The sequence below is a fragment of the Archocentrus centrarchus genome, unplaced genomic scaffold (assembly GCF_007364275.1).
Source record: "Archocentrus centrarchus isolate MPI-CPG fArcCen1 unplaced genomic scaffold, fArcCen1 scaffold_50_ctg1, whole genome shotgun sequence".
NCBI classification, from domain to species: domain Eukaryota; kingdom Metazoa; phylum Chordata; class Actinopteri; order Cichliformes; family Cichlidae; genus Archocentrus; species Archocentrus centrarchus.
This window is the reverse complement of record NW_022060273.1, coordinates 1,704,005-1,848,183: the sequence shown is the minus strand read 5'-3', so window position 1 is coordinate 1,848,183 and position 144,179 is coordinate 1,704,005. Positions and strand designations below refer to the sequence as shown.

General features: G+C 40.1%; 2 protein-coding genes across 8 annotated transcripts in view; one reads left to right on the top strand and one right to left on the bottom strand.

Moving 5' to 3' along the window:
• macroh2a2 (macroH2A.2 histone) overlaps positions 1 to 15,928 on the top strand; it is a 19,033-nt gene extending 3,105 nt beyond the window's left edge. For 3 of the 5 annotated variants that reach the window (XM_030725220.1, XM_030725221.1, XM_030725219.1), the window contains exons 3-9: positions 2,410 to 2,516; positions 5,223 to 5,420; positions 6,643 to 6,747; positions 6,844 to 6,943; positions 7,047 to 7,136; positions 8,687 to 8,861; positions 13,782 to 13,947. In XM_030725220.1, coding sequence (XP_030581080.1) covers positions 2,410 to 2,516; positions 5,223 to 5,420; positions 6,643 to 6,747; positions 6,844 to 6,943; positions 7,047 to 7,136; positions 8,687 to 8,861; positions 13,782 to 13,947 — 941 coding nt within the window. Of the gene's footprint in view, positions 1 to 2,409; positions 2,517 to 5,222; positions 5,421 to 6,642; positions 6,748 to 6,843; positions 6,944 to 7,046; positions 7,137 to 8,686; positions 8,888 to 13,781 lie in introns of all 5 variants that reach the window. The other 2 variants (XM_030725218.1, XM_030725223.1) reach the window with 2 other exon arrangements.
• Positions 15,929 to 26,101: 10,173 nt separating this feature from the next.
• Positions 26,102 to 137,074, bottom strand: gbf1 (golgi brefeldin A resistant guanine nucleotide exchange factor 1). 3 transcript variants are annotated; one of them, XM_030725215.1, is made up of 41 exons: positions 136,626 to 137,074; positions 132,224 to 132,328; positions 131,950 to 132,016; positions 87,043 to 87,174; positions 76,572 to 76,690; positions 76,246 to 76,354; positions 75,425 to 75,485; positions 66,565 to 66,619; positions 63,632 to 63,667; positions 62,185 to 62,332; positions 61,649 to 61,878; positions 61,328 to 61,496; positions 60,896 to 61,107; positions 58,479 to 58,577; positions 58,195 to 58,389; positions 57,339 to 57,528; positions 56,949 to 57,086; positions 56,768 to 56,856; positions 56,484 to 56,686; positions 56,185 to 56,308; positions 53,630 to 53,755; positions 51,436 to 51,518; positions 50,797 to 51,033; positions 50,319 to 50,412; positions 49,135 to 49,311; positions 46,652 to 46,716; positions 45,914 to 46,037; positions 45,091 to 45,162; positions 44,835 to 44,929; positions 44,596 to 44,749; positions 40,789 to 41,014; positions 40,565 to 40,701; positions 40,068 to 40,317; positions 37,992 to 38,212; positions 36,201 to 36,351; positions 34,830 to 34,960; positions 34,498 to 34,599; positions 32,435 to 32,548; positions 29,997 to 30,174; positions 29,734 to 29,916; positions 26,102 to 28,814 (listed from the first exon to the last, which is right to left on the bottom strand). In XM_030725215.1, exons 2-41 carry the CDS (start codon positions 132,317 to 132,319, stop codon positions 28,561 to 28,563), a joined length of 5,646 nt encoding a protein of 1,881 aa, XP_030581075.1. In that variant the 5' UTR covers positions 132,320 to 132,328; positions 136,626 to 137,074; the 3' UTR covers positions 26,102 to 28,560. The 3 variants fall into 3 exon arrangements, with proteins under 3 accessions (XP_030581075.1, XP_030581076.1, XP_030581077.1); XM_030725216.1 differs by lacking the exon at positions 63,632 to 63,667 and having other exon boundaries at positions 40,544 to 40,701; positions 136,626 to 137,073; XM_030725217.1 differs by lacking the exon at positions 63,632 to 63,667 and having other exon boundaries at positions 38,004 to 38,212; positions 40,544 to 40,701; positions 136,626 to 137,073.
• Positions 137,075 to 144,179: the final 7,105 nt, after the last annotated feature.

The window sequence follows — 144,179 nt, the reverse complement described above, 5'->3', positions numbered from 1 at the left end:
GTGTTATCTTAACAAGGTCAAGGCCTATCCTCCAATCCAAACCTAAGTATCTGTTAGGCATCATTATTAACTACAACTGCTAGTTTCTCTTTGACAGCATGATGTCATGATCCTGGGCCATTTGTCCAGTGTGTTTTGTACTTCATCTGTGAGTTGTGTTTGTAAGTTTGCTTATGATGTAGGATATTAGTTTGTCATAGTTTTCTGTTATAGTTATTTGTATTTAGTTCCTGTTTCCTTGTGTTGTCTTCTCCGTGTTATGTCAAGTATGCATTGTGTTGAATAAGGTATGTTGCATAAAGCACTTTGAGCACTCAAGTAAAGCATTATATAAAAAAATAAAGAATAGAAGGTCAAAGAAGCAAAATTGTCAGTTTATACAAGTTGGGAAATTGGTACCATTTCTTAATAACTGCAGATTCCAAGATCATCAGTTCAAGCAATTGTACACAAGTGCAAGTTATTTGAATGTGTCGCCGCTTTGTCACGGTCTGAAAGAAGACCCAAACTGTCACCTTTAGATGAGAGGAACAAGGTTAGGATGTTCAGGAACAAACCAGGAACCACTTAGGCCCAAGCCTGTCATAAATTGGAAACTGTTGGAACGCCAGTGTCACTGTCCACAGAGAAGCAAAACCCTGTTCCGAAACCAAAATCTTCAAGCTTGACTGAAATTTTAAGCTGTCCACATGGCAACATGTCCTCCAATCCAAACCTAAGTATCTGTCGTTTCTGCAGCCCCTGAAATGCGGCCTATATGTACTTTTCCAAAATGAGTGCTTCTGCCTATGGCTTTGCCTGTCATGCAGCCATGTCCAGGGGTAATGTTGCTGTAGCTCAGGAGTTAGAACAGTAATCTGTGAATTGAAAGGCTGATGGATCAATCCCAGGCCAAAGTATCTGAGGGCAAAATACTGAAGTGCTTGTATGAATAAGGTATGTTGCACTTTGAGCCCTCAAGTACTCAAATAAAAAAAAATAGTTTTTTATTTATTTATTGTTTAAACTTTTCTGGTTGCATCTAATGCCGTTTAGTCTGTGTAGACTTTTAAAAAATCTGAGGAAGTACATATTTTTGTATTTTTTCAGGATTTGTGGGAGAAAACCGAACGTGTTACTGAATGTGTTACACTTGCTTTATTTCATTCTGGAACGTAGATATAGGTCATAAAACGTGCCTGCAAAAATGATCGATGTCTATGTTTTTTCAAGGAGGACAGGCTCCCACATGGACAAGCCCAATGCCTTCTGGAGAACAGTTTTATGCTCAAACATTGAGCTATTTGGCCACAGTGACAGAGTTATGTTTGGAGAAGTAAAGCTGAGGCTTTCAAAACTAAGAATACCATGCCAACAAGATCATGCTCTGGGGTTGTTTTGCTGCAGTAGGTACTGATAAGTTGCACAAAGGATGGATGGAATGGTAAAGAAGGACTACCTATATGTCAAAACTTGTTTTGGAATGGACAAAGCAGGCTGAAATTAGGCTTTAGGGAATGACCTCAACTGAGAAAATTTGCGGACTATGCTTAAAAGCCAGGGCAGTGCCAGGAAACCAACCAATTTAAGTCTACCAGATATCCAGCCAGAATTATGACAAGTTTGGTGATGGGTGCCAAAAGCATCTGGTACAGGTGCAACTTAAGGGACATTTAACCAAGTATGAGTGGGGATGTATGTGTATATTTGACCCTGTGTGGATTAAGGAAAATCCAAAATCAAACGTGCACCCAATTTTTGTTTTTTAAAGTCATTAAAGATGTATGCTTTATGATCATTCCACTGGCCTGGCTGTAGCTCAGGAGGTAGACCAGGTCATCTACTAATTGGAAGGTTGGTGGTTTGATCCCTGGCTGTTCCACTCTACATGCCAGAGTATCTTTGGGCAAGATACTGAACACCAAGTTGCACATCCAATGCAACCACTGGAGTATGAATGTGTGTGAATGTTAGATAAAAAGCACTTAGGCATAGAAAGAAGTACTTGTATGAATGTGAGTGAAAGAGACATATTTTATAAAATGCTTTGCATTCTCAAAGTAGAGTAGAAAACACTATAAAAGAACTAGTGTTCTTTTATTCTTTTAGCATAACTCTGGAAAACGAGCAGTTCATAGAAATCATTACAAGCCCAAAATTAGTGACATTCATGCCCATGATGAGTGTATGTAAACTTCAGACCACAACTGTGTCATGCATATTCAAAGCTTTCAAATCTTTGTGGTATATTATACTTTGTGGATCATAAAACCAGTATTAGAATGAGGATTCCAAAAAAAGAGAAAAAAAAATCCCTGCTGCAGTCGTATACTTTTCTCCTAGGAGATTGGATTGTTGTATGTTGACAGTTGGAATATACAGTAAATGTGTTTAAATACTGTTTGCCTAATGTGTTTCCTCTCTTCTAAGCTGAGATTTTGGAGTTGGCAGGAAATGCAGCACGGGACAACAAGAAAGGCAGAATAACTCCAAGGCATATCAAGCTGGCTGTGGCCAATGATGAGGAGCTTAACCAGGTAACACAGTGCTCTATATGTGGCAAATATTTACACGCAAATGTCTCATGTGAAATGATAAAATGTTTTACCTTAAAGAAGGTCTTCTAAAAATCAAGACAGCTTTGATGCATGTTTTCCTTACAAACTAATGAAAGCCTAAAATAATTGCCGATATGTACCAGGGCCCATTGATCGATTGATTGCTTGATTGATTGATTGATTAATTGATTGATTGATTGATTTACAAAAATCAAACTGAAACTACATTTGCCAAAATCACTAAAACTTATGGTGCCCACCACAGTTTGCAAGGAAAACAATAGCATGTTTAAAATGCCAGTAAGATGTCCAGAACTTTGAAAAAATAAATGGCTAGCATGGTGATACAGTGGTCAGGACCTCCCTCACAGCATGTAGGTTGTAGAATCAAATCTTCTGGCTTTTGTGTCTGTCAGTTTTCCCCTGGCTGCTCTGGCATCCTCCCAAAGCAAGCATGTCACGTTAAGTGACAATTCTAAAATACCCATTGGTGTCAATGCAAGGTCAATAAAGCACTTAGGTGCATATAATAAAGTGCTTGATGAATATGTGTGGGTAACAAGGGGTCGCCACAGCGGGTACTTCTGTGTGTTTAATTTGGCAGGTGTTTTTCTTTTTTTTTTCAGCTAACAAAATATTGTGTGTAGCTGCTAGTGTTTTAAAAGCATCCCAAAGCTGTGTTTAACCTCTGCTGGGGGTAGGGGGAAAAAGAAATACAGCATAACTCAGAGATCCCACAGAATATTATCATGATACATATTCAGTTCAGTTTGATTCAGTTTTATTTATATAGGGCCAAATCACAACATTTACCTCAAGGCAGTTTATACTGTAAGGTGATGAGCCTATCGTAATACAGAGACACAATCAGATGACGCCCCTATGAGCAAACTCTTGGTGACAGTGGGAAGGAAGAACATCATTTTAACAGGAAGAAACCTCAGGCAGAACCAAGCATCGAGGGGCACCCATGTACCACGACCTGTTGGGGGTGAGGGGAGGGAGATCAGACAAAAGACACATTATGGAAGAGAGCCAGAGTTTAATAATAACTAACGATTAAATGCAAAGTTGTGTATAAACATAGAGAGTTAAAAGAGGTGAGTAAAGAAGTAACTCTCAGTGCATCATGGGAAGCCCCAAGCAGCCTATTGCAGTGTAACTAAGGAATGGTTTAGGGTCACCTGATCCAGCCGTAAATATAAGCTTGATCAAAATGGAAGGTTTAAAGTTCAAATTATGTCTGCAAATGTAATAAGATAAAGTTCATTTATGTTCTTCTCACATTGCTGTGAAATGGGATTATGAAGCAGACAGACTGACAGTCCAACTTAACTGAATGGAGACATGTGTGGACTGCTGTTATATATATATATGAATCCACAACCCACTGATGTCTATGTATAGAAATTCAATAGAAACGGTTTCTACTTGAACTCAAACCACACAGGCTCAAACATTACGCTTCCCTTAAATCGGGTGGCTGGAGCTCAGGTGATAGAGTGGGTTAACAACCAACTGGAAGGTCAGTGGCTTGATCCCTGGCTCCCCCAGAAAGAATGCCAACCACATAGGCATAGATAAAATCGCTATGTAAATGTGTGATTGATGAGACTTGTAGTAGAAGGTGCTTTGAATCTACAAGTGCAGGACACAGGTCTATCTACATAATTTGTAGGATGGATTGTAGTATTTTTATATGTCATTATGAATTGGGAAGAAGCGAGGTGCGTGCGGTTTTTCAGTTGAGCTGATGTTAACATTAGCTTTGCCATTATCAGCTAATATTGTCCCAGCACAGTTGAATGTGAAATGAGCCCTCATGTTCTTAGTATTCCCATATTTTACTTTCATATAACAGTCTTTGGTAATCACGTGTCACATCCATAACATTTGTTACATTCTTGCTAAAAAATCGAAAATAAGTCCATATGTTTACTTTTCTGATATCTTTCTGTTATGCCTCCATCTTTGTTTTACCGACATGCATGCTGACCATCATCTCTGCTGACCTCAACAGCACCATCCAGGGGATTGAAAAAGCAATTGATTTTATTATTCTTGTAGTTCTAGTACTACTGCTAAAAAGTTCAGGTTGTTTGTTATCAGTATTTGGTGACTCTGTATCAATACAGTGTACCAACACAAAATATTGCAATACTATGTTGTATTTATTTTTTCCCACTAATGTTAATGCAATTAACCACACAACCTGTCCCAACAACACCTGCATTAAAATGCTCTAAGGGACACCATCATTACAAACACAACCAAGAGGTTAATTTCAGTGACTGGTTACTTCGCTTAAAAAAAATAAATAAAAAGCTTAGCAGATAGTTTATGGCTGTGGCTGCCTGTCAGTCAAAGCTGCCATGCAAATAGCTTTATTTAATTACCCTTAATTGAAGGGTCACTGCTGTATAGTTGTTATGAAGCGGTCAATTAGAGACCAAAGCCGTGTTTTTTGTACCAGGCTGTAAACATGTTTATGTGTTCTAAACCGTTTTAATATGGGAGACTATGTCCAGTACAAGAACTGCAGTTTTTGGCTTGATTCATTTTTTAGCCCCAGAGGTTGCCACATTAAAGAGAACAAAATTTCTTCATAGACAGTGTATTTTGTGGGACATTTGTGGGACAATACATAGTATGTTTATAGTATGAGAAAAATGCTTTATCCATCAGCTTCTGCGAGGAGTGACTATATCAAATGGAGGGGTTCTGCCTCGGATCCATCCAGAGCTGCTGTCCAAGAAGAGGGGAGGCCGAGTGAAAGTGGACAGCCAGGCATCTGTCCCAGATAAGCAGGAAGAACGCTCAAAGAGCAAGAAACCCATCAAAACCTTCAAAAAGGTTAAAGGCAAACGAGGGCGCAAGCCAAAGGTCAGTCAGATCAGCAGAGTAGTCTCTGTTAATGTTAAAATGTTAGAAAGTATCATTATCCATAACTCTGTACATATGCAGCTGTTTGGAAACAACAACAGAATCACAGAGCTGCATCAGATTTTTTTAAATTGTCATCAACAATCATGCCCACATTACAATGATTGGACATAAGGGGATAAGTAAATGATATATTTTTAATGGGGGTGTTATTATCACCCAGGGGTCAGTAGAAAACAATATTATTTTCACCTGGGGTGGACCTAGTTCAGTGTTTCCCAAACTGTGGGGCACAGGGTCATGACAGCTGGGGTGCAAAGGACCTGGGAGAAAAGTCATGTGGAACAAATGTTGAACATTGGATTAATTCTCATGGCGGAACGTTGGCAGGCACGTTAGCACAGCGGCTAGCAACCATCTGCTAGACCCTCCCCGCCTTCTTTGCGTGGGGCGTGAAAAGATTTCATCCGGCATGATGGAAGAAGTTTGAGAACCACTGAGCTAGTTGCACCCAGGTGTATAACATATCATATATTTGCATTTTATAAATGTATTTTTCACCTAGGCATAACTATAATAGGCTTTCTGTAAATAGTTCTAAAAAAGTCGTTTTTGTTTGATGTGGTCTGTAACCCTAGTTTCCAGGTAATAGGGTTGTGTTTGACCCTAACATGTCTTCTCGTCTCCATGGGCTTTGTTACAGTATGCAAGTTGCATTTTGTTGTTTTTTACAGCATAAAATCCATCCAAATTATCCACTCCTCTTGTCATGGCCAGTTAAGACCAAGCCCAGTCTATGTCTGAACAGCCCTGAGATCCAGTTGGTTTGAGGAGTTAAACTATGTTAGACAAATGCACTTTCCCAAGAAAACCAGTCAATGATGCTTGAAGTTAAATTTACTTAATCTGACCTGCAGTGAATGTTTAGGTTTGACACGTGTAAAACCCTTTTTGTTTATGACATATAACAATTTCCTCTAAATATGTGTTAAATCAAGGGGTTGAACTCAGTTTATAAAATCTAGAAATCATCAAATCTCAGATCAAAGAATAAATAAACAAGATTTAAGCAATGGTTGGTGTTTTTTTTTTCTTTATGCTACTAGATTGAAAGGGATAAAAACTAGTGATAGAACCCAGACTGATTATTATTTGGTTAAGCTGCACACTTTATGATTTAAGTGTGATTATAATTGAAACGTTTTTTCTCCGTCTGGCAAAGAGCACAGATAATGACAAAGAGGCTGTACCAAACTCCACAGTGGAAGACAGTCCAGGAGACGGATTCACCATCCTATCAGCAAAGAGTCTGTTCCTCGGACAAAAAGTAAGCGGTGTTAAAACCCTCCAACTGATAACCAGTAAATTCTAACACTGTAAGCAGCTTTTTCTCACACTGTTATGGGTCTTTGGAAATCCACAGCTTTCACTAACAGAAAGTGAAATGAGTAAAATTGGAACAATCAAGGTGGAGGGAATTATTAACCCAACAAATGCGGAAATGGACCTCAAAGATGGCGTGGGTAAGGAGGACAAGTTCACATAAATTTTATTTTATAACAACATTGTTGGCTTTCTTGAGCCCATGCTTCCTCATGCTTAGCTGGTGCTCTGCTGTTGTTTTAGGCAATGCCCTGGAGAAAGCTGGAGGTCGAGAGTTCCTGGAGGGAGTTAAGGAGCTGAGGAAAGCACAAGGGCCTTTGGAGGTGGCATCAGGTACATTGTCCAGAACAGAATTGATATCCAGGAGAAGAATTTTTTATTTATTTTTAATGGAGAGCTACAGGATGAGAATTTTCTGTCAACATTATCAACCCAAGTGTTTATTATCTCATTAAAACCTGTATTTGATGTTTCCACCCAAACTTTTACTCCCAGAAACCTTTTCAAGGATATGAAAGATTTCTTCGTATCAATGGTTGTCTGCAATTCCAACATGGTTATAAAGATTAAAGATTAAACAAATTACTTCTCTAATATACAACAAACAGCTGCACTCCAGTCCACTAGGTGGTGGTAATGCAGGAGACAATACAACAATGATGACGACATATAAACAGAAGACAGTAAAGCAGTTCGCCTTCCCCTCCAATTAAGAGGGTTAAGCGAAATGTCAAAAAAGTAACTTAAAGGGCCAAACTGTATGTTATTTTTGACATCAATTTGCGGACCAGAAGTGGGCGGGGCCAGAAGCGGGCCGCAAGTTTGGACACCCCTGGATTACTGTATGTGGAGGAGGGGATTCATGTGGTGCTGCTGTTGATGGTGATTTACTGTTATGCAAATGTAGTCATTAAAGTATAAGTCACAGTTAAAAAAAATGCTAGACTCAAAGTTTTTTTACTTTGAGTCTAGCATTTTTTTTTTTTACAAACTTTTACAGAAGTTACCCATATTTTCAATTCAATTTTATTTATGTACTGCAAAAGCACAACAACAGTCACCTCATGGCGCTTCATATTGTAACATTTAAAACCCAACAATAATATCGAGAAACCCCAACAATCAGAGTAGTGTATAAACACAGAGTGAAAAGAGGTGAATGAAAAAGAAATACTCAGTGCATCATGGGAAGTCCCAGCAGCCTAGGCCTACTGCAGCGTAATGAAGGGAGGTTTCAGTGTCACCTGATCAGCCCTATCTATAAGCTTTATCAATATAATAATAAAATATTATGGTCAGCAGTAAAAAAAAAATTCTGTTACTTTCTGCCAGTCCTCACATCAACCCTGCAGCTTTCAGTAGATTTTTGAATGTCGACACCATGAAATGAGTTTTTAAAAGGCTTGTTGACCTAAAACTGCTACATATGAGCCGAGTTAGAGAAACAGTTTTTCTACATCTGACATTGTATGGCATCATAGAGAGCCACTGTGACAACATGAAATCAGATCCCTGATTTAGGCATGTAATTCCTAAACTAGGATGTAGCTGATATTCAGGGAGATGGATGTGATAATATTTCAGTGTAAATGTAAACCTGAACAGAGATGGCATGTTGAGAGCAGTAGTCAGCTGTTAGACTGGGCGAGGATTTCCACAACAAGTGACAAAATGTGTCAGTAATACTGCTCAGTCAGCCATAATGCACATCAGACTGGGGGATCAGAATTGTAATTCCCTTTCTGTTTGAGGAGCATAAGATACCTAAGAATTTAGGTGAGTCAACTGAGGGATTTAAACACATGGTGCTTGCTCTGTTAAGACCCAGTGTTTGTTTAATAGGGGTTAAACTGTCAAACTCAAAGTCTGTTTGTATCCTGCAGTGGCAGTGAGCCAGGCCAGTGGGATGGCAGCCCGCTTCATCATCCACTGTAACATCCCTCAGTGGGGCTCAGAGAAGTGTGAGGACCAGCTAGAGAAGACAGTGAAGAACTGCCTCTCAGCAGCAGAGGAGAAGAAGCTCAAGTCTGTGGCTTTTCCCTCACTGCCTGCTGGACGGTGAGCTCCATGCTGACTCACACACAGTATGTCACATAATAGATGTGTTTCTTTTTTCTCAGAAATTACATCTTTGGTTTAAAGGAGACTGCAGTGAGTTAAGCATGATCATACATAAGTATGTTGACATTACAGTTTGTGCAAGCAGTGACTATTACATTAACACTGACTGCAGATCTCCTGATATTTTGTGCTACACAAATGAAAGGTCACTTAGGGGAGTGCCCACTCAGGGAGGGCATACTCACCCAGGACTAGTGCCTTATCTAACAATTTAAAGAGCACAATCTGGATCTGCAACCAAATTAAATGGGCTCTTGCTTTGCCGATGCTCCTCATCTCAGCCTCATCCAGTGTCAGTGTGCCTTGTGAGTGGGAACTTTTCTGTAAACAGCATTAGGCTTGGCCTTTTAAATACATCCAGGTATACTGATTTGTATTCAGTAGTAAAATTACATAACAAGGGTACCGTGCCTCTCACCCAATGACAGCTCCAGGTCCCCCACGACCCTGAAAAGGATAAGCGGAAGAGGATGGATGGATGGAAGGGGACCAAGATAAATTCAAATTTAAAAAAACAACTGCATTTCTATTATTTATATTTCAGCTCAGTGTGTCCTTAATGTGCTCATCTATCATTTACAGTCCCACTAGTTTTTCTTCTCTGTTCACAGTTTGATTGAGTGTGCACTTCAGTCTCACGTGGAGACTAATCAAGTTGACAGTATCTTATGTTTCTGCAAGTGCGATAAAAGCTTTCCAACAGCTGTTAACCTTAATGCAACAATAGTGAGAAATTGATTGGAGAGATAGGGAATCTGACAGGGAAACTGCTATTGATGAAGTTTTTTAGTTTTGGAGTTTTTACTGTCTGTATTTAAATCACAAACAACTGCAAAGTCCTCCAGTCAGCTGATCCTTTTTCCACTCCATGCTGTTAGCTCTTCTTCTAGCAGCCAATGCTGATGGATGGTGTAGTACATCAGCATAACAACAACATAAAACTCGGTTCATCAACCCATTGCCACAGATACCCATGTAGCTATTGGAGCCAGCATCAACCCGATATCCAATACAAATATCGCTTGAGTGCATTCCCAGTCTAGTTTACTTAGCTTAGTTTATTAATGTCATGTACAGTTAACAATGGCGCATCACTACAGACAATTAAATTCTTAGGCCCAGGCCCCTCACATATAAACCAAAAGCAATATTGCACTTAAATAACACTTAAACAAAATAAATATCAGTCAAAAGTTTGGGCATACAATGTCCTTAATGTAGTAAACTCATTCATTCATACACTATATTGCCAAAAGTATTCACTCACCCATCCATTCCAATCATAAAAAGCATCTAGGCATGCAGACTGCTTCTACAAGCATTTGTGAAAGAATGGGTCAGACTCAGGAGCTCAGTGAGTTCCAGCGTGGTACCGTGATAGGATGATACCTGTGCAAGAAGTTCAATCATGAAATTTCCTCGCTACTAAATATTCCACAGTCAGCTGTTAGTGGTATTATAACAAAGTGGAAGTGATTGGGAATGACAGCAACGCAGCCACAAAGTGGTAGGGTATGTAAAATTACAGAGCAGGGTCAGGGGATGCTGAGGGTCACAGTGCACAGAGGTCACCAACTTTCTGCAGAGCCAATCACTACACACCTTCATGTGGCCTTCAGATTAGCTCAAGAACAGTGTGTGGAGAGCTTCATGGAATGAGTTTCCATGGCCAAGGAGCTGCATTAAAGCCTTACATCACCAAGCTCAATGCAAAGCATCGGGTGCAGTGGTGTAAAGCACAGCGCCACTGGACTCTAGAGCAGCGGACGTGTGTTCTCTGGAGGGATCAATCACACTTCTCCATCTGTCAATCTGATGGACGAGTCTGGGTTTGGTGGTTGCCAGGGGAACGGTACCTGTCTGACTGCATTGTGCCAAGTGTAAAGTTTGGTGGAGGGGGGGTTGTGGTCGTGGGGGTGTTTTTCAGGAGTTGGGCTCGGCCCCTTAGTTCCAGTGAAAGGAACTCTTAATGCTTCAGCATACCAAGATATTTGGGACAATTTCATGCTCCCAATTTTGTGGGAACAGTTTGGGGATGGCCCCTTCCTGTTCCAACATGACTGCACACCAGTGCACGAAGCAGCTCCATAAAGACATGGATGAGCCAGTTTGGTGTAGAACTTGACTGACCTGCACAGAGTCCTGACCTTAACTGGGTAGAACACCTTTGGGATGAATTAGAGCAGAGACTGTGAGCCAGGCCTTCTCTCCAACATCAGTGTCTGACCTCACAAATGTGCTTTTGGAAGAATGGTCAGAAATTCCCATAAACACTCCTAAACCTGTGGAAAGCCTTCCCATAAGAGTTGAAGCTGTTATAGCTGCAGAGGGTGAGCTGAGCTCATATTAAACCCCAGGAGGTGGCCTCCTGTGGCTCAGGAGGTAGAGCAGGTCATCTACTAATTGGAAGGTTGGTGATTGGATTCCTGGCTGCTCAAGTCTGTATGCCAGTGTATCCTTGGGCAAGATACTGAGCCCCAAGTTGCTCTACGATGCAACCATTGGAGTAAGTTAGCTAGAAAGCACTTTGAAGTAGAAAACAGTGCTTGTGTGAATGGGTAAATGCAAACGTGTTGTATAAAGTGTTTTTGGTGCTCAGCTAGAGTAGAAAAATACTGCTAATGAGATGACTTGTGGTGTACTCGGGGATCTCCTCCCAGATCTGGACCAGGGCACCACTGAGCTCCTGGACAGTCTGAGGTGCAATGTTGGATGGACTGAAACATAATGTCCTAGAGGTGTCCTATTGGATTTAGGTCAGGCATTATGGGGGTTAGTCAGTGGAATCAATTACTTCATCCTCCATTATCTGCATTCATACTCTCGTCACAGGAGGCTGGGCTTGTGCACCAGGAGGAACCCAGGATCCACTACACCAGTGTAGGGTCTAACAATGGGTCCAAGGATTTCATCCCAATACCTAATGGCCATTTCCTAGCCTGTAAAGATCTGTGCTTCCTCCATGGATGTGCCTCCCCAGACCATCACTCACCCACCACCAAACCGGTCATGCTGATCGATGTTACATGCAGCATAATGTTCTCCACAGCTTCAACAGACCCTTTCCCTTTCAAGCCTGTCTCATGTGCACACAGTGAACCTGCTCTCATCTGTAAAAAGCAGTGGCAGTGGTGGTCCACTGGCACTGGCACTGGCAGTTCGGCCAATTCTGGTATTATATGGCAAATGCCAGTCAGGCTCCACAGTGCCAGGAAGTGAGCACAGAACCCACTAGAGGACGTCAGGGCCTCAGGCCACCGTTGTGAAGACTGTTTCTGATTGTTTGGTCAGACATTCACACCAGTTGCCTGCTGGAGAACATCTTGTAGGGCTCTGGCAGTGCTCATCCTGTTTCTCCTTCCACAAAGGAGCAGAAACCGTTCTTGCTGATGGGTTAAGGACCTTCTGCAACCCTATCTATGGGGTGCTGCAGTTCAGGAGATAGAGCTGGTCACCTACTAATCGGAAGGTTGGTGGTTTGATCCTCAGCTGCTCTGATATGTTTATTGAAGTATGAATGTTAGATAGAAAGCACTTGTAGAAAAAAAAAAGTGCTTGTGTGGATGGGTGTGAATGGGTAAATGACGCATGTTGAGTGTTCAAGTAGAGTAGAAAAGTGCTATATAAGGACCAGTCCATTTACCATTTACCCAGTCCAGCTCTCCTAGAGTAACTGTCTGTCTCCTGGAATCTCCTTCATGCTCTGAGACTGTGCTAGCAGATACAACAAACCCTCTTGGCAATATTGCATCCTGGAGGAGTTGGACTAACTGTGCATACTCTGTAGGGTATCGCCTCATGATACCAGTAGTGACACTGACCCTAGCTAAATGCAAAACTAGTGAAAAAATAGTCAGAAATGAAGAGGAGGGAAAAAATGTAAGCAGCCTCCACCTGTAAAACCTATACCTGTTTTAGGGGTTGTCTCATTGTTGTGACTCTAGTGCACCTGCTGTTTTCCATCCATCCATTTTCTTCCACTTATCCTTTTCAGGGCTGCAAGGGGGCTGAAGCCTATCCTAGCTGACATACGGTGGGAGGCAGGGTACACCCCCCAACAGGTTGCCAGCCTATGACAGGGCTAATGTGAATGGTTGTCTCTCTATGTTAGCTCTAGAGAGACAGCCAACCATTCACATCCACACCTCTGGGCAATTTAGAATTAACCTAACCCCACCAAGTGCATATCTTTGGACACTGGGAGGAAACTGGAGTACTCGGAGAAAACCCATGCAAACGCAGGGAGAACATGCAAACTGCACACAGGTGAATTCAAACCCAGGACTTCTTGCTGTGAAGCAGTAGTGCTAACCACCGTGCCACCCCACCTGTTGTTAAGTTCATTAAATACCAAAGCAGCTGAAACTGATTAACAACTTCCTCTGCTACTTACTGACCTGATCAGTATCCCAGAAGTTTAACTGACTTGATGTTATACTCTGATTAAAAAGTGTTCCTTTAATTTTTTTGATCAGTATAATTTAATGTCTAAAAGACAATATTGAAATCTTTCTTTCAAATATGACTTGCCAGAATTTATTTGTAGAGATCTGAAAATGAAATTACAACTAAGTCACAATTCAGAATTGCAAAGAACTGAACAATGAACAGGATCGACAGTGGAAGAATGATGCAGTGTGAAATGTATCTACATCTAGTCTGTCTGATTGGTGGAGTGATAGAATTCTGACTGTACAACCTGGAGACCTAACAGCATGTTTGCAGTGCAGTCCCTGTTCAACTGCCCCCTGTAGCCCCCACCTGTTTTGTTTCAGTGTATGGTGACTTTTCATCACGATTAGCTGTGTTGTTTATCTGCGTCAGTTTTCATTTGTCCAACCTGACTGTCTCTCACAGGAATGGATTCCCGAAGCAAACAGCCGCTCAGCTTATCCTCAAGGCCATCTCCAACCACTTTGTGTCATCTACCAGCTCCTCTCTGAAAAACATTTACTTTGTGCTGTTTGACAGTGAGAGCATTGGAATATACCTTCAGGAAATGGCCAAGCTGGACGCCAAATGAGGATTGCCGGTTTGTGTGTGGGGGGCTGTTTTTTTAACTGTTGTTGCTGGTGGTGTAGGTAGGTGATCCCACAGTAGGGCTTTTCATGTGGAATATGTCTCATTTAAAGTTGAAATCTATTTGTGTGTGGAGTGCTGTTCACATTTCTTTTCCACTGTCCCTTCAAAAGATCGTATTCTTTCTAGACTAGATAATTTAAGTGCGTACAGTTTGCTATCTTGGTTCCTTGTTTCACTGTTTTTACATTCCATGTACAATAACAGTTCTTTCCCACACCTCTGTAGAGTCTGATATATTTAGTTTACTAAATAAAACCTGTCGTTCGCATTCTGCTTTGAAATAAAACATGTTTTACACCAGAGGTCTCCTCAGTTTCAACACCCCTTTTCTACCATTTTCCTCTCGTTTTTCACATTATTGTTCTAGAGTTCACAGTAAACTTGCACATAACCTGTGTGGTAGACTTTTGGATTTTATAAATAGCATTTGATAGAAAATATTGTCTGTAATTCTATCAAAAATTTTAACTTTTTTCTTGACTGCTTTGGCTCAATTTTTGGATGGCCTTTTGAAGTTTGTTACTAGTGCTTATTGCAGACATTCACTCTGTCACAGTTTGAGAAAATAATGACTGTATGTCTTCGTAGTAGTTTTTTCTCAGTTGAACAGCTTCTCTCTCCAAAATAAATTAGCATTATTCCATTTTGTCATGTAGAGCAGTCCATCTAAATGTCAAAAATTGCTGAGGTCATAGGTGTAAGTAACGAGTATGAGTTTTGGAAAATGTATGTATAGGGTTCAAATGCAACACAGATAAAACAAGGATACTCAAGGATGAATATCGAGCATGTGTGAGTGAGAAGAGGAAGAAAAGAGAATTGAAGATTCAGAAGAGTGCAGAGGATTGATGTGGCAGCTTTTTTCCCCATTACATGGCAAAGCGTTGTGAGAGGTGTTAAATGGTCTGACATGTCCACTGATTCCAGCACTTTTTTCTTGTAAAGTCTAATTCTGTATTTTTTTCCCAGAATGTGTTTTTCGTACTGACAGTCTACAGTTCTTGTTCTGTGCATTGTGTAAAAATTCATAGTTTCTGTATTATAGTACATAGTTTGCTGTGTTATGTGACCATTGATGGAAAACTGTTCCCTACATGCAAATGTAAGCACTGTTTCTATACAAATTTTAAAACCTGGAGCTCTTGAAGTCAGCATCTGAGGAATACCCACTCTGATACACAACATAAGTCAGTTACCCAGAGAAATAAACCAGTAGTCTGGTAGAGCAGGTATTCAGTGTCAGTGCAAACATGTAAGACAAGTACAAGAATGCACCACTAGAGACCACCATCATATAACAAAAAAATCTGTTCTGACCCTCATGGTTTACACCTGGTTTCAGAGGAACAGTTCATTCTGGTGTCGGTGAATTATAAAACATTATCTTAGACATGAACCAAAAACAGGTGTTTGCAGGTTATCTGCAGTGTTTAGATGCATGTGTGGGCTAAACACTCATATATGGAGGAAAATGGGCAGTACTGTGCAAAAGGCTTGAGCTAACCCTCATTTCTTTAAATTTCATAAGGAAAATGGAAATTTGTGCATCAATTTATTTAAATGTGCAAACATAAATTGAAATGCAAATAAGCTTGAAAGTCAATATTAGGTATGACCACCTTTGTTTTTCAACACAGCCTGAACACTCTTAGGCAAACTCATAATTTTTAAAGTAATAGTTCTCCTGGCTTCTTGAAGGACATTTGAAAGCTTTTCTTTGATGTTGGCTGCGTTTGTTTCATTCTTCTGTCGAGGAATCCCACATTGCTTAAATGATCTTGAGGTCTGGTCTCTGGGGAGGCCAGTCCATGAGTGATAATATTCCATTGTATTTTTTTTTTTATATCAAATTGTGTTTGGGATCATTGTCATACTGCAAATTGAAGCCATTGTCAATTATACACTATCCAGATGATTTTGAATTGTGAGTCAAAATGTTTTTGCATTCATAATTGCATCAGTTTTGATAAGATCCCCATTATCTCTGGTTGAAATGCACCTTTTATGCACTTGAACCTTTTTTTCTCTCATTGAGTAATCTTGACATACCTGTTTAGAAATTCTATAAATAATCATTATCTTATACTTCTGGCCAATTTATTAGGGCCCGAGCACGAACTGTGCGAAGGCCCTATTGTAATTGCTTCGTTTATTATTATTTTTTTTTTTTTTTTTTTTATTATTAGGCCCGAGCCGACGAAGTCTCGGCGAGGAGCCTATTGGATTCACTATGCCACATACCCCAAAATGCGTTAAAATCCCCACGGTCGCATGGGACGCGGTCGCCAGTGACCCCCGACCTCATAGGGACGTGGGTCAGGTCGAGACGTTTCCGAAAAGGTATGCGTCGGGGTGACTGGGAAAACGCCTAATTGTTTTTGCTCGAATTCTCCATTATTCTTTATTATTTTTCTTTATTAGGCCCGAGCCGACGAAGTCTCGGCGAGGAGCCTATTGGATTCACTATGCCACATACCCCAAAATGCGTTAAAATCCCCACGGTCGCATGGGACGCGGTCGCCAGTGACCCCCGACCTCATAGGGACGTGGGTCAGGTCGAGACGTTTCCGAAAAGGTATGCGTCGGGGTGACTGGGAAAACGCCTAATTGTTTTTGCTCGAATTCTCCATTATTCTTTATTATTATTTTTCTTTATTATTATTATACTTTCTCTCTCTTTGAACCCAATTTTGACCCCCTGAACATGCGCGAAAAGTCACCATTTTTTGCATGGTGGTCAGGTCTGGCGAAAAATTACGTATTTTAATGTCGCCACAAACTAACTCAAAAACACGGCTACACTGCGCCCCCTGGAAATTTCATTTTTCGGGCCCCTATGGGAGAGGCCAAATTCAAGTTTGCCCTAGATTCATGAAATTCTCGTCACACATAGATCATGTCAGGACAAACAAAAAATCCTCTTGAGGCACCCCTGCATGACCCACAGGAAATCCACCAGGTTCACTTGAAATTTGGCTTTTGCCGAGTCAGCAATTTCGCTCACCTTGTATTTGCGCGAACTTCTCCTACAGCATTTGACCCACAAACACCAAAATGGCTCAGCATCATTTAGAGACATAGGGCATCTAAAGTTATCGAAGGCTTCGTATTCATTTCAATTGTCTTGTCACACTAGGCCCCTGAAGTTGGCCTTCGTTTGACCAATAATTCCGGTCCTCTTTCCTGCCATCAATCGCACATGCTTTGCCCGATCTGCCCCAAAATGGAATCATTTATGAACACACCTACACTGAATCCATAAGTGCAGAAACCACGTCGATTGATGCCATAGCGCCCCCTACAGAACAAAATGAAACTTTGTATGGGGGTCCACAAAATTAGTTTCTCTGGTATGCATGAAAATTTTGGTACACAATCCTCAGATCCTCCTGGTCAGAAAACGCAATCAGACCTATGCCCAATTTTGCACGCCACACGCGCCACCACACCGCAAATGTGCGTTGCGTTTATATGGGGAGCCAACAATTTACTTTCTCAGACATGCATGCAATTCGAGACAAACATTCTTTACCCCAGCACGATCAAAAAAGTCAATGACACCCATGTCCACATTCCCACAGGAAATCCGCTAGCTTGGCTTGAAATTCTGTTTTTGCCAATTTTGCACTGTTGGACACCTCGTATTTGCGCGAACTTCTCCTAGGGCATTTGACCCACTAAACCCAAAATGGCTCAGCATTATCTAGAGACATGGGGCATCCAAAGTTATCGAAGGCTTCCTATTCAATTCAACGGGCTTGTCACACGAGGCCCCTGAATTTGGCGTTCGTTTGACCAAAAATTTCTGTCCTCTTTCCTGCCATCAATCGCACGTGCTTTGCCCGATCTGCCCCAAAATGGAATCATTTATGAACACACCTACACTGAATCCATAAGTGGAGAAACAATGGCGATTGCTGCAATAGCGCCCCCTACAGAAGAAACTGCAATTTTGTATGGAGGTCCACCGCATTACTTTCTTTGAAATGCATGAAAATTTTTTTACATGTTCTTCAGATACTCCTGATCAGAAAAGTCAATCAGACCTATGCCCTTTTTTGCACGCTGCAGCCGTGACCACCACCCCAATGTCAACATGACGTCACTATGGAGAAACCACTACCTTGTCACACGTATTGCGCAATCACTCACGCACTCTTTCTGCACTTTGCTTGCCATTTCCTTTCCATTATGTACTGGACAAGACTTAATTTAGATTTGTGGATTCAGAGCAACAAGTGCACTAGTGCCCCCTACAGATGGAACAAAAGCATTAGATGGTGGGAATCACATTTAGGTTTTCTGAAATGCATGAAAAAAGGTAGACAACTTCGCGACAGTCAAATAGATAGATTCAACAGTGTTATCATGTCCATCCTTGCCAAGATTTTCATCTTTTGCCAGTGGGGATTACATTTGGCAGAACAGGTGGCTCTCTGACAGCTTGAAGGGGGATCTCAGGTGGCTCGCAGGTGGGTTGCAGGCTGTTTGCAGGGCAGGTTGTTCGCAGGGAAGGCAGGTCGCAGGTTGCAGGAGCAGCGGCTCTCAGGCGGCATGCAGTGGGGTTTGCGGGGCTCGCAGGTGGCTGGCTGGAGATTTGCGGAGCTCGTAGGTGGCTCGCTGGGGGTTCGCGGGGGCTCACTTGCGGCTCGCGCTGGGTTTGGCGGTCGCGCAGGCAGCGAGGGCCGTAAAACGCCGCTTGCGGCTTTAATTAGGCCCGAGCCGACGAAGTCTCGGCGAGGAGCCTATTGGATTCACTATGCCACATACCCCAAAATGCGTTAAAATCCCCACGGTCGCATGGGACGCGGTCGCCAGTGACCCCTGACCTCATAGGGACGTGGGTCAGGACGAGACGTTTCCGAAAAGGTATGCGTCGGGGTGACTGGGAAAACGCCTAATTGTTTTTGCTCGAATTCTCCATTATTCTTTATTATTATTATTATTATTATTTTTCTTTATTATTATTATTATACTTTCTCTCTCTTTGAACCTAAATTTGACCCCCTGAACATGCGCGAAAAGTCACCATTTTTTGCATGGTGGTCAGGTCTGGCGAAAAATTACGTATTTTACTGTCGCCACAAACTAACTCCAAAACACGGGTCCACAGCGCCCCCTGGAAATTTCATTTTTCGGGGCCCTTATGGGAGAGGCCAAATTCAAGTTTGCCCTAGAGTCATGAAATTCTCGTCACACATAGAGCATGTCTGGACAAACAATAAATCCTCTTGAGGCACCCCTCCATGACCCACAGGAAATCCACCAGGTTGACTTGAAATTTGGCTTTCGCCGAGTCAGCAATTTCGCTCACCTTGTATTTGCGCGAACTTCTCCTAGAGCATTTGACCCACAAACACCAAAATGGCTCAGCATCATTTAGAGACATAGGGCATCTAAAGTTATCGAAGGCTTCGTATTCAATTCAATGGTCTTGTCACACTAGGCCCCTGAAGTTGGCCTTCGTTTGACCAAAAATTCCCGTCCTCTTTCCTGCCATCAATCGCACATGTTTTGCCCGATCTGCCCCAAAATGGAATCATTTATGAACACACCTACACTGAATCCATAAGTGCAGAAACCATGTCGATTGATGCAATAGCGCCCCCTACAGAACAAAATGAAAATTTGTATGGGGGTCCACAAAATTAGTTTCTCTGGTATGCATGAAAATTTTTTTACACCATCTTCAGATCCTCCTGGTCAGAAAAGGCAATCAGACCTATGCCCAATTTTGCACGCCACACGCGCCACCACACCGCAAATGTGCGTTGCGTTTATATGGGGAGCCAACAATTTACTTTCTCAGACATGCATGCAATTCGAGACAAATATTCTGTACCCCAGCACGATCAAAAAAGTCTATGAGACCCATGCCCACATTCCCACAGGAAATCCGCTAGCTTGGCTTGAAATTCTGTTTTTGCCACTTTTGCACTGTTGGACACCTCGTATTTGCGCGAACTTCTCCTAGGGCATTTGACCCACTAAACCCAAAATGGCTCAGCATTATCTAGAGACATGGGGCATCCAAAGTTATCGAAGGCTTCGTATTCAATTCAACGGGCTTGTCACACGAGGCCCCTGAATTTGGCGTTCGTTTGACCAAAAATTTCTGTCCTCTTTCCTGCCATCAATCGCACGTGCTTTGCCCGATCTGCCCCAAAATGGAATCATTTATGAACACACCTACACTGAATCCATAAGTGGAGAAACAATGGCGATTGCTGCAATAGCGCCCCCTACAGAAGAAACTGCAATTTTGTATGGAGGTCCACCGCATTACTTTCTTTGAAATTCATGAAAATTTTTTTACATGTTCTTCAGATACTCCTGATCAGAAAAGTCAATCAGACCTATGCCCTTTTTTGCACGCTGCAGCCGTGACCACCACCCCAATGTCAACATGACGTCACTATGGAGAAACCACAACCTTGTCACACGTATTGCGCAATCACTCACGCACTCTTTCTGCACTTTGCTTGCCATTTCCTTTCCCTTATGTACTGGACAAGACTTAATTTAGATTTGTGGATTCAGAGCAACAAGTGCACTAGTGCCCCCTACAGATGGAACAAAAGCATTAGATGGTGGGAATCACATTTAAGTTTTCTGAAATGCATGAAAAAAGGTAGACAACTTCGCGACAGTCAAATAGATAGATTCAACAGTGTTATCATGTCCATCCTTGCCAAGATTTTAATCTTTTGCCAGTGGCGATTACATTTGGCAGAACAGGTGGCTCTCTGACAGCTTGAATGGGGATCTCAGGTGGCTCGCAGGTGGGTTGCAGGCTGTTTGCAAGGCAGGTTGTTCGCAGGGAAGGCGGGTCGCAGGTTGCAGGAGCAGCGGCTCTCAGGCGGCATGCAGTGGGGTTTGCAGGGCTCGCAGGTGGCTGGCTGGAGATTTGTGGAGCTCGTAGGTGGCTCGCTGGGGGTTCGCGGGGGCTCACTGGCGGCTCGCGCTGGGTTTGGCGGTCGCGCAGGCAGCGAGGGCCGTAAAACGCCGCTTGCGGCTTTAATTATTATTATACTTTCTCTCTCTTTGACCCCAATTTTGACCCCCTGAACATGCGCGAAAAGTCACCATTTTTTGCATGGTGGTCAGGTCTGGCGAAAAATTACGTATTTTAATGTCGCCACAAACTAACTCAAAAACACGGCTACACTGCGCCCCCTGGAAATTTCATTTTTCGGGCCCCTATGGGAGAGGCCAAATTCAAGTTTGCCCTAGATTCATGAAATTCTCGTCACACATAGATCATGTCAGGACAAACAAAAAATCCTCTTGAGGCACCCCTGCATGACCCACAGGAAATCCACCAGGTTCACTTGAAATTTGGCTTTTGCCGAGTCAGCAATTTCGCTCACCTTGTATTTGCGCGAACTTCTCCTACAGCATTTGACCCACAAACACCAAAATGGCTCAGCATCATTTAGAGACATAGGGCATCTAAAGTTATCGAAGGCTTCGTATTCATTTCAATTGTCTTGTCACACTAGGCCCCTGAAGTTGGCCTTCGTTTGACCAATAATTCCGGTCCTCTTTCCTGCCATCAATCGCACATGCTTTGCCCGATCTGCCCCAAAATGGAATCATTTATGAACACACCTACACTGAATCCATAAGTGCAGAAACCACGTCGATTGATGCCATAGCGCCCCCTACAGAACAAAATGAAAATTTGTATGGGGGTCCACAAAATTAGTTTCTCTGGTATGCATGAAAATTTTTGTACACAATCCTCAGATCCTCCTGGTCAGAAAAGGCAATCAGACCTATGCCCAATTTTGCACGCCACACTCGCCACCACACCGCAAATGTGCGTTGCGTTTATATGGGGAGCCAACAATTTACTTTCTCAGACATGCATGCAATTCGAGACAAACATTCTTTACCCCAGCACGATCACAAAAGTCAATGACACCCATGTCCACATTCCCACAGGAAATCCGCTAGCTTGGCTTGAAATTCTGTTTTTGCCAATTTTGCACTGTTGGACACCTCGTTTTTGCGCGAACTTCTCCTAGGGCATTTGACCCACTAAACCCAAAATGGCTCAGCATTATCTAGAGACATGGGGCATCCAAAGTTATCGAAGGCTTCGTATTCAATTCAACGGGCTTGTCACATGAGGCCCCTGAATTTGGCGTTCGTTTGACCAAAAATTTCTGTCCTCTTTCCTGCCATCAATCGCACGTGCTTTGCCCGATCTGCCCCAAAATGGAATCATTTATGAACACACCTACACTGAATCCATAAGTGGAGAAACAATGGCGATTGCTGCAATAGCGCCCCCTACAGAAGAAACTGCAATTTTGTATGGAGGTCCACCGCATTACTTTCTTTGAAATGCATGAAAATTTTTTTACATGTTCTTCAGATACTCCTGATCAGAAAAGTCAATCAGACCTATGCCCTTTTTTGCACGCTGCAGCCGTGACCACCACCCCAATGTCAACATGACGTCACTATGGACAAACCACAACCTTGTCACACGTATTGCGCAATCACTCACGCACTCGTTCTGCACTTTGCTTGCCATTTCCTTTCCCTTATGTACTGGACAAGACTTAATTTAGATTTGTGGATTCAGAGCAACAAGTGCACTAGTGCCCCCTACAAATGGAACAAAAGCATTAGATGGTGGGAATCACATTTAGGTTTTCTGAAATGCATGAAAAAAGGTAGACAACTTCGCGACAGTCAAATAGATAGATTCAACAGTGTTATCATGTCCATCCTTGCCAAGATTTTCATCTTTTGCCAGTGGGGATTACATTTGGCAGAACAGGTGGCTCTCTGACAGCTTGAAGGGGGATCTCAGGTGGCTCGCAGGTGGGTTGCAGGCTGTTTGCAGGGCAGGTTGTTCGCAGGGAAGGCAGGTCGCAGGTTGCAGGAGCAGCGGCTCTCAGGCGGCATGCAGTGGGGTTTGCGGGGCTCGCCGGTGGCTGGCTGGAGATTTGCGGAGCTCGTAGGTGGCTCGCTGGGGGTTCGCGGGGGCTCACTTGCGGCTCGCGCTGGGTTTGGCGGTCGCGCAGGCAGCGAGGGCCGTAAAACGCCGCTTGCGGCTTTAATTATTATTATTCAGGCAAATGAATTGGCTTTTTGGGGGCTTTATCATATTCAAAAACTCATGAAACTTTGCACATGCGTCACACCTGGTGAAAATTTAAGTATTTTAATGGGCTCGGGCAAGGGCGCGCCCAAATGGCTCGCTAGCGCCCCCTAAACTGGAGCCCCACCGCTGTGTTTCACGTACATGAATGAAACTTCATACACATGTATATCATGTCCAGGCGCACAAAAAATCCTCTTGGAGCCATGCCCTAAACCCAACAGGAAGTCCGCCATTTTGAATTAATTATGCAAATTTGGCGATTTGCAGCCCTCACACTTTTTCTAATAACTCAGAGGTTTTAGACGTTATCATCTTCATATTTGGTTTGTCTAACCTACACCCCCAGGGGAATCTAAATCTCGAAAATGGTGAGTTTTTGCCAAGGGGGAGGGGTCCTTATGCCCCTTTGAACTTTGATCATTCGCCATGAAATTTTGATTGCCTCTCATTCATACCTACATGATCCAATGTGCATCAAACTTCTCCAGTAGGATGAGGGTGCCCCCCTGAACACATACATATGACAATATTTAATATCAGTCGCAGCGCCACCTAGTGGGAACAGGAAATGTCATATTTTACACTTGGAGGTCCAGCTCCAAGGTGGTTTAGCAGAACCATCTCAAATTTCACCTGGAAAGCCTTAAGAAGTTGGACTTACTGTGTTTTCAAAACTGTGAGTTTTTGACAAAAGGGCGTGACCCTTATGGGACGGCAAAGTTCGATGATTCGCCATGAACACAAAAATGGCTGTAACTCAAAGCCAACTTGCCCAATCTGGCTCAAACTTCAGTGGTGTGATAAGCATGCTGCCCTGAACACACTCATATGCATAAAGTCCATAAACGTTAGAGCGCCGCCTAGTGGCAGCTCGGAATATCTTAAAATAGCAAGTTTTTTGAGTAGCCCCGGAGCTACGTTTTATCTACATGTATGAAAATGTACATGCTCATGTAACATACTAAGACGTACAAAAAAGTCTCTTGGACCCATACCCTAAACCCTACAGGAAGTCGGCCATCTTCAATTGAAGGTGTCAATTTTTGCGATTTCCACGCCTGCTATTTGAACGAACTTGTCCTAGGGCATTTCACCCAGTGACACCAAATTGGCTCCAGATCATCTACACAAGTAGCCCATCAAAAGTTATTCAGGGTTTTGTAGAATATTGAACGGTGTTGCCATGGCAACCCTCTGAATTTGGACTTTTTTCAATTTCAAATTCACAGAGATTCTAAACATCAGCCCCTGGGCTGTGCTTTCTCTATGTACCTGAAAATGTGCCTGCTGATGTAAGATGCTAACATCTACAAAAAACTCTCTTGGACCGATAGCCCAAACCCAACAGGAAGTCAGCCACGTTTACTTTAAAGTGTCATTTTTGCAGCATTTTTCGCCTTTTTCAGGCCTTTTTGCCTCAACTCCTCCTAGGGCATTTGACCCAGTGAGACCAAAATGGCTCCAGATCATCCACACAAGTAGCCCATCAAAAGATATTCATGGTTTTGTAGAATATTGAACGGTGTTGCCGTAGCAACCCTCTGAATTTGGACTTTTTTTCCATTTCAGGCCCAGATAGGTTCTAAACATCAGCCCCAGGGCAGTGCTTGGTCTGTGTACCTGAAATCGTGCATGCTGAAGTAACATCCTAACACGAACAAAAAAGTCTCTTGGACCGATAGCCCAAATCCAACAGGAAGCCTGACATGTTCTAATTAAGGTGTCATTTTTGCAGCATTTTTCACATTTTTCAGGCCTGCTATTTGAATCATCTTCTACTACAGCTTTTCATCCAGTCACACCAAAATGGCTCCAGATCATCTACACAAGTAGCCCATCAAAAGATATTCATGGTTTTGTAGAATATTGAACGGTGTTGCCGTAGCAACCCTCTAAATGTGGGATTTTACTCATATACCACAGTGCACCAAATTGTTACATCTCTGACATACATTGTCCGATCTGCCTCAAACTTCACAGGCTTAATGGGAGGGTAAGGGAGACCGGACACACCCCTCTATCAGCTTTGTTTCACACTCATAACGCCACCTAGTGGCAACAGGAAATCAGTAGCACACTGATACTCATCATCCTATGGTCATTACAGTTTCATTGATGGCTGCAGGCATTACATAGAGCATTGTGACATATTAATTAGTGGGCACTCACCGACGCCACCTAGTGGAAGCGGGAGACGATCGACGCGAAGTACGGCTAGCCTGCTGAGCCGTCAGCAGCCGGGTGAGCCAGCTACTCTCTCGTCTGCGAGAACCTCCGAGCGCGGTTCGGCTGGAGCGTGCCACGGGTCGACGCGCGGCTTGGCTGGAGCGCGCCAGGGGTCGACGCGCGCCGGGTGCGAGGGCCCGCTCATCGCCGCTTGCGGCTTTAATTTTAATTGCATTTAGATATGCAAAAAAAAAAAAGATCCTATGTGTAAAATTTAAATTAAATAATTATACACCAGCCTGTCTTTAAACTGTGGGAGGAGCTGAAGTATCCACGGAGAATCCACACAGCCACTGGGAGAACATGAAACTCAAAACAGAAAGGCCCTGGTCAGCCGGTGGAGTCAAACCCAGAAGTTTATTGCTGAGGCAACAATGCTAACCAGCACACCACCACTCTCCACTAGTGAGGTTAATTGGTGATTCTAAATTGCCCATAGGTGTGAATGTGAGTGCAAATGGTTGTATCTCTGTTAGCCCCGCAGCAGACTGTACAGGGTGTACCCCACCTCTTGTGCGTTGCACAGCTGGGATAGGCTCCAGCACCCCTGTGACCCCTAACTGGATAAGTGGAAAAAGATGGATGGATGGATACACCAACCTTCAGCAGCAATAATGAATCAATAATTAGAACCCAATGATGTGCATGTTTAAAAGGTAGTACTTAAACTCCTCCCAAGATGACATCCTTTTTGAACAGTCTGCATTTCACCAAGTCACAATCCACATACAGATACCAGGAAGAGCACTTTCTTACAACATATTTATTACATAATAAAAAGTACATTACCTTTCATTTATATACATTACACATTATATTCACGGAATTTCCTGTTCAAGCCACAATCAACTCCTGATAAATCTAAGATGCCATACAACAAATAAACACTCAGCTTACATGTTGGTGGCTCTATAAGGCTGTAGTGTTACCTGACTGATACACACACACACACACACCATCTATGCCATCTGTACTGCAGCAGTAAAATCCACCTTCCCTCTCCTGCTTCAATAAATAACACAAAACATTAGTGAGACTCCCAGGACCGCTGTGAATGGTGCTCAGGCTTCCAGTCAGTTTGACATCAGATGGTCATTTAGTCAGTGTGTCAGACTGGCACAATCAGCATGGAAGAATGTCACCTATAGAAGCAAAGTGGAGCAGCTGACTGAAACTGAGTATGTGCTGTGGAAATGTACTCTGAACACCATCTGTCTATATTACTTGGTTAGAATTCCTCTCTGGTATGTTGGTGGAACCTTGGATTTAAGTTTGGATGTCTTGTTCCAGTCAATCAAATCCCAAATCAAAGTTTCAAGCCTGGTGAAAAGTGAAGTGACAGGACCAATGTGGGGAGAGCAGGACATGCCACTAATGTGTGACCAGGAGTCTGAACAGGAGCCTAAAAGACGTGCTGGACATGTTTATTTTTTTTTCTAATATAAATTTGGTTTAAATTATCAGTAGGTAGGTGTGTGTGTGTGTGTGTGTGCTCTAAACCAAACATCTAAATATTGGTTCAATTTGAACAAATAGTGATAAATATGATAAAGAGCTCCTCTCAGGTTCCGTGCGTGCTGTCGTCTGCAGTGAGCTGTGCCAATATGATCACATGACATCAGAACTTGGTTCTTAAAATGACTTGTCATGAACAGGAGTAACTGTGTGGAGCGCACTCACTGCAAACTCAGTTATCTATACTTTGGAATGTTGCAACATCTGCACTGTCTGAGAAGGCTTTATGTGCACATGATCTGTCTGCTTAGCAGAGTCAGTGCAAGTTTGGGGCAAAAATGGATGAATGAGGTACAGAACTGGGCCACCCTGAACCAAAACTCACAGCTCTATGAAGTAATTTTTCTGTACAGTTATGAAGCTGACTCTGACCCCCTCCGTGGTGGGATAACAGAGGCTGATGTAACCATGCTGTCACACGTTCTGTAACAAGTGTAATCAAAGTTCTGGGAATCCCATAAAAACAACAACATGCAGATCATATAATCCCAGCAACTGACTGTGTGGCTTTTCGCTGTTCCTACTTATCTCTAGTTTAATATGAAGCTCAGGCATATGAGTAAAGCCATGAGGTCAGCCTGGTCAGATTAAGCTACTGTAAATGCCCTTCAAGTGGGGGTGGGTTCTGCAGGTGCTTCTTCTCCTCTGAAAGAAATTAACTGCTCAATCTAGATGAAATGTCCCCATCTGTTCATCATGACCAACATCAGGCTAATCCTGAAGACATTACTAGAAGGTAGTGGGTAAAAAGGCCATGAACTACTGACTTACTCAGGAACTACTTACAGGAGGAAGATATTTATTGATATCCAGAGCCAAACAACACACTGTCTGCTACTGAATAAGCACTACAATATGTGTAATTTCACTTGTCTGTACCATACATCCATTCTTAGGTAAAAACTATTAAAACAAATGAGTGAACCACAGTTATACCAGTTAACATGTTCTTGTTTTACTGTGAACTCAGACACCGTGTGACTCAATCCCAAATACACTTTCCTGCTGACCTCAATAATCACTAGAGCTACAAAAGTGGATTAATGCAGCCTTATAAACTGTCCCAAACACATGTTTACTGCTTGTCTGAACCTAGTTTAAAGAGAAGAACTAACACATTGTTGGGTTGGTCTGTTTAAAGGAATATGATAGTAAAAAAAAAAAAAAAAACACCCGACTTTTCAAGTTTCTAATAATAAATCTGGTGGGGATAAGTTCATTCTATGATTTTTGGTTTCTTTAAATTGTACTGATTTAAAATATAAATGACACATTGAGTTAAAAAGTGCTGGAAACAGTAAACCATATCTGGTCAACTTAATATCTCCTCCTGAGGACAGGAAAACTGGTCTTGTTGTGGTTTCCATTTCTAAACACACACTCAACCGGACATCGACTCGTTAGGCTTTAGTGCTGAATTTATGTTGGTGTCACATGGTTTCCACTGTAGTCATTCATCCACTGGTACTAGAACATAAACACAAACATGGCACAAAGGATACGAGGTGCTCCAGTAACGTGTTTTTTCCACTGTCACCTGTTCTGGGAGATTCTTCTTTAAATTCCTTTAAATCAAATGTGGCACTATTTATCCACAACATCATGTCAGAAATGTCTTAAGCTGCAGCTCTTCAAGTTGGGTCCAATTGTTAAGGAGAGAACAGTACAGTTGGGGGTGCAGCTAGAGTCATCTTACTGGACCTCGTCAGATGGAGTTGTCGGTCTGGGACTAGGAAGCAGTGGTACAGGAGATGTGGCCTCTATGAGGGCAGGGTTAAGAATGATTGGCAGGGACATGGGTGGGACTCCCACCTGCAAGGGAGAGGCAAGGGGCTGCAGGATGAGGGGGGACTGGCCTAAGGGTGAGGCAGCCTGGGCAGGAGAGGTGGTTAATGGCACTGGCATGGGAGGAATGGAGGTGGGGGCCGGAGACGATCGGCCTGATCCTAGAAAACAAAACAAGAGAACATTAGTGAATGAGTGGTTCCATCATCCTTACTGTTGCACCCCCTCACTATGTCTGTCTATCATCCCCTGTTTACGGACAGTTTCTGCAGTGTGATGAGTTGGTCCAATTCATAATTTTTGTTCCGTCAAAATATTGTCTCTGTAATCTCACTTTTGCTGCTGTGTTGGTTAAATGTGAAATCCACATTTCCATATCACAGAAATGAGGACTGCGTGATTTAGAATCGCAGCCAAAACATTAAAAAACATTTTGATGGTTAATTATTGGCTGATCTTCACTCAAACATGCCGATCTGTCTGTTATTTCAACTTTTCACAAACAGTTATGGTAACATATACACCTGTTGCAGCCTTGGTGTGACTGCAGTTCTGAAATATGAATCACCTCATGTCAGAGATGTCAGTGGGAGTTCTCTTCTGAATCACAGATTTCCCAGCAGGAAATGTGTTGAAATTACCTCAGTCGAATCTCTGCCCATTCAAATCATTTGAGTAAATATTCCCACTAAAGCAGTCCTTGATTCCAGTGTGAGTGCAGTAATCTGGGCTTAGCCTGGCACATCCAGCCACATGGCATTTCTAACTAACATCAGTCTCCAGCTCACACACAGATGGTCATTTGGACCATATTAAAAGTTTTACCATTTCTCCCTCCATCTGCTGTGAAACCAGTTAACATTTTGAACATCAAATTTAGTTTCAGCTGAGTCTTAATTCTATTCTATTCTATTTATATGGCAAATCACAACAAACAGTTGCCTCAAGGTGCTTTATATTGTAAGGTAAAGACCCTAAAATTAATGTCTTATAGTCTATATGTGTTTCCCCCCCGAGACGGATCCTACAGTGCTGATGACATGTAGATGCTGTAATAGAGGAAAGCTTCAGTAGTTTTACCATTGGCACTGACTGGTGGAGGCTCCAGAGGTGAGGCTGGCCTGCTGGTGGTTTGTGCCTCTGTAGAGTTTACTAGGCCTGGGGAAGGCGGTTGGATGGGAGGTGGAGACACCTGAGGTGATGAAGGCCGGCCTGCTAAGGTTGTTGGCTGCACAGACTCTGCTGGAGGACCGGGTACTGGATCTAAAATTAAAGTTAATACACCAGTGTGAAACTCCTGGTGAAAGCTAAAATTCACAGGTTGCCGTATCAGTACATGATACCTGGTATAACAGCCTGTTTGAAGAGCTCCTCCCTCAGGTGAGGCAGGAAGCAGACGATTCGTTCCCAGGTTATTTCCCACAGGTCTGAGTATCCTGTCCTGGAGTCAGTGCTGTGGAAGATCCCTGCTGTGTCCATAACCAGTAGCATGTTCTTCAAAGACTCAGGAATGGCCTCTAACTACACATAAACACAGATACAGCACATCTGTCAAACACACCAGTCTACGAACACCTGTCTCCTTTTGATTCAACACAATTTTAAATTTTTTCATATATTGCCATGATCGCTGTAAACAGCCAACGTAATAAGAAATATTTGTTGTACACATTTTCTGCCTTAAAGGAAGCAGTAAAACAGAAGACAGCACATGGATGGGGCTTAATAAGCTGTATGTGGAGAGAATAAAGGCATCAAGCATCAGGCTGGACTCAAATATTTCTCAGTAGAGGAAACACTTTAAGACTTGGCCTATTGGGAAAGTTCTCCATTCCATACATGAAACATAAAGTAAAGTAATACAGATATACAGTTAGGTCCATTAGATTAACTGTACACTTCTGGATTTTGGAGACAGTTTTTGTATTTTTGCCTAAATCTATGATTGACGTGCAGTCTTTCAGGTATGATTCATGGGGTTTAGAAAATAACTGCATAAATTGTTTACGACTTACAGCAGTTATTTTTTTACACTTGTCCTGTCCTGTAGCTTTAAATGATAAATGGACTGGTTCTTATATAAAGCTGCTCTACATGAACACTCAAACACAGCATGTCTTATTCACCTATTTACACACATTCATGCAAGCACTTTCTACATCTAAGTGCTTTTTATCTAACATTCACACACACAATCACACTCACACATATCGGGAACAACTTGGGGTTCAGTATCTTGCCGGATATTTTGATTCCATAGATTCTGCTTTAGGAATCAGAGTCATGGTCTGAATGCACCGTTGTTCCAAACACACTTGTTTTGCCAAGAGAAACTCTGTAAACTCTCTATACGATCTGGTGTGTTTTGTGTGTGTGTGTGTGTGTGTGTGTGTGTGTGTGTGTGTGTGTGTGTGTGTGTGTGTGTGTGTGTGTGTGTGCGTAGGTGTTTTTGTCATAAAACATATTTGATAATGAGGGTGAGAAACCACAACAACACCCACCGGGAGCCAGAGGCAGACAAGAAACCTCGGCCATCCGCAGCCTCCCAAGAGTTGCGAGACCTGAGGCCACACATCTCGATCACAATGGCGTGCCTACCCCTGCAGAAGGAGCTCCCATGGCCAAAGAGCCCCAGGGAACCAGAGGCAGCAAGCAGTCAACCCTGCCAGAAGTCAGCCATCCCAGCACGAGCCGAGGGTACCCGAGAACCATCCAGCACTAACAACTTTACACTGGGTAGCTGGATTATGTGTGTTAATTAACTTGTGGTTGTGTGCTGGTGTTTTATTTGCTGGTGTGTTATATTTGCTATCATTTGTGAGTCCTTATATTCATGCTTTGATTATTATTCCTGATTGAATTTATCAGTCAGAGAATAACAAACACTGTAGTGAAAAGTAGCTGGAAATGCACAAGAGGACTCGGCCGTGCGGAACAGGTTAATCAGACTCGCTGCGTGGACCCGACACGTACAGTAGTTACATTCCTCGAGAGCTGCACGTCAGGTTACATCGTAGGTTACTGTGTAGGTTCAGAGCGGTTTCAGTAACCGCCCCGTGTGTGTTTCTCAGGTGAACTTTGATGTTGGTGGTTTTTCTGCTTGACAAAAGTTCCGCACATTTTTTCATCATCCTCAACAAGACACTCACTTCTGTCTGTCTTGCTATCATACTCAAAGAAACTCCATATGGGATGCTGCTGCTTTCTCCCAATTTTTCCTGCTGCCATTATTTTGCTGACTGGGGCAGTGAGCACACACACACAAACACATAGTGAGGTGCCAGATGGTGCTCCCAGCTAAACCTGCTAGAGTGGAAAAGTATGATTTCATATCAATCCACAAGGCTCTTAAACACATGTACAAACACAAGAACGAAAGTCATTTTATCTATAATTTCAGCTCGTTTTAGGTAGTTTTCTAAACCCACAATACAGTTTCAGTTAGTTATCCTTTTTTTTCCTTTTATTATCATTTTGATTTATTTCAGTTAATGAAAATGTTTTTTCAATTTCAGTTCTCATTAACGATAATAACCTTGGTTTTCAGTCTTGGTGACTTGGACTGCAATTCAGCACATTGAGCTTTTCACACACGTGCAAACTTGCATCCACACTTTTGGCCCATTTAGAATCAAGTATTAACCTAACAGGAGGAAGCCTGAGTACCTGGAGGAAACTCACACACCCATTCAAAGTCAGAATCTTCTTACAGTGCTAACCAATTCAATACATAACCAATTAATACATAACACTGTCCATCAGTGTTATGTATTATCCTTACCAGTAAGTCACTGGATCCTGCATGCATGTACTTGTCCATGAAATCCAAAATGGTGAGCCAGAGGGCAGCAAAGGTAGGCAGGGACAGCAGTGGAGAGAGGTGCTGGAGGAAAACCTGGATAAACAGAAAACAATCACACCAAAACGGATTGTTGTATCCATGTTACAACCTGCTACTGTTGATTCCATACATCCGCGGTCTCAAACTCGCGGCAGGGCCGGATGCGACCCACGGGCCGCGAGTTTGAGACCGCTGCCATATATGAACTCTGCAAAACTACAGCAAAGACATGTAGAAAAATGCAAATATGAATGCTTTCATGTGCCTATATTCAAAACCCAAATTTACAAGTGACAGACAACTTTAGACTGTTTAGCCACAACATTAAAAGCACTGATTGGGAAGGTGAATAAAATTCACCATCTTGTTACAATGTACAAGGTTGGTACACCTTTTCCAGGATCAAGTTCAAGCACTTTTTAAGCACTTTCAAAGTCCATTTCAGGATTTTCCAGCACATTAATCATTCATTCACAATTATCAACATTTTTCAAAGTGTACAAAGAGTACTCTTTTTCAGACCCCCCATTCCCAAAAGTGTAGAAAGAAAATGTTGATCTTTTTTCATGAAATTTAATTTCTCCTGGTTCTTTGGTATTTCAATGTAATAAGAAGTAATAAAAATACATCCTAGTGTTGAAAAATTCTGGAAATCTTGGTATTAAATATACCAAGATATTGTACTGCACTGCGTGGATGCAAAATGTACATGCCGGCAGTGGAGCAATTTGTCATCTGAATGCTGGTCTTGTGCCAAAACATGATTTCCTGTATTTGCCAAAAAATTATTGCTGGTGTTTATATTGTTGTAAATGACTTGTTGACCTATAATCTATCAAGCATATCTCAAACATTATCTCTCATAAATGATATCATTTTGAGTCATAAAGAACATTCCTGTTACATGGTAGAAGCTGCAATCACCTCTTTATTAATGAGGGTAAAAAATATCAGACATTAAAAAATTATTTTTTCCTGCAAGATCTGGCCAAGAGGGCTGCAGAAATTGCAATAAATATAACATTACAGCTCCATAGAGTAACTGACTGGATTGATTATAATGTAGATACAATAATGCAGAGTCATGAATATATTTGCAAAACAAGTCATTTCTTCATTTTAGATATAAGACCTTCATAAATCCTGTGCACCACAGTCTATTTACCAATATAAGCAAACATAATACATTTAAAAAAAAAACAGAAATCACTTTTTGGCACAACAACGGAAACCTGAAAACTCCGTGTCACCGTATTTTGTGTACATACAGCGCTCGTACTGCGTCCCTTTGTACGCTATGGCATCGCCCAGACCTTGGATTTTCTATTTGACGTTGGATGTTGTTGAATATTTTCCTCGCTATGCGTTCGCACAATGACATTATTTGCATGGATTATGTTTTTTCTTGCGTATGACATTTTACCTAAATATAATTCCATACTTGTCTTATTCATAATTGGAATTTGCAATTTTCCAGCAAACACATAAACATTAAAACAGTGTCCTCTGTGACTGGGGGAGGGGCGGGTTACAAACACACTGATGTGTGCAGGCCTGTTGGAGAAATTTTCCAATTTCAAGCACTTTTCAAACCTTGAAAGGTCAATATTAAAATCCCTTTCAGACCCTAAATGTAAGGTTCTTCTGAGCAGCTTTAGAGCCTGGTATTCATACCACCCACCTGAACACTGTTAGAGGCAGTGCTTAGGTGGATGGTATCTGCTCCTCAAACTCTCCAGATTCTAAACAGATCAGTCAATTGCATTATTAACATGAGCAAGCCAGATCAGTGGGGCTGCCCTGCATACCCTGCTGCCCACAGAACCTAAAGGATCTATTGTGTATGTTTCAGTGCCAGACACCACAAGAAACTCTTTGGTACTATATCCATGCCATTATGGGTCAAAGCTGTTTTGGTGGCACTAAGGGGACCTAATATTAGGCAGGTGGTTGGATTGCATAACTTATATAACACTTGCAGTGCAGTATGTGTTGTTTTTAACCTTTGACAGCAGTGTGCAGGCTCTCATTCTGGTCTCCTCCATACCACCAACATCTGCTGGGCTAATATTGTCAAGCAGCTTAGTCAGCAAGGGGAAAAGCACCTGAAAACAAAGACACACACACACACACACACACACACACACACACACACACACACACACACACACACACACACGTGAAAAATGACTGACTCTAAACATATGAACAGCATAAGAAAAAGAATCATAAGAGCTTCAGTGATATGAGTCAAAGGTCATATTATTTACATATTTTATTGATGACTTTGTATTCTAGCAGATAGAGGAATTAATACTTTGTGTAGATATTTTACCTTGTTGAAGCAGGACTCCCATTCAGCTGCATCAAGTGTCTGCAGATCATGAACAAGCAGTGCCCTCTGGAGGTAGGTGAGGGCCTGCATACGAACCTGTCGCCTGGCATCACAGCACAACCAAGCAATTCCTGGGGGGGGTTAATGGAGAATGACAGAATGCAGCTGTGACCAAGAGACAGACATGAATATTAACAGCACTACACAAGCAAAGCATAGATTTAATCTGAAAAGAAAACTTTAAAAAAAGAAAAAAACCCAGGCTGAGAAGTTAAAATCACATCTAAACAATCCCCTTCACCACCCCCACCCCCAAAAAGTGACATGCATATATTCAAAAGACTAATCTGGGATCTACTAGAAAGTCAAAGGATAATTGTGTTTTAAGAATGCTTGCAACACACATGTTGTGTTGTAAGCATGTGTTTGGTTGTTATACAGCTTATGCAAATTACGCACCTGTCTCCTTACTGTTATTAGTCATATTCTTAATTGGGGATTCTTGTTAATTGGAATAATGACAAAAAATAAATCAAGTACTTTAGAAATTTTAGTATGTGTCCTTTCAGACCACCAAAAATGGTAAATCTACTGATTCTTATAAAGCGCTTTCCTACTCTACTTTGAGAACTGAAAGTGTTTATACAACCTGCCTCATTCACACACACTCATACAAGCACTTCTTTCTAAGCTTAAGTGCTTTCTGTCTAACATTCACACACATTCACATGGTTGCATCTGAGACCAACTTGGAGTATCTGGGTCAAGGATATTTTGGCATGCAGACTTGAGCAGCCACGGACTGAACATCAACCTTCTGATTAGAAGGTGACCTCCTCCACCTCCTGAGCTACAGCCACCAGTAAAAGCTAAGTTGTAGCATACACAGCACAGGATTTAAGTGGGAAATCTTAGATCAAGAAATACCCACTATCAACTGAACTTCAGTCACATTATTTCAATTTGACTCCTCATTTAAGACAAGCCTGGATGCAGCTTCAGAGGATGGTGTACTTGAGTGATCCTGCTGAGTCTGTTAATTCCCTCAGTATCTGGACAGGGAGCACTGTCTACTGAGTATTCCATAATTAGAGAAAACAAATTAAGTTTTTTTGTGATAAAATAACTAGTTATCATGAAAAAACTTTACATTAAAATCAGTCATTCTAAGGAATGCCATTGTCAACTTTAGTACTGCACAAGTCTGGTCACAAGAAATATGGCCCAATTTATAATTTTCTTGGTTTTAAAACTTACAATAAGACCTCCAAACTTTCAAAATTTAATAGTGAAATACTTTTATTGATTTAAATGCTTTGCAACTGTCACGCACACATTCACACTCTCTCTTGTATCATGATGGCAGCCTACCTTGCAGTAGGGGGCACCAGCAGCTGGTCCACAGTGTCTGTGAATCAGCCTCAATTTTCCTGCCTGAAGCCTCCAGATGGCGCTGCTCTTCTGCCCAGGAGCTGTAGATGCTGGCAGCCCGGGTGTGCAGGGTGTGCATTAGGTCTAAGAGCTGCACCCCCACAAATACCAGTATTAACAACAAGCTTTATATGTGCAGCATAACATGAAGCATTGAGTGTGGAATGATAACAGTAAAGTGAAACCATATAAATGCTACTTATTTACTGCAATCAGTCACTGAGTTTCTTTGTATCTGTGATAGTGAACAGTTTGATACAATCAGATAACGGGATTATACTATATAGCATAGAGATTTTAAATTATGAAACAAATCCTGACAAACATCCTTTAATATCACACTATAAAGTACAGTGAGATTATTATTACTCATGATTTACAAAAAAGCACTATTGTTCCTGTTACTGCTACATTTGGTTAAGGTTGAACTAATTCTTTGTATGGAACGGCAGCTGATTTCATCATGGACAAATTATGCTATTTTCTCCGTTAACTCATTGATCTGTACATTTTCCAAAAATACTGATAAATGGCCCCAAGTGCTCTAAATATTTATCAAAAACAGGACCCAAATTTATTTCAACTGAATAATTTCTTCACTAGTAGCTACACTTTTAGCTATACTTGAACAGTATTTTTTTCTGGTCATTTGATTAATGAGAAAAGATGCAAGTTCTTTGTAAGTTGTGTGTAAACCTACCTTTATTTGTAAAGTTATTAGTAAGTAATGATGTCAATAAATGTGTTTAAGTGAAAAGTACAACATCCTTCTGAGATGTTGTGGAGTGTTAGGAGAAGAAAATAAAATAAAAATAAAATCACCTCCGATTTGTAGCTACAATCTACCACTGACTACAAAACAGTCATGTTAGTGTGTGTGTGTGTGTGCATGCGAATGGAAATGTGTGAGTGTATGCATGTGTTTTGAGTTAAATCCAGGCCAGCAGCACAAAAGATGTTCAAGTATAAATCTAACTTTGAATAAACTGACTAAATGCTCCAACACTCTGAGAATATTTGTATACAAGGATAACAGCAGGTAAAGAAGCAGAGGGAAATGGCTTTCAGTGCCAAATTAAAAAAAGAAAAACAGACCTACCAACATCTACCAACAATCCCAAAGCAATTTATTCAATGTGTACAAAAACACTTACATTTAGAGTAAGTCTGCAACAGTGTGGAAAACATTGTAAAGTCAGGCAAGGTGACATTCTGTGTATGATAGGACTCCTATCATTAAACATCTCACCATTTCACTGCTATCATAGGAGTGAAATGGTGAGATGTTATTTTGAAAACTGTTGGAAACTCTGGTGAGCAATGATGGGAAAAGGATGAAAATATACTGCTAATCTCCTTTAACTTGGCATTCTGACCCAAGCCCATCACCACATCAGAAACACAGGACAGAAGGGATGCTGTCAGGAGGGGTGTTAAATTTAGAACTGACATGGCCCTAAATACTGCTTAGCTCTACATGACAGCTGTAAGGAAAGAGTCACCATGCAAACTTTTAGTGCAAGCAAGATTTGACGTTAGACCCATTCTAGAAGTCCCAACCAAGGCTTCCCAAAAACATTTTGACACCACAGTGTCCCTGGTGTAGGGTGTGAGTGTGTTACTGCACTGAAACGCTCATCTCGACTGAGACGTGTGCAGGTAAACAAGATGCTTTTGGGAGAGCTGGGTTCTAATGAACATAAGAAGGGTAAAGAGGTCTGTTGTACTTACGTCCTGACTAACCTGTAATGACACCGTGTGGTAACTGGCTGGGACACCCTCATCCTCCTCGTCATCACTGTGGGAACGGAATGGACGCTGGCTGGATGCTCTGCTGCTGCCTCGCCTCGTGCTGCCTCCGCTGTCTTTTTCCCTCCCGCCCGCCTTCTTCCTCATTCGGGACTTGGAGGGGTCATACTTATGGCTCTTCTTCTTATCGTGGTTGCGGTAACCTGAGGAAGCGTGGGGAAATCGAGAGTAATCTACTAGCAACAAAGGTGCCTGGAATTTTTTTTTTTATCCTGCCTGCTTCAAGGGTTTGAAACATGTTATATTAAAAAAAATAACAAGAACAGCAACATAATCATAATAGTGATATCATTAATCAGGGTTCATACACTTTTTCCAGGGTCAAATTCAAGACTTTCAAGGTCAAGATTTTCCATCCATCCATCCATCCATCCATCCATCATGGAGCCTATACTAGCTGTCGTAGGGTGAGAGGAAGGGTACACCCTGGACAGGTTGCCAGCCTTATATTCTCACATGGTAGAGTTAAGGGGAACAGACTAATTTTAATGTTTTTTTTTTTTTTAAAACATGTTTGTCCCATAGCAGCCACTGTAATTAGGAATGTCTGTGTAGTCTCAAGAGCTTGAAAAAAGGCAATTGGACTAATTGGATTTTTTTGAAAAACTTTCACCTCTTATCCAAGAGGCTTCTACAGTTCTAAAACCAAAAGGTATTTAAACCCTAGCAGGGGTTGTCCCTTTTGGAGGTAGTTGTTGACCCACTATTGATCATGTATGTCATCACATGAGCCAAGGTGTGAAAAAAGGCATGGGACATTACCACCAGGGGTTTCAGGTGAAACCACTGTGAAACCTTGCCCCACCCTATCATGTAGGGTGGGGAACCTCACCTAATGTAAAGTGTGAATGGGGGTTGAGGTGCCTGGGAAGGGATCTTAAGACTACACTGTCCTGTCGTGGCGGCTCTTCTATATTGTCCCATGCGTTTGTGGAGTGGCTGTTTGGTTTCTCCAATGTAGAAGTCAGAGCGCCCTCACTGCACTCCCTTCTACCTTAGAGGGAATTTGTTCTGCCCGGTGATGTAGGGTCCTGATCGCCCCAGGTCTGTGTTCCAGCGGGTGGTGGGAGTCAAAAAGTAAGTACTTATCTGTGTTTGTGGGCTTCCGGTAAACTTCAATGTTGATGCTTCAATCTTTCTCACTGAGCACAGCACAGTCCAGGAACAAGAACCTATTATCTTTGGTCTCCCCCCTGGTGAACTTAATGTTTTTATCCACTGAGTTGATGTGGACAGGGAAGTGTTCCACTTCTTGGGATTTGATTTAGAGCCAGGTGTCATCCACATCTGTACCAGTGGCTAGGAGCCAGGAGCTTTGCTTTCCACTTCCTCCATGTAAAGGTTGGTTACCATGAATGACACTAGGAATCCCATGGCACATCCATGCTTTTTTTTTCTGTAGAAACCCTTGTTGTATTTGAAGTATGTGGTAGTAAGGCAGAGGTCTAACAGTACGCAAATCTGATAGCAGGTAAAGCTTGTTCTGTTGTTTAAGAAGTTGTCTTGTTGTATTCGTTTTCTGACTTGCTGCCTCAGTTGTAGGTATAAGAGTGAAAAGTGAAACCACATCCAAGGACACTATGGTTTTCTCTAGATTCAGCGTAAGTTTGCAGACCGCACTGGTGAAGTCCATGGAGTTTTCGATATGTTATCCACAAGTGGCGCTAAAATGATGGTGAGGTGCTTGGAAAAGCCAAACACCTCATAACCATCTGTACACCTAATGAGTCAATGACCACTTCCAAAGGAGACAACCCCCACTAGGGTTTAAATACCTGGGACTCTCCACCTTTTGATTTTAGAACAGAAGAAGCCTCTTGGATAAGAGGTGAAAAAAAAAAAAATCAAAGAAGTCCAGTCACAGAACTCAGATGACTGAAATCGACTGATATCTAGCAGTGAAATTTTTACAAACTATGAATTCAAGTAAAAAAAAGTCTTATCAGAGGTTCTTATGATAAAAAAATGAATGATTCAATATTAATTTCTGTGTCTCACCTCCATTGAGGCTGGCCTCCACGAACACTCGTATTGCTCTAACACACAGTTCAAAGTTGTCAGGGGTGACATGAGCGGCATCTCGGACAATGAAAGAGAGTGTTTCCACACACTTGATCAGAGACTTTGTGTCATGCTGGCCCAGGTCCTGACCCAGTGTCAGACTGTACTGGTTGACCAATGGGTGATTCAGCTGAGGTTTTGACCCTACTACAGGGGTCTTACTCATCTCAAGGTCATCTTTCCCAACCTAGAGGGGAAAAAAGAAAAATTAGAAATAAAACAAATATTTTGAGCCACTGATTGGAAAGTCTAAGAATCAACAACAGGAAAATAAACAAATTTTCCTTACTTTATGTATGATACTGTTACATGTGACTGCCCATGTTTCAGTGTCACACACAACATACTGTTACTCATCAAGCAGGTATTCTGCATAAATGTGAGTGTGTGTCTATGTGTGTGCATGTGCTAACCACGAGCCATCCACTGCTTACTACATCCACATCAGTTGCAGAGCGAGGGATCCGGGTCTTGCTGTGTTCAGTATAGACCTCTGAATCAGATGTGTAGCCACGATCTAAGCTCACTTCACTAGGATGATGAGATGACAGCTCACTATCTGACTGGGCACCTGCAATAAATGCCAACAAAGACATTTTCATTTAAATTCCTTCCATGTTGTTTTTATATTTATTTATAGATGGTTGTTATGCTGAACCTGTGTCGTTGTCACTGGTGGTGGAGGTGAGCTGGAAGGAGATGGGAGGTTTAACTCCAGCTCCAATGCACTCCAGTAATGAGAAGAGTGTGTACCAGTCATCTGTACAGTGGATGTTGGCTGCATTAGTTTTCAGTAGTTCATGAAGGCCATAAGCCAGTTCCCTGCTGACCCGGGAAAAGACGTGAGGTTTCATCATCAGTAAGAGACGCAGGGAGAGAAGAACCTGTGTGTGTATGGGGAGAAAGAACAGTGTGGTGATCTTTCTGTTATTTAAGGGGTCATTCACAATTATCAACATTTTCCAAAGAGTACTCTTTTTCAGAACACCCCACCCCCCAAAAAAAGACAAAATGTTGATCTTTTTTCATGACATTTAATTTCACCTGGTTCTTTGGTATTTTAATGTAACAGGAAGTATAAAAAACACATCCTGGTGTTGAAAAATGCTGGAACTCTTGGTATCAAATACACTCTTTCTTATCAAAATATTGTATTGTTGCACTAATAAACAGATATACCTATATATTAGAAATTATAGGGTGCAATAAACTGATTTGAATTTTAATTTGAACATGTACTGCACTGCACGTATGCAAAATGTACGTGCTGCCACGCTGTACAGAGTGGCAGTGGAGCAATCTGTCATCTGAATAACCGGTCTTGTGCCAAAAACTGATCATCAGCCAAAAAGTAAATGGTAAATGGTAAATGGACTAGTTCTTATATAGCGCTTTTCTACTCAGTCAGAGCACTCAAAGCGCTTACACAACATGTTTACATTTACCCATGCACTCACATTCATACAAGCACTTCCATGTTTATACTAAGCTAAGTGCTTTTAATTAACTAGCATTCACACACATTCATACTCCGACAGGATGGTCGGAGAGCAAATTGGGGTTAAGTATCTTGCCCAAGGATACATTGGCATGTAGCCTGGAGTAGCCAGGAATCGAACCGCTGACCTTCCGACCAGTAGGTGACCTGCTCTACCTACTGAGCTACAGCCACCCCCAAAAAATAAAGTGATTTCCGGCATTTGACAAAAAAACTACTGCTGTATTTATATTGCTGTAAATGACTTGTTGACCTACAATCTGTCAAGAATATCTCAAACATTATCTCTCATGAATGATATCAATTTAATATTTCTGAGTCATAAAGAACATTTCTGTCACAAGGTAGAAGCTGCAATCAGTTTTTGGCAGCACCAGCGACCAGTGTTGCCGACTTAGTGACTTTGTTGCTAGGACTTTTTAGACCCTCCTCGCGACTTTTTTCCAAAAAGCCACTAACGACAAATTTACAAGTCACAGCAAGAACAGCAAGTCAGGCACACACCCCTATCTGCGTCAATGGTGCTGTAGTAGAGCGGGTGTCCAGCTTCAAATTCCTCGGCATCCACATCTCTGAAGATCTCTCTTGGTCCCTCAACTCATCAATCCTGGTCAGAAAGGCACAACAGCGCCTTGACTTTCTTCGGACACTCAAAAAAGCCTACTTGTGTCCCAGAATACTCGTGAACTTTTATCACTGTACGATTGAGAGCATTCTTACAAACTGCATCTCTGTGTGGTACGGCAATTGCTCCGCAGCTGACCGGAAAGCTCTTCAGCGGGTGGTTAAAACCGCCCAACGCATCACCGCCACTCAGTTACCCACCATACAGGACATTTACAATAAACAGTGTGTGGGCAAAGCAAGGAACATTATCAAGGATGTCTCTCATCCCAACCATGGACTTTTCACCCTACTTCTGTCTGGCAGGCGTTACAGGTGCCTCCGCTCTCGTACCAGCAGGCTCAGGAAGAGCTTTTTTCCCGAGGCTGTAACCCTGCTAAACTCCAGCTCACCATTGTAAAAATATCCCTGCACTTTGTACCACATTTAACTCTGTACTTTTTACAAATGTTTCATTTTGACTGTATATACAATGAGTACAATTTGCACATGGCACTATTGCACTACTTACACCAGCACAACAATAATGCATATACTGTATATACTTGCCATACTTATATACTTCACCTTATTTATTCTCATTCGTTACCCATTCATGTAGTTATTTTAGTCACTTTTATTTCTCTGTAAATACATGTTAGTCTATTTTGTATAATCAACATTATCTGTTTAATAGTCTTAATATTCTTATATGTCTCCTTATTTCACCTATCTGGTCACTTCTGCATTTTAACTGTGTATTATATGTATATAATCCCTATCTTGCACTTCTGGTTAGATGCTACTGCATTTCGTTGGCTCTGTATTTGTTCACTCTGCACAATGACAATAAAGTTGAATCAGAATTTAGGAACTTTTTCCAGTGACACTGGGGACTTTGGAGAGTTTCGGAGATAGGCCAGTGTTGTGGCCAAAAGTGATTTCCGGTATTTGCCCCCTAAAAAAGGATTGTGTATTTAAATTGCTGTACTTTTTGGCCTAAAATCTGTGAAATGTGTCAAACATATCACTTATGAATGATATTAACATTATTTTGAGTGAGAAATGACACTCCTGTCACAAGGTAGAAGGTGCAGTCACTTCTTGGCAAAGTGACTTTCATGCATTCTTTATTACTGAGGGTAAAAAACTTATTGACATTAAAAAAGTATTTTTTCCTGTGAGATCTGTCAAGAGGGCTGCAGAAATTGCAACAGATATAACATTACAGTTCGATAAAGTAGCCAAAACGGACTGGATTGATTATAATGTAGATACAATAATACAGAGTAGGGGTGTGCCATTATCAAAAGCTTTCTGGCTTAAATAACCTAATAAAGTCCACCACCTAACAAATTATTCTGTATCTCGTTTGTTTGTCATGCCACAGAAGGACTGTGGGCCTGGTCTTACTGTGCATTTGACCTGCAATTTGACCATTTATGTTCAAACCCAATTCTGATAAGTTCTGGTCTCCTCAGTTCCCAGATGTTTGTGGACTGTTAAAAAAAATAAGGCATGACACAGTTAGAAACACGGCCCTATCCCAACTTTTTTGAGACATGTTGCTTCCATACATTTTATCAGATTCAACATTTGATATGTTTTCTATGTTCTATTGTGAATAAAATATGGGTTTATGAGATTTGCAAATCAGTTCATTCGGTTTTTATATACATTTTAGACAGTATCCCAACTTTCTCAGAATTGGGTTTGTAACTGTTAATAAGTCCTAAACTCTTTTATATAATTCTAACCAGATCACCAAAAAGCAGAGATGAAATTCTGAGGCCACTCCTCGGCATCGCTGAGAAACTCAGTCCATAAAATTTGGAACAGAATCTGTGACAACAGGCAGGCCCACCACCAATGAGTCCAACTTTTGCCAGCAATGTGGACCAAGCTCTTGCAACAGTTGTACAGGGACTGAATGGCTCATAGCAACGGGCCAGACACCCCTTACTAATTAACATACAGTTAATATTGTGGAAGAAGACCGCGCATGAGGGTTGAAATGAACGCAGTGCATTGAGCACAATGCTGACATCTTTGTACTAAGGTTATAAGTAAAACCAACTGTAACAGATGTGAATCAAAAAATAATAATCCATCCTCACTGGCCGCAAGGCTAAAAAGAGACTCACCTAAGTGCACTTGGAAAACAGAATCAGTACGCTGGTCAAAGAGATCAACAAGACAGATGACTTTGGCCCAACCAGTCAGCCATTTGGGTTTAAGCTGAACTTTCAGCCTAAAACTGTGACTGTTTGAGAACTTGAGGTGATTATCTTATCCTGTAGCACCACATCAAATCATCACATCAGCTGCTGCTGCAGTGTTGGTGTCAGTGTGTGTTTTGTATACCTGTGAGCTAATGTCTTCTCGTCGTAGCAGGCGAATTGCAAGTCGAAGGAGTCCCACTACAGCCCTCTCCACCAGGAAGCAGCTCTCATTAGCATGAACACAGAGGTGGCAGAGGTGGTCACGCACTGTCTGCCACACACAGGATACACGGTCTCTGCTCACAAATACAAATGGAGAGGTCAGTAATGTGTTAAAAATCACTGACAACACAAATGATTTGTGAGGAATCTCATTCCTACCGGTTCTCCAGAACGATACGCAGCAGCATCTCCAAGCAGAAGGCAGCATCCTCTTCATCATATGTCTCTTCATCTGGGGTGACTGATATCAGAGCCTTAGGTGAAGAATCAAGTTAATTAGTGGGTTTATGTTGCACCATGAAGTAAATGATATTTATTAAAAACTAGGCCACAGGCACGTTAAGCAAACACTTCTACCCAGACTGTTAAAATAAATATATGTTGATAAGAAGTATTGATATTAAACAATAATAACCTTCATGAGCTCCTGTAGAGACTCCAGCTGCAGGAACTTACTCTCTGTGATCAGTTTTTCAGGGTCACATTGCTAGGAAGAGAGAAATACAGTGTATAAAAATCACTAAAGCTATTCCAATGACCCTTTCAGATCTGAATAGGTCACGGGAATAGCTCTAGTGATATCACATGCCATACACAAAGCAAAACTGCATATCTTAATAAGTTAAAATGTGCAAGGTTGTAAAAACTTAAGACTGCTGAAATAAAAAAATAATCTATTAAAGTTCTTCCCATTTTCACAGCTGACCCGAGTTTAAAAATATCTGAACAAGACAAGATCTTTTACAAATAGTTCTCTCATTATAACAAAAAAAAAAAGAAGTAATCACTGTAACACTGCAAATATTTTATAACATGGGGTATTTTTTTAAATGTACAGTTTTGGTGATTTTACTACCTAGTGCCAGATTATAGTTTCCTCCAGGAAACTGTAATCTGGCACTAATAATTGATAAAACTGTAGATACATTAACTGTAGACACAGTGTTACACTTTAAAATAACTAATTGTATGTAAGTGCTGCACTATGGAGTGGAGGCATTTTTATGGCACTTTACTCTGACTACTCAAGGCATTTTAGACCTTACTCATTTTGCACTGTGTCAATGTTACCAGATAAAAAACAAAATACAATACCTCTAGTAACTGTCTATGGCTTTTAATACCCATTCATTTGAGAGAGTATTTGAACTGTAATTATTTTTAAAAAATTGAAGGAGCTAGGTGATAAGAGACAGTATGTGTTTAGACTATGTTCACACCTGCTGAGTGTTCAGTACCTTTATACAGTGGATGGCAGCCTGTTTGGCTTCCTGGTTTTCTGTGGATGGTCCTCTGAGTCCTGATTGCTCAGCTCCACTAAGTGTCAGCCAGTTGACAAAACTTAATACTGCTGACTCGCCACTGGTATGCAACAAATAAGAAAAAACTTCATTTTACTCTTGGCCCTTTTAGTAAGACTCTTTCATGATATGTCTTTCAAATTGTTTTAAAAATCCACTCTGTTCATATGGGAATTAATTCAATTTTATTTGTATAGCACCAAATCACAACAAACAGTCGCCTCAAGGTGCTTTGTATTGTAGGTAAAGACCCTACAATAATACAGAGAAAACCCAACAGTCAAAATGATCCCCTATTGAGCAAGCAATTGGTGACAGTGGGAAGGAAAAACTCCCTTTTAACAGGAAGAAACTGCCGGCAGAACCAGGCTCAGTTTTAATTCTCTTAATTTTAAGAGAATTAAAACTGAAAGGAACTTAACTTGATGAAAGAATTAGTCTGAGACACAAACCCGCTTTGGGCTTACGTACATCCAACATAAAGCTCTGCAAAATCAAACATGCAGAGCTACCCACTGTGGCAACCCCTTGTGGTAAGGGAGCAGCTGAAAGTAGCTTTAGCAAGTAACATGGCTAGAGTGATGGCAAAAAAAAAGTATTTGGCAAAATGTCTGTTTTCTGTGACATATTTATTATGTAGATCTATCAAAGATGGAGGATGAGATTTGTGTGTACCGATTTGAAGGCATTTCCTCTCTTTGAAGAGAAATCTTCCCATTTGGCTCCACAAAATCCTCTACCTGAGGATACACAAGCACAAATGTTTGAGAACTGCATGGTAGGTGTCAGCAGAATATGTAAAATGCACTCTCCACTGTATATGTCTCCTTAAATAAAACAAGACCCATCAGCAGTGGGGACATCCTGTTGCCATTAATGAAAATATAAAATAAATGTAGAAGTCAGGACAACATTACAGCCCCATTTCATAATAGAAAACCCTTCAGCAAATATCTCATCATGATTTGCAACACTATTTTGCCCTAATTTGGAGGTCTTGCCCTAAACTTTTATCCAAATAATTTTAGTCACCCCTAGGTTAGTAAAGATTTAATACTTATTGCAGCAAAAATATGTATCAAATATTGACAATCCTCATTAAGTCAAATTAGAGAAAGTACATACCGCACTCTTGTACAAAGGTGTATACTACATAATGCCTTTCTATTTATACAAGTTGTAACAATAAGCCAGACATAATGCATACTTACAAGGTATTCACTTCATATTATACTCATTACTACATAATGCACCCATACTATCAATGCATTATTTATAACATCACTATAATCATAAAGCAACCACGTACAAAGCATAATGCAGCCATGTTGTTTATATTTGAGCAATATTGCTGAGCAGTAGGTATGGCTTTAATTTTGCTCAGTGATGTCTGTACTAATTATGGCCATGACTCATCTCTGACAGAAGCTGGCATCACAGGCTAATCAAGAAGGCTGCAGGCCAAGAATTGATTTTACTATAAATAGACTTTACCTAGAAACTGATTCCCCAGTTTCTCACCATCTAGCTACTGCCAGCTGTTCAGTGATCTAGGACAGTTGCTAGATATTGGAAATCCCACTTCCTTCACTTCAGTCAATAATGGTCAATTAGATATAACCAATCACACTACACGATATGATCACATGATTAGGCGTAGCCAATGAGGCATGAGAAAGTAGCTGCATATCATTACCATATAGTATCATAGCATTAGCAACCTGAAATCCTCCATGCTGTTTACTCTCCACTTCAGACAAATACAGCCAACGGGTACAAAGGATACAAAATATCCAGGAATATGAATATTGTGTTGCATATCTTTGAAGAATAAAGAACACATGCCAAATTTCATGGCTCATCTCCTTGTGGTTTTGGAATCTATAGACCGGAAATGTAAAACCTCACAGACAGACCCCCAGATGGATAGATGGACAGATATATAAATATCACGTTGCATATCTTTGAAGGGTAAAGAACACACATCCCAAATTTCATGGCCCTACTTCTTGTGATTTTGGAGTCTATAGACCAAAAAGATAAATCCTCAAGGACAGATGATATGACAATATCCTCCTGCTTTCTTTTGTGCAGAAGGATAACAAATAAATATACAAAGAAAAAGAAAAAAATCGCTATATCCCACAGGCAGTGGGATAACTAAATAAAAACTACCTAAAACGACAAAAACGATAATGAAATTAATTGACACTTTCGTCAACAAATTAAAACGAGACGAAAATGCTTGACGGGGACGAAATCCAATCAGAACTGACTTAATTTTGTGACAGGGCGGGGCAAGTTAGGAAAACATCCAATCAAACACACAGTAGCGCAAATTTGCTCTAAACCCCGAACGGACAAACTAGCCTGTGGTCTTTACGTCCGATAGAAGTAAGTCATGTAAACAAAGTCAGCAGGGAGAAAGAAGAGCCGATGTATGGACACATTTGTCCTTTGACGTTGTGACAAACAAATCGATGTGTAAACCATGTGGGGCAACTATCTCGGGTAAAAACACGACTAATCTTAAACGACCAGTCACCCAGATCTCCATGCAAAGGTCAGCATTTTAATGTCATGCAGGGTAAAGTGTTTTTCCCAGTTTGTGTTTAGAGAAAATCTCCACACCGCGGTGGATCAGCCTTTCCTAATCTTAGTCCTGAACACTGCCCTGTACCTTTCAGAGCGTCCTGCTGTAAAACGCTCGGATTATCTCAGTAAGGTGGTGTTAATGATCAAGTGTGTGGGAAGCAGGTGAAACACTAATGTTAATGTTATTAATAATATTCCATAACTTTTAATAAATGTTTAATTTAGTGTAAGTGTGTATAATGACTTATTCAAGAGAACTGAAGAAAAAGCATTTACATTTTACACCCTTTATATTTTAGTCGACTAAATCGACTGTAGATTTAGTCGACTGTATTCTTACGATAATTTCGTCGACTAAAACTAGACTAAAACTGAAACTATTCAGATGACTAAATTATGACTAAAACTAAATTACATTTTCGTCAAAAGACTATGACTAAAACTAAATCAAAATTTGCTGTCAAAATTAACACTGTCCACAGGTTGCACGTGCACTGTTATCACAAAGGAGACCTTATCCGATCACTGAGAGAATGCAAAGAGTTTAGAAATGGTGTCCTGACCTCAACCATGGCTTTGGGCAGGAGCTCAGCCCTGAACAGCTGCAGCATGGAGTCCATGATGTTCTTCCAGCCCTCTCTCAAGATGTTGCCATGCCGATGAGCGAGGTCAAACACCGTCTTGGCTGCGGTCTGTGCCTTACTGTTACTGCCAAACACAGTTGGAAGATTTTCCACAGCCTGTGGGGGGAGAGGACACACCAACAGTTAGACATTTGAACACAATTTACACATCTTTACTACAATACTATTTCACCCAGCACTTCTCTTGCAGTTCTTTACTGAACTGACTGAGCTATATGCGGTCACCTCACACTGTAACGTGGCTTTTCAGCAATGGCACTTGATTTCTACAGGTGAAAACATACTTTCACTGCATCAGCAGTGTAGAAACATAATAAGTGATACAAACATTTGATAAAATCTTGATGAATTAATTTGTGCCAAACGACTTGTCTGCGGATTCTGTATCATTAACACGCTTACAACATAAAAGTTTAAACAAGGGCACAGATGTTTGCATGGTCTCCTCTTCCTCTAAATATTTGATACCCAGCTCATAGAGAACTCTAGTGAGAATGACTAAGTGTGGCCACAGGTCAATGGCGCCCCTCAGCCATGTTTTGTCTGGTATGCAACTGAATACATAAAACTACAGTACATTTCCTCACAATTACTACTGAATTCACACTACTATACTGGAGTGCAGTATTTATATATTTGTGGAAACTAAACTTTGTATATAGTTTGGACCATTGCAAACAAAATGCGAAATAAAATCCACTGGTACCTTCATTACATCGATTACACTACTGTACTATTCTCTCAGCCCTGCGTCCACTAACGTGTAACAGGTGCACAATGTTAGAAATGTAACAACCTTTTGTGCTCTTAGGGAAAGTGATTTTGGATTTCTTTGTTTGATGCATGTTTTTTTTTTCTTGTGCACCACCTCAACTTCCAACCAAACCTTAAATTATTCATTGAAACTACGCTGTCTCAGCCTGCCCCAGTGATATTTCAAAATGGATTATGCACCTCTCTGAATTAAAAGAAACTAGTGTCATAATGTGACTTCTTTTCTGCTAAAGATAGAATGTTGTCTTTAATTTACTGCATTGTGGTCGGGCGTGGAAAAAAAAAAAAAGGATTCTATTTTAATTCTATTAGCACAGCAGTGTCCTCACCTCACTGCTTAGAGTGGTGAACTTGCAGAGTGAGATGATCAAATTGTCAAATACGTCGCTGAAGCCATAGTGAGCTGCAATCATTGCACATTTCCTGCAGGGACAGAACACAGGCAACTATAGACTTTAACATTGAACAAATGCATACAAATTTTTAATACTGCACTCTTGAAAACCTTAGAATGCAATATAAAATTATTATACCACCAATCACCCACTAACAAAGCCCAACTTCAAGTCTGCCAAAATTCTGCTTGTTTTAACTATTTTAATTTTCGTTGTATGGATTAAAGGATATAGCAAAGTGTAGCAAAGTTTTCACTACAGCAACTACATCTTAAGAGTGTTGAACTGGTCTGTTGCCCTGTGACTGACAATAGCACAACTTCTACTCAAGTGGGTTAAGAAAGCTTTACTCCTCAATCAAATCCCCTTGGTTCAACACCTTAGCCACTGACTACTTCTGAATATTGCATACCTGAAGCCAGTGATGGCCTTCTGGATGATGACGTCATCCAGGCTCTTGTCAAAGACATAAGAGAGGGCAGCAATAGTGGGACCCCAAGTCATGGTGAACAAGTCATGGTCGTAGCTGCCGGACGGCAGGTAGAGAAAAATGCCCTCTGGCGATGCGCCACGGTGCAGTAAGACACTCCATACGTAGTTCTCCTTCACTAAACCCGTTTGCTCATCTGGCATCACAATCTCCTCATTCCTAAAAAGTAAAGTACGTGTCAGCTGTGACATCAGTCAATTCATGTCAGCCTATAAGGGCAGCCTGCTTTGGTCTTTTTTCCTTTCTCAATGAAATAAGCCAAAACTCTCAAATATCAAATCAAGTCTACATTTGAGCATTCAACAAGAAACATAATTTCCTAGTTGTGGTGGTTTAAAATTAGCTAAAGATCAAATCACTCTGACTTCCGGCTTTTGCCACAGATGTAAACACTTTGGAAGTGCTTTTAGAATTGGATAAATAAAGCAATGGGCATGTTGACAATTCTGACATTTTATAAACTGAAAAAGGCTCGGCAAAAAAATGTGTCTAAGATGTAGCTGCTGATCAGAGATGCTGGCTCATGCATCAGGTGAGTTGTGTGGTGTGATAGCACCTTACTTGATAGCATTATAGATATCCTCCAACATGTCCTGGTCAAAGTCTTTGTTTCCATTTACTCCCTTCAGATTTTTCTTGAATTGCTGTTTAAAGAAAAAAAAATACTGTCAGCTGTAAATAATCAAGGTTGGTTTCCCTCCAGAAACTGCATTCAAACACATCACATCACTACTGGACTGTCAGTTCCGCTCTACACTTCAACACAGGAGCTTAGCCAAGATACCTAAGCCTCTGGCATTTAGTGCTTTGTTAACTGAGCATCAAACCAACAATTAAAAAGGCCTTGAGTGGAGACACACTCATGTCATTTAATATATTTTGGGTCCATCATTAGGAAAACAGGGACTGAAGCCAAAAAGCTCCTGTAAATAAACATGACTACCCAGTGATGACGGACTGCCTCAAGCCTTGGTTTTATGTCTCGACTTGGCAGCATTCACCACTTTAGCAGGTATGAGGAGGGAAACCAGAATCTGCTCTGCAGAGATACACAGAGAAATGAACACCAGTAGAGTCAGAGGAGCACCTATCTGTCACGCTCATATCAGGGATACACTGTCTAAAACTCACATATAGTCACTCACTATTAGAGCTGCTCTGAGAGCAGCTGCTGGCACCAGCATGCTGTGTTTCATGGACAAAATGACTACCATTCCACTGACCTTAGTTGAACCTCACTCAAAGCATGTCATGTCATTGTCAGGGAACAGGATCTGATTTACACATAGTGATGCTGACCATAGTTTTCCCATTTCAAAAATAACCCTGCTGCCAACACATGCTGTGATGAATGTTACATATCGCAAGCTGCTAAGTAACTGAAGTGCTAGGCGCCACTTTTATTGGCCTTCTCCAAACTATTGTGCGGAAGCCTCTGTCTGTTGTCTGAGCCCAGAGATCAGTAAGCCTTCTTCACCAAACTGCGCTGACTTGTTGGAGATGTTTGGGGATCATTTCAACACGTAACACCAGCAGTATGATGAGATCAGACTCAACTAAAAAAAAAAAAAAAAGTCCTTCTACTAAGTGTGTGTATATAAAAAGAGTGAGAAACCGAGAAAAAGAAAGTGTGTGCCATTGTTTATCAGTGTGAGTGAACCACAACCACAAACTGCCCCAGAGACACTGTTTAGTCTTCAGGCGCTGTCAATCAAAGGCAGAGAAAACAGAGACGGCAGATAAAACAGCCCCCCCCACTCGCCCCTTCCATGCCTGTTTAGAATTCACCTCTCAGATGGATCACCACTGCCTACAGCTGTTGGCTCTCTGAAGCGCCAAGCTTCACCAGTGCACATGCTAGCTCACTCAGAGGAATTTCACACCATCAGACATAAATGATGGCGTGTTTAAGAGAGAAAAAAATCTGAATACAGTGCAAACTGACATTTGTTTAAAACAATGGGACAGTGTTATAGTGTTCACAGATTTTGTAAGAAACACACAAGTTTCTATCCTGAAAAGTCTTGCTGGTCAAAGCTACATTACACAATAAAAGGATGATACTAGTAATTTAAAAAGGTCAATGTATCACAATTCTTTAGAATTAAGACAAGCAGATAGATTTTTTTTTTATCATACCACAAAAACAAAGATGAATAAGTCATGGTAATATTAGAGAAAACATATGTTGAGTTTTCACCTATAACTTTCATCACCTAAACTTTAGCTTATCTCCAACAGTGTCTCTTTATTTTTGTGTAATCCTGTAAGTCTTCGTTTGTGTTTATACTTTTTCTTTTTAATCTAATGCACATTAAAAATAACACCAGCTGGGAATTTGCTTTTTTATTTATCCTCTCTCAGTTAGTGTATTAGACCCCTATCAACAGCTTTTTGCATTCTACAGATGGTATGGTTTTGTGGAATACATTGCTGCAAAGGGAAACAAGTGCACGAGTGTTGTAGGGCTGCTCTTGGCAGTCAGAGAGCAGCAAGGTCAGAGAAACCTGAATACATTTATTTTATTGATCAAAAGCTGTTTTTTATGTTTTGACTGCTATAACAGTAATTTCCCAACTTTTGGGATAAATAAAGTAGTTCTTATTTTAGTTTATCAAAGCTCAATTCTCTTGATGCCAGGATGCCACATTCTTTCAGAGGACCCTTAGGTAAACAATTCCTGTCCATGCACACGAACATTTTCACAGCTATTTCATGTTTTGCGACCATGCAACACACGTGACACATCACTTACCTCTACAGTCATGGGAATATTCTGCTTGCGGACATTGTGGTTATGCTGGTCAGTGTTCAGCATTATAACAGCGTAGGCCAGGGAGAAGCCTGCATCGTTGCTCATGAAAGGAGAGCCATTTACTTTCTATAAAGACACACAGCATTAAACTATATATCATACAATAAACAGTGAATCCTTTCTGTTCAAAGACAAAATCAGAGGCTATTTTTCTATGTTACATAAGAACATCTAACCTTGTTTCGACACTAAGTCTCACATGACCTCTCAGCTGGTACCACACTGACCCCATAGAGTGGAAAACTCATTTACAGTGTCACTGGCTAGAATTAATCACCTACTCTTTCAAAGCCACTATTCCTGTGTATGTGGTTGTCCTAAGAAAAGGACATTACTAGGAATAGTTTCCAGGTCATATGGCTCCTCCTGCTATTTTGAGGAGTCAAATGTTCCCCCTGTGGAGTTTGTTCTTTGCTTGTCATTGTGTGTATGAGAGTCTATGGTGACACTTATGTCATCCCATTACTATAGTCTAGAGGGTTAATCATAATAATCTGTGACATCCATCACGTTTACATCCACTGGAATTACCTGATGATGGAATAGATTGTTTGTGACCAGGCTGAGAAATGGCAGGAATTTCAGTTTCATTTTCAGGTATAATGGAACAGGTAGGTGGGGTGAATTTATTGTTTTACAAGTTTGTAGATGCAGTGCAAAGGAGTCATGGATGTATCGTAAGTCACAAGTTAACCATCACTTGCCAAAGAACATTAATACTTCATCCAAATTATCATTCTTTGGTGTGTTAGCCCTGCAACAGACTGGCAACCTGTGCAGGGCACACCGTACTTCTTCCCCTATGACAGGTAGCATAGGCTACAACCCCTCCTGCAATCCCTGAATTGATTAGCAGAAACAAATGGATGGATGGATGTTTCTCTAGGTCAAGGTCAAGTTTATTTATATAGCACATTTAGAACAACAAAGTTGACCAAAGTGCTGCACATTAAATTAGATAGCCCCAAGAACTAACTTAGATCAGAAAGTTTGCACAAAACACATTAAAAGACAATAAATAAATAAGAAAAATAAATAAATAATGAAATAAAATAGAACACATTTTTTAAAAAAATACCATAAAAAAATCGTCTAAAAGGAAGCAGCCAAATGCCAAGGAGAAGAGATGTGTTTTTAGTAAAGATTTAAATGTGTGTATTGTCTGAGCTGAGAGGTAACACATTCCATAGTTTCGGTGCAGCTGCTGCAAAAGCTCGATCACCTCTCTGTTTTAATCTAGTTTTAGGCTTCTGTAAGAGAAATTTGTTAGATGTCCTCAAAGCTCAGCCAGATACAAAGGTACCAGTCCATTTAAAGCTTTAAAAGTCAGTCTTTAAATCTATTCTAAAATGGACAGGAGCCAATGAAGGGATGACGCTTTTATACCAGTCAAAAGATGAGCTGCGGCATTCTGGACTACCTGCAGGCAGCGCACAGATGACTGATCTGTGCAGTTTTAGAGTGCACAAAGATCCTGTTGTGTTGTGTCTGAACATCCCCTAAAGCCTTGCTGTCCTGGAGATGTGCCAACTCAGTATTCTGTTCATAATGTCTCTTATGCACTTTATAGGGGTGGCATCATAGAGGTGGCTGTGGCTCAGGAGGTAGAGCAGGTCACCTACTAATCGGAAGGTTATGTTCAGTCCCTGGCTGCTCCAGTCTGCGTACCAAAGTATCCTTGGGCAAGATACTGAACCCAGAGTTGTTCCTAATGCATTCACTGGAGTGTGAATGTGTGTGAATGGATGCACGTGAATTAGATAGAAAACACTTAGAAAAAGTGCTTGTATGAATGTGTGAATGAGACATGTATAAAGTGCTTTGAGTGCTCAGGTAGAGTAGAAAAGCACTATATAAGAACCAGTCCATTTACTTTTTCCACTGTTCACTTATCAAATATATCCAAAAGCCTGACATGCAAATATTACAATATAACCAAGGTAACTCCTTTTATCTCTAAATAGATTAGAACCTTTGGCTTATTTGGCATAGCTGGACTCAGAAAAGAGATTATTTAATTCACTGCACAATTTTCAACCTAAACAGCTAAAGTGATGTCACATTCATTGACAACATCATCAGGGAAAGCTTGATTTTGTCACAAGATTCATGCTTTGAAGAAGACCCAAATCAGAGTGCTCTGATATGAATCTACACTTCTGTGAGACTGTTCACAGGGGTTAACCCATGTTCTAAAATTTCAATATAACACTGTCAGTTCAATGACAATCTTCTGTTCACACTCAGTCTTGGCTGTTCCTGTAGTTGAAACATAGCCTGATCACGTTCTTATTATTGTTCCATTCAGTAAAACTTTAACTTTTGCAGAACTGTCACAACTTCTTTTAGTTAAGTGTGAAGTAACCCAGTCCAAAACTACACTCAAGTGACTCAAGTGTCACGTATAGCCAAGGCCATGTGTAGATATGTCCTGCTAACCCTGTCAAGTCAGTTATAATGAACTTTAAGACATCAGCTGAGGAAATGCGTCTTACATGCCAGTTGTCTGTGAAAGTTTCCAGAAGTCTCTGAATAACAGGAGCTTCTCCAGGCAATCTAAAGGCCTCCAAGTAAAGCCGCAGAGCTTCGTCAATACGAAGCCCCTGGAAGGCGAATGTGCTGCAAAAAATAAAGAAATGTAAAAATAAGTTAAAAAATAGTCATTATTATTAATAATATTTAATTGCAAAATGCATTCCTAGTTATTATCACTGAACACACAAGTGCTTCCTGGCTAAATCGCTGGACCTTTTAAGAAAACAGTCAAATAACATTTAAAGGATGTTAAACCTACTTTACAAAGCTGTCCAGGAGTTCTGTGTTCTTGCGATCGCTGATGTACTCGCCGATCATTTTTTTGTCCAGTCGGGGGTTTTCTCTGAGCCACTGGGCCACCTGGTTGTTGTCCATAGGGTCACTGAGGAGGCCTTTTTCCTGCAGGAACTGGATTCCTTTCTTGGGTTTCTGGTTAAATTGCTCTGTGCCTGTGATCAGCAGCTTGACATTTGGAAAGAAAACCAGCTTAAAGAAGATCTTATTTTTTTTTAATGCAATTCTCAATCAATGAATACCACTTACCTTTTTCTTTGTTCTAATTTCCATTAACTCCTGTGAATCGGGTAAATATGATGAGAAACGCTGAGGCTTTTTCAGAAGTCTCTTTTCACCTGGAGAAAAGAAGTTACATTAGTTTCAACTAAACAGTTTCCATCTACTGCTTAGAAAAACTTTAAAACTTTAAAGAAGACCCAAAACTCACAAGAATCATTATCTCCGTGATCCTGTCTGCCCAGTCTCATTTTCTCGGCCATCAGATATCCACTGGTTGGAGGATACATTGGCGCCTTTTCAGGTTGTGAAGGACTCAAACCATCCGTACTGCCCAGTCTATTAATCTCTGAAGACAAAAAGAAAACACGTTTGCACAGAAGCTCTTGATGTTAGACATTTGTGCTTAATCACTTTAGGTTGATGTCCTGAAAGAAAATCAAAGCGCTATATTTACTATTAGTATTATAAAGAGATAGAGACAATAAATACAAAAAAGACAAAGGTGAAAAAGAACACAGTACATGAAATAACCAAACTAAAGCTGTTCTTTGAGGTTCAAAAAAATTAAAATGTAAAGTTATTTATAAGTTGTTTATACCAGATGTAGAATTTGTTCCATTTTTGGCTGAGCCCTCTCCCTCCAACAGAGTCTCTGGCTGGTCTTGTTGAGCAGTGCTACTGAGCACCTTGGCCTGGCAGTGGGCTTCAGTGCTGTCAATCACTGTAAGCAGGGCCTCCAGTGACAGGAGGTGGGTGGTGTACAGCTGCCCCGACACTGGGAATGCATTCTATAGCAAAAGGAGAAAAAAACATTAGTTTTCATATAACAATGTTTTAACAAAATATGTAGTAATTTTCTAATTATAATGCCTATAATTAGACATTCTTGGAACACGAGAGCTCTGCATACAGACTCAGTCAACTTTCCTTGTTTGGACCTGGAGGTTTTTTCTTTTAATAAGAGTTGAACCAGCTTGCAAGAAAAGCAAGAAAAAATAAATAAATAAATAAATTAAAAAAAAAGCTTACTATCATCAATGCTGAAAAGGTTTATGCAGGATGTTTTCTATGTTCTACTATGAATACATTCAGTGTACATAACAAGAGAAATAAGTTGCATCTGCTTTCTGTTATCGTTAGTAGTGTGAGAATTTATTACCTGAAAAAATGTTATATTTTTTCAATACACTGAATGAGTGGTGAAGACAGGCTACCTTTTAAAATGAGACATTACAAGGTAAAGAGGTAAACATTCATCTGAACACAAATTTTCACCATTTCTTATACTATAAAACAACAGAAGAAGAAATAATTTCTTTAAGAGCCACATCTCATCCAAGAGAAGACAGATTTCTACTGGTTTGCCATAAGCAGGACTTGGTGTCTATACAAGACAGAAGTCAGGATGTTTTCAATACTAGGATCTTAAAAGTGAACCTTTCAGGGGATGTTACCTTGGACAGCAGCTTGGTGAGATCTTCAAAGAGATTGGAGCAGTAAAAGTCACAGTCATAGTTAATGTAAAGCTCAGTGACAAAGCTGGGAATCCTCCATAACTGGACCAGTGCCTCCAGAGCCACCTCCTTCATCTCATAGGGCATCTTAATGTTCTCTGAAGTGATGATATCCATCAGTTTCTTAAGGTACATCTGCCAGGTCAAGTAAAAGGGAAATGATTATCAGGGACTAGTCTGATAAAAGTCGACAGAGTCTGGATGTATAAATAAAAAAAAGCTACCTCTAGTTGAAACTTTAGGTGCACTCTCATGCTTTCAAAAAGCAAGAAGCAAACTCGTATAGAGGAAGCATACAGGTTCATACGGTCCACACTCAGCAGCTGGAACACAGATTAGGTACATCATCAGCAAAAACAGGGCTCTTCTTCCTACCTGCAACCTGTGCTGCCCTACATAGTGTTCAGGTATGACATGAAATCACAGTGACTTTTGACCAAAAACAAAACCCATCACAGATGGGGAAACCTATAGACGGAAAAGTAAAAGCTCACGGACAGATGCCCGGATGGATGGACGGACAGTATGACGACAGTATCCTCCCACTTTATATTAGGCGGAAGGATAGAAATTCAGCTAATTTGAGGCCAAGTAAACAGTTTGTGCTGAATTTGAAGAAATTCCCTTAAGGAGCTCAAGAACAGATGTATGGACAGACAACCTGAAAACATAAGACTTTCAATCATGTCTGCCATTTGCACAAAGTGCAAAACAAATAAATGGCACAAAGTAAAAGTCATCCCAGTAAGGAACCAGTACCAAATGTTTTTCCATTAATCTTAACCTGTTAACTGGCCGCTCCAAAAATGCCTGAAAAAGCATACCCAAATTAAATCAGCTGCTGTTCCTGAACTCTTTGGACTACATGCAAAAGCTTGGTCTCTTTGTGAAGAAGACAAGCTATACTTTTTCATTTTTGCAGTCAAAAATGCTGTAACTGTAATGAGTATGTAGCTATTAAGTTTGGAACACAGAAAAATTAGACAATTTTTGCCTCACCTAGATTTTTCCTGTTTGTTTTTATGTAACTACACACTGAGTGTAGAAGGTATGGATTGGAAAATATAATGAAGCTGTAGAATGAAATCGTTTTAAGGTGTATTTCAAATTTTATCAAGATAGCACAAAAACCTAATGTTTTGTAAAGGTTTTTTGTGTACTGATGTCCAGGCATGGTCTCACATGTGCCATTTGGAGACTCCAAGGGGCAGATGTAAGCCAGCAAACTTCAAATGGCTATAACTTCTCAATGCTTCAACATACAGTCATCAATGAGTGTTCTAATCAAAGATACTACCCTGAGGAATCCTCTGCTATACACAAAATTACTGCTAATGTGAATTAATTTTAAGTATAGACATATAAATCAGAGGTTGCCCTAATTTGTAAAAGAAGGAAAATGCTGGGCCTTCATTCAAAAAAAAAAATCCCAGTCTATCTTCAGTGATTCCTTCACACACACAAAATAAATAAACTGCATATTGATCAACAGTTACAGTGAATGTAAACACTACATATACACATTAAAAAACCCACAATCTCCCAGTTGTCCTGACATACAACCTACAACCTCCTCGCAAACAATTACCCCCACCCCCAAACACAAAGGAACCCAAAGCCCACCACAAAGCGAATATCACGAATATCAATAAACACTGCTCTTAGCCATTGTGTAACCGCCGTGAAAGCCCATCGAGACGTACATATTTACATCTAAACTGCATATAATACGAGCACGAGTTGGGAATAAAAACTTAGACTTACTATGAAACGCCTTCTGAGTAACAGCTGTTTGTTTGTGTTCATTCTGAAGCAATAAAACCGGTCGAATCAGCGACAAAGTGCTCTAATAAATAATAATCCACTCTTGTGAGTCACTTTGTCACTTCGTTGAAGAAATATAGCTTGTATTGAGATATTTATACAATCTGTTAGTGAGAAAAAGTACCGTAAACACTCTCGAGTCACTACGGTGCACGGAGTCTTACTTCCGGCTTGGCTTTGCGCACGTAATACACACCCATTGTGCAGCAACTTTGTGGGTCTATCTGAAAACACACCCCATGATGCCACATACCCACGTGTCAGGAATTTTATTGGCTATACATCTGTGGTTTTAGATTTTGGGTCAGAGCTGACCAATCAGAACAACTGGAGAGTATTTGGGGCATGTCCAGAGAAGTCACATGATGCTGTCTGGTTATTATTGGCTCTGGAAAACCCATTTCATAACATGATTGGCCAAATGAGGTGTCAATCCAATTCGGAGGGTCTACTCTGTCATATAAAAGCACTGTCAGCACGGACTGCAGCGTTCCTGTGATGGTATGAGGCTTCAAAGTCGGAAAGCACCACAAACGTCCCGCGGGCAGGACACTGCCAGTTAACAGGTTAAAATAGTTAAAGCTCATTAGAGTGCTACTACACAAGTGATGAATTTAAAGACAAAGCTCTCACAAGTGTCAGCTTACAGTCAACCAACACAAAGCTATCAGGTTCTGCAAGTTTCTTAGTCCAATTTCTGAATTAAACAAAAATTTAAAAACAAACTGTTCCTCACTATGACTAATACAAAAAATGGCAGCATCAATTCAACAACAGACAACATGCAGCAATTACAGGCATCTGCATTGTAATTTACTTGGAAGAGATGTCTACAGAGCTCGTCTTTGACCAGCACTAGTAAAGACTGGTAGTTAGGGATGTGTGCTGACTCAAGTGCTACAGTCAGCAGCTGCAGGCCCATGTGCATCATGGCATCAGTGTTGTGGCGGTCATGAGGGTTGGTCAGTGAAATCAGAAAGCGAAAAAGCTCCCTTAGACACGGCAAGCCATATGGGATGAGGGATGCTCCTACAGACAAGAGACAAGAGGAGGACAAGAGGTTAGGAAGAACTTTGAAACTACTTAAGAATTTGTACCACTTTCCTCATAATTTTCTATACGTGTCAGATCAATATGGATTTCTCAAAACAACTTGTTCCTTTATAGCTTCCCAAACAGCACAACCAACAGAAATTAGATCAGACAACAGCTTAGGAGAACAATGTGTAAAATCCAACAGGATCCCGACCATCTCTTTGTGTGGACTGTGTGAAACGGACTCCTCTGGGGTTGACGTAGTCCATATCATGGACAGAGGCACTGTCTGACTGCTCTGTAATGGAGTCTTTGTCCTCCAGAACCTCAGGGATGGACTCTACTGAGGCTGACTGGGCTGGTTCAACCTGCTGGCCCTCAAACTACACAGAAGGAAGAAGAACACAAGATAACAGGGATGAGGAAAATGACAGGGAAAAGAGAAAAAAAGTTATTCTTCAACTGCATACAGTGTCTGTCATTCAGCTGAAAATGTATAAATTGCTGGTGGCAGTGATGTTTCAAATATGTCTACCTGTGCATCAGTAGAGCCAGACTCAGTCCCGGGGAGTGTTGTGGCTGTGCCAGGGGTGGTTGCAGATGAGCTGCACTGATCCAGGTCAGAAAGGTCTTCCCTGGAAGTAGTTTTTGAACAGGTGTCCAGGCCACTGTCTGTGGCTGTTGGGCTAGAAATGGATGAGGCAGCACTGTCGGAGACTGGAAGGCTGGGATGGGACAAGCCCTGTTCAATGAATGGAACGCCACCTAAAGACACAAGATGCAGTCATAGTAAGGTGTAACACTGTTTTTTTTCCACAATTCATTCACAAGCATGTAAGCCAGAGTCAGTATGTATGTTCTACCACAGAGTCCTTATGCATTTGTTTTCCCAGCCAACAGACACATAAATTTAAAAGGGCATGCTATACTTATCTACTTTTTACCCTTTCTGGAATTGTAAAAGAAGAAAGATGCAGAATTTCTTAGGACTTTACTCTCTGAAAAAGTCCTGAAAGCCAATGGGGCTTACTGATGACTGTAAGTACATTATTACAATAGTCTTTGTCATACCTGAGAGGCTGTTGTTGCTGAGGGTGCTGGGCTGGCTTTGTTCCATTTGACTGGAGGGACTTCGGACCATGTGGTGAGGTGGCCTTGGTGAACGTTTCTGCTTCTTCCATTTGGATGACTCACTCATTCCACTGGCACGCATCTTCAACTGGAAGAAACACAGCAGTTCATTCAGGGAGGTCTCTCCAAACACACGGTACTGTTGGGCCATCATGATGGATCAATGAGAATGTTTTATTTCACCTTAAGATTTTCTTTTTCCCCCCCAGATAATTTACATAGAGATTGGTGAAAAATTAAATGAAAAACTAGAACCCACAGTATGGGTCCACTTTTCCTCATACAGGGAAGGGTCACGGCAAATAAACACAAAGTTGTTCTGTATGATCACCTGAAGAAATATTATCCCAGGAAGAAGATGCCCTGATCCACAGGATATGAGGCTGACTGAATAGCTTGATGAGGGTTACAATAATGTGAATAATATGCTACTGAATCCAGTTCTGTTTTATTGACAGCTCCAATTCACCTCAAAGTCACTCTACAATAGTAGAGAAAAAACCCACAATCAGTCAAACACCAAATGGAATAGTTCTGGAAGAATTTTTATTCATCCCTCCAGTAGAGTTACAGAGACTTGCTCAAGAGCAGCAAGTAGTGCCCCAAAAAATGTTGCTTAGATACTTTACGTTGGTTCTTCATTCAATTCATGCCAATCTGGTATCTTAAAAAAATGAAGTACCTCACACTTTGCTGAGAAACAAGGTTTCTCTATATGTTTTTTTTGTTTGTTTGTTTTTAGAAGAACCACTGGATCCATTCACTGTGGGGGTTTTCTTTAACCTGTCACCTATCTGTACTTGATAAAGACTGACACTCAAAAGAAAACATCCTATGTGATCACAGTTGAGACAGAAAGAGCACAGCATTGGCTGAGATTTAACCAGCAGATCATTTCAATGTCCACAAATTAAAATAGCACAGCACTGTACATGCATGTAAACACTGTACACTAAGATGTGTGGCTGTATTGTTTCCAAGAATGTTTATTTATTCAAACCATTTACTGTTTTGATAAGAAAAAGAAGTTACTCAGACATGCTCTATCTGTTGGGGAAAGCCTGTTGGCAGCACGGTATCCAGCAGCTGAGACATATGCATGACAAAATAATTTAATTATTAACAAAATTAAATATGAATACAAAGGTAATGTGAGCATTCACACACACAGACAGGTCATAGAGAGCAATGTGTAACACAACAATCACTGTCCAGTAATATCTACAGAATCTGAGTCAGAGGCCATGACAGAGTCATGCCATGTTCCTCCTTTTAGCTAAGGTCACAGAGAAAAGAAAAGGAAGGCTAGTGAAGTCTCAAAGAAGGACAAGATAAAGATTACGGGGACAGATTCTCCAGCCTAAATACTGAAAGTAATCTTCCTTACCTGCACACGTTTGTTTTTCCACAAGATATTGTAAGCCTCAGAAAAGAAGGGGAGCAGGCAAGGGCCCATGATTAGTGATGGATAATATTATCAGCAGATAAGTGGGACCAACACATAACACATTTGAGCATACACATCTATGCATAATGGGAGGTTTTGTGGGATGCAAACAGGGCTCAAGGATTTGGAGAAAGTGCACAGTCACTATAGGCTGTAAACACTTGAAATGAGTAGCCAGCACAGATAGTGTGAGTGGACAGTCAAGCAGACCATGCAAAAAGCAAAAACTGGGAACATCCCAATGTTCATTTGTTACTACATATGTAACAATAAGAGCAACTCAAACAAAAGAGAAAATATAGTAATTCTCAGTTGCCATCACGTATGTGGTGGAAAGTGTTGTATTATTGAATATGAGAAGTTTAGGAGGCCAGGACGTTAACTAAACCACTCAGATAAAAAAAAAAAAAAGTCCACTGACTCTTCTCGTGTAAAACCAGAACACAGTATTTAAAACAAAAGAGGGAATAATTTGGGCTGGGCACATAAAGGCAAGCTCAACAGTGTTTTTGCCATAGACTGCATATAAAAGATATGCATACCTTACTGGGTCTAATAGGTTAAGCCTTAGCTCAAGTGTCTGAAAATGTCATTCTTTGTAATGGCCAGCAGTAGTGTCAAAAATTAGAATTACTCTTGTTATGCTTTAGTGCAGAACCACTGTGTCAGTCACTATGAGTATGCCTCAGTTTCTCAATCGGATCCACCCCTATCTTGTAATATATGGTTTTAAAACAGCAAGATAGTGATGGAAAAGAGCCTAAATTTGTGGGTTCACATAGGAGCTCAGTAATCAGTGGGTGATGTCATGTTGGTTTTCTCCATCTTTTATATGAATTCTTTGGTTTTCAGCCAATATAACAAGAGAGATGTCGTCAAGGATAAAGACTTAAACTTTTTTGTCAAACTTTTCCAATATATTTCTGGTTAGATCTCTGGTCTCTGAGTCCATGTGTCAAAAAAGCACCATAAGAAAGATATTTGGACCGTCTTGTCCATTATATGTGGTCTCTGGAGCTTGAAAAAAAGGTGACGGGACTTCTTTTTGCTTCTTGAAGACGTTTCACCTCTCATCCGAAAGGCTTCTTCAGTTCTCAAACCAAAAGGTGGAAAAACCCAGGTATTTAAACCCCTGTGGGCATAGTCCCCTGGAGGTGGTTATGACCCGCTATTGCAATCAGTGGTTTCAGATGAAACCAATTCAGGACTTCTCTCCATTGCTTCATGTGACCTACTGAGGTCACTGGAACAAAGGTGTGAATGGGGGTTGTGACGTCTGGGAAGGGAGCTCAGGATCGGACTGTTCTCTTTTGAGTGTCATTCTTTATAAAGTACAGATAGGTGACAGGTTAAAGAAAACCCCTACAGTGAATGAATCCAGTGGTTCTTCTATGCTGTAACAAACTTGGTGACGTAATGATGGTCGTTCACAGTGGACACAGGTGGCTTCTTTTCCTCCTCTTTCAAACCATCTGTCTTCCCTGTCCAAAATGTGAACACTGGCATCCTCAAAGAGTGCCCTTTCTCCTTCAGATGCAGATGTACAGCTGAGTCTTGTCCTGTTTCGGTGGCTCTTCTATGTTGTGGTGGATTTTTCAAGCTCCAGAGACTACTATGGCCTGGATGACTGAGAACCTACAAAGACATCCATTGTATGTGAGAAAATCCCAAACACTTTCTAACTGCATGAAGGGATTTCACACCTGTACACCCAACTGGTAGAGAATGATGCATGGTGCATTTCACAGGATATTTTATTTTGTTTTATGACTAAAAAATTAAGTGTAGTTCTACTAATTAAACACAGCCATTTCTTTTAACCTGTCTCATCTGTACTTGTGTTTTACTTAATTGCTCTTCATTTCCAGACGTATGCTTGCAGTGATTTAAACCAGCTGTATGTAAACTGTATCTGTGTTCAAAGAGGGTCTCCTTAAGTCAAAAGTAATAGTGAAAGTTAGAGCATCTTCAGCTGACAGCTCTTCAAATTTAACCAAATGCTAAGACATATGTCCTTAGACTGTAGGAAGAAGTACTGCCAGGGATCAAACCAGGAACCTTCTTGAATAAGATGAGGGTGTTTACCATAGCACCATTGTGCTGCCCACCACTGGATTCAAAGAAGAACTCTTTTCTGCCTCTGCAGAAAATGCTTAGATGTTGATTACAGCTTTAACTCAAAGGCAAGAACACATCCTGAAAACCAGCAATGTTTAACAGCAGCCCAGTGCACCCTCATGCACTCCCACCAAGAAGCCATGCTAAGCCTGCTTATGCTAGTGGGCCAATTAAGTACCCTCTCTAGGCCATTCTGACTTGTGTTTTCACAGATAACTGTGCTGCTCTGCACAAATAAGATCCTGAGTGTCCAGTATGCAGGATAGGGTCTGTGGGAAGGAAAGCAGGGAGACATACAAATATGGGCAACTCAAAAAGAAAACTAAAAGTTCCAAATAGTAAACTGAGGTTAGCTGGAGGAAAAAAAAAAGGTTAGAAGGGACTACAGTGATGGCAGGGAGGGAAGCAAGCATAAATACTGCTGTTCCGGTTTATTCACGTCTTCTGTCAAATTCAAGTTATATGACACTGGTAAATGAATCAAAGGCATGTTACCCTGGCTGTTGAGGACTACAGAATACAATATACATGGATCATTTGGTTAATATTGGTACTGTATTATTGGCTACAGCGTATAGGTAGATGATGCTATTCCTTCACAGCCACAGAAAAAACAAAAAGGACAAAAGAAAATTCAGACAAAAACAAAGCCCAATGACCAGGAGAATAACTAAGACAGTTAAAAAAGAAAAAGAAGAAAGAGCATGATGACAGCGAGCAGATCCAATACACATTCAGTATCTCAGTCATCTTACCTTCTTCATATTAGCACCGACAAAACTCTTGGCCTCCTCTTTGAACTGGGGTAATCTGCAAAGACAAATGTAACTGTTAAGACGGTCTGTCTCTGGATAGAGAGATAGTTGCAGATCATGTCTTGTGCTGTATCTTAATGGGTGCAAAGTGGAAATAGACAAGTGATGTTTATTATCTCACCCACCGATAGGGGGAGGGAGGTTATATTTTCGGTCGTGTTAGTCTGTGTGTCTATTTGCAGGATAACTCAGAAAATTCTCAGATTTCAATAAAAATTACTATAGTTGTTGAGGTGGTACAAGTAAAAACTGATTAAATTTTGATAGCATAGTACTGGCACATAGAAAATTTGGGATGGGCGAGGAATGAACTCTACTGAGTGCCCTTCTAGTATTGCTGGTGATTGCCTTTATGTTATTAATGTATTTGCAGTTTCAGATGACAGTTTTTTTTTATTTATCTCAAATGTTAGAGAGAAATAGACACAAACCAGCTTGAGCCTGGAAACAGTTTTGTTCAGGAAGTGTATATATATGAAGTTTTTCCAAATCTGAAACTTATTAGTAAAGCTATGGTTGGTTAGTGGTTAACAGCCTATCAGTATCATTCTATTAACTTGAATCAGGGTTCATACACCATTTCCAGGATTTCCATTTTCAAGACTTTCCAGCACATTAACACTGCAATGTTTTTATACAAATACATACATACTGTACCCTAATTTTTTTTTAATCACATTAACAAGATGGTATTATGCCTTAAGGGCTGAGGATTGCTCAGTGCTGATACTACTTCATGTTGAGTGGACGCTGGTGCGTTTTGCAGCCGCTACTCGCCAGGAAACTTTTTACATCCTGATGCGTTTATGATCTGCGTTTGGTTGGCCGATTGGACTTTTTCTCCGTTACTCATCAGTTAAGTTTTCAGTCGAGCAAGCAACAGCTTAACCCCTTGACACTCTAATCGGCCGTCTTCGTGACCTTACCTGGCCGCTGTGACTCATAATGTGGGTCAGCCTGATTTAGGAACATTAAGGATATTGATTTGGATATCCTGTCTGTTAGTATCGCCAACAGTCTGATTCCTGACCATTCTTCCACCCCTGATGTTCTGGCTACTCAATACAACACTTGTTTTACTGATATCCTCAATTCTCTCAGCCCAGTGAAAACACGGTCTGTTTCCTTCATCCATCCTTCCCCCTGGTTTGCCCCTGAACTCTGGTTCATGAAAGCTAAAGGGTGACAATTGGAGCATCTGTATAAACCATCTGATCTCACTATTCACAAAGAAATGTATTTATCTCATGTATTACTATATAAGGACTCAATCACTCATGCCAAATCTGTCTACTATTCTGGCCATATTTCCTCAAATGAGGGCAACACTAAGACCCTGTTTTCACTGTTAAATAGTATTCTTCAACCCCCTGACTCATTTCACTCCCACTTTTATTCAACTGCAACTTGCATCCATCAGCACACTCTGTCAGTCATTTTCCAGTTTTGAACTACCAACTTCCTCCGAAATGACTGATCTCATCCGCAAATCCAAGTCCTCCACATGTCTCCTTGATCCTCTCACTATAGATCTAGTTAAATCCTGCCTCCCCTCTCTCCTCCCCTTCATATCTGTTATTATTCACTCTTCTCTTACCACTGAAATTGTACCCACTCTCTTCAACACTGCAGCTGTTACTCCAATTCTGTAAAAGCCTGGTTCAGATCCAAATAATTACAATAATCTTCACCCCATTTCTAACCTACCCTTCATTTCCAAAGTACTTGAAAAAAAGCTGTTGCTTCACTCCCATTTAATCCAAACCAGTCTGTATGAACAATTCCAGTCTGGTTTCAACCCCCACCATAGCACAGAAACTGCTCTAATCAAAATCACTAATGACCTTCTTATGGCAGCTGATTCTGGACTACTCTCCCTCCTCATACTCCTTGATCTGAGTGTGACCTTTGACACCACCTCCCACAACATCCTCCTCTACAGATCATTTTTTATTGGCATCACCCACACCCCTCTTGACTGGTTTTGATCTCATCTCACAGGCCGCACTCAGTTCACCCAACTTAAGTCTTTCAAATCCCACCCCTCCCCCCATTACCACAGGTGTGCCTCAGGGTTCTGTCCTGGAGCCCCTCCTCTTTAATACTTATTTCGTTCCCCTTGGCAATATCTTTCGCAAACTTAGTATTAATTTTCACTGCTTCGCGGATGACACCCAGCTCTATTTATCCACCAAACCTAACTCGTCACTCCCACCCTCCACCCTCACCACCTGCTTGTCTGAAATCAAATCTTGGTTCACCACAAACTTTCATAAATTAAACAGTGATAGAACTGAGTTCCTTCTCACCAGAACAAAATCCATTCTATCCAAAGTCGACAGTTTCTCCCTCACAATTGACAGCTCCTCAGTTTTCCCCTCCCCTCAGGTTAAGAGTCTGGGTCTCATCCTCGACAGCACTCCATCTTTCCACTCCCATATCAATAACATTACCTGGACTGCACACTTGCATCTCTCAAACATTAATCGTCTCCGCCCCTCCCTCTCCCCGTGTATTACCTCCATCCTTGTTTATAGTCTCGTTACCTCCCAAATTGATTATGGTAATTCCCTTCTATTTGTCCTCCTTCTCAAATCCCTCCATAAGCTTCAAATAGTTCAAAATTCAGCCGATCGTATTGTCACCAAACTCCATCATTTCACCACATCACCCAGTCCTACAGCAACTGCACTGTTGCTGCCCTGGTGTAACTCGCTCTAACGTAGTAACCTGAACTATCCATCAACGTGACCAATCACATTAGGGTCCACCCAAATGGTGAAAAGTCAGTTTCTTCACTGGCGTAGCATTGATGATGATGATGATGATGATGATGATGATGATGATGATGATGATGATGATGATGATACTTTATTGATCCCACCTGCAGCAGCGAACACACCGCAGACACTTGTGTGCACCATGTTTCTTTGTGCGCTGCTGAGTTCTCGGCATGCGAGTTGTTGAATTTACTCATGAGGAATAAATACCTGCGTTCGGGGAATTACATTATTTGTGCAGATTATGTTTTTTTCTCGCACGTGACTTTTTACCTAAATATAATTCCCTACTCACCTTATCCATAATTGGAATTTCCAGTTTTCCAGCCAACGCTCATTAAAACAGGGACTCTCTGTATTCCAGGGAGGGGCAGGGTCACAAACAGATTGACAGGTGGCATGCAGACATGCAGGCCAGGCCCAGGCAGAGAAATTTTAGACTTTCCGACTCATTTTATTTCTCCGTCTAATAAGCAAACTATTCAATCATATACTTTTTTGTTTTTATTTAAGAAAAAGCGGTTGCAACTTCAAGCACTTTTCAAACTTTGAAAGGACAATATTAAAATCCAACCATTTTCAAGGATTTCCAGCACCCGTACAACCCTGTTAAATACAGCAAAAGTAGTAGACACAGTCAAATGCAGAGGGGTCCTCTTCTCTAGGTTGCCAAACTGGTTTGGTGTAAATAAAGCATAAGCAGGTGTAGAGTAACAAATTCCTCAAAAATTTTAGTGCATAGTCATATGCCGCAGAAAATGCTATGCAAAATAATTAGATTTTATACCGAGGTCAATCTATTAGTCACAGAGGATATTACTCCAGCAGTTAAAAACAGCTGTGCACACAGAGTTCTGATGAATAATAAAACATGGCTCTTCATCAGATCGAACAAATTAAAGGAAAAGACACTGGGGCTGTATATTGGTATGAAACTGATACAACATGTATCTTGACAAAGGTTAAGGTTCAGTCTAAGTAAGGTGATATACTATGATATAATGTTATAGTATAAAGAATACACTAATATAAGCAGAAATCCTATACAAAGGCAGCAACTGTGAAATTGTGGTCTTATACTGAGGTTTAAAATATTATTTTGTACCAGTAAAACAAATAAATCTTCATTACATCAAATAACCGAAGTACAACAGCTTTTCAGATTATTTATTACAGTATTTTTAAATATCTAGCAATCATAACACTTATTTGACTCAAAAAATAAATAAATAAATGGTAAAAGTCATTCTATTAGTTAAAATGGTGTTACCAGTCAACAAAGCTGATATTGCCTGACACCAAAGCTCAGGAGATACCTAAAACAACTAGCAAAGTGGCATCATTTTTTTGTGCAGTAAGAGTTGCTTTTATCACAGTCCCTTTGAAAAGTACAACACAAAATGAACCACTATCAGTTAGACATCTAAACAATAAGAAATGACACAGTACCTGTAACCATAGTTTGGTGATGCTCAGATTTACATTATTTTGCCAAGTATTCACTCACTCGAAATCACTGAATTCAGGTCAGTGAACTCCAGTGTGGTATCATAATAAGATGCCACCTGTTCAAGAAGTCCAGTTGTGAAATTTTCTTGTTACTAAATCTTCCACAGTCATCTGTTAGTGGTATTATAACAAAGTGGAAGCAATTGGGAATGACAACTCAGCCACATAGTGGTAGGCCACATAAATCACAGAGAGGGGTCAGGGGATGCTGAGGTGTGTAGATGCTGCCAACTTTCTGTGGAATCAATAGCTACAGACCTCCAAACTTCACATGCCTCCAGATTAGCTCAAAAACAGTGCGTAGAGAGCTTCATGGAATGTGTTTCCATGGCCGAGCAGCTGCATCCAACCCTTACATCACCAAGTGCAATGCAAAGCACTGGATGCAGTGCTGTAAAGGACATCACCACTGGACACTAGAGCAGTGGAAACGTGTTCTTTGGAGTAACAAATCCTGCTTCTCCATTAGACAATCTGATCGATGGGGTCTGGGTTTGGCGTTTGGCAGGAGAACGGTACTTATCTGACCGCATTCTGCCAAGTGCCAGTTTTGGTGGATGGAGGATTATGGTGTGAGGTTGTTTTTCAGGAGTTGGGCTTGGCCCCTTTGTCACAGTAAAAGGAACTCTTAATGAGTCAGCATACAGTACCAAGACATTTTGGACAATTTCACGCTGCCAACTTTATGGGAACAGTTTGGGGATGGCCCCTGCCTGTTCTAACATGACTGCACACCAGAGTACAAAGCAAGGTCCATGGATGAGCTAATTTGGTGTTGAAGAACTTGACTGGCCTGCACAGAGTCCTGACCTCAAACCTTTAATGCCAAATGTGTCAGTGTACTTCAAAAGTGCCGCTGTTCATGGACATCCGGCAATAATTACAGTAATGACCCTATGTTGGGTGAAGCGCAATTTCTTAACTTTCAGAATCCATTTGAATTTTTCCGTTAAGACAAACAGTCGCAGAATTACGGTAATTCAAAGTTCCTTTGATCAGCCGGCTCAGCTGATTAAATACTGTATTCAAAGTTTTATGTACATCCCCCTCCAGTTTAAGTACAGTATAAGTCCAGCTTAACCCTTTAACTTCGGGCGATTGCCTCTGAAGCACCGGTTTCCTGCCCTTACTAGCTGCAAACAGCTGGTTAAGACCGCCGAGTTCCTTTGATCAGCTGGCTTTTTACCATAACTCCCCGACCGTTTGTCCTATCAGAAAAATTAAAATGGTTCCTGAAAGCCCAGAAATTGCACTTCACAGCCATATAGGGTTATTACAGTATTTGTTGCCAGAAGTCTGTGAACGGCAGCACTTTTGAAATACATTGTGCCACGGAGTTAAAGGGTTAAACCATCCCCAAAATATACACTACTCACAAAAAGTTAGGGATATTTGGCTTTTGGGTGAAATTTCAGGACGAACCTAAAATGCATTCAAACCCTTACAGGTGAACTTAATGTGACCTTCTCTAAGCTTTTGAATGCACATGTCCAACTGTTAAATGTTTCAGAACTTTTTGCACAAGTTGCTGTTCTCTAACGAGGAGCTTAACGGCAAAATTCACAACAGGTGTTTGATCCTCAAATCAACCAATAAATGTTCTGGTTCATGATGAGGACGACTGTTTAAACACCAGCTCTAATTGAATTTTATTCTAATTTAATCATTTATTCTATAGAATGACTCTTTTGGGCAGGAATGGGACACAGTCAACATTACTGGCACATTGAATGAACCATAAATGTACTGTTTACACATGACAATGTCACAAAGCATTTTTATTCAAAATTTACAGGTGATCTTTGAAATTAACGCTGGCGAGTCCAGTGACCGACTTCATAATGCAAGTGACACCTGTAATACTGTACCATTTCTTTTATTAGCTTGTATATGTGACGCACCGGGGATTGTCCCTAGAAGGCCACTGTATCAGTCTCGAAACCAAAAGACTGCATTACATTTCCCAGAAGACTGAGATTCACAACTTTGAAGATACATGAATTTTTGATTAAAACTATGAAAATGAAATAATAAATTATTCATTTAATGCATATTTGTAACAAAACAGACAAAAATTGTACCATTTATACCTCTGAGCAGAGAGCCTGTCATAAGCTGCTGCTGAGGCAATATTGCATTGGGAGTCTCAGCATATTCAACCTGAGCCACAAATAAACTTTTCCAGTGTTTAATGAGCAATGATGCCTGCAATTCTCAAGGCATCACACAAAGAGTGTGCACTTGTGTGTGTGTCACTAGATTTCTGTGGACTCTAAAGCTTTGCTAGAAAATGAGATGTCACCACCAGCCAAACACACACACACACACACACACACAAGGAGACCAACAAAAAAAAAAGAGAGAGCGAGACAAAGCATTAATAGAGTGTTGTCTTGTGAGCACGATTATTGGATGATCTGTGGGTCCAACAGATTAACATGCTTAATACTTTCAGCAGCCAATCTAAGACTTCTGAAGAGCTGAACAGAGCTGCTGCTCATTATTCTCTGATGAAGGCGGGTGGGGGTGGGTGGAATCCCACACTCACTCACATCTATATTATCTAGGGTCTGTGGACAAGTGGGGAGCTGGGGGTTGAACATGAGAGAAATGAGATGTAGGGGTGTGTGTGTGTGTGTGTGTGTGTGTGTGTGTGTGTGTGAGAGAGAGAGATAGAGACACAGCAAGATCAGAATAGTGGAATAAAAGTCCACACCACATTAATAGTGCCTGTTATGACTGCGGGTGCTGAGATTTCTGCTCACACGGTAAAATCTTGTAAGAGGACTTGATAACAAGGTGCCACAAGAATCTTGCCAGTAAATAAAAACAGGCCAAGAATGCTCAGAGGGAGTGCCAACAAACAGTGACAAGCCCGGCAAAAACTAATACTGGACTTCACTGAAAGGACAAAAACCTAGAACTCTGTGACAAATCCCACATCCAACAGTCCAACATCAGACAGGTGGTGAAACAAAGCATAACTTTATTTGAAGCTTTGTTTACTCTCTAGCTGCACTCCTTCTCATTCAGATGAGCCCCCCCGCCCCGACTGCTTCTGTGTAGCATTGCTGGCAATGTTAATTCTCAATTTGTACTGTATTGTATTTATAGGGGTTGGAGCATGCCATTGAAACAGAGCCCAGCTTTATCTATATGCAGATCATACAGCATACAGCTAAACTGGCTCATCCCATTGTCTGTGACCAAATGTGACTGGCACTCTGATACACATGGACTGAATGTGGTGTGTGTGTGTGTGTGTGTGTGTGTGTGTGTGTGTGTGTGTGTGTGTGTGTGTGTGTGTGTGTGTGTGTGTGTGTGTGTCTGTGTGTGTGTGTGTGTGTGTGTGTGTGTGTGGTGAGAGCAGTTTTTAAATGCCAAAGGAGAAATCATGTTATGGCATTAGTGAATCAATGGCCTACTGACCCTTTCCAGACTACAACATAAAATTCATGAGCTTCAAAGGAAATAATGAGGCCTGAGAGTCAGATGTACGCAGCAAGCCTCAGAGTCTATAATCCAGAGTGAGCGACGAGAACAGCAGCAGCAGTCTGACCTGCTACCACCAGTTAGAAAACCTTGAGTTTTTGGGTTTAAAATTCACCTTCCTGTTTTCTTGGGATGATACAAAAAAGTGTTAGAAAAATAATTTGATTAGACTGGGATCGACAACCTTTGCTACTGAAAGAGCCATTTTTAAGCTTCTTTTGACCAAAAGCAAAATCTATCTGATGGAACAAATAACATACTCCTAAAGGATTCAGAAAGACTTATTTATCAGGAGATAGAGACCTATTTTTATGTCATCTAAACAACAAAGAGAGAGTATCACAAATTTGTATTTATCTTTATAACAGCTCCGCATCTTTGTGCTTGCGCAGACAGACTGCACGTAAAACAGCTGCCTGCTGATGTTATCAGTGTTTTTGTTGAAAAACTGGGGGCTTCAAGAGGGTAATGTTATAATAATTTGTATTCACAAGCATTCTCCTAAATAGCAGGCCTCCAGGTCTATATTTAGTCACTAACCAGGGATTAAAATATAAAAAAAATTTTGATGGGGAAGGGGTCCTTCCGTTACCGAATGATTGCTAGTACTAATAGCGGCGCTCACTAGCAATATGTCTATGGTTATAGCGATCTGTTCAGGTAGCTCAAGTAGAGAAAAAAATAACAGCTGAAATTCTCAGGACAGCAAGCACAACACACAAACATGGTAGAGAGCGGTGAAGGCATGGAAAAACCTGTCAGTGATGATCCACTCAGAGTTAAAGTAAATGGGTGTGAATGGGTAAATGCAAACATATTGTATAAAGCGCTTTGAGTGCTCGACTAGAGTAGAAAAGCGCTATATAAGAACGAGATCATTTATTTAACATGTTTCCAAGATGCATAGAGCGCCCCATTTGTCTCACAACCATGCTCATTCATGTGGAGCATGGAAAGTGTACTTCAAAATATGACTGTCAGCTTGCTTTCAGTAACAAACAACTGTTGCATACATTTACCTGGAAAATAATAGCTGCACCATGTCAACCAGTGTATGTTCAGCTGACTTCCTGAGGAGCTCTGCAAACATAGGAGACAGACAGAAGAACAAAACATTGTGAAACAGAGAAGCCTCCTCTTGTTTGGGTCTTGCTTCCTGTGGAGGCTAAATAAGGAGGAATACAGTTTAAAACTGAAGCATTGAAGGGGCGCCTGGGTGGCTTAGTGGTGAAGCCGGCGTCCTGGCCTGTCGCGTGTCTTCCCCTGTATCTTCCTGTCTCTATCCACTGCTAACAAAAGCCGCTGTGGCCAAAAACGCAAAAAAAAAAAAAAAAAAACTGAAGCATTGAAATCTAATGGAAGATGGTACTACAGCTAGATAATAGATCATTGAACAAAGTAAATAAGATATGAAAAACTCCTTTGTTATTATCAACACAAGGCTAATCCCACACAAACACTGCAGGTCCTGATAAACTGCTGAAAGTCGTCAATGTTACAGTAGTGTTTTTTTTCTTGTTAAGCCCAGTAGTTCTTAATCCTTAATCTCAGGTTCAGAATATTAAGCATTTACCAACTTATTCTTCATTTTCAGACTTTTTTCTCTTTTCACATTTCACAGGCATGAAACAGTAAAATTACTTAGAATTTAAAAAGGGGGAGAAATACACACAAAGTGAAATATTGTGCATTACAGGTGGTTTCCTATACAGGCTGTGAAATTCTGTAGTAGAGAAACTGCAGGAATATACAAGTAAAAGTTGACTGAACAATTTAAAATGAGGACGTGAGAATTTAATATGATCATATCAGAATTTGATGAGCATTTGATGCAACTTACCACTTAGGCGCATCTCAAAGCAGATCCTGAAGCAGGATTGCATGATCTCACAGACAGACTCATTGGTCAGATGGGCTCCAACTGGTGTCAGCAGTAAAGTCCTCAGAACCTGAAGCAGCAGGATACAACTGTACTAAAATGCATATTCTCATTCATCAAGTTCTAGGATGATGACACCAAAAATAATTTCTCCACACAGATAAGAGCTGAGACAGAACTGAGTGCCTCTAAGATTACACAGAACATCATCAAGCTGAATCTGAATTAAACTTGGCAGAGAGTTGGATACTGGCAGTGGTTTTGTTAGACCACACAACATGTCATACCTGTAGAATTTTCATAAGGACAACTTCATCACTGGCAGGGTCTGTTCCTACAAATCTAGCATGTGTGACTGCGTCCGCCATGTTCTCAATGGCCTCTGCTACTGCTTCATGGTTAGCATCTGCCAACAGACAAGAACACACACAATGTTCCCAAAAAGTCAGAAAATTCTAACTCCTGTTATTAAAGGCAGTCTAGAAGAGAAACTGAAGTGAGGTTTACATGCACTGATGATGTGGTGCTCAACTGGAGGCCAACAAGCTACATGCTTTTTCTTCTATCTAGTTGTTTAAGTATCTTGGCTGAAAAAACGAAGACCTAATACGATCATCTGGAAGCCTGTGATGGTTATTTTTGCTATTTGCTAAAAACAAACAAACCAGGATGCACAAGCATGCCAAGCAATGTGTGCTAATTTACAGATGCAACAGAGACCAACATAAAGTGTCTTAGGTGGCTGTAGCTCAGTAGGTAGAGCAGGTCACCTACTGATCGGAAGGTCAGCGGTTCGAATCCTGGCTACTCCGGGCTACATGCCAATGTATCCTTGGGCAAGATACTTAACCCCAAGTTGCTCTCCGACCGTTCTGTCGGAGTATGAATGCGTGTGAATGTTAGGTAATTAAAAGCACTTAGCTTCGGAAAAATGGAAGTGCTTGTATGAATGGGAGTGCATGGGTGAATGCAAACAGGGTGTATAAGCGCTTTGAGTGCTCATACTGAGTAGAAAAGCGCTATATAAGAAGTCTGTGTAGATTCTCAGTTATCCAGGTCATAGTAGTCTCTGGAGCTTGAAAAAGGCGACTGGACTTCTTTTTGTTTCTTGAAGACGTTTCACCTCTCATCCGAAAGGCTTCTTCAGTTCTCAACCAAATGGTGGAGAGACCCAGGTATTTAAACCCCTGTGGGCGTAGTCCCCTGGAGGTGGTTATGACCCTCTATTGATCATGTGCTTGAACACATGTGCCCAGGTGTGAAGGGGGCGTGGGTCATATTTAATCAGTGGTTTCAGTTGAAACCAATTTAGGACTCCGCTCCATTGTTTCCTGTGGCCTATTGAGGTCACTGGAACAAAGGTGTGAATGGGGGTTGAGACGTCTGGGAAGGGAGCTCAGGACAGCACTGTAAGCGGGGGAAAGTTGGTGACGTAATCCACCTCCTCTGTTCAATGATGGTTGTTCACAGTGGACATAGATGGCTTCTTTCACTCCTCTTTCAAACCATCTGTTTTCCCTGTCCAAAATGTGGACATTGGCATCCTCAAAAGAGTGCCCTTTTTCCTTCAGATGCAGATGTACTGCTGAATCTTGTCCTGTCGAGGTGGCTCTTCTATGTTGTGCCATTCGTTTGTGAAGAGGCTGTTTGGTTTCACCAATGTAGAGGTCCGAGCATTCTTCACTGCACTGAACAGCATACACTACATCGCTGATCTTGTGTTTGGCGGGTTTGTCCTTGGGATGAACCAGTTTTTGTCTTAGGGTGTGACTTGGTTTGAAGTATACTGAGATGTCATGCTTGGAGAAAATTCTTCTGAGTTTCTCTGACAAGCCTGACACATATGGGATGACAATGTTGTTCCTCTTGTCCTTCCCATTCTCTGTAGTTTGTGTTTGGCCTTCATTCCTGTGCATCTTAGCTGATTTCAACTGAAACCACTGATTAAATATGACCCACGCCCCCTTCACACCTGGGCACATGTGTTCAAGCACATGATCAATAGAGGGTCATAACCACCTCCAGGGGACTACGCCCACAGGGGTTTAAATACCTGGGTCTCTCCACCATTTGGTTGAGAACTGAAGAAGCCTTTCGGATGAGAGGTGAAACGTCTTCAAGAAACAAAAAGAAGTCCAGTCGCCTTTTTCAAGCTCCAGAGACGCTATATAAGAACTAGTCTATTTACCATTTACCATTAGTAATGCCTGATTTAAAGTAAAGCGATAAATCCATGACATACATCTATATCCTGCACCTTAGCCTGAATGAAGGCTTAAGCTGTTGATCTACTTTGTGCTGCCAGAACAGTATCAATGCTCTTTGGCATTGCTTCTCCAAGCCTATAGAGCTCTGAGAGCACTGTCCAACATAACAGTCAAAAATGTATTTGCATAGCGCAGTGACTGCAGCCCCCAAAGGGCCATGAAGGTACTGCAGAAGAGAGGTAATTTACAATAAATGTGTTGAGGTTTTTTTGTCAGTTAAACAGAATTCAGGATTAGAATTCAGATTTAAAATCTGAAGTAGCAATATATAATCTCAAAAGTTGCACTTTATGGATTTTTATAGAACTTAATCCTACTGGATAAAGCTGTTAATGGAGAATCAAGTTCAACAAGTAGAAAGAGCACAAGATCAAAATAAATGAACGAAAAGCAAGAAACAGAATTTTATGCTTATGAGACGATCAGAGTTGTGATTAAGGGTTTGAGTGGGACACAAAAGATTCACATTTCAAACTGGGGTGTGGTGATCTGAAGTCTGGGAATGACTGAAGCCAGCCTCAAAGTGCCTTAAGCATTCTTTTAATGCCCAGCAGGGGCGACCCCTCTGGCTATTAAAAAAATGTTCAGCTGTATAGATCAGTGATTTTCAACTACTGTGCTGCGGCAAACTAATGTGCCGTGAGGGATCGTAAGGTGTGCTTTGGGAAATTATTCAATTTCACATAAATACTGCAAATAAGTTGAGCATGCTTATTGCTGACCATCTGTACCTTCAATGAAGTGACTGGCAGAGTAATTAATCTTTCACGTCAGTGTGTGGCAGTAGGTAGCGCAATAGTGACTGTGTTATGTTAAGACAATAGAATTGTCTTAACATCACAGGCAGCAGTGACGGGACATACAACAACAGTGGATAAATATTTAAAAAAGAAAAAAATGCTGACTCCAAATTGGGAATTGGACAAAATTTGAATCCAAAAAAACCTGGTATGAGTGGTTGTCAAAAGAAAGCCACACACTGTGGCACAGACATTAAGACTGCCTGCCTGAAAAGCCACTGTGACATGTTATGACATGTCTAACATGACCTGTCTACAGGCAGTGAAAGTGTTGTTTTGATAAAGATATGTATCAGTAGGAATTGTAAGTTGCATTGCAACTTGATGAGTGTACAGACATTAGTTAGCATATGCATTTTGTGGATGGAGACTGCATCAGAAGAAAACTTCCCAGAAAAAACAACAGGAGAGGAACTTTTTTCAAGTCACATCTGATTATCTTGAACGAGGAGGACTAAAGTAGGGAAAATAACAGCCATAGTTGGGTGCACCAAAGGCTTCGTTAGCAGAATGAAAGAGATACACCCAGATGTTATCGTTACACACTGTTTAATCTGTATTGCAACGTGGTCATTGCCAAGACCAGCAGAGCTAGCTCCTGTGTTAGACGATGTGTACGTGGTAAACTTTCAAGACAAGACTTCTGAAAAGCTGCATATTTGCATGTTTATGTGAGGAAATGGGACTGGAGCATGAAGCCATATTGCTCCATAGGCAGGTCTGACGGTTGTCACATGGCCAAGTACTGGCCCATGTGTATGAGCTGCAGGAAGACCTAAAAGTGTTTTTGACTGATGAGAGATGCGATGATGCAAACTGCCAAAGTTGGTAGAAACGGCAGACATATTTCACCATTTGGATGATGGTAAATGGACTAGTTCTTATATAGCGCTTTTCTACTCTGTCTGAGCACTCAAAGCGCTTATACAACATGTTTACATTTACCGCATTCACACCCATTCATACAAGCACTTCCATGATTAACTAAGCTAAGTGTAAGATACAATTACAGCCCTACAGTTTGTTTGCCAAAGGTATTATCCTTGCAAACTCAATATACTGAGTTAACATGGTATAAACAGAGGTATTACAAATTTAATTTGTGATGAATATGCTTTAAAATTAATGTGGATGTGTACAGAAGCTACACAGATCCATCATCATTATCAAAAGATAGAAAACAGGAAGACATTCATGACTGCTGATGTGATTTTTAAAGACTCTTATTTATCTCCTTAACCTTTTTTCCCCACCAATATTTCTTGTTGGTGACAAACTGCACTGTGCATATACGAAGGGCATGATGAAGAGTGGAGGAAAGACAGGCGAATCATTTTACATATACATTGTTTGTAGTTTTGCCTCTGTACCCCACCAAAGTGAATTTTAAACTAAGCAATCAAGATGTTATTGAAGTGTAGACTTTCAGCTTTCATTCAAGGGGTTTGAAGTATTGCATTGTATTATTGCAACTATATTGCAACTGTTTAGGAATTACAGCCATTTTATACAGTACACAGTTCACCATTTTAATTTAAAAAAAATAATTTGAAATTAAAATTTTTAATGATTGTTTTTAATAATCAGACCCCCCCCCCCCCCCAAAAAAAAGAAAATCAATAACTGTTCAGTGGTAATATAAACGCAGTGTGAGTGAGCCATAAAATCCAACAAATGAGGGCAATGACTGTCAGTGAAATCAGCAGCTATGAACAAATGTCCAAAAACAGATTCACAATTAGCACAATCCATCAACACTGTCCTCCAAACCCTGGGATCTAGTGACCAGATGTGGCTCTTTGTTGGATGTAGGCTGGGACAAACAACCTACATCCACAGGCTCCTGTCAGAGCAATAGGAGCCGGTGTTTTTGAAATCCGACCAGTTGACCAGCTATCTGCCTCGAGCCAGCCTGTTTTTCTTTCCTATCGCCCTCAGGAGCAGCAAGTCATTAACTAATAAGCAGAGAGAGGAAGAGAGAGTGAGAAAGGGTGGGAGAGCTCAGGACTGTCCAACTAAAGCAACAATGCAACCTGTCAACATTAAGACTAACATAAGTGACACACAACTTTTCAGTCTGAATATGTGATTACTAGATGATATATCATTAAAGTTAAATCTAAGGAAGCTTCTTACTTATTACACATTTGGGGGATTTTGCTAAGACAGTGTGGAGATCAATATTCAATGCAGTTTTTGAATCAGAAGGTTGTCAATAGTTGACATCTGGTTTAAGACTGGAGAGATCTAGCAATGCTGATAACCCTCCGGAGTTAAGGGTGACAACAAGCATGGAGGCTACACTGAAAACTTCCAACACCCAGAAACAGAAACTGGAGCCACATGGGGACAGATCAGAAAATCAGAAGTGATATAAAAGCCTAATCCCTCTTTTAGCACACAGTCTACACAAGGGGTGTCCAAAGGAAAGTTTTAGTGGGGAACTGTTAAAATAACACTGAGGAAAGGAGAGGCTGTGTGTGGGGGAGGGTGGGGGTGGGGGTGCGGCAAGGGATCGGAGGGGAGGGAACAAGGGTACAAAGTCAACAGGGGGTTGAACCAGCTGCTACATGAAGCAGTTCTAGTACATCAAACTGTGGTCCCAAAAAAATAAAAAATAATCAAAGATGTGGCGTGACTGAAAGTGAGCAGAAAGCCAGAGTGGCTGGTTTTTAAGTCGGTGATACACGCAAAAAATTCTCGAGCTGCACTTTGCACGAGAAACCAAACAAAGGGAAAGCTTATTTTTTTCATGAACACAGAAGAAAGTGAGTTTGTTCACCTTCTGAACAGCATAAGATCACCTTTCAGACCAGGCTGCTCTGCTTACTGCTTTAGCTACAGTCAGCATGCACAGCAATAAAAGCACAGCATGAATACAAAAAGATTTTTTCTTCATAGGACGTGGGTGGAATTAGAATTACATTCTGTATACATGCATAAACATATATACACAATAAACAGACATCACATCTATGTTTTTTTCTGTTTTACCTCAGTTAGAAACTCAACTTAAAACTTGCAGGTTAATTAATTTCCCTTTTTTCTACTGTATTTTCATAGATTTCTCTAATTAAAATGATTTTTCTTTTTCACATTTCTTTATTGCTGTTACTTTGAAATTTTAATTCACCAAATTCTCATGCTGATTATGTAACACTTTCTTTCATTATAACAGCCAATTTATTCAGAAATAACAATTTATTCCACCCTGAAGAGCCAGGCAGGCTACAGCTGTACTCTAAGCTGATTTCTTCTCACAGAGGCTACAGCCTAAGCCTTAGCTGAGCCTCACTCTGAGCCCTATGAGGTCTAGTGACCATGCGGCTGCTAGCAGCACAGTGTGGGACTTTGCTGACTACAGGAGAAAATGAGAGAACAAAGAAAGAACAGAGGAGGAAAGATGAGCAGTGGGATGAGAGTGAATGGAGCACAATTCTGGATAGCTGTCAACAACAAGGCTTAGTTTTCTACTCCCTCCATGCCAGTAGACCTCAGGCCACAGAGAGAAAAATGAATTCTCTCTAAATGAAATCAAAGTGTGTGTGTGTGTGTGTGTGTGTGTGGGGGGGGGGGGGGGGGGGGGGGGGGGGCATACAGTCACGTCCACTTACACAAACATAAAGGAAAGATGTCTGCAGACTATTTGGCTCTAATTTATTAACGCGACTGAACTGACTTCTTAAAACATTGTCTTTAGATTTATAATTTATTATAAATCTTAAGAAATTGAATTCAGTTATTAAACTGGAGCCAAATAGTGTGTGTATCATTTTTCTTTTTTGTGAAATTTTTGTGAAGTTTTTCCTGAATGCGTGCATTCAATTGTTCTGAAAATATGGTGTCACGAGCAAACATAACACTCAGTGAGGAAAAACTACATCCAGAAGTGAGAGATCCACAAAAGTTTCCACTAAAAACACTCATATTTTCTCATTTCTCTGCAGCCAGGAGATGGCAGTGCCTGACTGGAACCTCGCTGTTTGAATGTTCTGTTCATTTAGATTTGCTCTGTTACATAATTACATGTTCTTTACCTTCTAAGGATTATGTTTTCCCTTAGCTGGGTGTTACAACCTTCACTTGTAATAGCAGTGAAATTCATTTTTGAATGATGCAGAATTTAAACAGAAATACATAATTAATCAAAAGCCTTTTTGTATCATTTTTTTTAAATAGAACAATCCAGTTATTTATTATTTGTTCTTTTAAAAACAAAAAGTGAAGTGGTGTGTGTGTGTGTGTGTGTGTGTGTGTGTGCGCCTGTGAAGACAGTCCCAGAAGTATGTACTCTGACACACTGACTGCAGCTGGGCTTCAGTTTCATTCCAATTCTTCACTTACAGTACCAGTCGAAAGTTTGGACTCACTCACTTTTGACTGGTACTGTATACATGAAAGCTAATATGTTACTGCGTGTTTTTTGTTTGTTTGTGGGGTTTTTTTGCTGTATTTAACATGGAGTAAAGAACCAAGTACCCAGGCAGATTCCCAGAAGCTTTTTAACAGAGTGCAATGCTACTGTAATGTGTGGCTCTTATTTTGTATAGTGGTGCCTACAGCTGTTTTGCCAGCATTGTTACATTGACTCACACCCTGCTTTTTCGACTAACATCTGGTGATGCCTTCTCATTTCACACTTAAATCAACTGGCAGACACTAGGCCATATTTCCATGATGAGGTTAATGAGGACAGACATTCTTGACTATATGCCAGCATAAGCCAGATTCTGCATCAGTCATGAGAACAAAACATTTCAGGCATTCCTGAACTGACACTATGATGAGCAACAGGTGTGGTACACAGTATGCCAGGTGATACATCGTTAAATATGCTTGGGAACTGTTTTACCACACCTCCACCTGTTTTTCAAATACACACCGTAATAGGGAGTAACATGTTTCCAAAACTGTGGTTCAATTCATAACTAGGTAACTAGATAACCACTATTGGATCATGAACAAAAACATAAACTCCATTATTCATATGTATTTCCACTTCACTCTTTACCTGAACGATCTTTAAACAATAAATGGACTGGTTCTTATCAGTGTTAATTTTGTTGACAAATTATTTTCGTCATAGTTTTTGTCAACACCTTTTTTCATGATGAAAACGTGACAATAACTAGATAAAAACTACCTAAAAGAATAAAAACGATGACAAAATTAGCTGACACTTTTGTCAACGAATAAAAATGAGACAAAAATGCTTGGCGGGGACAACATCCAATCAGAAGTTATTTGATTTTGTGACAGGGCGGGACAAGTTAGGAAAACATCCCATCAAACACACAGTTGCACAAATTTGATCTAAACCCGGGACGGCCACACTAGCCTGTGAATTTTTCAGGCAGAGCAGGCCTACTCATCAATATTTTATTGTTATGCTCAATAAACAAGGTCAGGTAAATAAAGATGTTGTTTGTTCAATGTGTGTGTGTGTGTGTGTGTATTGGTCTTTCAAGCATTAATAATATTTCATAACTTTTAATAAATGTTTAACTTTGTGTAAGTGTGTATAATGACTAATTCAAGGGAACTGAAGAAAAAGTATTTACATTTTACATCATTTATATTTTAGTCGACTGAATCGACTGTAGATTTAGTCAACTATATTCTTACGATAATTAGTCAACTAAAACGAGACTAAAATTAGAACTATTCAGATGGCTAAATTATGACAAACTAAATAACATTTTCATCAAAAGACTGACTAAAACTAAATCAAAATTTACTGTCAAAATTAACACTGGTTCTTATATAGCGCTTTTCTACTCTAGCTGAGCACTCAAGGCGCTTTATACAACATGTCTGCATTTACCCCATTCACACAAACACTTCCTTCTACAGTGCTTACTATCTAACATTCATACACATTCATACTCCAACTCAAAACATTCATTTGCTACTATGGTGTCAATCAAATGACAGCATAGTACCGAAAGCGTCACAACGGTTGCATAGGAGAGCAACTTGGGGTTCAGTATATTGCCCACGGATACTTTGGCATGCAGACTGGAGCAGCCAGGAATTGAACCACCAACCTTCCAAGGACCCGCTCTACCTCCTGAGCCACAGCCACCCTAAAATTACACTTCCACCATACCAGCACGTTTTAACCAGTTTCAGAATTGAACAGCTAATAAGGGATTAGCTGTTCTTGTCATCGTGATTCTGCCTGATAGCCTAGAGATGCGTCTCATGACTAGCTGAATAGACAATTAAGTGTGTTCCCTCTCTAGTTGGCATCAGAAATACTAGTAAGTTAAGCCAGTTATTTATACTCATATTTTTAATGCACAAAACCAAGTTATGGTAAATGGTAAATGGACTAGTTCTTATATAGCGCTTTTCTACTCAGTATGAGCACTCAAAGCGCTTATACAACCTGTTTTGCATTCACCCATGCACTCCCATTCATACAAGCACTTCCATTTTTACGAAGCTAAGTGCTTTTAATTAGCTAACATTCACACACATTCACACTCCGACAGAACGGTCGGAGAGCAACTTGGGGTTAAGTATCTTGCCCAAGGATACATTGGCATGTAGCCCGGAGTAGCCAGGATTCGAACTGCTGACCTTCCGATCAGTAGGTGACCTGCTCTACCTACTGAGCTACAGCCACCCCAGTTATGTGGTCATGGCAGACTAAAGTGGCATATAGCTAATCTGGATGAGTGTGTAACCATAATCTGCTCAAATCTTAACCTACAAAGAAAGAAGTCAGCTGGTGCTAGCACCACAAACATTAGCCACATTGAGTAAACATGCACACACTCTGTGTACTGTACACTGTTATGCATAGCACAAATGGCACACATTTCAACAACATTTGAAATATGATTTGGATATTGAAGAATGCAAATAATGGCTTCAAATGCTCTTAAATACACATGCTGTATTTGTGTGGACAATGCTTAAGGTTTAGCTTGCAGTGTGTTCTTACTTTTAAACAAATCTGATTTTTTTCACCTATTTAATCAATTATAAAATGTATTAAATTTAAATTAAAAACACCTATTTAAACAGTTGTATGTGAACACTGCTGTATAGAAGACAAGTTCTGCATCTATAACTGCTGTATCTCAACACTTTTAGCACACTCTTAGACGACCATTTCAAGGAAACATCATTTAACTAGCAAATCATAATAAAACATACATAAACATAACATACTGATTTCAGACTAGACATGAATTCTGTGTTTGTTTGTTTGTTTGTTTTAAAGAATTATGTTACTCTAAACCAGGGGTCTCCAAACTTGTGGCCCCGCCCACTTCCGGTCTGCGAATTGATGTCAAAAATAACATACAGTTTGGCCCTTTAAGTTACTTTTTTGACATTTCGCTTAACCCTCTTAATTGGAGGGGAAGGCAAAATGTCAAAAAAGTAACTTAAAGGGCCAAACTGTATGTTATTTTTGACATCAATTCACGGACTGGAAGTGGGCGGGGCCAGATGCGGCCCATGGGCCGCAAGTTTGGAGACCCCTGCTCTAAACAGTTTACCATTTCATTGTTACCATGACAGTGGATCCTCAGATATATGTATCCTGTAGCACGTTCATCATCATATTTAGTTTCCACATGAAACCATTCCACTTCTTAAACATCCAGCAAATGTTCTTACTGTTACAGCATCTACGTATCCAGAAAAAGGATAACGTTAATATCAAAATTTCTTACCTATAAGGCCGTAAGAAAGGAACTTGTTGACAGAGGTAAGAGCGAGGCCTGTGATTGGTCCTGTGGTATCCTCAGAACGCACAACTTCTAGGAAAGGCCTCAGGAAAATGTTGGGTTCAACATCTGACAGCTCTGAAAAAGAACGCAGGCACACAGAGTTATGCAGAGTTAGCTCCTCTGTGAAGGCTTTACTGCTTTTACAAGTCAGAGCAACAGTGGTCAAGTTTTTGGAGTTTAATGTACTTTTCCCTCCAAACAGCTCTGTTGCCTCAGGGGGATGAATCAATGAGGAAATATCATAGGAAGCTCAGACCTGTGTTTTCCTTGACAAAGACAGAAACAAACACAGAGGAGAAAAGAAGGAGGGATGGAAGATATTTGAAGTAAGCAGTACAAAAGTCTACTAAGACTAGACAACAGAACTTTTAAAAGGCATAGGTCAACATTTGAACATAAAGGCCACACATGCTTACTTTTTTTTTTTTTTTTTTTTTTTTTTTTTACTTCTTGCAGTGTTTTCATTGTTTGTTAGTCTGCAAAAGCTGACAAAGGAAGAACACAAAGTTTTGCTGTCTTGGGTGCCATAGTACCACCAATACTCAAGTTAGTTTATTTATATAGCGCATTTACGTGCAACAGACAATTTAAGTGCTGCACACCAAGTAAAATTATCAAAAGGAACAATTCATCCAATTTCAGAACAGAGGTGGAGGTTCGATTCAGTTTATTTACAAAGCACCAGTACACAGTTCCAATACTCCTTTCAAAGCATGGTGCAAGGTAAAGATCCTAAAACTTCGGGATTATATGCCTGATTTCATAGTATGCCAAACAGTGAAATTCCTTAGATCAGGGGTCGGCAACCTGTGGCTCATTCAGGCTTAATCTGTGGCTCTATGCAGCTCGCGGAAGTAAATTATAAGTATCCAATTGAAGTGCATTTTATTTTTGTCAGTTCGGTTTTTGTTGTAGTTTTAAATTGGAACATTATTGTGATCTTGAAATATTAAAATAAAATCATTTTAATTATCTATTTATTTATTTTCGTTTCTCAATATATGCGTCACTCGCGGTAGCCGCTACTGGCTTCCGCTAGTATTTGCGGCTCTCACTGTTTTGTTTTCCGTGGAAACCGGGTTCAAATGGTTCTTTCCGGATTACAGGTTGCCGACCCCTGCCTTACATCAAGAGAGCACCTGATGACTTTAATCTCTACCACACTGAACTTTAGTGTGGCAGAGACTGTGACCATTTTTCTCAAGCCATGTTGTTTATTTGTTTTTTATTTCCAAACTTCACCAAAACTGCCATAGATTGACTCATTATCCACAGGTAAGAGCGTACGTAGGTTGCCATGGCAGACTGCTACTTCCGCTGTACGGTTTTATACTTCTGGTTACCCAAAATCAGAGCCAGAGTTAATGACAAAATTCGGTTACTTTGTGCTGTAATGGGCGGCTTTATTAGTTGGAACATGAGCTTGGGTTCAACTTGTGCTGTTGTCAGTTGTCACTACATCAGTCTGTACAATAAGTGATATACCTTCCACAGAATAGCTGCCGCAACACTACATGATTTCCTTAATCAGCGATACAGGAACAGCTGACTGTCTCCACCACTCCACTTTCCCTTAGCATGACCCATGGTAAATGCTTAGCTTGGCCAATGCTCTGGCTCGGCTCTACAGCTGCTTTAAGGAAAATAATGTTGCCTTGTTACTTTACTGATTTTATTGCTTTGAGGGTAATCTGGTGCTCTTATAATTACGTGATTCCTCACCATCAACACCTTCGGAAAAAACAAGGTAATTGATAATGTCGATGTAGCTGACTTTGGGCCATAATTTCATGTCATTTACCCAGTCAGTGAGAAGTGACGGGTGAGGCACTGTTACTGAATTGTCCTCGCTGCTTTTTAAAACATCCTTGCACTGTATCCACCTCCGATGTGGTACCATTTACGCCAGGTAAAAGAAACTGCAGTGTCAAAATGTTTAAATGAAAGGCAAGTGTGTAAGCCCACAACCGTAAACAACAGCGCAAACGGAAGTAAAATACCGGCTTCCGCTATGAATAAGGGGTAATGGCACGAAGTCAGAATACTGTGGATATGTAATCATTATATGGAGTGTTGATTTTCAAAGCAAGACCCTTCAGCCTATCAAAAAGCTGACAAAGAGGAAGTGAAGTCATACCTTAAGAAATGCATTGATTCATCTATTAAATTTGGTATCTGGACTCTGGACGCACATATTTGCGTCATGTACACAAGGTATCCTGAACTGTGAGTTACAATTACTGCATTGCATTTTTTAGTCAAAGGCAAGATTAAACGGAACAATGATCGATTAGGTCACCTGGCTTACAATACACCATAATTCACAGGTTATTGCCTGGAAAATAACAAATATGTCCTTGTCTTTGAGCACAATTTGGATGAAGACCCCATTAGGCAATCATAGTGTGCAAGTTTCACTAAAATCTGACCAACATTCTAAGAAGAATAGTGATTTTCAGGAAAAGGAAAGGTATATGTAAAATATGACCTTAAGCTCAATTTAGGTAAAGACCCAGTAGGTGATCAGTGTGTTTAGGTTTGATGACACTGGCAGCAGTACTGTAGGAGAAATAGTGATTCTTGTTAAATGTGGATGGACGAACAGCAGACGCCTCATCATGGCATGAGCTCATCAGTCCTTAGGCTGGATGAACAAAAACCAACCCGATCACTACAAACAGCTCTTCATTACCAAACAAAGGGATGGCACAATGCGTATTATTTCACATTTGACTTCTAAACAAGCTGCATGTACATAAGTGTAACTATCAGGATCTCCCTCTGCAATGGCTCGGAAGAAGGTTTGCTGGGAAATTCTGGGAAACCACTTTTCTTCAATCCAGCCTGACCTGAACAATCTCTCTCTTTTTCTGGATAAGGGGATCTAGAGCAGAAAAAAAAGCAAAAAAAACAAAACAAAAAAACAAACAAAAAAAAAACCCAAAGCAGGTAAAACAACAAAATGAGTAGAGTCAGCTGCTTTAAGATGTTTTGCTAGAGGATTATGGTTTTCTTAAGAAAAGTGCCACTCCAGAGGAGAAAAAACAACTTGGACATCAAACCAATTTCCAAACGTGCACACAGGACTGCAGTGCATTAGCATGTGATATCCAATACCCCTGCAGCTTGCTTAGAAATCAAATCTAAAGTAATTTCCACAGTCCCTGTATCTGCTGCCAGGTCACTTTTAGGCCTCACTTTCAAAACAAATTCCTTTGTTTCTGCATCCTTTAATAAATTTAGAATAGAGTGCACTAAAAAGATATTTTTTATATATATATATATATATATATATATATATATATATATATATATATATATATATATATAAAATACAAACAGAAGCTTAGGAATTAAGCAAAATAAAAAGTAATAAAAAGAGACTGAGATAGCTTTGCTGGTTTGATATGTCCATCAACTGCAAGAAAACTTTCTAAAGAGGGTTTTTGTGCTTTATTACTTTACAGTGTGGGGGGAAAGCAAGCAGTAAAGGCAGACGAAGGTCAAATGAATCTGTCAATAGATCCTGAAGAAGACTTCATCAGAGGTGATCACCCTGTAAGTGCAATGACTGCTTTCCCAAAGACCACAGATTCAAAAACTCAATTGTCTTGTATTGATCCAACTGGCCATCAGTGAACACAGGGCTGACTGGAGTAGTCTGTGGCCACCAGTAATCTTCTTAAATAAAGTCTAAATGCAGGCTCTACACTTCAACTCAATCTCTGGGGCTTGAGGAGTCAAGTAAAATAAATAAATATAGCTATGAGCAGGGTGAGCCATTCATCCTACAACTAGGTTGACCTCTGGCTGATATTGACCAAATTAAGTGGTTCAGTTAGCTGTGCATGTTGCCATCTATGATCTGGGTTTGATGGCTACAAGTCTGCAGTGCATACAAGTCCAACTCCTGTTAAGCATAATTGGTGGGGAAAAAAAAATTTGTGAACTGAGCCCATTACATACACCTTGAGCATAATCCCATCTACCTTTACTACTGGAACCCCATCTTTCTGCTCAGAGATGTAGTGAAAGTATCCAGCCATGCGTGGATTACCTCTACAAATGGCCTCGGCAAAGAAAGGAAGGGGAGCTGGGGTGAACCTTTGACCCCATGAGAGCACGTCAGGATGAGGCAAGCTCTCTGCAAAACAGAAGCCATCTTTAACACATGCGCATCTATTGGCATTGAAGCAGAAAAGCTTAGAACACAGGGAGTAACTATAGATGAATCTGAGCTGAAGACATGTCTTACTCTCCAGACAAAAAGAAGCAGAAAAATAAACAAACAAATACAAAAGAAATCTATAAAAAAAATCAGATCATCTCAATTTTAAACACAGAAATTATTTCACTGTGGGGTTGAGAGCCATGGAGTTATACAAAGATGCTCTACAATCCCAATCTGCAGGATCTGAGCACAAGAAGCAAATATCACGTTCTTTTAACGGCCTATAGATCAAAGCAAAGCAAGATTACATTATTACAGTGCACAATGGAACTCACTGACTTCTACATCGTATAGAAATTAAAACTGCTGATAGGATGTTGTCAGACATAATACAAGAATGTTGCAAACATCCGCCAATATTAGTCATTTGCTGATATATGAGTAAAAGCATTTATAACGGCTGTAAAAAGTAAAGAAGAGACGGTACAAACACCCTTCAACAATGTTATGTGTTGATATTGCAGAATTTGTCCACCAGAGGACACTCTGCAACTTCCCTGTTGGCACCACACACAAACACAACAAACAGCTGATCCAAACATAGTCAGGTAGAGCGTAAACGATATCCAACCAGTTGTGGCAAATGGTTGCCCCTGTGTGAGCCAAGCTCTGCCTGAGATTTCTTCCTGTTAAAATAAGAAATCTCAGTGCACTCTATCCCACCATCGCTAAGAGCTTGGTTATAGGATGTAATCTGATTGCTGAGGTTTTCTAACATTGTCGGGTTTCTACCCAACACGATAAAGCACCTTGAGATGACTTGTCATGAATTGGTGCTATATAAATAAAACTGATTTGAGCTTGTGACAATAAAACAAGATTATTTTAAAGCTGCACTGTCATATTATCCTAGCTTGCCTGTTTGCATCTGTTCTGTTTGAAAGTTGTCATTTGGACTTGAAAATTAAATGAGCTAAAGGAAAAAAACTTATGCCTACCAACAGTTAATGTGAAATTATCGTATATATTTTATAAGAATTGTTGCTTATATCCAATATGAAATTACTCGAGGATACGACAAAGAGCCCAAACCAGCAAACAAGCCCATGTGGGCCAGTGGAGCTATGTGCAGGGCTTTCAAATTGCTTTGGAGTAGCAGGGGGGCATGCCAAAGTAGCAGGCGGCTTATGACAGAGACCGAAGCCATGACGGCAGCAGACAATATGAGCAGTCAGATTGAAATGGCTCAGATTGAAAGAACGTAAATATTGCCACGTGCAACATTGGAAATGGAGATGGCGGATGGCGCAAAAAATTCTTTTAGGAAAATTAAAAAGCAGACAGCGCAGAGTGGTGGAGTAGGTGGAAAATGTGCCTGCTGCCAGCATAATTTGTAAGCCCTGTATGTGGGCAGGGAAAACCCACAGTTAAGTGTACAATATAAGGGTTGTTCTTAGGGCCGGGCAATATGGACCAAAAGTAAAATCTCAAAATTTTTTAGCTGAATGGCGATATACAATATCGATATATTTTCTTCCCAAAAGCTATAAACAAAAAGGCACTTCTGAGTCAAAGCTACATGTCCCAGATGACCCACGGCAATTTTATTAGCATTCAGCTGTAAATGTACATGATAAATTGCTCAAAAATAAACTATTGGCATATTTAAATAATAATGCTCCTCAAATAAATTAATGCTTTTTTCCTCTATAACAAAAGACTGACAGCTGTGCTATTAAAATGTAAACAGAAAAGATACAGAGAAAAAAAATAAAAGGCTGACTGATTCTTTAAAAAGCCAGTCTGCAGTGAAGTAAACTTCACTAAAGTGCTTCCTCCTGTGTGTACTCCTGTACATCCTAGTACTCTGTTCAAATAAAGAAACATGGTAAATGGTAAATGGACTAGCTCTTATATAGCGCTTTTCTACTCAGTATGAGCACTCAAAGCACTATTACAACATGTTTACATTCACCCATGCACTCCCATTCATACAAGCACTTCCATGTTTGCTAAGCTAAGTGCTTTTTAATTAACCATCATTCACACACATTCATACTCCGACGGGACGGTCGGAGAGCAACTTGGGGTTAAGTATCTTGCCCAAGGATACATTGGCATGTAGCCTGGAGTAGCCAGGAATCGAACCGCTGACCTTCTGATCAGTAGGTGATCTGCTCTACCTACTGAGCTACAACCACCCCATGTAAACAGACTGAATGAACAAAATTCCATCCTTCAGTCAGCAGGATTTTAGTCAGCTCAGTAAATACATAGACATATGTGCTGACGTATCACAGCAATGGGCGGCATCTACGTACGGCTGCATCACGATCTCTTTTGCCTGCAGCCAGGGACTCTTGGGGGTCCAGGCGATGCCAAAGCGTACGAACGGCTGCAGTATGAAGGCTGTATGTACACAAAACACAGCGACTGCGGAGGATTTCAGGGTTCCAAAACTCTCCAAAAGTAGCCGACATCACCGGAAAAAGTTGCTAAATTTGTCACTAGTCGCTTTTTGGAAAAAAGTTGCTGGGGGAGGTCTGAAAACTGCTAAATCTAGCAACAAAGTCACTAAGTTGGCAGCACTGCAATGCTGTCGCTTCCTGCATGATTTACGGGTGAAACGGTGAGGGAGAAAGGCGGGGCAGTGTGAATTGGTGGATCTACGAGTATGATTGTAACGCAGCACAGACTATATCAATATAAACTATATTGTCTCATATCGCGTATGAAAATATATCAATATTTCTCAAAAACTCGATACATCGCTCAGCCCTAGTTGTTTTAATGTTGTGCAAGATATCTATGGTATAAGACACCTTTTAGCCTCTTGTGTCAGCCTGCTCAACATTTCATTATTTCTGTTAATAATACTCATTGTTTACTTGTTGTTGACGTCACCACAGAGGACATTCTTTTCTGACAAATCTGGTTCAGTGCAGTGCCGCATGTCCAACAAAAACTGACTTACCCACATGAGCCCATGTAGCTGACCAGTGAGTGAGCAGCTTCATGTCATGGTCAGCTCCTTAAAGTTGTCCCATCCACATACAAAGCAGCTGTCTTATGATTTGTACCTGATGGCTATCATTGCATAGTCAGCCATTTAATGTATTTATCACTTTCTTCATATGTCAGTGGCATCCTCTGTGTTCACTGCCCACTTCACATTATTTATTACTTTATTTTTTCACCATTTTCTTGCTACAAGTGTGTGAATTTCACTGACATTCCAAGGTCTCGGGTCACCACATTACTGTTAAAAAAGGCTTACCTGTATGATTTATATTTATTAAAACTGACTTCACAGAAACTGTGGAGAAAGATTAAGAACATGTCTGTGATATATGGGCAGGAACTGTATAATGGCACTACAGAAACTGTGTCGTGAAATCTCCTGATGACTAAACTAACTGATGTTGAGTAATGCAGCTGTGGGGGCTCTGCCATATCACGGTATCAAAATAAATCCATCAATGTGCTACAAACAGCAAGTGTAAAAGAAAAAAGACAAGACATTTAGCCAGTGTTTATATTTCTGAGACATGAGATTATTAAAGCACATATGCAGAGAATCCACTGCTGACTAAATTCACAAGATTTCAGTGAAAATGGACAAAGATGACTTCTATAAATTCCAGAAGAGGCAGGGCAAAGAGGAGCAATCAAAGAGGGGGTAAAACCCCTCTCTTTGACCGATGCAGTGGCCCAAAACCAAACACTGATGGTTATTGATCTGGAACCTCTTCAGCTGTTCAAATTAAAAGTCAGGGTCCTTTACTACAATGCCGAGGCTCCTTAGCTCTGGTGTAAGGCAACACTTTAACAAGACCCGCAAGGCTACACGAAATCCAAGGAGAATTCTGCAGTTCATCTGCTCAATGAAGTCTTACACAATAATATGCTTAGCTACATGTTGGGAGAAGTTTAAAAAATGTCAGTTCTCATCAGTCCTTGGCACCAGCCCATGTTTCATTCATTTTTCATTGCTCTGAGTATTAGTAAACCAACATTTTTATGAAAGTGCAGTTAGGTTGGAACAAATGCAATGTACAGTCATTTCATATAGCCATAGCTGTATTTTCTAGATGCTTGGAACAATAATGTTTGTAATAGGGCTGCAACGATTCATCGATTAACTCGATTAAATCGATTCTAAAAATTTATCGACACAAATTTACTGTGTCGATGCTTCGTTTAAACTCTGCAGCGCTCAGCTGTCTCGGTGTAAGCGGCGCTCCTCACTAGCATTAGCAGCATTAGTGCTGACGTTTTTTTTGTGGGTTTATTGGGGGCTGGCAAACCAACATAGAACTGCATTACCGCCACCTACTGAACTGGAGTGTGAATCACTCACGTATACACAAGCACACATTCTAAAAAGCTCTCCGTCGCTGCGATGGATTTCTTTTAACACAGAGTGGATCATCACTAGAGTTGCCACCTGTCTCGTAAAATACAGAACCCCGTATGTTACGGGACTCCGTGGAATACGGCTCCGTAACATGCCGTGTTCCGTACTTTACGGGACGGGTGGCAACTGTCGCTGACATGCATTTCCACGCCTCCACTGCTCTCTGTGTGTCTGTGTGTGTTGTGCTCGCTGAGAATTTCAGCTGCTTTTTTGTCTTTACTTCAGCTGTAGCTACCAGAACTGGTTTGCTAGCGAGCGCGGGCCATTAGCACTAGCGATGGTTCAGTATCGGAAGGCCCGCCCCCCAGGACCGAGGGGCTCCTTCAAAATATTTTTTATACTTTAATCCCTTATTAGTGACTAAATATAGACCTGCAGTAGAAACGTATTTTCGAGAATGCTTGTGAATACAAAGCATTACACCATTACTCACACATGCGCCATGGCTCCCGCAGCCACTAGTTTTTCAAAACACTCATAGCAGGCAGCGGTTTTAACTGCGCAAGCGCAAAGAGGCGAAGCTGTGACGGTGAGCTCAAGTAGTGAAAAAGGAAACGTTTTTCCAGCGTCCAAAACAGCAGCTTTTTCTTTTAGTAACCACCATTAAATCTGTGAAACAGCTGGAGGTCCTTCATCAAGCACCTGATCAGCAAGTGTTAAGGTGAAGAATAGAGAACTTTGTAGCTGCTCCATTCACCGCTGTTTGTTCACATGGCGAGAAACTGCATTATGGAAGTTAAAATATGCAGATAAACTGTTAATAAAAAAAGTATTTCTTATCCGATTACTCGATTAATCGCTGGAATAATCGATAGAATACTCGATTACTAAAATAATCGTTTTATGCAGCCCTAGTTTGTAAACTGAACGAGGAATTTGAAAGCCACTGAGAGACTGAAACTTTTCTAAATGCTTGGGAGCACAGCTATAATAGCTAGTGTAGGAAAACATTTCTTTTAGTAAATAGTAAATAAATAAATAGTAAATAGGGCGCCTGGGTGGCTTAGTGGTGAAGCCGGTGACCACATACATATGCTGCGTTGCAGTGCGGGCGGCACGGGTTCGAGTCCTGGCCCGTTGCCAATTTGCGTGTCTTCCCCTGTATCTTTCCCCATTTCCTGTCTCTTTCCACTATGATAAAAGCCGCTGTGGCCAAAAATGCAAAAAAAATAGTAAATAGAAGTGTAAGCTTATATAGCTTACACTTCTATTTACTATTTACTCCTAGAGTACTCTGACTGGGTTGTTGAGTGAACAGAAAAGAGATGCAACACTCTTACAAGTTTCTAATCATCACCAAAGTTATTCTTAAGCAATGTAACACATACAGTAGCTATAAACGTTAGCTAAGTAAAAATACAAATAAAAATGGTAAATCAAAAATGCATACAGCTGTGTGCAAAAGTCTTGAGCCACCCCTCATTTCTTTATCTTTGGTCAAGAAAATGGGAAATGGGATCAGTGATTTATTAAAACATGCAAACATAAATGGAAACACAGTATGAAAAACAGAGTGTGTGTGTGTGTGTGTGTGTGTGTGTGTGTGTGTGTGTGTGTGTGTATAAACACACACACACTCCTGCAGGGGCCAAAATCGTGACTAGTGTGAAATCGAGGAGGAAATAGAGGGAAAATGGAGCTCAAAGGACAATTTGGGGCTTCCTATTAAACATGAAATCCCAGGTGCTTGTCTTCTTCGTAGACTCACAAGGATAGCACACTGATGTGTTGCTTAAGGAATGTTTATTAACAATAGCTGCATGCATCTTATTTTTTGAGCATTGTAACATGTAGTCATCAACTACATTTGTCCAAGGGCTAGAATTTTTCTCAGCAGACAGTGTGAGGGCCAGATGCTCTCGTAAAGTAAAATAAAATTAATCTTGTATCCTAAGTAATATATTATCATTTGATATATCAATACAATCTTTAATGATGTGATGCAAGTGTTCTTCTCTGTTATGTTGACACCACAATTGTGTGCAGTTGTGCTCATTATAGATATAATGAGCACGGGAAACAATAAAATGTTACATGAGAGCAACAAGTTTATCTCTGCACAATCTACTTTTCAGAAAGTGTTTTTGTTATAGTTTTTTTTTTTTTTTTTTTTTAATAAATATAGAAATGAGGAATTCAGGTGCAAAACATTCTGGGACACTTTTCTTTTAAAATAGCTTTAAAATAATTGAATTATTTAAGTTTCTTGTGGAATCATTGCAGTCCTACTTATGACTGCTTTTAATACATCTTGCCAGCTCCTGTTGCCATCTGACAACTGACCTGGCAGTAACTGCATTGGCATGCTTAAGATTTCTTCTGAAATTTTCTAGTCAAGTGTACAATGAAATAGGATGCAAAAAGGCACACTTATTATTTGTCAGATTTATTATTCTGATTATTATCAGAATAATAAATCAGCAACCAAGCAACCAAGTATTCCTTGAACTTTAACTAGTAATAACTTCATCCATTTCTTCTCAAATAAAATGGTAACTATTGGAGAAATAAATATTCATAACCATCTCACTAACATTATGTACAGTTACTTTCAATACTACTGAGTTTTATGTAGACTCTTTTGGGAAGTTCAGTCGGAGAGAGTTAACTTCAATAGTTACTGCTCAATGAAGTCTTACCATTAATTAATGCTTTGATCTTAAATATGATCAATCAGTCTCTATTAATAGGCTACGTATCATGGGCCTTTAAGGTGCCAAACAATTACTTAAAAAGCCATCACTTGACCCAGCTGTCTTATATTTATAGGCCAATCTCCAACCTTCCATTTCTCTCAAAGATCCTTGAAAGAGTAGTTGTAAAACAGCTAACTGATCATCTGCAGAGGAACGGTTTATTTGAAGAGTTTCAGTCAGGTTTCAAAATTCGTCACAGTACAGAAAAAGCATTAGTGAAGGTTACAAATGATCTTCTTACAGCCTCTGACAGTGGACTCATCTCTGTTCTTGTCCTGCTAGACCTCTGTGCAGCATTTGATACTGTTGACTGTAATATTTTATTACAGAGATTAGAGCATGCTATAGGTACCTAAAGGTAATGTGCTGCAGTGGTTTGAATCATATCCATCTAATAGACTCCAATTTGTTCATGTAAATGGGGAGTCTTCTTCACACACTAAGGTTAATTATGGAGTTCCACAGGGTTCTGTGCTAGGACCAATTCTATTTACATTATACATGCTTCCCTTAGGCAGTATTATTAGAAAGCATTGCATCAATTTTCATTGTTATGCAGATGATACCCAGATTTATTTATCGATAAAGCCAGATGACACACACCAATTAGTTAAACTGCAGGTATGTCTTAAAGACATTAAGGCCTGGATGACCTCTAATTTCCTGCTTCTAAATTCAGATAAAACTGAAGTTCTTGTACTCGGCCCCACAAATCTTAGAAACATGGTGTCAAACCAGATACTTACTCTGGATGGCATTACTTTGGCCTCCAGTAACACTGTGAGAAATCTTGCAGTCATTTTTGACCAGGATATGTCCTTCAACGCACATATTAAACAAATATGTAGTGCTGCTTTCTTGCATTTGCGCAATATTTCTAAAATTAGAAACATCCTTTCTCAGAGTGATGCTGAAAAGCTCATTCATGCATTTATTACTTCTAGGCTGGACTATTGTAATTCATTATTATCAGGCTGTCCTAAAAGCTCCCTGAAAAGCCTTCAGCTGATCCAAAATGCTGCAGCTAGAGTACTGACAGGGACTAGAAAGAGAGAGCAGATTTCTCCCATATTGGCTTCTCTTCATTGGCTCCCTGTTAAATCTAGAATAGAATTTTAAATCCTTCTCCTCACATACAAGGTCTTGAATAATCAGGCCCTATCTTATCTCAAAGACCTTATAAAACTGTATCACCCCAATAGAGCACTTCACTCTCAGACTGCTGGCTTACTTGTGGTTCCTAGGATACTTAAGAGTAGAATGGGAGGCAGAGCCTTCAGCCTTCAGGTCCCTCTTCTGTGGACCTGAAGGCTGAAGGCTCTGCCTCCCATTCTACTCTTAAGTAGAATGGGAGGCAGAGCCTTCAGCCTTCAGGTCCCTCTTCTGTGGAACCAGCTCCCAGCTTGGATTTGTGAGACAGACACCCTCTCTAGTTTTAAGATTAGGCTTAAAACTTTCCTTTTTGATCAAGCTTATAGTTAGGGCTGGATCAGGTGACCCTGAACCACCCTTTAGTTATGCTGCTACAGGCCTAGGCTGCTGGAGGTTCCCATAATGCACTGTTTCTTTTCATTCACCTTATTTACTTTGTACTACACTTTGCATTCAATCATTAATTATAATTAATCTCTGGCTCTCTTCTACAGCATGTCTATTGTCCTGTCTCTCTCCCTTCAGCCACAACCAGTCGCGGCAGATGACTGCCCCTCCCTGAGCCTGGTTCTGCTGGAGGTTTCTTCCTGTTAAAAGGGAGTTTTTCCTTCCCACTGTCTCCAAGTGCTGCTCATAGGGGGTCGTTTTGACTATTGGGTTTTCTCTGTATTATTGTAGGGTCTTTACCCACAATACAAAGCACCTTGAGGCGACTGCTTGTTGTGATTTGGTGCTATATAAATAAAATTGAATTGAAAATTGAATTGAAAATAAGAAAGAACCTCTGATAAGTCTATTTAAGTATCTTAAATATCTGTGAGCTTTTATTCTGAAGGGCAGACTTTGTTTGGTATCTTATGCTAAAAGGTGAAACAAAGTTTAGATGTGTGTATCACCAAGTTTCTGTGTGTGAAAGAGACAGCCAAACCATTTGTTGAAAGGTCATTTTAATATTTATGAACTTTAAATTTTATAGTCCATATAATCTAGAATTACAGCTTCTGATAAGCAGCTTTTATTTTGAAAGTTAGTCATCTCAACTGTGATTGACAGTCATATAATTAAGTATTGGTTGTAAGGCTGTGAGGATGTTGTTCATGTGATGAGTAACAGCTGTGCTGATTTGCTTCAAAGCTGCTGTTTGAATGTCCTGAGGATACACTGACCCCCATACACACCCACAGGATCAGCCATGCTGAGTTTTAGACTGGGAGAGAAAGGGTGACATCGCCACACAGCTGTGGGGAGCAGTTGCTAAGGCAACTAAAGTCAGTGACAGGAGGGGGAGATGCTAAAATCCCTACTAAGCATGTCAGGGAGAGACACAGAAAGCCACACAGAGAAGCATTTCACTCTTGAACAAAAGATTACCAAGAAAAAGCTACAAGGTGTATGGGATATATTCTTTGACCGTTAGTGACAGCAACTTCCCAAGTACAAAAATACTCAACTTTTTGTAGTGTGTATTATATGGTCATAGTGTACAGGCTTCTAGCTAGCGGATGAACGCCCGGCGCTGCAACAGGCTGAGGTACTGTCACGCCGGGCTGAGAATTTCAGCTGTTAGCTACCGGAACGGTAGATGCCAACACACAAATTTAGTCAATAAAAGTCCAAACCCTTGTGACCCATATAAAGTTTGAATGATGTTTCTATGATAAAGTATGCCCGCAAGGTAGGGCTCCAAACTGGCCTAGATTGGTGCACTTTTTGGGAAACTCTAGTATTAAAATGAATGAGGAAATACTTGTTTGTAAAGCACTTAAGACAAATCGCTACTAAAAGTCATGGCACGCTATTCCTGATCAAGCCTTTTAAGACCTTTTAACGACTCCAGAATCCCATTACTACCACGGTATTGATCTACAAACAAGAGCCTCATTCCCCTGACCCAAACAGAATACTATTTTTGTGATGTGAAAAAATTTATGAATTGACAGTACCAGTCAAAATGTTCCAAGCTTTTGACTGGTACTGTATCTTAAAACCTCCAACAAAATTGTGATTAATCTAAAAAGGTAGACTATGTTCAAAGACAATTACTGGCTGCAGATTTATGTTAAAGAAAAAATTGTGCTTTATTTTATAAAAATAAAGTTGAATTCAACCAGAATGACTTCATTACCAAACCTTGCCTAGGCCTAGGCTGGAGCCTGCCAGCCACTGTGCTGCTTTGCACCTGTTATCCTGTACATAAAATGTATTTTCTATGCTGCATACTTTGCACAGAGACCACATTATTCCAGCATCAAGCTGGCCGGGGCCCATCGTCCACTTAATGTGTTTCACAGCCTGCTGTCCCCTCTGTGATGGATGAGCATACTTTACAGTCAGTGTGCTTATAAAATTTATAAGCACACTGTCTGTTTTATCATGCTGAATTAAAACCTGAGCACACATGAACATTTCTGTATTAATGGGGGGTGTTACGGAAGGAAATGTTTTGCTGAACATTGAACTTAAAGATAAATTTATCAGAATATCATATGTCATTCCTGATATCTTTATTCTACACTGGAACTGACAAACTATCAGCTCTTTAAGCAATTCTTCAGATGACCTACCATAAATGAAGCCTTCTCATTCAAATCATTTCATTTCATTTGGATGCATAAGTGTTTGCTTGTAGTATCACAGTGAGGTGCCCTTCAGATGAGATGGGCTCGTATTATCACCTCTATTTCCAGAAAAACAAACAGTGGAGAGCAAGACGCACAGTTTCCATCCCATCTTTTAACCATGTACCCTTGCCAATGTCAGTGTGTGTCTTGGTTAAAATGCTGGGCAGAGAACAAAGAGGGGGCAAGGACAAAATTTAGGAGAGCAGTAGGAAGAGCATATACAGTTGGGAGTGATGGAGTTTTTGAGTGCTTGAGGTTGGATACAGTAAAGGGTAAGGCTGTGGATTTCCATTCAGCAAGAGAAACTAGCACAGGTTCAGGCTCAGACTGGATTTCATAAACCTGTCGATGACTACAGCCATCCATGATACAGAAATGAAGGGCGTAGAGAGAATTATGGTGATGAATCACGGAAAAATTCTGAGAAAATAATTAATGCAAAACGTTGGAAATATTATCAGTTTGGCTGATGTGACACATATCACCAGACAACGGGGAAATGGCAAACCTACCAAACATGGAGAAAGAAGAACAAGACCCATCACCCATCATCTGCCCGTGATTAATGAAAATCTATATTATAAGACATAATAGTAATTTTTATTGTCTCACTTCTTCTGGAGATCAGCCACATGTATGGGTTGTCCACATTCTCTGCAAATGGGGATTTTATGTATGCATACGATTATGATGTGAAAGAACAAATGAAAGTGCACAGCAAAGATATTTTTAAGGCAGATTCAGCCCACCAATTTAACCCACAAAGTACTTGTGGGGTAATTGGGACGAACAAAAGTTCATAATTATATTTGAGATTTTTAACTGAGAATCTTTTTTTCATTGCATAAAAGCCAAATTTTCATGAACTGGTAACAGAACAGGGTGTCGGTGGAGGATTTCAGCTTCCTGGGCTATCCCAAAAGAGTCACCAAAGTCACCACAAAAAGTCACCACTTCACCCAAGAGGCACTTGTATTTGTATTTTAAGTTATAATTGCTCGTTAAAGATATTTGTAGTTTTAACTGTAAAAAATCTAACTTTTTCTACTCAGATTTTATTTTTTGTTTGATGTTAGGTCCAATGTGTTAATACAGTATTTTAAAATAAGTTAAAAAAAAAAACTATACAGTCACATGAGGTTGTGCTAAAAAAAATTATACTAAACAAGGCAAGGTAAACAAGGTGAAATATAAAAGATAAAATGAAAAGTAGTCAAAAAAGGCCAATTACATCCTAGACACCACCGGGCTAAAATGGAGGGACCTGAGTATAATTATCAGTTGCTCAGTTCCTTGAGTAATGTTTAGTGCCTTAGTATTGTCAGGACTGTATTTTTAATGGGGTGTATGCGCTGTCAAATGTCCTGGCCACGGTGAGTCTACAACAATGCTTACAAACACGCACTGGGTACTTAGCTAGTATAAAATAAATGTAGGAGAACATTACAGCCCCATTTCATAATAGAAACCCCTTCAGCACACAACTTATTACCTTCAGCAAAACTATTTTGCCCTAATTTGGAGGCCTTGCCCTAAACTTTTATCCAAATACGTTTAGTTATCCCATTCCAGCAAAAAAAAAATGTCTTCAATACAATTTTTTCCAAGGATGTATACTACATAATGTCTTTCCATTTATATAATATATAACAATAAGGCAGGTATAATGCATACTTTAAATGTATTCATATCATATACTCGTGTGTACAGCAATATAACTACATAATCTGCTGATATCAGTGTATTATGTAAAACACCATATTCATAAGACAACCAAAACATAACCTAATGCAACCGTTTATATTTAAGCAATATTGCTGAGCAGTAGGTATGGCTTTAATACTGTTCAGTGATGGGTCACAGTCCATACTATTTATGGCCATGAGCCATTCCTGACTTCTGTAGACCAAAAAGATAAAACCTCACAGACAGAGGCCCGAACGGATGGTATGATGACAATATCTTCCCACTTCATTTTGCACGGGAGGATAAAAATACAGATGTGTCAGTGCCAGTGTATATATTAGCTGATAAATAATAAGATGCTGCAGTGCAAAACAAAATTCTGCACTTTTTTTTTTAAACTGAAAATATCCAACTGACCTAAATGATCTAAATGATCTGGAATCAGTGGAAATCTGGACTGGTGTGTATGTAATTGTGAAATATTGTGAAACACCATTTTTTTTATCATTTTCTTAGGTTCTCTTTAAAAAAATTAATTAATTAATTAAAAAAAACATCAACATTGACAACAGTGGTAGCCTTAACATCTAGTGTAGATTAAGCATTATGTTTATAAACCACAGGGAAATCATTTCACAAGAATTCCGAGAGACAAAAAGAGTTGATGAGAGAAACAGTCAGGAGATGTGGGTGAAGAAAATACAGGCTGAGGAAAAGCAACCGGCATACAAAGCTGTGATCGAAGTGTGTGTGTGTGTGTGTGTGTGTGTGTGTGTGTGTGTGTGTGTGTGTGTGTGTGTGTGTGTGTGTGTGTGTGTGTGTGTGTGTGTGTCTGCATGTGGAGGAGTGGGGAGTTATCATCCTTATTTGTTTCACCTGCTGCACTCCTTCAACTCCCCACTAATGGCATTCCCAAGGGATGGGAGAGATTTCAGAAACCACACACTGTACAAGCCCACTGTGTTCACACAAGACACAATATGCCACCCCCACAGAGGTTCACAATGCAGTCGTGCTCTGCTGGAAACTACGCACAGCCGTTATTAACAACTGATGCAGTTTTTGAAAAACTACAGTTGAATGGATAAGGTCTCTTTACAGGGAACACTTCACAATCATAACAATATTTAAAAGGAGCAATTTTTAGATCTGCAATTCTAAAAATCAAGACAGCTCTGTGTGCTGAAACAAAAAAAAAAAAGAGAAAAATGCCAAGGACACTTAAAGAGACTGTGGGATTGCTGTTGATATACAAGTCATCATTCACCATCTCAGAAATATTAGTTGCAATATTATTTGGTGTAGTGGATTATCACTATTAGCCAGTGAAGCCTATGCCCAAAGACATGAGAGAGACATGGCAGTCAAGCAATCATGTATTAAAATCTATGGAAAAATTCCACAAAAACAATGGTGGTGGTAAAATACAACTTTCCTAAGTGTTTTAAAACTTATTTGGGGCAGAGTCAGCAATCTTTTTAAGCAGATTTGATTAGAATGACCAGTCAAATCCATACGTGCTCTTCTTATGTCCTGGTGACAAGAATGAATTTTATATTGTGGAAAGTGTTTATCCAGAGTCGAGAGGCTCAGCTGCAGTTTGCAGTTAATGGGTGTGATGCTTGACATAAGAGACTGTGGACAAGTCTTATCCCACAAAGAACCAGATAAAAGAGTAGTTAGCTACAGAGAATACACAGTTATACATGCTTCTGTACAAATCTTAAATTATTACATGGAGCCAAATAGTAGCAGCCCTTTTCACTTTTTGACGCACATCATTTAGGGTTTTTCTTTGGTTTGGCACCTAAATAAAAAAGGTTGCCTAGGCATGCACTTCTCTACAAAGGTCACATTGCCACCAAAATGAAGCAATGAGAGAGCAGAGCCATTTCCCACAGCAAAAGCCATTTTGGAATCTAATGCACTAATTTCCCAGTTCCACTTCATATAATGTGCACGAGGCGATTTTGTAGTTTCCAATAACACCATGGGATTGACAGTTTGACTGTAGGTTTAATCTGAATACTAACATTTTAAACCATCAGTTTGGACTTTGAGCCAATATAATTTCAAAATGATGCATCTGAAATATCTTGCTGGCATTCAGTTATTTAAAAATGTATTTATGTTAAACAGAAAAACCTAATTAAACCCTGTGACAAAAGCAAACTGTAATTTTTACATCAGAATTTTTCACCAGCTTCCCGACCACAAAATCTGTAAATTGTTTGTTGGCCACGGCTCCAAACTGGTAATGCATCCACAATCCAGAATCACATTTGAGATTTTTTTTAAATTTATTTTTGTTTTATTTTGAATAGTAAATAAATAAGCATTATTATGACAATTTAATGCAAGTTATCAGATATGTTATCACTGTAAAAATTCCCCGTTAATATTTGGTATTATATTCATACTGCCCAACTTAAATGAGAGCCATGGCACTAAAATATGTCACATAATCTTTCCAGAACCTGTCTATGCAGCTTTTTTCACCTCTTTTTATTCCCCAGTTGCAACAGATGGCTGCCCCTCCTGAGCTCGATTCTGCCAGAGGTCCTGTTAAAAGGGAGTTCCATCCCACTATCAGCAAGTGCTTACTACAGAGGATCTTCTGATCACTGGAGGTTTCACTTTAATAACCTTACAATGTAATGTACCTTGAGAAGACTGTTGTTGTTTATAAATAAAATTGAGTTGAATAAAACTGTTAACACAGGTAATGCCCTATGCTACAGAAAGTAACATTTACAAAGTGAAAATCCTTAAGAAACACTTAATCTGTAAGTGTAACTACACAGCAGTAAACCAACATTAAGCCATTAAGTTAAAAAAACAAGTGCTTGTATGGCATAAAGCAGTAAATGATCTCGATCTTTTCAACTGTATTTGAACTCTAACTACAAGTCATAAAAATTACCAATTCACTTCTTGAGAGATTCATAGTTTGGTTGGACATGCTAGCTTAAGTTGATGAAATTCATTTTGCACAGGTCTGTATTTCTCTATTACTGACAAATCCTTGTAGAATCTGCTCAGGAATTTAGACTAAATGCAGGAAACCAGGTTTCAGTGGAGACCCCAGTCATCCCATTTCATCCCTCTCTCAGTCTGTGAACCCCTCATTTGAATGTAACCATTTACAGCACAGCTCATCAGTATTAATACGCTGATACCACTGTATTTAGATGTGATGTGTGCTTTATGCCCACACTGCATTGACAGCAAATCCTCTGTGTGTGTTTAATAAATCGCAGCAGTTAGGTGGGATGGCTTAGTCTCAAGTCACCTAATGACTATATTATGAGCCACAGCATTAAGAGGGATGAATACTAATCTTGGCTGTTTCAGTTTACCCTGGGCCAAAAGGGTGGGTGGTTTGAGCAGACAACAGAGCAGTGTGTGTTCCCCTGGCAAGTAGCTAGTCAGCCGCTTCCCAAACACAGCATAAGTACATTACTGAGTTGGTTCTGCATGCTTATCTCTGCAGAGGAAACGCTTGGCAGAGTAGCTAGTCTAGAGTGCCCACATACATGAAAAGCCTTCCTGCATACAGGTCCTCACCTCTTGCTGTTTACAGCTGGGATAAGCAACTAAACGAACGGCTCTTTGGATTGGGTATATAAAGTTGGAAGCCTCAAGCTCCACTTGATGAGCAGACCTGAACCACAACAAGCCTTCGGTCCTCGGGCAAAGTTTACCTCCTTCTACTAAGATGCTTTACAACATGAAAAAAGAAGGATTAAAAGCATAACAAGAAGCTGTAAGATAATTTTTTTATGTGAAAGAAACACACTATTGCAAACAAAATTGGGTTCATATTGCAGTACAGAAGCCATTGTCTGGCAAATTTCAGTCAGGTTCATTTGTATATATGAAATTGTTATTTCTGAATCAAATGATGATTTATGCAACTAAAACAAATTACTTAAAACATCGTTATTCTTTGCAAACAACAAAAATATGTCAAACATATGTCAAATATGTCATTTTGAGCAAGAAGCAACATTCCCGTTACAAGGTAGAAACTGCAATCACTTTTTGACAAAGTGACTTTTATATATTCTTTATTTATTAAGGTAAAAATTGTCATTAACATTAAAAATGTATTTTTAAAGAGAGATTTGGCCAAGAGGGCATCAGAAATTGCAACAAATATAATAGCACAGAGCTTTATAGATATTTTACGTGGCCAAAAAAAGGATTAATTATAATGTAGCTACAATAACACAGTCATAAAGATACTTGCAAAACGTCATTTCTTCATTTAATATATGAGCTCTTCATAAATCCTGTTGACTACAGTCTATTTACTGATATAAACAAAGACATCACACTTTTTAAACACACACACACACACACACACACACACACACACACACACACACCTCAAAAATCACTCTTTGGCAGACAATCACTTAGATCACTTTTTGGCACAACACCGCTAAACAGCAGCAGCTGGTTATAAGCTAACATTATGCCAGCTGCTAATGTCCCTCTGATAAACAGTTTGATTACATACTCATATCATGTGAGAGTTTATTTGTGAGTATGACAATGTTAAATCCACTTTGAAGAATGTTTCAGCAACACGGACCAACATTAGCTAACTGCTGCAAAAACAGAAGTGGATAAGGACGGAAGTCCTGGAAATCTTCAACAACTCTCCGCAGTACTGCTGTCATTGCACAGAAGTGTGACAGGAATGTTGTTTCTCGCTAACGTTCCACAGTATTTTGCATGTCACAGAGGGGAGAATTGGAAAATTGTAATTGTTGCAGTAATAAAGGTAATAGTCTGTGACTATTTACAGGGGATAATACCTATATGTACAAGTAGTTTCAGGACAGTGTATCAAAAATATTAGAATATATTGAGGTTTGAGTGGCATGTCACAGAGGGGACCGAGAAATTATGAGATGCAAAAGTTAACTGCATATTCCCATGAGGTAAGTTAGAAATTTTAATTTACAGTTACATTAATTTACTATTATGTTAATTCATTGATAGATATGAAGAACTAATGTGCCTTCGAGCACTATGAACACCGAATGTTACACTCCAAACAACAAAGGAAAAAAAAATTAAAATCCATTGATGTTAAATATATGAAAATGTGTTACTGCAAACAATATTCATGCACTGAATACGAGAATATAACATCCAAAAAATGAAGAAATTGCAACTTAAAAGTGTGGCGCATTGTGCCGCGCATTATGAATGATGCTCGTTGCTCTACAATTCATGACACATCAAAAACATCCAGCCATTCATTTTCTTCTGCTTATCCGGGGCCAGGTCGCGGAGGCAGCATCCTGAGCAGTGAAGCCCAGACCTCCCTCTCCCCAGCCTCCTCCACCAGCTTCAGCCCTGGGTCTTTGTCGAGCTACAACGTAACCTATGTAAGTGGCTGATATTGTTGCCGGCGTTTATGCTTTATGCAGGTACATAAATTATCTATGCATGTTAATTACCTTTCGGTCGTGTCCCGGTGTTTTACACGAGGTGCCGGCCGACAGAAACATAAAATGCTGGGACTTTTTGTTGCAAAAACAATTTGTCCCTCTATTTTTTTCGGTTCTTTGTACAAACCTGGGGGAAGTAGCTGAAAATGCAGGGAAGGAAGGGTATTTCTCTGAAGGTGAGCTTCAGGTTACGTTGTAAAACTTCAGACCTAATTAGACCTAATATAAATATCAGGCCAAGATTAACAGAGTTATGGCATTTTTCTATAACGATGTCAGTGCTACAGCTCCATCTGGTGGCTGCATAACATTTAAGACAAACATTTACGGCACTGGGTATCAATTAAAACCTTAATAATTAGGCTAACCCACTAGTATGTCTGATTCCGGCTAGTGACTATAGCAACAATTAGTCGTCTAGTCAAGTACATCCGTAGTATAAACACTTTTTTTTTTTAAACTTTTTTTAGACCTTGTTTACGAAGCGTTTTAACACCAGAACTCCCAAGGTGGTCATTTTGACCTTTTCTAAATTCTGCAGTGTAATATCTTTGTTGCTATAAACCCATGTATGACCACCAGTAGGACCCTGATTTTTCCTAAATATATGTATAGTGTATTAAAATGTATAAAATTGTATAAAATTACAAGACACAAGAGCGTTATGAGTGTTTCTACATAGAACTCCCATAGGCGGTCATTCTGACTACAGTCCATTATTTACATAAATTTATAATAAATAAATATATGTATAAATATCATTGTTAATCAATAAAAGATCAAAGAACACATGGATCTTTAATGTTACCAATCAACTAAAGATGATGATGGGCATGGTCATAAACATATTGACCATATGCATATACAGTGTAATTTGGTGAAATTGGATGCTTTTTGATCCTTGATAGCTACTTTGCTTCCCACTGTTGAGGGACAAAGTGTCGTTGTCCACTAATAAACTATATTAGTGGAATATAGTTTACATTCTTTTATCTTTTAATTAGTCTCTGCACTGTATATTTTGTAATTTTGTAATATTGTGTTACAGTTATAGCTCTAATATCTCTGTATATTTGCAATTTGTATACTTGTATATTGTCTTATAGTTTTTATACTTATTTGTTTTTTCTGTAAGCACGAAGTACCGCAGCAATTTCCTAATGCTGTGAACCTGTTCACCCATATGGCAATAAAAACCTTCTGATCTGATTCTGATTCTGATTCCTGGTGTTCTCAAGAACAAGATATTTTACTTCTTATCCAAGAGGCTTCTTCAGTTCTAAAACCGAAAGGTGGAGAGTCCCAAAACTGTGACACTTGTCCAACTAAATTACTAATGATATGGCAGTTTCATCACTCTGCACTCCTCAGATGCATATTACGAACAAACTTCAACACAGCCAGGCTTTCTTTCCCTTGGCTGGCTTAACAAAACCCCAGTTGGAAATAAAGGTAATTATCAACTTTTTCTGTTAAGTAGAGCTTTCTCCTTCAGATTCTATGTAAACATAAAATGGGCAATTTACAGGTTCATGTGTCTCTTATTTCACATATAACAATCAGAGACGATGATGATGGTGATAAAATGATTGAAAATCTATAAAAAGCAGTAAAATAAACATTTTAATTCCAATGAATTACTTCACTGACTTAATTTTTCCGCCTTGCCTCTTGTGCATGACTGGTGTAGATGTCAGACATTCTGTTTAATGTTTCAAAGCTTATGTGATGCAGCCCACTCATCTACTAATACATTCGTACAAAAATGAAGGATTATCTTATCTTATATTGCCATCTTTTTCAGTTCTTTATGCAACCAGACTGACATACTAAGACCATAAGAAGATAATAATGAATCATTCACAAAGATGATAAAAATTAAAAATTAAGTTACAGTGATACCAGCTGGAGTTAACAATAGCACTCTCCACAAAATATATGCAAGTTTAAGCCTTTAACATATAAGTTGTCCATGTGCAACAACTTTCTCTCTCCATGTCAACACGTCTTTTGAACAACACAGGCTTGCAGGGGACATTTCTGACTGCTGATGCCACACAGGCTCTATGGTGAGGAAACATAAAACCCGATCTGATTTATCAACAGGTGGCACTGAACTGCCCCACAACGAGTGACTGAAGATGTCCCAGGTTGGCTTAGCAGACCAAATGACAACTGTCATAAATGATCCCCCTGTGGGCCGCCATGACTGCTGCAGTAGAAGCTCGGGAGCAGCAGGCCACAGGGTGAGAGCTGTGACAAAACCCACAAAGGGGTAACACCAAAAAGTAACTGCTTAATTTTATGTGAAGGAAATGTCAAATCAAACTTTCAAGAGGCAGTTTTCTTTATTTTTCATCTTTTGTATAGTTAGTCAACTAATTTTCAATAATTAAATGGTTCTTATAAAATCTATTGATCATTTAAAACAAACTTTCTAAAACCAGGGTTCCCATTAAGGTTTAAAAAAAAAAAAAAAAAAAAAAGTATAGATGTAATGTGATGTACAGATGATTAATTACTCCAAAAAAAATATGTTGTGCTCATGTTTTTCTATGGTAAAAAGTCATGTAGAGTAATTATTTTGAAGTTAATACATTTTTGTCTATGAAAGAAAAAAAAAAAAAAACATCGAGGGGATGCGCCAAAGTCGTGTCAGCATGATCTACAAAATGTGAAGCCAAACCCATCCTCACCAAGATTCAGTAACCTCTCCCCAGCAGTCCCTTGGTCACAAATGCTGGAGGGCACAAACAGTGCAAAATGCCTAATCCCGCTAGGATTGAGGTAGTTGCAGGACAACTATGCCTCGAATTCCTTGGAACCGAAGGAAAAGGTTGGAAGCTATGAATCTGTGTAGAGAAGTTAAATGGCCTAATTTAAGATGACAGTGACTGTACAGAAATCATCAGCTTGTATTTTGGTTTGTCATGTTTGTCAAAGTTTGACTGGGTTAGATGTTTGGCGAGTTGCATTTTACGATGTAGCTACCAGATAAGTCTTTAGCAATGTGCAGGTATGTAAACTGTCATTCTACATGTAGAGCTACGGTGCTGATCAGTACATGTTCAGTACAAATGGAAATTCTGGAACAACAGAAGAGCAGGAAAAATCAATTCAAACCTTGTAAACAATGATAAACTTTCAAAATGAGAAGTAAAAACTGAATTAGTCACTGAATTGAAATGATCGCCAACACTGACCTGTATGCCTGTATGCCACATGAATTAACTCACTTGTGGTTAGAATAACGTATTTATTTTTACTAGAATGTGGTTAATTTATCTGTCACAGTCTGCACACATCGGCTGCTCTCCTCTCATCCAATAATTTACTGTGGGTGCCTTAGCTATACAAGTACATGAAAACTAAATGAGGACCGCTAACACCACGAGTAAAAGGATAGTTGTATAGTGAGTAAGGTTCGTGGCAGTGGCGCAGTGGGTAGGCGCTCGTCTTGCAGGAAGGTTGCAGGTTCGAGCCCCTGTCCCTGCGCTGCGTTGTGTCAGTCTGACAGTCTGCATGACCGTTAGACCGTAGATGCTCGTCTCTGGATGAGTGATCTGGAACGATCATTTCGTTGTGTGCCTTGTGCGCACAATGACAATGAGTTGAAGCTAACATCTAACAGGGTGCAGACAACTATCAGTGGAGGTAGGTATATAAGCATGCAGGTGCTGTGAAGTCTACAGCATCTAAGCCTAGTGAGTGGCAGGCTAGCTTACAACCCACCTTGAAGTAATTTCTAAAGTATAGCCACTTAAAATGACTTAAATTTTTTTTGAAGTAAAAAAATTAAGAAATTTAAATTTACTTTTAATAGAATTTTTTTTCAATTACTTTTAAGAAAATTATATTTCACAGGCTAGTGGGAACCCAGCATAAAATTATGCTACAGTGATTTGCTGCTTCCATGAAATCTACGTTTCCTTGTATTTCCTTTGAGTGTCAACTTGAGGAGGGACTGAGTGGCTAGAGTGGAGGGAAAAAAATGAGCCACTTCACTGCTGTTCACATGGTAGCCCACTTCCACTGATGTACAAAGTGCACTTCCCTGGGGCTTGCTGTTTGTCATAAAACATCTTTCAGCACATAATTTTACCAAACTTGAGAGGTGTGTGTGTGTGTGTGTGTGTGTGTGTGTGTGTGTGTGTGTGTGTGTGTGTGTGTGTGTGTGTGTGTGTGTGTGTGTGTGTGTGTGTGTTAGACAAAATTTCCTAGAGGAGTGTTGGAGACTAATACTGAGACTGTTTGCCAGGAGTGCAGTAATCCTAAACCAAGCTGCAGTAGTGCCTCCTCAAAAGATACTGTGGAGTAATTTCAGGCAGCTGAGCAAATGGGATAGGTTCCAGAGAGTGCATTATCCTTATGAATTCATGACTACATTTTGTACTGAAAGTGACCGAGGCATATGTGTTTGTAAACAGAGCATTGGTTTTTATTTAAATACCACTTGAGTAAAAAGAGAAATGTTGCCTTTTCAAATGAGGCATTACAACATCAGGATACGCAAACTTTTAAACATCAAATAAAAAACTTTTAAGTGAAAAGATACCCAGCTATCTATATGAACCCATGCAGTATTTGGTTTCAAGTATGTCTGCCTTAGCTCAGAACCACAAGACACCTGGCCTTTTACTCTCAATGCCCTAAAATTTTAAAAAGGTGAAAACGTGCCAATGTTCAAAAAATAAAAGCCTGAAAACTATACTGTATAGGTTAAAATCATAAAAATCCTGAAACTCACTTGTAAATTTCAAAATAATGCATAATAAGATGGACAGATGTATGTAGCTCAAAATATTCCCATTATTTGCTGTTCTTTCAAACATGTAGACAAATTATTTCCCATAAAGTTGGTTTCTGCAATGCAATGTGTCTCCCTCACATCAGGCTTGTTCTGCACACGCAAGGCTGCGCCTATCCAATCCAACTGGCATCACGGCCATGGAATGCTGAAGTCCACATTTTTCCCATTCAGCAAGGAAAAACGGCCTTTCAAAGCCAATCAGCTAGAAATGTTGCTTTGTTTTTATTTTCAACTGAACTTCCTGGAACCTATTATGGAGCTGTCAGGGATGTATATTTAGTTATGGCAACACAGGGCCTCCTCACCCCCTTGCGCCAATGGTCATGTCACCTCTGATAAACAGAAAAACAATTGGTTATCCCTTTTGTCACCTTTAAAGAAAACGGTGTGGCCACTGTGTCTGTGGGCGTAAGTGGCGGATACCATCTCTATGGCTCAACGCAGCCTCTCTGTAAACAACAGTACAGAGGTGTGAGATCAATGCATAACATACATTTCTACCTTCACTTTATCCACTAGATTTTTCAGAAATCACAAGGAAAAGAGAACATTTCCAACTGATAAACACAGTGATAAAAATAATTAAATTCTATTCAGAAACATCCAAGTCTGCTATATAGCTAGGGAATCACAGGTAGTACAGCAATGGGGAATGGTCACACAAGTTTAAAAAGGACAAAGTAATGAATCTCTGCTCAGATTTTATTTTCAGAGTTGGTGATTTGTATTTGTAGCAGAGCAGAACGAGGACTTCAGTTGCCAGTTGCAGTACAAGATGGTGAAGTTGTCTTGTTAAACTTAGCATAGCAATATACAAACTAGTTCTCCGCCTGTTTCAGGTTCTGGGTAAAGTGAACCATCCAACTCACAACGGATCTCCAGAACACAAGATGGACTATTGCTGCTAGCTATAATCCAAGGCAGCTGAGTTGGAATCTGTCCAGCTGAGAGAATGATAGCGAACCACAACATTGACCTGGTCAGTCAGTTGGTTTGGAAACATGAGCCAAGAAGAAGCTAGCTGGTTGGTAGTAACTTTCAAAATAATTATCCACTATTAAAGTGATTGTGGATGACCTTATTCTCTTACACGAAAAAAATAAACAAACATAAGAAGAGTAGTTTAAATAAAGGACATTTTGGCTGACGTCCCTTACGACTGACTATACGAGTGGGCTATGTGCCTTGGTTTTTTTAGGCAGATCAACACCGTCGACAAAAAACACTGAGCTAGTGATAGCAAAAAAAAAAAAAAACACATTGCAGTTTCACTTACCGATAAGTGGAGTCATAGTGGCTATGTCTCTCTCTTATCTACAGCCTATCTTTAAATTAGCAACTGGGTGGTGTGATTTCTGAGAGTGCTGTAAACACTGTAAGACAAGGTACAAAGGTCAGGTCCATGCATCTGTGGTATTGAGTTTAAAGGAATCCGTTCTTTGAGTCCTGGATTAGTTTGACCTACACTTGATTTCAACAGTAATATCAATGCCTGCAACTGAAGGTCATTCCCCTCTAACCTCTGAGTCTAAATCTACAACAACACAAACCAAGTCCACCTAACCAAAGCACCCAGAAGACAACCCCAGTCCACACACGACAACCTTTCCAGGTTGTAAATTTTGCAACATGCTCAGCTCCTGCCAGTTTAGCAGGAATTTTTACAGTTTAAAACCAACATACTGCATAGCTGGGATCACTTCTAGCTGCCTTAAGCACACAGGCGCTGGTCAGACTGGGAGAAACAGACCCACAGTGGTGTTCCTCTAACAGAGAGATTATGAAGTACAATGGACAAATCTAGGGATAAATATTTCTAACCACTGCATTACTCCCACTTGTAGGGAAACCACAGATCGATCAGACTTGCATTTGTTGTGCTCTTGCACCATTTCTGAAATGAGACTTAAATCTAGGCTTCAATTTTTTTAAATTGACTTAAAATTATACCTATTATTGTAATACTGAAAAAAGAGAGACAACCACTCACTCACATCCACACCAACAGCCAAGTAAAATTTGCAAAATGCACCAATACCCTGTGAAAAGTCCAGGAAATGCACCATGTTGACTTTATTTGGGTATTTTACGTCAATAATGATGTGGTGATGGGTAAAAAAACTGCCCCACCACCCACCTAAACACACACACACACACACACACACACACACACACACACACACACACACACACATAATATTCTTCACTGCTCAAATTCAGGTTGCTCAGTCATACAATTCATTCAGGCCCTTTTTTCACCAACGGGGTGCTGGTGTCAGTAGCAGTTTTTCCACCGCGAACGCACTCGGGTTTAACTTGGGCCCCGCAAGCTAGCTGGTCTCGAACCAAGAACACATGACGCAAGCGGCAGAAGGGCGTGACTCTGCCATCTCAACGTAGTCTTCTACACACTGCATGGTATGTTATTACATGAAACAACAGATGAAAGGGAACACAAGAAAGGGAAGCATGTTCTGCCACGCTTGTGCCCTTCGGCTTCCGTGTCCAGACAAGGACCCGCCCACACTCATACGTAAAGGATCAGTTCGCAAAGCGCTGTGGCAGGCCCGTTCTTAAGCATTTCGCCGGTTCGCTGAAACCAACACCAGCACTGGCAGGAGCACTGGCACCTCAGCGGTGGAACTATATTACCAGTCCAAAACAAAGCATGGTTGTTTCTACCAACTCAGACACAATCATATTTAATTAATCTACATTATGAAAAATGATACTTCATCAAAAATATATATGCATGGAATGGAACAGACATTATAAAGCACTTTGAGTTTTACTGACTATTTAAAGCAGGGATCCTCAACTCCAGGCCTCGAGGTCCGGTGTCCTGCAGATTTTAGATGTGTCCCTGATCCAGCACACCTGAGTCAAGTATAAAAGTCATCAGCAGGACTCTGGAGAACTTGACTGCATACTGAGGAGGTAATTCAGCCATTTGAATCAGGTGTGTTAGATCAGGGACACATCTAAAACCTGCAGGACACCAGACCTCGAGGCCTGGATTTGAGGATCCCTGATTTAAAGCAAGGCCAACCTGCATTGGGAATTTTGAGAGTTGGTAGTGGTTCCTAGGGTTGCTTGCTCTTGTTGGGTGAACTCAGATTCAAAGAAGGTGATGCACCAAAAACCAGTACGAAAATATACTTTTTTTTCTTTTTTAAAACAGCAAGTGTCTTCCCCTCTCCCTCTCCTCCCAATTTCCTGTCTCTCTACACTGCTTACTATCAAATAAAGCTGCAAAAGGCCAAAAAAAAAATGTATTTAATGTATTCATGAAAAAGTTGCTGTATTATGGCCATTTAAATTCATACTGCATATTGCATATTGATTTAGACTTTTCAATAAAGGTTAATCCTGTTTGGCCCGCGATTTCAACTGTGTTTTCAATTTTGGACCGTTCTGTGATTGAGTTTGACACCACTGTTTTACAGGGTCACTGACTCAATACTTGTGTTTTAAGTCTAGAAACTTCCAAGTTGTTGTGTGAATAAGTGCAAGTAAAGTGCTCGCTGATGATGTTACCTTTAGTTCAATCCAAATTTGTCATCCAGGTAAACTGATGCATTTCTATAGAGCATTTTGCTCAGTACAAACATTTTTTAAGGCAAATTTTCAAACTGTGGGACAGAGCAAAATATCATTGTACATGCTGGCAGGTCTATTTTGCTTTCTGAGCAATCAACACCTATTTGTTGTCCCAGGTTGTTAGCATGTCTCGTGGTCAGCTGCACTGGCTCGCAGTGGCCTGTTTTTCTCTCTTCCCTGTCAGCAAGGCAGCTTAAGAAGGGGTGTGTCAACAAGTTTGAAGCACTCATGTTGCATGTGTCACCTCTTTTTGATTCAATATTTGTGCTTTGAAATATAGCCAGTTGTTTAATCACAGTCACCACTCTCCCCCACCCATACATGCCTACCAGCATGCCTGTTCCCTCCCGCCATCCCTCAACAAGAAATTTTTGACCCATGTCACCCTTACAGCACACACTCCTTTTAAACCCCCAGCTGCAGACCAGAAATAGGACCTTTTTTTAAAAGAAATTCTGGGTGTCCACTCATGGCCGAGTACCTTGTGTCAAGTTCCAAGTTCAAACATGGGGGGATGACAACGTTATGGAGGTTGTGCCGAATATGTCAAGTGATTTCACTAAGATGGAATTGAGCATCATTGTTTCTATACTCAGTAAATAAGCCAGCAGCACTGCATCATTATGACAAAAAAAAAAATTGACAAGCTTCAACAAATGAAGTATTTAATGTTTTAAATGCCAAGTCTTCATGCAAGCATACGCGTGATCATATACTATCTGCTCCAGACTGGTAATGCAAGATCCTTGAATGCCAAAAAATACCATGTCTCCAGAGAATGACAATCACAGTGTCAACAGCTGACACATTACACTAGCATCATGACAGTTGAGAATACCTGTAACTATAGTAATGTTAAATGAACACAGCTACAGCCAAAGAAAACTCAGAACACAGGACGGTTTTTGTTGTCTAATAAGCAGACTATCAAAAACTAAAAGCTGACTAAAACTCACATACATTTCTCTCAAAATATTAAGACTAATGAGTTGCCCCTAATGCCTCCATCGAAGGGTGAGTGCACTGTGTGTGTGTGTGTGTGTGTGTGTGTGTGTGTGTGTGTGTGTGTGTGTGTGTGTGTGTGTGTGTGTGTGTGTGTGTGTGTGTGTGTGTGAGAATGGGTAAATAAAACTTGGAAGAGAAAGCACTTTGAATGCGCAAATTAGAAAGGCACTATATAAGTACCAGTCCATTTAACATTTTACGATTAGCAATTATTAAAACACCTTTTGCAGGCAGCTTAAACTCTAAGTTTTATCTCTTAACATACAGTTAAAAAAAAAAAAACTGTAGACTATGTGATAAAGTTTAACATACAATAGGTGGCTCAGTACTGTGTTTTTTGAATGTCTATTATAATAACAAAAAAAACACCAAGCTCAGGTTTTCAGGGCTTTTTAGATTTATTTCAGTATAAACACAAACACTTTGTCACCATCACATCAAGCAAGGAAAGTGAACAGAAAAATTAGATTACAGAGGTCATAATATTACAACCCCAATTCCAATGAAGTTGGGACGTTGTGTGAAACAAACAGAATACGATGATTCGCAAATCCTTTTCAACCTATATTCAATTGAATACACTATAAAGACAAACTATTTAATGTTCAAACGAATAAACTTTGTGTTTTTGCAAATATTCACTCATTTTGAATTTGAGGCCTGTCCAAAAGAGTTGGGACAGGGGCAACAAAAGACTGGGAAAGTTGAGGAATGCTCAAAAAAAATCTGGTTGGAACATTCCACAGGTGGACAGGTTAATTGTAAACAGGTGAGTGCCATGATTGGGTATAAAAGGAGCATCCCCAAAGGGCTCAGTCATTCACAAGCAAGGATGGGGCGAGGTTTGCCACCTTGTGAACAACTGTGTGAGCTAATTAGGGTTACAACGATTCATCGACGTAATCGATGACGTCGACTACAAAAAGTTGTCAACATGGAATTTCATCATCGAAGCGTCGTACATTTAAACCCATCCATCTATTTTGTTCCACTTATTGTGTGATTTTTTAATTGCAATACACTACAGGAAGACATGGGGGCAGTAATGCCTCCATTGTCTGCCAATAAAAACAAGACTAACAAAGAAGAAAGTAACAGAACAACGTAACGATGGTGGAACAGAGAGGAGGGTGGAGAAAATGAAAGAAAATGGAGACAGACTGTCAAAGGTGTGGGAGCATTTGACTGCAGACTGTGCAAAGCAGAGCTTTCCTTCCACGGCAGCATCACTGCAGTGCTGAGCGTTTAAAACGCCGGCACCCTGGAGCTGTGACGTCAGCTCTGGATGGGTACATTAGTGTGTCGTTGTTTGTACAGTAATGTTTCTGTTAGTTTACCTGTAGGAGACAAGCTCTCATGGATGATGTTTGCTAAGTGCCACCGGTTCAGTTATGTTAGCTAACAAGTGAAGGACAATAAGAGCAGCTACATTGGCTACTATTTGCTATTAGCATTCATTCTTTGGTTGTTGGTTTGGACGGAAAAAATTTTTTGTCTTATTTGCACTTTTGGAAAGAGGCCTTTTTTTTTTTTTTTTTTTCATCTGCACATTATATTTTCATTTAAAAATAAAAATTGCATTCACTTTAATATGCCCAAGAGGAAAAGGACTGTCCAGATTGTTATCGGCACAAAGTTCAAAAGACAGTGTCTCTGATGGTATGGGGGTGTGTTAATGCCCATGGCATGGGTAACTTGCACATCTGTGAAGCCACCATTAATGCTGAAAAGTACATACAGGTTTTAGAGCAACATCTGTGCCATCCAAGCGACGTCTTTTTCAGGGGTGTCCGTGCTTATTTCAGCAAGACAATGCCAAGCCACATTCTGCACGGGTTACAACAGCGTGGCTTCGTAGTAAAAGAACGCAGGTACTAGACTGGCCTGCCTACAGTCCAGACCTGTCTACCACTGAAAATGTTTGGCGCATTATGAAGCACAAAATACGACAACGCAGACCCCGGACTGTTAAGCAACATCAAGTTGTACATCAAGCAAGAATGGGAAAGAATTCCACCTGTAAAGCTTCAATAATTAGTGTCCTCAGTTCCCAAATGTTTATTGAGTGTTGTTAAAAGGAAAAGTGATGTAACACAGTGGTAAACACACCCTTGTCTCAACTCATTTGGAATGTGTTGCAGGCCTCAAATTCAAAATGAGTGAATATTTGCAAAAAAACAAAGTTTATCCGTTTGAACATTAAATAGCTTGTCTTTGTAGTGTATTCAATTGAATATAGGTTGAAAAGGATTTGCAAATCATCATATTCTTTTTTTATTTATGTTTTACACAACATCCCAACATCATTGGAATTGGGGTTGTATAAATGATTTCATTTAATGCTGAAATTAGGAGAGTAAAATCTTGCTTCCAAAGAAAAAGCAGTACGATCTGATCTAGTCTAGGATAAGCAGGCATGGATGTATCTGTGAGAATCCTGAGACAAACATGTGATGCAATGCTTAGCTAATTGGATATGTGTATTACAATGTCTGTGGTCACAGCTCCCTTATGGGGGCATGAAATAACAAGCAGCTGTGTGTGTGTCAAGAGACTTTGTGTGTTTGCTCTGTGTGTGTGTGTGTGTTGGCTGCTGAGAGGTTTATTAACCCAGTCCATCAAAGCAGTGTGGGATTCACACCGAGACACCAAAGGCTTAAGGATGCGAACACCACACAACCAAGACAGCAAGACAGTTCCTCCCTGAAATACTAATATAATGTAAGCCCTTATTTTCGAACTCAACTCTACCACCTATACACACACACACACACACACACACACACACACACACACACACACACACACACACACAGTCCCTCTGCAAAACTGAGAACTCCACACCAGTGCTGTATACACAGGTAGTGAAGGGTGTGCTTTGATTTGACCAGCTTTGCTATCTTACCAAAGAGAATACCAACAACTACTTCACTTATTTACCACTGACTTATTTCACAACAATGTGAATGGTCAGGCCTGTTAGTATGGTAAATAGACATTTACATTTCAAAATTTAGCTGTTTTTCTTGTGAAAGTTAGCCCCTTTAAGTCTCACAAAACATAAATAACAGGGTTCTAGCCAGAAAAATTTCAAATTTCAGGCTGGCGTTCTCTGACGACTGGACAACTGGGGGAGGGGCCCCCTTGGTAGTGAACAAGCACTTGCTAGTGCAAGTGGTTGTGCCGCAAGCTACCTGCGACAACAGCGATCCATTCCGGTAGCTAACAATGTAAATTCTCAACCCGGTGCCACAGTACCTCAGCATCACGCAACACTGCGTTATCAACCACTGGCTAGAACCTTGTATTGCTAGCTAGAACCTTGTAGCATTTCAAATGGTCATTTCCAAGAAAGATTATACATATGGTTCAAACATTATTGTTAAAATGTCCAATTTAAGACCAGAAATAAAATAAGTTTACTCAAAAAAAAAAGAAAAAAAAAAAAAAAAAGAAAAGCAGCTATAGTTTCTACATTTCCCATAATTAGAATGTAGTCATGGCATCTGGGTCCATAGGCGTTTTTCTGTACTAAATTAAATGAAAGAGCTGATTGTTTACTCTTTTGGTCAATACATTTTGTTACTTTTTTTTTGGTCATTGAGCCAAAATTACAGTGTCACAGTGAATTTTCCCCTGTAATGTCCATGCTATTGCAACAGTAGACTGAATCTGAGCAGAAAGTACAGGTACATACTTCAGAACTCATACTTTACATGCCAGATTACTATCACAACATGTTTGAGACACGATGTGGCATGTTGGTCATGAGCACCTTCTTTCCTTCACCATATTTTTTAATGGCCATCATTCAAATACAGATTCACGTTTGGACTCATCCTTAGACATGTTCCCGAACTCAGAAGAACTTTTATATGTTTTTAGAAAAATCTGGGCTATTTTTTACCAGCTGTTTACATCTGGGGGTAAACCCTTTGTATTTACATTCATGAAGGCATGAATGATTGTAGCTTTTTTGATACTATGATACGTCTATGTCAACAAAACTCTTCTTGACTAGGCTTGATGTCGAAGACGTTTTTGCTAATCAAAGAAAGAATTCAGTCATCATTCACTTACGTTTTATAGTGTCTAAGCCTCTTAGTGTTCCCCAGAACTTTCCTTCTTTTTTTAAACATTTTGCAAATTTGCTTTGGCCATTCAGCCAAATTGTGGTCTCCATCACTTAGGTTAGGATTAGGACCATAGTCAACTCTTGGAAGCAACTACAAACTGTTCCTCTAATTTGTCATAAAATGACACAAGCCATGAAACTGGTTGTCAAGTATTACTTTTCTAACCCTGAAAATGTCTGTTAATCCTAGATTGTAAATTTAATATTTTGCTACGTCCATTGAATTAAATCTCAAAGTCAACCTTTCAGTTGTATCTTTATTGCTTCATTTCAAATCTACTGCTGTGGTGTACTGTGCCCAAATTACAAAAATTGTATCACTGCCATAATCCATTTGAAGACCTGACTTTATGCTTACGAGAACGATCAAGAGGTCAGTGTGAAGTCTATTGTTAAGGGCTTTAGACTTTTTCCACAGGGCCCTTTAATTCTACATTGACAGTTATACAGGTTTAAAGATCCTATTTCAGTCCCTGTCTTAACAAGCATATTTTACAACCACCAACATGGAAACACAGCACACATCAGAAAGGTGTTGACACTAGTCATGACTTTTGCACTGTTCACATAACACAAGTCAAACTATAGCTCTGTGACATCAGCAGGCTCATTTATGTTGGGCTAGTTTCCACCAGTATACTGCTAAACTGACCTGTCTACAGTATGTTGTAAGTGACAAAGCAGGGCACTGTTATTAATCCTCTAACACCAGGCGATCGCTGCTGAAGCACCCGTTACCTGCCCTTACTTGCCGTGAACAGCTGGTCAACAGAAAGCATATCACTGCTGAGACGTCAGATCAAACATACTTTGAATTACCATAATTGTATGACCGTTTGGCAGAAAAATTCAAATGGTTTCTGAAAGCTGAGAAATTGTGCCTCACATCCAACATAGGGTTATTACGGTAAGTTTTGCTGGAAGTCCGTAAACGCCGACACTTTTGAAGTACGTTCTGTCGCCGGCAACAGGTTCAGTATTAAAGGTTAAAGACTTTGAAAACAGATGACACGAAAGCTTAACACCAAAAGGACCAGCAATCAAAAGACAAAGTAATACTCTGGGTTTGAACTTTTTAACTGCATCATTATACTGACAAAGGAAACAAGATTCTATTTGTCTATACTGTTGCTCATTTATCAAAACTGTTAATAATTAAATACATATTTTTATTTGTCTCTGCTTTACACAGTGAGAGAAAAAAAAGGAAAAACTCTTTCCTAAAACTAAATTAATCAGTATTTTCAGCAGATTACACATGCGACCCTGCCATTTATGGACAGCTGACAGGAGCCAGCTAATCAACAACAGCTGGTTATAAGCTAACATTATGCCACCTATTATTAGGTTTGAATGTACTAAAAAAATAAAAACAAACCACATTAAAACCGTCTAAAACCATGTGATCCGTTGAGTGAACCGTTAACCCTCTAGAGGTTTCTTTGAGTATTAACAAATCCAGAGATCTTTGTCTCAATCTTCCAAATCCCAGTCTTTGTGATGTTTAAAAAAAAAAAAAAAAAGAAAAGAAAAGAAAAGAAAAATAATGACAGAGCCAGACTGTTTTGGAGCTTCTGCAATATTGTGCAACTTTCACCTGTAATGTAAGGTAATTTAAAATACCAAAACATAGAAAGACATGCACTGCGGGTAACGTCCACAAGATTTATATGTCTGCCAACTCTGACTTGTGTGGTAACTAAACACAGACATTCATTTACACACTGCAAACCTACACTTTGCACCTTGAGAAACTGTCAATACCAGCTCGAATAGTCAATCTTAAATGCTTTTAAAGGCAGTCAACACGTCACCACATACAAACCACAAGCCTGATTTTAGAGCAGGCCTCCAGTGGAGAGCTGGCGCTGGATTCAGAGGTGTTGAAAAATCCCAAACCTGACCTTAATGCTCACTGTTTTATTAATGCTCTGAGCAGAGTGGTGAGTCATTAAAGAAAAAGAGCCTTGCTAGCTCAAAAGTAAACATGGATTTAAGAAGGGTTATATGTCCTGTGGTGAACCCAAATTACCACCTCATAAGAATATGCTTCAGAGAACATTAGAACACAATCCAGAGTGCATAGAGGAAAACACTAAAATCTAACCATCCAGTCAGAGATGACAACACAGAGAAATGCCTAGACCTTAATCCTATCTAGATTTTGTGGGCCAATACTGGAAAACAAAACTACAACTTGGTCACTCTTTTCGTACCTTTGCTCGCTGGTTTATGTTTAAAATACTAAATTATGAGGTTTTTACACATGATGATGTAAAAAAAAAAAAGACCATATGGGCGACAAAAGCAAGCAAAATTTTAAAGTTAAAGCCAATAGAGAACACACCATAATGTAACTACAAATCCTCCATTGCACTGCCAGACTGTGTGTACACATTTATAAGCACTATACATATAAGACATTTAGACATATAAAATTATAAAAAAGAAATGTGTTAGTAAGTGCATGTAGAATTAAACACAATAAGCATTTAAATAGGTGCACTGTAGCTTCTGTGAGTTTTCCTTAATCAGAATTTTATCAGCAATAAATTATATCCATGAAATCAGGTCAGTGACTGGAAACCAAGTTGAAATCCTGAATTGAAAAATCCTAAATTGATCTAAAATAATTTGTTAACTAACACTCCAAAATTGTGACTTTCCAAGCCAAGGCTGCCCCTCCAACTCTTTATCCTCCTCCTCCTCCTGTTTGGGGCTCATGGGGGCTAGTTTGTTTTGTTCTCATCTTGCACACTGTTCCTGTCAGCACATCCAGATCCTCTGTGGCACCTTCGACCCTCTCTTCCATCTAGCTCTCTGCTCCCTCTGTGCCTGAGTCCAAAGCCCCCACCCAACAGACACTCCAGCCAGGATGATTAATAGCCCTCTGGTGGGACTCTCCATCCACTCAGCACATTGTTGAGAGCCTCTGAAACAGGACAACAGTTGCATCCCCACTTCACACTGGGCCTAAGCCCTGCCTGTCATTTTCTGGTTAAGGCACTATTAACTGGCCAGATTTACAGCTACTAACCAGCACTAGGTGGCAGCCTGTCTGGGGAGCAGGAGCTACTCCTATTTATCATAGCTATTTTAATGGAGACTTTTACAACCAGTAGTCCAAATGTTTGCCACACCTGTATAATCCATGGCGCCTCCCATCAACAATCAACCACAGCAGCACACTGACCTAGTATTTATATTCTCTGCTTCCAAGGCATTTAGTTCGCTTCTTTGAACAGTAATGAAGAGTCAAATGTTGCTCTAAGAAGTCAGGCAACACTGTTTCAGTCAAGTTAACTGTAATAATATCTCAAGATATCTCGCTAAAATAAGTTTTAAAACAGTTTTTAATTTGATGACATCTAACAGATAATAGATAACTACACCTCAAATGCTTGCATCTGGAAAAGAAAAAGAAAAAAAAAAAAAAAAGCTATATTTTAGACCTAAAACTCTGTCAAAGGCAAAATAATTTCAATAATCGATATCTAAGAAATAAGTATGGGCATAATTCCCCTGTGATTAAATGGAATTTCAATGTATTTTATTTAAAATAATGTAATTATATTTACAAGTACGTACACTAGAATAAGGGGATTACAAGTCAGGTTTTTACAGGAAACAAATAATTATACTCTAATTAATTTAAGTAGTGTCTAAGTAATTTTAAATCATGCATAAGTAATTTTACATAGTGCGTGAGTAATTGTAAGTATTGAACAATGTACGGTATTTTAAAGGAAAGGTGACAAATTATTCTGTGAGTCATCCATAACTTTTTGTGTTTTACATTAAAGTATTAATTACATTGTACATTTAGGTAGTGAGTAAGTAATTTTAAGTACTGCCTAAATTCTGAGTATTCTGGGGGATAAAGGGTCTGTCTGAATGCCTTAGTTTAAATTGTATGTATACCTCATTATATTTGACATAACTGTATTCATAATTTTTTATTTTTGCATTTAAGAAAAAATCTTATTTTAATATTCCCTGTAGATACAATGAAAGACTTGAGGTTTTTTGACAGACGTATGCAGTTAAACTATTAAAAAAACTGCACTTTCTACAATAGAAACCAATGAGTACATTTGCTGTAAATTCTGGGGCGTGGGCCATATTATGAAGTGGCTTAACCATGCCCAGCTTCCAGGTATTTTACAGGAAAGGAGACAAATTATACTGAAAGGTTTAAGTAATTTTAAGTAATGTGCAATTTCATGGTAACTTTGCAGAATATAAAATAAACACACACACACATATATTATATATATATATATATATAATAAAGAGATGGTATCGCTCACTCTGATTGCTGTCTTTTGACAGCAGTAGACACGTGAAGCATTGCCACGAGGCAGATCCTCTTTGCTCAGAATGCCTTCATATGTAAACATATTTGCATAAGTGGCTGAGCGACATGAATTATGGCTCCTCTTCCTCGGCATTTGCCAGTTGTCTTCTGCCGCTTCAATTGGGAGTGATATATGTGTGAAGATCAGGTGGCAGGGAAGATGACGGGAGGGGTGAGAGGGTTGAAGGTGGGGGTAAAAGGCCACAACCAGTTCATAAGTGCTAGGGCTGCAACCCCTAGGAGCATGCCAATGCTCACAGCTGGACACACACACACACGCACGACCTTGAAATGAGACTAGGGGGGACAGCATATGTGCATTCTCTCTTGATGACTGACATGATGGTAAAACATGATGAATTAGTGAGGATGTCAGTAGCGCATGGATTAGCCTATGCAAAAACAGTGGGAAAACATTTCAAAACAAGCATTCTTGTTCTTGTGCCACTAAGTGCTTTCATTAATGCCACTGGAAAAATAAATAAATAAATGAGCTCATTCAATGAACATTGCATGGTATGGTCTCAAACTACATGATTAAAAATTATTTTTGTCTGCTATTTCAGTGCCACATTAGGTCTGTTCTTTGCTTTGGGGAAAGCTAGATAATTATTCTAAAGCCCAGCTGGAGAGCAATCAAATCATCCTCCACAATGTTCATTCTGCAAGTCCATTGCCATGCCCCCAAGACATCTACTTCTGGTGCTGTGCTAGTGATTCGAGTCAATTAGAGGTGTGCTTGTGGATTTCGTTATTGTCTGGATGTAAAGGAGAAAGCTGTCAGTCAAAGGGCCATTCTAGCTATGTATCTTGAGGGGTGCAAAGGGCTCTAAACCTGTATTTGTATGAATAAAAATGAAGGGATTTAGGAGCAGACTGTTTCTACTGCAGACTTCTCAAAAATCTGACCTTCGCTGCAGCAAAGAGATGGGGGAGGTGGGGAGTAAAAGGAAAGAATTGAAGATTTGAGGAGCTGAGGCTCAGTGACTTCTGCATAAAAAGGTACAATGAAAAAAATGAGATGAGCAGGAGAGGAAATAAAATCTGTTTCAGGAATGGCTGTTCTCTGCACTCTTGTAGTCTCTGAGGTATAGTCAACCAATAAAATAAATCCACAGAATTATTCAACAAGAGACTGAGACGGATTTGTCTGTGTGATAACAGTCCTGTGTGGGAGAAAACCCCCTGTCAATGTCAAGTAAGAGATGAAGACTCAATCTGCAGCTCTAAATAATGCCTCAGACGTTAGAACACAACTACAACAAAGCTTTCTGAATATGCTGGTAGTTGATAACAGGAGTTCATGCTCACAGGCAGCAACAAATCTAATTGAGAAGACAATATGTCACCATCAGTGGCTTGTTTTTAATTCCAGTGCAGTGCTTGGATTAGAAATAACACAGGCCACATGGCTATTCAAGTCATCGCAACTGCTCTGGGCTATTTAGCCAACTGTTCACCAACAAGTACTGATGAAGCGGTTTCCTTCCACGGTGATCAAAAGAATGCTCTCAGTGACAAACACACCTCAGTGTTGGGTACAGAGGTCACTACCATGTCTCACAATGTTTTCAGAGCAGTGGGAGGATATGGAAGCTGGAAGTCAATGTTTTTGCTGTCTACCGTGACAAATAAGCATTAAAAAAAGAAAAAAGAAATCACAATTGAATTATCAGTCAATGAAGTGAATAATTCGATTTCTATTGTGTAGCCAATGTTCAGTACATTACAGTACAGCTGAAGAAAAATAAATGTTACCATCTTCCATTTCTTAAAAAAATTTGTTTTATAACAAGTGAAAAATACTCATAAATCAATCTAAATATATCATTAAAGCCAGGCTTCAATGATATATATATATACAACTAGCTCCACTTTTACTCAGATCAATCAAGTATTCTTCTTCTCCAGTTTGAAGAAGTTTTCCCTTATTTCCCTTAGGCACTGCATAAAAATGTTTGGGTGTTACTTTGTATAGTTGAAGGTAAAACCCTCCTTCAGCCATAATTCAAGGATGACCCTGTTAGCATGCTATAGCAAACAGACAATAGCTAGATAATCAACAGCATAAACAGACATCTCACAGTATGGCTCACAGGACATAGTGGCCCAAGGACCCAATTTCATAATGAAATGAGCATCATGTACTTACAGATGCTCAGAGCATCATGAACTGATGGTCCTGTGCCAAACAGTTTGAAATCATGACATTGACTTTGACACCCCTAAGTTAGTTCAGTCAGCAGGAGCTGTTTTTATATTGGCTTATAAGTGCATATTTCATTGCTTTCTACTGGACCCCGTATCCATCCTTATTTTGAACATAAGCAACACTGTCTTGCAAGTTTAAAAACCAAATGCTATCATTTTTAATGAGCCAATACAAAAAAATAAATAAATATCAGATGCTGGTCACAATGTGTGGAAAGCACTCAGTTATGAGTCTAATGAGGTTAGGGATGGAGCATTAAATATCAGTCTCAAACCAAACCATTCCATGTAAATCAGAGGAACAGCTCCTGCTTCCTGAGACTGACTGACTAAGGTGGAGCTGAGGCATTACAACACATGGTCCATCACTGGCCCAGCTTCTTTGACTGTGCTCTCATTGTTCTGAAGTCAGGCTTATATTTTCCAGAAGTCGGGGAAATGTTTTCCTGCTTTCAGAAAAGAGACACAACACTTCCTTTCCCAGAACAATTCATCTCTCTGACTGACAAGACTCCCTGCTATATTTACCCAACTAAAATTGCAGATGATATACTTCCAGCTGCACTACTCTCCAGCTCTAATGCACATGGTCCTGTCAATCACACTAGTTACAACAGTACAGAACCGCTAAAGCAGTGGATGCTACAACAACACTAAGCTGCAGAGAAAAATGGAAAGAAACAAAAGAAGAGAAGGGGCTGAGAAATCTTGTGGGGACTAATTCATATTTCCTTTGCTGGTTGGCTTGTGTTGTTAGAGGGAGTGGAGATACACACGAGAGTGAATGGAATTACCAGGCTTTCATTAAGCAGACAGCTGGGCCACTGCGAAGCCTCAAAGAAGCAGCAAAACATAGCCCACCCGCAAGATTTATCTACCAACAGAGTTTCAGTATGAAACACAAAGCTACATTAGGCTGTTGTGCTGCTGCAAAAACAAAACAAATTGATCAGTCTCTCAAGTACAGACTTCAGCTCTGCTTTGGTTATTTCCTCTCCATTTCACCTCTCATCAGAGTATGGATGTAACATTTGAGAGGCTACATGCACAGCAGATTTAAACTTAAGGATGAAACAAAACCTTCAAACATTCTTGAGATCAACTCATTATTTAATGTAAATGTCCAACAAAAAAAGTCAATTTTATATTCAACTTCCTCACTGATTCAATTACTGAACTGTAATAGAATCAGTGAGATTGGGGGAGCATAGGCTTTTGGTGATTTAATGGCTGCAGGGAAAAGCTTATGGGGAGAGGCAAAGAAAAGAGGAGGGTTAAACAGTGTGGTGGATTCCTTCACCAGCCAGCAGTGCCTGTCCATCTCACAGTGGCAGAGGCATTCCCTGGAGGAAGGCAACAGTGGTGGGGGCTTTGTTCTGTGTAGCTCCGTGTGTTTCATCTTTCCCATTGCTCACAGCTTCTACAACCAGAGCTGTACAGCCGTGGGAGCTGCCAGGACTCTCACTGCAAAGGCACGACAACATGCAAGACTGTCCTCAGAGGCAGCTTGGATTTCTCAGAAAAAGCGGGACAGTTGACGGAGAGATGGGGGTCAGACACAACCATTGTACTTAAGGACACATGAACTCACAAATGAGCAGTCAATGTTATTCAACTAGACAAACGTTCGACTTTGTCAAAGTGCAATATGCTATGACAGCATTAAAGATAGTCTTATCTAAAAATGCTCTAACTGCATACCTGAATCTACTGGAAACAGAAGTGTGACTGAAAAAAGGACAGCCATGATGCAAACTCATTTTTATTTCCTCCTACAACTGTCATAGATGTACTGTCAAGAAGAGCAACTTTAGAAATGTCTACCTGACCTAATCTGTATTTACATTAACTGAACGTTACCATCACTGTTGTTAAAAATCCTTTGAGTAGAATAAGTACATCTAGAAATGAGCAGACCTGTATTACTGTCTCTGGTCAGCTGGTACACATTTATTTTGTTGGTTAAGAGTAACAGTTAGAATAGCACATTTAGAGCCAGCCAAAGGTGACCTATGTTGATCTCTCTGACATTTTCACATATGAAGTATTAAAATATGAGTTGTGTAGACTGTCAACAGCTCACAGGAGGTCACAGGAATCTATAAATTTATACATATCACATTTGGCATTGAGAAATAGGCAATGCATTATAAAATGCCTAGGCCTAGGCAACATTTAAAAAAAACAAACAGCACATTATAACACATATCTGCCAACAATGATTTACAGAACAATATTGGCTCCAAAATAGCCTCAGTCTGTGCTCAAACTCACAGTGCTAACTCCCTGACGGGGGGTCCCCCCCAACTACCACACGACCACTTGATAGTACTAATATCCGCGCCCAGTTGCTAACTGTGGTAATAGCGAACAGTTTTGATAGCAAACTGGTGAAATTCTCAGCCCAGCGTGACTGTACCTCAGCTGGCACGGTGCCGGGCGATCAACTGCTAATTAGAAACCTGCATTTAAAACTAGAACTCATATTAATCCCTTACACACAGCCTAAATAACTTCATACCTTTTATGCTGTTCAGTATGTCCTTGAGACTGCCAAAGCTGTTGAGTAATGGGTCCTGTTCTTCGTCCTGGGCAAAGAAAAAACATGAACATCAAAGAAACATTTGCCATGCAAGTTAGTAATACAGGGCTTTTTGGCTCTGAAGAAGCACCCAACATATTGACTCTTGACAGGCATACCACCCAGCTGGATTAAAGTTTAATATTTCCATGCTAGTCATTTTTTCATGCCATTAGTATATCTAACTTTTACTTTACAGTTGGGTTCAACTTACCAGTGGAGTGTGGGTATTCCATCTGGAGTTCCTCTTTATAGCACCAACAACAGTGCTAATTTCACCCTGGACAATGTAGATATTCTTGTCCACCATGTTGCTTTTCTGACAGAAAACACATAACAGGATATAAGACGTAAATAAAATAAAGCCAGAGCTAAGCAACAATTCACCTGAAGTCATTTAAAGTAATTTAAAAGACAATTTGCACTTTTTTTAATGTATTTTTATGTTTATAGTGTCTTCAACTGTGTGCAGTGGTTTACACATTCACTTGGCAAGTGAAAGGTTGCTGGTTCAATTTCAGCTAGCGGTAAAAATCCCTTCAAGGCTGTGTTAGGAAGGGGATCCAGTGTAAAACATGCAGAGGTACATGGGTGGCAACCCTTTGCAGCAAGGAAGCAGCCTAAACAAAGTGTCTGCAGCGTTTCACTCTCAAACAGACATGCTTCCATTAGTAGAAATTAGCATTAACAACATCCATCCTGCTTATTCTTTTAGACTGGAGGAATCTTTTCATACTTCTAAGAGCTGTAGAGGAAATACTGCCTTGAACTGTAGTTCTTTTCTATGCCATTCTGCCACCAGTTTTTCAAAACATTAATCAATCAGTCCACTGAAGAAACATATACAAAATGAAAACGTCATCATCATACACTAACTATCAATGAGCCATCCAGTCTGACAGGATTTCTCCTGGACACAAACATAGTACATTCTAATTCTGGCACATGTGGTATTGTGATCTTAATTTGCATGACATGATTTCTTGACATGAACTAATGCTCTTCAACAGGGGAAATATGACACAGAAATTTGTGAAACCTAAACTTTTGAAACATGAATAACCACATATTTATACAATTACACTGTTGAAGAGTATGGTAGGTAATGCTAGCTACTGCTAGGCAGGTACTGTAACAGTCAATAGTCTCTAAATTTAAGAATAGTAAATACAGATTGTGTACAAAGAGAAGAGAGCAGAGGCGCACCAAAATAACTTGTTACAAAGAGAAAAGCTGTGTTTGGAAGTTCATCAGCTTTCAGTTGGGGTGGCTATAACTCATTGCAGGTCATCTACTAATCGGAAGGTTTGTGGTTCAATTCCTGGCTGTTCCGGTCGGCATGGCGAAGTATCCTTGATCAAGATACTGAACCCCAAGTTCCTCCTGAGTATGAAAGCATGTGTGAAGAAGAAGAAGAAGAAGAAGAAGAAGAAGAAACAGCCTTTATTGTCCCACAGAGGGGAAATTTGGGTGTAACAGCAGCCGCAGTTATTATAAATATAAATAAAGATATAATAATTCACACTATTAAGAAAAGAATATATATAAAATCAACAAACAATATTAACCTTAATACTACTAATAATAATAACACTATATACAATGTACATGATGTGCCTGTGTGTTGAACCTTAACAGGCCGGACTATTTACAGTATATTATATATTATCCTACATTGTGTAGTCTATTGTGGTTTTTGTTGGGAGCAGTGATGGTTATAAAGTCTTACAGCTGCTGGGAGGAAGGATCTGCGGTAACGCTCCTTTGTGCATTTAGGATGCACAACATCTACATGTTAGATGTAGAAAAAAGTGCTTGTATGAATGAATGGGTGATAGCAAACCTGTTGTATAAAGTGCTTTGATTGCTCAATTAGAGTAGAAAAGCACTATATAAGTACTAGTCCATTAACTATTTTAAAAAATTAGACTTGTTTTTGCTTCTGGTTCCACTGCATCTGTACTTTTGCCTCCAGTGATTTCTACTGCACATGGGGCTCAGGCAGCTTCTCCAACAGAAAGTTGAGGCGATGATCAAGTGTTACTTAAAAAGGTGACATTCATATAACATATTCTACATACTCCTGACAGAAGAAGACACCACTGTAAAGCTATATCAAGGCCCACTCGTGCTAATAGTATTAGTAAAAACAATACTGTGACATCCACTAGAATCTTTAAAAATGTTGCAATAAAAATTTTTGATCATATTGCCCAACAGCAGTTTAAGTCTTGATAAATCCAATATGAAATTCTGAAGTGCTACAAAAAAGTGTATGAAAGTTAAGTCGCCAAGCTTTAAGTTAAAGTATGAGAACTATCATCTCCAAATGTGTATTGAATATAAGAAACAGACAGCAAATTTCCATGTCTAGCTTTACAATGCCTAAAGCCAACATGGTTAACCAAACAGAATCAGAATGGCATACGATTTATATTTGACAAGCTGCACAGCTCAGAATGGCTAGATTAACCTTATTCCTTGTGTCATGACAGTCATGCCTGATAATCCTGTTACTATACAAGAAGATTTGGGAATGAAGAGACTGGGCTGGCTAAGGCCACATTCTTTTTTGAATTCACAGAAACCATCCCATTTAAAATAACACAGATAAAAGCATAATAGGTGGAGGCTAGGGTACAGAGACACAGTGACAGCTGATGAACACAAGGGATAATGATGTTGAGCAGATAATGACAAGAGAATGAGCCCAAAGCTCAGGAGTTGACAATAGCCAGGAAGAATTACCAGGCATTCCTTTGATAAGCCACAGTTGTTTAAGTGTTAATTTGTTTTCCCCATAGCATATGCAGAACGTGAGAGGCCTCTAGCTTTGTGGGCACTAGAGCACTAGGATCTACAGGATTTTTTTTTTTTTTTTTTTTTGGCCACAGCGGCTTTATTGACAGTGTAGGTTATGACAGGAAAGCGGGAGAAGAGATGGGGGAAGACATGCGGCAAAATCCACAGGCCGGGACTCGAACCTGCGCTGCCAGCTTTTGCCTCACAGCATGTATATGGTCGCCTGCTCTACCACTGATTCACCCCATAAAGTTTCTTGCTACTAAATATTCCAGTTATTGGTATTATAACAAAGTGGAAGCAACTGGGAATGACAGCAACTCAGCCACAAAGTGGTAGGCCTCATAAAATCACAGAGCTTGGTCAATGATGCAGAGGCACATACTATGCAAAGGTCACCAACTTTCTGCACAGTCAATTGCTACAGACCTCCAAACATCAAGTAGTCTTCATATTAGCTCAAGAACAGTGGATAGTGTGCTTCATGGAATGGGTTTCCATGGCCAAGCAGTGGCACTCAATCCTTACATCACAATGTACTGTGATTTCCCACAACATCACAGTATAACTAACTCCAAGTAAGCATTCTCTGCTGGTGAGTTTATCAAAGAGTGTCTGGTGGCTGAAATGGGACAAACAGTATGATGATACTACTTTGTGTTTGAATCCTAATTCCCCATTGACACACATGGCCCAGTCAGACAGAACTACAGTGCTGGATCTGGTCTGGGGGCCATACAATACCCAGGTCTGAGCTACAGTAATCTTGTCATGATAATAAATTTGCCTCACTACATTTTCATGTCTCATCTCCAAACATAACTGGCACAGATAAAAAATGTATTTAAGTTTTAATCAATTAAATCTGACTTTAAGAAACTGGTTAAAAATATTTTTTTGTCACAGTCCTGGTTCTCATTTGGTGCAAGGCAAAATTTTGTACTTTTTAAGGTTAACCATAAAAATGTATTTATTATAAAAAATTTACTTATTATTATTATTGATTTATTTATTAACTTATTATTACCATTTAATAATAATAAGTGAATAATATATGTATAAATGGTAATAATAACTGTATAATCATGTGAAATCGTAATAATTTCTAAGACAGTGAAAATCAAATCATTTGATCCCCAGAAAATTAGCAAACTGAGTGAAAAGTAACAGTGGTTATGGAACAGCTTATTCTGGGAAGTGATGTTTTTACCCGTCCGTTTGGATCACAAAAAATTTCCGGTAATCCAAGCTCACTGCCAGGTACCAGCAGACAAGTTCAAGACAATCACTGCACGCTGCTAACTCCCCACTTCCTCTTTTACTCTAAGCAGTTAGTGATGACAGCTCCACACCCCCACACTACAAATTCAGCCATGCACCAAACTTGCACCAAAATGATGCGAGCTTATGGGTTTTAGCTGTTTACTGATTCAAGCAGGTGCTAAGTGGCTAATTCGATTAGGCAGCGGCTACTTGAAGACAAAGCTAGCTGCTCTCTCTTACTGAAAGGCATTTGACAGTCATCTGAGCAAAACAAAAACATCGTGATAGAACGCGTCATTTGCACTTAATTTGCAGGCTGACAAACTTAAATGTTAATAATGAGCAAAATCCGAGTATTTATAAGATTAGCTGAGCTAACTAGTTGCAAGTCAAGCTAACTAGTTAGCTCGACTAGCTAGCATTTCAGCTGGCTACTGGTAACAGTGTGTTAAACAACCAAGACACTTCATCTCCCTGATTTGCTTAAGAAAAGCACCCGCTGAGCAACCCACAAAGGCGCTTTTGTTGTAAAATCGAAATGAATATATTACCTGTACGTGGCTGTTTCAAAGATGGAGTCCTCCTGTAGCTAATGCTAGCCTTGCCTGGTAAGCTAGCAGGTTAGCCGGCCAAGTCAATGAAGAAGACCAAAGTTTAGTTCTTTACCACAATTAGACAAACCGAAAATGTCGGACACTCCACTGTGTAAAAGCGAAATATTCCGAAACACCGCCTCTTCATTCACTTTAAAAAAAAAAAGCTCGACAGGTTAGTAAAATCTACACCTTCCAACAGCTGTCAATCTGCTCTTAGTAAACACACTGACGTGGAAAAGCTCTGCATTCTCAACCTAACCTCATTACACAGTTTTGATTGACGTGCTACTAAACTGAGTCGTTTTTGTTGTCATATTTGGCTCCATTATACAAGTATGTATCAGATCATCAAAATAAAGTGCATTAAGAATTGCGTTATTTTACAATCATACAGAAGTAACACAACTGATTTTTCCACAAACATATCAGTTGTGTTACATAGAGATAAGGGCGGGACAAGTGTAGTAAGTTCGGTTGCGCAGGGCTGATGACGGAAGCACGGAAGGAGCAATCTTACTGTCACGTTTTTCTGTGATGTCATTTGGCTGTTTTCTGTTAGATACACTTACGTCCAATACAGATAAAATGCTGTATAAATTTGTATGGAGAAAAAGGATTCATTATATCAGGAAATCAGTCTTAATGAACTCATACGAACATACGAACCTGAATTTTCTTGATTTTTCAACCTTAAACAATACGTTCAAAATAAATTGGATTAAAAAGTTTCTCAAAAATTCACCTTCAATCTGGAATTTTTATTGGGCGTTTATAACTACAATATTGAAAAGTTCCCCATAAAGCTTTCTAATTTCCATAAACAAATGCTTCTTTCCTGGTCTTTAATTTATAAGCACAATTTCTCACCCCATCAATATTATATTTGGAAAAATAAAGACATTTTGTACAAACATAAGTCTTTATTTTTGGAAAATTGGTTTGAACATGGAATCATCTTAGTTCAGCAGCTCTTTAATCCTGATGGTGTCTTGATGTCTTATTCTGAACTTCTACCGCAAAGGAATACGCTTGTGTTTTGGATGCTATCCCGTCTGGTATTATAATTCTTAAGTCCTCTATAATTTCTGTGCTGACTCCACCAAGTCTGGACCCTGCTGACACTTCAGTTCAATTCACTTCAATTTTATTTATATGGCGCCAAATCACAACAAACAGTCACCTCAAGGCACTTTGTATTGTGGGTAAAGCCCCTACAATGATGCAGCGAAAACCCAACAGTCAAAACGACCCCTATGAGCAAACACTTGGTGACAGTGGGAAGGAAAAACTCCCTTTTAACAGGAACAAACCTCCAGCAGAACCAGGCTCAGGGAGGGGGGGTCATCTGCTGTGACCGGTTGGGACTGAGGGGAGAGAGACAGGACAAAAGACATGCTGTGGAAGAGAGCCAGAGATTAATAACAATTAATGATTAAATGCAGAGTGGAGTATAAACCACATAAACAAGGTGAATGAAAAGAAACAGTGCATTATGGGAACCCCCAGCAGACTAGGCCTATAGCCGCACAACTAAGGGCTGGTTCAGGGTCACCTGATCCAGCCCTAACTATAAGCTTGATCATAATCTGCAGGTGGATCACTGACTTCCTGACGAACAGGAAGCAGCACGTGAGGCTGGGGAAGAATGTCTCGGACTCCCGGACCATCAGCACTGGCACTCCTCAGGGCTGTGTCCTCTCTCCTCTGCTCTTCTCCCTGTATACCAACTGCTGCACCTCTGACCACCAGTCTGTCAAGCTTATTAAGTTTGCAGACGACATGACTCTCATCGGACTCATCTCAGACGGGGACGAGTCGGCCTACAGGATGGAGGTCAAACGTCTGGCGTCCTGGTGCAGCCACAATAACCTGGTACTGAACGCCCAGAAGACAGTGGAGATTATAGTGGACTTTAGGAAGCACACAGCCCCTCTACCCTCCATCATCCTGACTGACACCCCCATCACCACAGTGGACTCTTCTCGCTTCCTGGGAACTACCATCACCCAGGACCTCAAGTGGGAGCCCACCATCACCTCTGTCATCAAAAAGGCCCAGCAGAGGATGTACTTCCTGCGGCAGTTGAAGAAATTCAACTTGCCAGCAAGGACCATGGTGCAGTTCTATACTGCCATCATTGAGTCCATCCTCACCTCCTCCATCACTGTGTGGTACGCTGGAGCCACCACTAGGGACAAACAGAGACTACAGCGCGTTGTGCACTCTGCTGAGAAGGTGATTGGCTGTAACCTCCCATCTCTCCAGGACCTGTACACCTCCAGGACACTGGGGCGTGCAGGTCGGATCACAGCCGACCACTCTCACCCTGGGCACAGACTTTTTGACCCTCTCCCCTCAGGCAGGAGGCTACGGTCCATACGGACCAGAACCTCCCGCCATAAGAACAGTTTCTTCCCCTCTGCTGTTGGACTCATGAACAATTACCCTAAGACTGTTACCACCACCCTCCACAAACGCTGATGACCCTATGTCTATGCACCTGTCTGACTGCACTGATGTACATATTAGTGGAATATAGTCTACATTCTTCTATCTTTTAATTAGTCTCTGCACTGTATATTTTGTAATTTTGTAATATTGTGCTATAGTTATAGCTCTAATATCTCTGTATATTTGCAATTTGTATACTTGTATATTGTCTTATAGTTTTTATACTTATTTGTTTTTTTCTGTAAGCACGAAGTACCGCAGCAATTTCCTAATGCTGTGAACCTGTTCACCCATATGGCAATAAAAACCTTCTGATTCTGATTCTGATTCCTTCTGATAAAGGAAAGTATTAAGCCTAATCTTAAAAATAGAGAGGATGTCTGTCTCCTGAATCCAAGCTGGAAGCTGGTTCCACAGAAGAGGGGCCTGAAAGCTGAAGGCTCTGCCTCCCATTCTACTCTTAAGTATCCGAGGAACCACAAGTAAGCCAGCAGTCTGAGAGTGAAGTGCTCTGTTGGGGTGATATGGTACTATGAGGTCTTTGAGATAAGATGGGGCCTGATTATTCAAGACCTTGTATGTGAGGAGAAGTATTTTAAATTCTATTCTAGATTTACCAGAGAGCCAATGAAGAGAAGCCAATATGGGAGAAATCTGCTCTCTCTTTCTAGTCCCTGTCAGTACTCTAGCTGCAGCATTTTGGATCAGCTGAAGGCTTTTCGGGGAGCTTTTAGGACAGCCTGATAATAATGAATTACAATAGTCCAGCCTAGAAGTAATAAATACATGAATTAGCTTTTCAGCATCACTCTGAGAAAGGATGTTTCTAATTTTAGAAATAGTGTGCAAATGCAAAAAAGCTGTCCTACATATTTGTTTAATATGTGCATTGAAGGACATATCCTGGTCAAAAATGACTCCAATATTTCTCACAGTGTTACTGGAGGCCAAAGTAATGCCATCCAGAGTAAGTATCTGATTAGACACCATGTTTCTAAGATTTGTGGGGTCGAGTACAAGAACTTCAGTTTGATCTGAATTTAGAAGCAGGAAATTAGAGGTCATCCAGGCCTTAATGTCTTTAAGACATTCCTGCAGTTTAACTAATTGATGTGCATCATCTGGCTTCATTGATAGGTAAAGCTGAGTATCATCTGCATAACAATAAAAATTGATGCAATGCTTTCTAATAATACTGCCTAAGGGAAGCATGTATAATGTAAATAGAATTGGTCCTAGCACAGAACCCTGTGGAACTCTGTAATTAACCTTAGTGTGTGAAGAAGACTCCCCATTTACATGAACAAATTGGAGTCTATGAGATAAATATGATTCAAACCACTGCAGTGCAGTGCCTTTAATACCTATAGTATGCTCTAATCTCTGTAATAAAATGTTATGGTCAACAGTATCAAAAGCTGCACTGAGGTCCCACAGGACAAGAACAGAGATGAGTCCACTGTCAGAGGCTGTAAGAAGATCATTGGTAACCTTCACTAATGCTGTTTCTGTACTGTGATGAATTCTGAAACCTGACTGAAACTCTTCAAATAAACTGTTCCTCTGCAGATGATCAGTTAGCTGTTTTACAACTACTCTTTCAAGAGTCTTTGAGAGAAAAGGAAGGTTGGAGATTGGCCTATAATTAGCTAAGACAGCTGGGTCAGTGATGGCTTTTAAAGTAATGGTTTAATTACAGCCACCTTGAAGGCCTGTGGTACATAGCCAACTAATAAAGACAGATTGATCATTTTTAAGATCGAAGCATCAATAATTGGAAAGACTTCTTTGAACAGTCTACTAGGAATGGGATCTAATAAACATGTTGCTGGTTTGGAGGAAGTAACTATTGAAGTTAACTCTGAAAGATCAACTGGAGCAAAAGAGTCTAAACAAATACCAACAGTGCTAAAAGCAGCCGAACATAACCGAGCCGAGCATAACCATTTTTGAGATGGTTATGAATAACTTTTTCTCTAATGTCTAAAATTTTATTTGTAAAGAAATCCATGAAGTCACTACTAGTTAAAGTGAAAGGAATACTCGGCTCTACAGAGCTCTGACTCTTTGTCAGCCTGGCTACAGTGCTGAAAACAAACCTGGTTTTCTTATTTTCTTCAATTAATGATGAATAGTAAGATGTCCTAGCTTTACGGAGGGCTTTTTTATAGAGCAACAAACTCTTTTTCCAGGCTAAATGAGCATCTTCTAATTTAGTGAGACGCCATTCCCTCTCCAGCTTTCGGGTTATCTGCTTTAAGCTGTGCGTTTGTGAATTATACAACGGAGTCAGGCACTTCTGATTTGAAGCTTTCCTTTTCAGAGGAGCCACAGTATCCAAAGTTATACGCAGTGAGGATGTAAAACTATTGACGAGATAATCGACCTCACTGGGAGCAGAGTTTAGGTAGCTGCTCTGCACTGTGTTGGCACTGAAGAGCATAACAATGAAGGAATTAGATCCTTAAACTTAGTTACAGCACTTTGAGAAAGACTTCTAGTGTAGTAAAACTTATTCCCCACTGCTGTGTGATCCATTAAAGTAAATGTAAATGTTACTAAGAAATGATCAGACAGGAGGGGGCTTTCAGGAAATACTGTTAAGTCTTCAGTTTCTATGCCATATGTCAGGACAAGATCCAGAGTATGATTAAAGTGGTGGGTGGGCTCCTTTACATTTTGAGAGAAGCCAGTTGAATCTAACAATAGATTAAATGCAGTGTTGAGGCTGTCATTCTCAGCATCTACATGGATGTTAAAATCACCCACTATAATTATTTTATCTGAACTGAGCACTAAATCAGATAAAAAGTCTGAGAAATCAGACAGAAACTCTGAGTAAGGACCAGGTGGACAATAGATAATAACAAATAAAACAGGTTTTTGATTTTCCCAATTAGGGTGGACAAGACTAAGAGTCAGGCTTTCAAAATAATTAAATCTTTGTCTGGGTCTGTGATTAATTAATAAGTTGGAATTGAAGATTGCTGCTACTCCTCCTCCTCGACCTGTACTTCGAGCATTCTGACAGTTACTGTGACTCGGGGGTGTTGATTCATTTAAACTAACATATTCATCCTGCTGTAACCAGGTTTCTGTAAGGCAGAATAAATCAATACGTTGACCAATTATTAAATCATTTACCAATAGGGACTTGGAAGAGAGAGACCTAATGTTTAACAATCCACATTTAATTGTTTTATTCTTTGGGCCAGTTGATGAAGCTGTATTATTTATTGTTTTTGAATTTTTATGCTTAAATATTTTTTTGCTGATTTTAGCTTTGTTTTTTGGTGGTCTGGGAGCAGGCACCGTCTCTTTGGGGATGGGGTTTTGGGGGGATGGCAGGAGGAGAGAAGCTGCAGAGAGGCGTGTAAGACTGCAACTCTGCTTCCTGGTCTCAACCCTGGGCAGTCAGGTTTTAGGAGGGTTAATAAATTTGGTCAGATTTCTAGAAATGAGAGCTGCTCCATCCAAAGTGGGATGGATGCCGTCTCTCCTAACAAGACCAGGTTTTCCCCAGAATCTTTGCCAATTATCTATGAAGCCCACGTTGTACGTGCCTTACTCCAGAAGGATGAAGTCTCTGTTCCAAATGTAATCTCTTATTGGAATAATTTTGCTTCAGACCTGAACTGGAAGAAAATCTGGCATCTTCCATCTAAATATTTGATTATCAATAAGATCAAAGAAGTACCTTTTAAGATGATCCATCATTTTTATCCCTGCAAGCTTTTTCTTCAGTGATACAAAAAGGACATTGGCATAAACTGCTCATTCTGTAAACTCTATGAAGAAGATCTCTGTCATTTATTCTGCTCCTGTCCTTTCTCGTGTACTTTCTGGCAAAATATTTGTAGTTTTATTTCCCAAAACATTCTTGACAACTTTTCCCTTTCTTATATAAATATATTGTTTGGATTCTTCTCTTATCCTACTAATAAAACAAACCAGTTCAACCTAATTCCAATTAGCTGCAAAAATCATATACATAAATCTATTTTTCAAATTTTCAAATCACAAACCTTCCTTCTTCATTTTAAAGAGGAATTCGAACAATATATTATAAAACTTCAACATTCAAAAAATTTGTAAAGCCATAAAGACAACTGATATACAGGGGTTGGACAATGAAACTGAAACACCTGGTTTTAGACCACAATAATTTATTAGTATGGTGTAGGGCCTCCTTTTGCGGCCAATACAGCGTCAGTTCGTCTTGGGAATGACATATACAAGTCCTGCACAGTGGTCAGAGGGATTTTAAGCCATTCTTCTTGCAGGATAGTGGGCAGGTCACGATGTGATGCTGGTGGAGGAAAACGTTTCCTGACTCGCTCCTCCAAAACACCCCAAAGTGGCTCAATAATAATTAGATCTGGTGACTGTGCAGGCCATGGGAGATGTTCAGCTTCACTTTCATGTTCATCAAACCAATCTTTCACCAGTCTTACTGTGTGTATTGGTGCATTGTAATCCTGATACCGCCTTCACATGCACATGGTCCTCCAGAATGGTTCGGTAGTCCTTGGCAGTGACGCGCCCATCTAGCACAAGTATTGGGCCAAGGGAATGCCATGATATGGCAGCCCAAACCATCACTGATCCACCCCCCATGCTTCACTCTGGGCATGCAACAGTCTGGGTGGTACGCTTCTTTGGGGCTTCTCCACACCGTAACTCTCCCGGATGTGGGGAAAACAGTAAAGGTGGACTCATCAGAGAACAATACATGTTTCACATTGTCCACAGCCCAAGATTTGCGCTCCTTGCACCATTGAAACCGATGTTTGGCATTGGCACGAGTGACCAAAGGTTTGGCTATAGCAGCCCGGCCGTGTATATTGACCCTGTGGAGTTCCTGACGGACAGTTTTGGTGGAAACAGGAGAGTTGAGGTGCACATTTAATTCTGCCGTGATTTGGGCAGCCGTGGTTTTATGTTTTTTGGATACAATCCGGGTTAGCACCCGAACATCCCTTTCAGGCTTCCTCTTGCGTCCACAGTTAATCCTGCTGGATGTGGTTCGTCCTTCTTGGTGGTATGCTGACATTACCC

Excerpts from the sequence above, each read along its gene's own strand:
- gbf1 (XM_030725215.1), bottom strand. The coding sequence starts at position 132,319 with ATGGTGGACAAGAATATCTACATTGTCCAGGGTGAAATTAGCACTGTT. Across the intron at positions 51,519-53,629 it reads ATATTCCCATGACTGTAGAG|CAATTCAAGAAAAATCTGAA; the intron begins GTAAGTGATGTG and ends TTCTTTAAACAG. Across the intron at positions 44,930-45,090 it reads CTCTACAGGAGCTCATGAAG|GCTCTGATATCAGTCACCCC; the intron begins GTTATTATTGTT and ends TCTTCACCTAAG.